Source organism: Nyctibius grandis, chromosome 2, assembly GCF_013368605.1.
Source record: "Nyctibius grandis isolate bNycGra1 chromosome 2, bNycGra1.pri, whole genome shotgun sequence".
In the NCBI taxonomy this organism is placed as follows: domain Eukaryota; kingdom Metazoa; phylum Chordata; class Aves; order Nyctibiiformes; family Nyctibiidae; genus Nyctibius; species Nyctibius grandis.
The window spans coordinates 25,586,748-25,706,274 of record NC_090659.1 but is presented as its reverse complement, the minus strand read 5'-3'; the positions used below and the strand labels follow the sequence as shown (position 1 = coordinate 25,706,274).

General features: G+C 40.1%; 3 protein-coding genes across 3 annotated transcripts; all 3 read right to left on the bottom strand.

The window, feature by feature from the left end:
• Positions 1-48,809: 48,809 nt before the first annotated feature.
• GATD3 (glutamine amidotransferase class 1 domain containing 3) lies at positions 48,810-54,755 on the bottom strand. The gene is made up of 6 exons (XM_068422226.1): positions 54,591-54,755; positions 52,358-52,410; positions 51,486-51,599; positions 50,994-51,113; positions 50,069-50,161; positions 48,810-49,739 (listed from the first exon to the last, which is right to left on the bottom strand). The coding sequence occupies exons 1-6, from the start codon at positions 54,702-54,704 to the stop codon at positions 49,523-49,525; spliced, it is 711 nt and encodes a 236-aa protein (XP_068278327.1). The 5' UTR covers positions 54,705-54,755; the 3' UTR covers positions 48,810-49,522.
• Positions 54,756-56,103: 1,348 nt separating this feature from the next.
• Positions 56,104-74,562, bottom strand: PWP2 (PWP2 small subunit processome component). The gene is made up of 21 exons (XM_068422253.1): positions 74,502-74,562; positions 74,285-74,397; positions 73,344-73,438; positions 72,862-72,961; positions 71,686-71,829; positions 71,093-71,228; positions 70,350-70,570; positions 68,998-69,141; positions 68,168-68,238; positions 67,930-68,066; positions 66,633-66,781; positions 65,847-65,994; positions 64,554-64,704; positions 64,027-64,207; positions 62,919-63,066; positions 61,658-61,766; positions 61,143-61,208; positions 60,561-60,779; positions 59,342-59,492; positions 57,666-57,740; positions 56,104-57,491 (listed from the first exon to the last, which is right to left on the bottom strand). Exons 1-21 carry the CDS (start codon positions 74,517-74,519, stop codon positions 57,332-57,334), a joined length of 2,736 nt encoding a protein of 911 aa, XP_068278354.1. The 5' UTR covers positions 74,520-74,562; the 3' UTR covers positions 56,104-57,331.
• A 687-nt stretch (positions 74,563-75,249) lies between these two features.
• TRAPPC10 (trafficking protein particle complex subunit 10) lies at positions 75,250-119,280 on the bottom strand. Its single transcript, XM_068425100.1, has 23 exons — positions 119,097-119,280; positions 109,600-109,681; positions 108,748-108,883; positions 107,463-107,659; positions 105,567-105,762; positions 104,334-104,445; positions 103,046-103,293; positions 100,607-100,753; positions 99,418-99,532; positions 98,166-98,242; positions 95,383-95,474; positions 94,081-94,221; positions 91,845-91,957; positions 90,253-90,767; positions 86,505-86,646; positions 85,214-85,372; positions 83,850-84,079; positions 82,514-82,614; positions 81,937-82,063; positions 80,978-81,148; positions 78,725-78,902; positions 78,140-78,334; positions 75,250-77,317 (listed from the first exon to the last, which is right to left on the bottom strand). The coding sequence occupies exons 1-23, from the start codon at positions 119,185-119,187 to the stop codon at positions 77,079-77,081; spliced, it is 3,804 nt and encodes a 1,267-aa protein (XP_068281201.1). The 5' UTR covers positions 119,188-119,280; the 3' UTR covers positions 75,250-77,078.
• Between the last annotated feature and the right edge of the window lie 247 nt (positions 119,281-119,527).

The window sequence follows — 119,527 nt, the reverse complement described above, 5'->3', positions numbered from 1 at the left end:
CACTTCTGTCACATGAGCAGTTTGCAAGCTTGGGGTGGGGGTGGAACCACCAACCCCACACCTTGTACATATCGGCGTAGTTTATCATGGTGAGCCATCATCGCAGATCAGCATGATTTCTTTTTCTTTAATCACTGAAAATCTAACTGAGTAATAGCTGTATGACCATGCCCTCCAGCCACACAGCCTTCACTTCAGACCACTAGAAGACATGTGTCTGACTCCTGTATTTTTGTATACCAAGTGGTTTTGGAAGAATGCATTAGTAATCCAGATCCACTCTCTCCTCCTGCAAGATAGGCGGACAGAAATAAGGTGACAAAAGGATGGAAGGGAAGACACAGAGGATACATAGGCACAAAGCTGTAGTACAGCACCCTTTCCATTCTCATTATTTTTTTGCCAGATGGTACTTCATCACCATGCCAGTGCACTTCAAAGACCTAACCCAAGAAAAACACAGAGTATTTAGTGACATAGGACTTTAAAGGGTATGTACTGAAAAAGGCTATTCAAATCACTGGACACACTGAGTGATTACTTCCGCTGATGGTTTAAATTTAGGCTGGTCTCTGTAATACTTGAGAGACCTGTTCCAGGCACATAAAGAAGGAATTAGCATATGAATCATTATGGACACACCTTCAAAATCTTGAACTTGGTTATGGAGTGATTTTCTTTTACTTGTAGTTGGACATAGCATTTGTGAGTCAGATTCCAACAGTTGTATCAACTTAGACAATACTTCTGTTTTGATGTAAGAGGAGATCTCGAAGTAGTATCCTGTCAAGAAATAAGCTTTCAGAAGAGCATGGGGAAAAAAACCCCTATATATCTTTCTTGTGCCATTAGTGCAGACATAGACGTTTTTGTACTTCATCGGGAATTTCAGTCTCTGAAGTCTTCCACTTTTGTGCTTCAGTGCCAGACAGAGAATAACTTCTATGAACTCAGAAGTGTTTTCCTCTGTGCTGTCTTACCACTCATCTAATGTGAGTTGCACCAGCTTTCCAAAAGTGAAGTACCTCAGGAAATACTCAGGATCATCACTGTGACACAAGAGAATGAGCAATTCCATTACAGCATCATTTGAGTTAGAAACTGTGTATTGCTGAAATACTACCATGAAGCTGACTAATTTATCAAGTATTACTTCTCAAACTATTAAGTAGAGTACGGGGGTGGCTTTTTGTGTTCTAGCATAACGAAACATGATTTCCTAGAGTTTCTTCAATAATTTGACTTCTGGCTTAATACTAAAAAATTCAGGCTTACTCTGGTGTTTAAGCAATTTTTTTGTATACAAGTGTTACATACCAGTATTTAAATTCATCCAGCATAATTAAATAGCTAGCTCTCTGCTTAACCCAAGCAAAGGAAGAGTTGAGATGAATGAGAACAGTGATTGGAATACTAATTATTTTAAAATCAATTGGTATGCCTTTTATGGCATGTTTATATAAAAGTTCAACACTAACAGTGCTTTATAGGCGTCTACACAGACACACTTCTTAAAATAAACAAAGGGAGATGTCAGAAGGATTCAATTCAATGCAAGAGAGACTACTCAGAAACTGGTAGTTTAAAAACAACAGTTGCCCAGAATTCACCTAATATATTTTTCTGTTTCTGATGTGTAAATGCTGAATTGTGCAATTATGCAACTATGTGCAACAACACCTCAGTGAAGCAATGGCCATGCTAGCAAATGCCCATAGAAAGCAAACTTAAATTCCTTAACAAAATAACACAGCAGAGAATGCCAGGCACCCACACCCAAGTCAACAGCTCAGCAAGATGCAAGCAAGAGCTCTCTCAAGGAGAAAGAGAAAGGCTTCTACCATGGCTGGCTGAAAGCATAAGGGCTAAAAATGGCTCGGTACCTGCACATCAAAAGCGGAGAGCCAATGAAACGACAGTGCTTGATTGCAGAGCAAATAAAAGAGAGAGCACTTTTTTGACAATTTAGAGTTTGGAAAGACATGCTTAGAAACTGCAAGTTGTAGCCTCTGTGTTCAGGTATATAGGACACAAAGTACATGAATGTCAGTTAAAACTAATTGTAAGAAGAGACGTTTATTTTTTTAAAATAATTTTCTTTTCCTAATGGAAAGAAACAAAGTCTCAAGCGCCCTCTTGAGCTAAGAGGCAAGAGTTGTTCCAGAAGCATTACCAAAATCCTTATTCTGAACTTCTTCAAGTAGCACATTCATGCAAAGAAATGCTTCTTGACAGGGACATATGTTTTATTGGACAAGAGGTAGATAGTCCTCCTAGAAAGGACTGCAATACCAGAACGTTGTATTATCATAAGCAGCTAAAGTTTGGGAAAAGATGAGAGGTGAAATATTGAATGATCCTGAGCTTTTACTATTGGTAAAGTGGTAGCTAGCAAGTCCTTACGTCAGCTGAGTATGCTATAGTGAGTGCCGTCAATAATTCCTTTTATTCCTCAGCTAGTCAAGAACCACAGCCCTCAACATCTGAGTCATTGCTCCACATCCTGCCCCGCTTTAGCACTTCCTCATTCAAGGCAGAGGCTCCTTGCAGCAGCACATTTGATTCTCAGTACGTTCAGACAAGATACCAAGAGATTCCACATAGGTAAGAAAGAGATCAAGTTTTCTGTCTTGTACTAGAACGTGCTAAAACTGCAGTGTCTTGGCTATGCTTTTTGGCTAAAGGTCTTTTACAATCGCTTCAGATGAGGTAGATGCGTGAAAAAATGAAAGAGAAACAATCTGGGTTTGGTTTAGTTGTTTGGTTTGTGCCTTTTTGGTTTTCCTTTGTCATAAGTGGCAGTTTGCTGGCGAGAAAAAATACAGATTGAGGGGTTTCCGAATTAAAACATTTCGGCTCTGTAACTCCACTCCCCTTCGCTGACTGTCAGCTGGGGTGCACTTAGACTGCAAAACGAGAAGTGAGGCTAAGGCTACTGGTAAAACAAAAAGCAGCTTTCACCCGACACCCCAAAAGGCATCTGAAACTTATTTACTCACTGAGTGCAGTTTTGCCTTTATTTCTGCTCCTTAATAACTAAAGAAAAGCAAAAAGATAAACTGACACAGACAGAAGTGACTGAACAGGGAGTTTCAGTTTACGAAAGCTGAGAGAACGAACACTAGGCTGAAAAATAATCACACTTACTGCCTCGAAATGTCTGAGCCTTTTCTCTTACTCAGCTGACAAGACATTCAGCATAGTCACACCAAAAATGAAACCCTATGTAACTTTTCAGGTTCTGAATGGTCACTGTTTACAAACTGACAGTGTGTGACAGCTGCTAAAACCCCAAGCGAAAAAGGTAAAGAGTCCCATCGTACTGAGCAGCGCACACAACCACAAAGTCAGTGCTGCATAAAAACTGAGGTCTCAGTTTACAGCTAGCGAAGAAATCAAGTACAAGAGTGAAAAGACAAGAAAGAAGGCAAGCAACTGCATAGGAGGATTTGGCGAAGTCATGAGTCACCATGATTTCTGTGACAAGTGTTTGTGGACTTCAAAAAAGAAGATAACATGATACTGTTGCACAAGTAGGTTTCAGACAAACTTGTTGCCTTTGAGTTTTGATGGAAGGTTTATATTAGACTAATTAAAAACACACCAACACAACCACAGATGTACATACCAGTCCATACAGCAGGGCATTTAAAAATGTTTTCCATTTAAAAAAAATAATAATCTATTTTTATTCTTGATAGCTTGTCCCTTCTTCAAAAGGAACTGTACCCACCAAGGTAATGCAGGGAGAGGGAAGGGTAGAAGAGAGTCACCTTGGAAAAGTACAAAGCAACTGATGTCACAAAGCCAAATTTCTCATATCTCTGTGCAAACTTGGAATTCAGATCCTTCAAGAGCCAGCTCATACCAGACAATTTTGCCTTTTTGACAAGTAAATCGACAGAAGTATTTCACCAGTTGACTAAAACTGAACACTGAGTGAGCAGTGAAACCACACAACTATAGATTTCAGTTCTCATGAAATCAAAAAGCTTGCTATTGTTTTGAGTTTAACTTGATAATACAAGGATAAACAATGTAAATGCAGAGATCAGCACAGATTTTTCCTTCTGGAGAAATTAATTACTTATTTCTAGAAAGGGAGAGGAGGTAGAAAGTTTTCATCTCCAAGCCCTTGTCTTGTAATGCAGACCAGGACACTGAAATACTTACCAAGATGAGTACTACAAAAAAAAAAAGTCTCCAACATGCCGTCTCCAGTTATGAAAGTCCTAAAATAAGATTGTATTGATGTATACTACACTCAAAAGACTGATCTTTTAGTGGAAGTCACCACTTTTTGACATTTGATCTGCCAAAGAAGCCATTCTGGGAAGGGGGTGTGTGGAAGAGGCTGGAAGAACATTTCACTCCTTAAAAGGAAAAAAAACCTATGTATTATTTAAAAAAAAAAAAAAAAAAAAAAAGAAGAAAGAAAAACAACCACACACACCAGTGCAGCCAACTCTTAAGGTGGGAAAAAGCCAGCAAAACTCCTAACCATTGTAGATGGCATCTACAGCTTACTGCTAGCACAAGACAGACATTGACTTGTTGGAGCAGGTCCAGACGAGGTCCAGAAAAATGGTCAGTGGGCTGGAGCACCTATACTCTGAAGAAAGACTGAGAGCACTGGGGTTGTTCAGCCTGGAGAAAAGACGACTCTGGGGAGACCTTATTGCAACCTTTCAATACTTAAAGGGGGCTTATAAGATGGAAAGCGACTTTTTACCAGGATGTAGCAACAGGACGAGGGGCAACAGTTTTAAACTGGAAGATGGTAGATTTAGATTGGACATAAGAAAAATATTCTTTATAATGACAGTGGTGAGACACTGGAACAGGTTGCCCAGAGAAGTTGGGGATGCCCCATCACTGGAAGTGTTCAAGGCCAGGCTGGATGGGGCTCTGAGCAACCTGGTCTGGTGGAAGATGTCCCTGCCCATTGCAGGGGGGTTGGACTAGATGATCTTTAAGGGTCCCTTCCAACATGTTCTGTGCTTTTATGATTAGTATTTAAGAATCCTTTGAAAAAGTTGAGCTGATTTCTGTCACTCACACCGCCAGTTAACAATCCCTTTCTGAACTGTGTTACAGCCTTCCCTCCCACTCAGGACAAGGAGCCTATAGAGCCAACCGCTCCCTATGGAAGCTGACCATTCCTAAACGCACACAGAAGGTGGCAGTCCAGTCCAGGCGATGGGACGCTGCAAGCACATGTCAATGGACAGAGCTTTGTTTCAACAGGTGAGTGAAAAGAGAGGAAAAAAGCCTCTGAACAATGAGATACTTTTCTGCCATAGTCCATTAAATACACATACACACAAGTACTGAATGTGAATATATAGTCAGTGAAATCTCTTATTGAACACTGACAATTTTCAGAAGCATTTGGGGATGTATATACACTGCAGACGTACCTGCAGATTTTTCAAAGCAGCCTGAGCCTCAGAGACTTCCAGTCATTGATTTCAGTTCCCATCTGCCCGTATGTCTTTAAAACGGCACCTCAGCACCTTCAGGCACATCTTAACCGCACGGCAAGGCGTGGTGCAGAGGTGCCTATGCTAACAGGGTCTGCAGAAGTGCTGCTGCCTCCGCGTAGCGTTGCACCGGCATGAATTCCCTGTGTTGATGGGGAGTTACTAATTGCAGCTCCCCACCATGCTCACAGGGCTCTGCTGCTCCTGGCCTGGGAGGGGAGCTCAGATCAGCGCAGCACAGAGCTGCGTGGGCACCCTCGGCTGCTCAGCCCTGGCCCGAGGCATCCATACCACCTATGGTGGATGGCAGAGGCATACCAGAACTCACACTGGCTTGGGTTTTTAACTGGGTTTATTGCTGGGGGGCAGAAAGGAGAGGTTGGTTTTGATGGTGGGGTTTTTGGTTTTTTTTGTTTGGGTATTTTTGTCTTTAAGTTTTCCTTTTCGAGTACTGAACAAATAAAACTACAGCCGCCTTCAGTATCACTAAAAGGAACCTCCATTTTATGGCTGTAGCTAGTTCCAGATTTGGTTGTTCTCTCAGCTGCCTTTCCCTCTATTGTCTCTGTATTTTCTTTTTTCTAAACCTGGATTCCAACCATCAGGCTTTTCTACCAGCCCATTGTTATGCTAGTTGCTAAAGTCATCTGTAACAGAATAAAATAAATTGCTGGTACTAGGACAGTGTCTTCAAGGAGGCGTCCAATAATACTGAAGGAAGAAAGTGTGTAGCCCTTAGTCATTATCTGTTTCAAGATGCCTGCTGAGTAAGGGAGGAGGGGTAAAGAAAGTTAAAAAGAAAAAAAAATCACAAATTGGAGAAAATATATTCTTTTCTAGAAGGACTAGAATATATACAAGTCCTAAACTGCAGAGGTCTCCATGTGCCTATCAGCCCCTAGGAATGCAAATTACTCAGAACAACTCTGCCTCCCCAGCACAACAGTTTAAGAACAATAAATACACAGCTAGGCTTAAGGACTCCAAGCTAGACAGTTTCCAGGCATGGGAGACTGGCTTTGACTTTGTGCATGTTAAGTTATGCAACTTCTTACAAGGGAAGTGACCGCACTGTAAGTTCAGTTAAGATTTCCTAACATCCCAGAGCCAGCTATCTTAAAGCCATACTTTTTTTAAATGCCCCATCTGTGGGTTACCACTTTTTGGTTTTGCTTTTAAAGCAACCACAGGAAAAAAAATTCCCTCATGCACAGCACAAAAGCTCAACGCACCACAGCTTTTCTAGTTACAACATAACAGCATCTTTGGCAACAGATACTACTTCAGTTCTGCCACTGTCTCAGAGTGTGGACCTCTTTGCAGGTGTGTGTTGGAGGGAAGCCCTCAAACCCATGTTGTCAGCCTCCTGCCTTGCTAAGCTCTGTCAATAAAATCCAGCAAACGTTGCTTGTATATCATTTGCTTTACCACATCCTCTGGACCCTTTACTCAGTATAAGTGAAGACAGCTCAAGTGTGCCCTTTCAGCAAGAGACTTGCTGTGTTAGCAGACAGGACAATGTGTAAGCAAGACTTCAAAAGGAGTAAAATGCCATTTGCACAGGTCTACAAAGGCATCAAGAGCTAACACCAAAACCTATGATTACAGCATCCATATAACAACATACCCCTGGAAAGCAGAATTATTCAACATACCCAGGCACCCAGCCCACCTACTGAGTGCAGCAGGCATTAACACAGCATAACAGTAAGAGCACTCAGTAGCATCCTGAAAGAGAGCACCTGAGGTAGATGAAACCGCAGGAATTAGTGTCATTTGCAAGGATTAGTTTCAAATATTTTAGTTTTGGTTAACACAGTTTACCAAAGTTTCACTCCAAATTCACTTTTGTTCTATAAACAAAGAGTACTGGCGACTAGTGTATTTTAGCTTTTTCTTGGTGTAGTTGACAAGTGCAACTTTAATGAAGAGTGAGGAAGATGGAGAAAACAGGCAAATTATTCATCCAGAGAACACTAGTTTTTTTTAATTTTTCAAATTATTTCTACAACTTAGTTTTGCATGCAGGTATTTTCCTCTCACACCTCCTTGTGCATATATTATTGTGTAGTTTTCTGTATTATTTTATTTCACTTACGATTTCCTTGCAAGGCTGCTGCAAAGACTAGGTGGAATGATACGAAGGAGACTGATATTTTCTTGATTTTTTTTTTCCCCTCAGTTTATGAGTAAAGTTAGTTAGTTGTAGAGTCCAAATGTATTTCTCAACTAAGTGTGTTTGAAGTATGATCTCTTCACCTCTGGCTTCCTGGATGTAATTTCCTAACATCTGAGTTTCCCCGTGTTCTACATTGCCATGTGCCTAAGTTCTGAACCAGAAGGTTTTTGTAAAAGGAAACTTGCTTTCAGCTCCTTTCTCAGTAGCCTTGCCAGAGCCAGGTCAGCTGTCACCACAGTTAGAGAGCTCTCTGAGCTAGCGCCAAGCAGATCCTTGCCATCATTTCTGAAAAGAGGATTATTTCCTTTTGACATCAGGAGAGGGAAGAGCACCCAGAACTCCGTATGTTTCCCTGGCTGAGGCAGCCCACCTTAAACTTGTTATTTTAAAGAGTAGATTTACAGGGTCTATAGGGAGTTGTTGCATTTTGCCTTCTGCATCCTTGCATGCATGCAAACTGACTATTGTGTACATCAGCAGACTCAACAAGTTCCAGCTACCCAGCTGTGGAGGAGCTGGCATTGCCTTTTTTCTTCCCCATTACAGCAAACAAACAGTGCTAACAACACTGAACTGCACCCAAAACACACTTATCTTGCAGTTACCATGAACTCTTACTTCCTGAAAGGTGACAATTTCCTCCTACCCAAATGCACTTTAATATCCAGAGAAGGACATTTATCTTAAATAGCTACGATGAAGGAATCTACTAATAGCCACATTCTTCCCCTCCACCCACCAGAAATACACATTTAGGACTTCCAAAGGAGAAGAAAAAAAAAAAAAGATGCCCAGAAGCATTTGTGAAACCCAAGAGATGAGAGAAGCTGGCAATAGAGAGTGTCACCACTTTTCCACCTCTACCACATATCCAGCAAGGGCCATTCCATGGTTAATTCACTCCCATGCACTCCTCACTCAGTCATCCACAGCAATACTTCTGCCTACTCAGGCTGCAAGCTAAGTTTTCCTTGCAGCTGGCAGAATCACAGCTATTTAGCAGTGCTGCAGACCACTGCCTGGGGCAGCACAGCATTTGGCACAGGCTAACCGCACTCTAACTGCTGCCTCCTCCGTCTCCTGCACTGCCATACGCTGCTCATCTGTTACCAAAATGCACATCGGTGGCTTAAGGCTGGCTCAGACACCTGCACATCCTACAGCAACTGCACTGGAATTATATCTCCAAGAGATTTTTGAAAGCAGAGCATAACCCTGTAGGAATTTGAGGCCGCTTTGTGCTAGGATCTACAGCGTAGAAGCTATTAGAGCTTCTACTGTCTCCTATAGCAAAATTCATATTCTGTTACAGAGTGATTTTTTTTTGTTTGAGATGAGGAAGGAATCTTTCCTGACAAGAAAGATGGCAACAACATGCAATTGAGAGGATGGCAATGAGAGCTCCCTGGGATACCCATGTTGTGCTGCATTGCTTGCATTTTCCAAGTCCTCTGCTAGGAGAGAGGGAAGAAAAAAAATTTTTAAAACTTTGAGGCTAAAAGGTTTCCCTGGAAAGGTCTCCTCTGCAAGACAGGCTGGGAAATAGCTGTGCCAAGCTAGAGAGTCAGGGGTCAGCATCTCATCTGTGACTAAAATTCACTAAGTCCCTACACTATAACACTCATTTTACTACCTGCTCCCCCATTTCATTGCTCCTCACAGAGAAATAAAGTGGAAAAGTATTCATTTGTACTAGAGCATTGTCATCCACCCAATAAGTGTACTCTGGGGAAACCTAACTCTGTAAACAGCTCTCGGGTCCACAGTTAGGGTCCATTAAGGCCAAAGAGAGCAGCAGCACGTTGCTGAGCACACTGATTTTATGGCACCAGGATACGGCTGCACTACAGTCTGGACAAACCCTTAATATTCTCAAACCAAAAGCAAAATACCTAATTAAAGAGCTAGCAGGGTTGTATGGCAGGTCTGTCTGGGTGATCTTTTAATTTCCTCATGGGAAGCTTCTGTCCACAAAGATTATCCTCCACACAATTAATTTCACCCCTTGAGTGCTTCACCACAGCTGCAGGTATCATTGTGGTCACGATATGAAGCCACTGTATTAATTTACAGGTGTTTTCTGAATACTGCCTTCACAGCTGAAGGTGAACATCTTGACTCAGATGCAAAGTGACATGCACAAGCTGATATCTGTCAGGGCAACTCTGCTGGCTTGACATGGTTGGCAGTGTGTCCCTACTTCACCTCAACTACAGATCTGTTCCACACCTCAGAAAAAGGGAGAGAAGGATCTAAGTTAGGATAGCCTTGATTAAAATTCAGTTTTATTGTATTGGTTCCCATTTTCCCTTACTTTTCTTCTGTGTTGAGAGAGGCATAAACAAGTTTATATCCAGAAATAGTCCCTGTGTCAAGGGGGTGACTCCAGGGGGTGTAAAAGTGCTACTTCAGCTCCAAGCTTCCTTGCATTTGTAGCCCATGGTACAGGAGATTTTGGGGTGGAGCAGCTGTAAGAAATCAGGCACAGCTGGGGTAACAAGTCATGGCTAAGACCACCATCAGCTCACTACCAGCAAGGTGCAGATCAGAGACACCCTGTGACTTACCCTGTTTAGGCCAGGGCAAGTATTTCATCTCAAGTGGCTCCAGAGCCTGGGGCTGCAAAGATAATCCTCAACCATTTTGCCTCCCCTGAACAACAGCTTAGAAATAGGCTTGCTTCAGTTCTTAAAACCTCTGTGTTCCATTTCAGAGCTGCTTTAAGGAGTTCACTGTCCTTGTCCAGCTACCACCTCAACTTCATCTCCCAAATGACTGTTTATAGCTTGAATGAAGGCTTATGAAAGACCCAACATGTAGCACTCTTAGTTCAGTCCTCTAAATAAACAGTTCTAGAAGTGCCAAGGTCAGCTCTGAGGTACTCAAAGTCTGAGGCACTGTAAGATACATAACTAATGAGACTCTTCAAATCCCATCTGGTAGCAGGACAGGGATGTAAGGGCTTTGAACTGCAGGCATGAGATCAGCATGTTAACATTTAGAGAATATTTCCATGAATGCTCAGAGGAAGTGCTTCAAAACGAGGCCATTTAAAGTTTATATAGTTTGAGTGCTTTCTACAAATGATTTCTCCCTTGTGTTCAACCCATAAGCTTCTACTTTGTTTAACAGTTATCAGTTAAAGCATAGTACCAATCACGTCTAATAATTGCTAGTTAACTCTCCACAAACATATCAACAAGGGGAGAAAAAAAAGAGCTTGTTCCATTACACATTGTCACAGACAACAGACTTTTGTGTCTACAAGAAGGGCAGCCCTAATATTTAAAGCCATTTAATAGTGCTCTAAAGATCCAAACAAAATATTTTGTTTGCCTACATTATAACAAGTTCTCAAGATGTTTGGCAGCTGCCAATAAGTCAAGTACAATGCCATATCTAATCAATTAGCACTTTGTTCTTTCCTATCTGAGGACATCATATCCTTCTTCCTGTGAGTAGGTATACAGTAGGTTGCACAGCAAGTCCCGTTAAACCCTCTTCTCTCCGCTTCCCCAACTGAAATGACAAGATGCAGTTTGGGTAAGCAGTAGGTAATCTCCACATTCCCATCATCAAAGACCAATCAATTTAAGTTCTTGTTGAATGCATCAGCTTTTTTTACTAGTGAGCAAATACAAATGGGAGAAGGAATCTTGTCTTTCCAAATCAAAGTTTCTGTATACTTTTGACTCCAAGCTTAGTCATTTCTGAGGCCCCAAGTCTTGTCATACATTACCACAAATACTCAGAACTCAGTCTTTGGCCACCTCCAAAAGATGGGTTTTCATGAAGTGTTAGCTGCAAGAGAGGATGTGGATTCATGCAGACCAGCTGTGGGAAACAGGGGTGGCCCAGGGAGCACATCTCTTCCCAGCAGCAGTAGGAAGACTCGCTCAGTTGCTACATCTGTCAAGACTAAAAGCAAGTGGCATATTACAGTGACAAAAATCCTCCTGGCTACAGCTTTGTTAGACTTCTCCCTAGAAGTGTCTACTTCCCCAGAATCTGATGGCCAAGCAGAAAATCAGTCGTTTACTCTAGCAGTAACAGCTGTGCCTTGAATAATATTGTGTTTTAGGACTACTTTAAGACATGCAAGACTGGACAACCCTTCAATCCTAACAAAATAGCCACAGCATACTACGTGATGCCAGAGAACCTAGCCAGATATGGTCCTGCCTCTGTACTCTGCACATGGATAAATACTACTTTAAAGTATTTGGCCTATGATTTTAAGTGGATCTTCTGCAAGAACTAAATAAAGGAAAGAGTTGTCTTTTCAAACAAGTGTAACAGGAGTTTTTAGTTAGAGAAACCCAAATGAAAACAATGATCTCTTACATATACAGAAACACTTACAATCCTTTCAGCTGGTATTTTACATCTCTTGTTCTCCCTTTGAGAAAGCAGGACTATTCGATGGTGTTTACATTTCTCAGAATGTGTAGGATACAACAGAAAGCTAAGAACAGTTATTATCTAGGTGATGCAAAACCTCATCACTTGTGCACAACTCCAGCCAAGAGCTTGAAGGGTGCTAAAACAGATGTGCCACTAGCACCTGCTACTGTGCAGAAGAGCTTCTATCTTTGTTATGGCACTGTAGAGACCAAACCAGCTCCTCCAGTTACCCAGAGCTACTAGATCACAACCAGTAGAGCTGCAGCCTGTTCAGCCCTTGAAGGAGCTACTGGGTCTGCATCATCCTAGGGAAAAAAAACTCTGATTTGAGATGCCATCAGAAGGTATTTCACAGGGTGTTAGTCAATGGAAGGGAAAGAGCTGTCATTCAAGGGAGATGTCACACGAGGGGTGCTTCAGCTAGAGCACTGTCAAGACTTCTCAATAACACTAGTGAAGCTAAACGTTGCTATTTTGGAAAGGAATGGGCTCAGTCACCCCTGTCACTACAGAGCAAAGGGGAGGAGGAAGGAACGGGAAGGGGTAAAGATTGCAGAGAAGCTGTCTCCACCTGCTACCCAAACAGTAGCTGTTGATCCTTCCACCTTGGTGGCTGCTGCTTCCTCAGACTCTAGCTGCTCCTTGCAGACCTGTGCCCTAGGCAGCTACCTCCTGTGCCTGAAGGAGGCTATTTGCAGAACTCAGTGCAGAGCCCCATCATGCCGGACTAAATCCCTACAAAATTTCAGATGATTTTGCTTTAGATCAGTTCATTGATTGCAAAGATGTTTGACTGTACCTATCATTCCTGAGGCTGATAATCTAATCCATTCACAAAGCTTACCTCCTCAATGGTTAAAGGTGAGGCCTAGAGAACAAATTCCAGGTCAGTGCAATGCACTGCTGAATTTGCAAGCCATATTTGGGATGTGCATTTCATGCCCTCAACTTCCAGTTTGGAACTAGTTGAAAATATACTGTAAAACTAAGTTTACCTAAACTTTCATAGGGGGTTTCCCATATTGAAAGTGTAGAACCGCAGAGAGGTCAGGTTGATCTTTCATAGCATGAAAGCTTGTGGTTTTGCACAAGCTCCTCCTCTTTCTTTTCAAGTCGTTACTTACAAACACGCTTAAAACAGCATAAACATATAAAAGTTCTGTTCAGCATCTCTGACACTGAGAAAGGTTAAGTTTGGTGGACTCTTAATTACAGAAAAGAGATGACAGCAGCTACCCATGCACTGCTCTCCTAGCGTAGGTATAGCCTGCCTACCCAGCCAGCAAGTTGCCTTTATAGCAGAGTTGTACAAAGTTGATCCAGTGACTTGTTGTTAAGGTACTTTTGTTTGGGCCCAGGGCCGTATCTAAAGTGACTTCCACCACAACCCTCCAGATGACCCTATTGCCCACTACCAAGTGACCATCAGATGCTATTACAAGACATCTGGGTAGCATTCATAAGCTTGACACCATCTGGTTGCTTTCAGATATTAATTCTCCAGCTTTCAGCTATGTCCTACTTTCAAATGATGAGTGTTATGCTCTCTGGTATTAAACATAGTAACTGGTGGAAGTGTTACATGGCTACAACTGAAGTAAGCTCTCTTTGAGGAAATGAGACAATTCACTACCAGAGCTCCCTTATCACTGAACTGTATCACCTTAGAAAAACAAACTAAAGACCACTTGAAAAAACAGCAACTTTTAGGGCTTATAAACCCCACGTAGTTCTTGGGAGCTATAATCAACTTGCATATCGGGTTATCATCTTTATTTGTTAAGTTCAAAGACTGGCTTACCTTTTCTGTTCTCTCACAATCCAGAAAGATCAGTATCAGCCAACTGTATGAAGATGAAATTAACAGTTCACAACCTGGTTTCTTGAGAAAAGTAAAGCTCATGTGATCAAGCAAAGCACCTGCCTAATTCCTCCCTCTTCTCCCCAACATCCCTTGTAGCCCTTTGATAAGTCTTTCGAAAATAAACAAAAAAAAAAAACAAACCAAACAAAACCCACACAACACGCCAGAGAGGATTCTGTTAGCACTGTTCTCAAGGCAAGAGAAAAGACAAATCCAAGACAGCCCTGTAAAGTCAGCTCTTCTAAGAGTCCAGAGAATTCGTGTTAGAGAGCAGTAACAACAGGAAACACTGTTGAGGGATAGCACGGGTATCTCAGATACTGGCCAGGCTTATATTGCACTTGTACTCCTCCAGCATCTACAATCCATGTAGTCCTGCACAAAGTAAAGTTTTACTGCCTACATGAGCTAATTAGGAGCAAAGCCAGAGCAGGGACACAAACACTGCCCAAGTCATAATAGCAATTAGCATTTGCTAACTTAAAGGATCAGAGGTGTGAGGGGTACATAAGTTAAATGTACCTGTTTTTCAGGAACATCTCCTGTAGCTCCACCTCAGGCCCTCCCTAGCACTGGGCTGGCACTGCAGACTAGCCCAGGTCATCCTTAGCTACATCTCATATGCTCCTGGAGTTTTGTCCTGCTGCATTGCCTCAACTCAATCCCCACATTGCACGGCTAAATCACACCACCATCTCTGGCACTATGGTCACCGCTGTGCTACAGAGGAGAAAAGCAACCATGTGGTCAAGCCCAACAGTTGAAAAGTGGTTTCTCCAGATTTTCCTAGGCTTGGGACAGCAGTTTGTGCTGGCTTTTGCCTCTAACAGCTCCAAACTTGTCTGAGGCAACATAACTGCCCCAAAGCATACCAGAAGTTATTGCTTCAAAAGAGAAATTGGATCCAGCTGAGTTTGGGTCCAAAAACTTAAGCTTGTTTTCTCACTGCCACAGCTGTGATAGAGCTGTTAGAGTCACTGTTGAGAAGTGCATGAAGTCTAACCCATTATCAGTTCAAAACATGTTAGGGCATAAGCCAGCAGCCAGGCACCCTAAGGAGAAAAGGGGGGAAAAAAGAAGAGATCAGTTGTACCCTGTGAAGATGAGGGCTTGCAAGGCTGCCAGTTCTGACTTGCAATAGGAAAATGAAGTCACAGAAAGACGTTGCAGTAAGAAATGTGACAGCATAAGAAATTGTGGCTTCCATCTGACATTGTTTCTCTGCTTTCTTCTTAAGGAAGAGACCCTTCTACTACAAAACAGTCCACTGGGGGAAGGGGGAGAGGAAGAATGGGAGGAGGTGGGTTTGGATTTTTTTAAAAAGCATACCCCAAACTGAGCTGAGAGTCATCTTCCAATTCTGGAAGAGCAGCACTTCAGCCAAGTACAACCCTCATCTAAAAATCATTCACAAGAAACTCTGTTGAAGTCCTGTGGTCTCCAACAGAAAAGACCATTGATCAAAGAACCAAAGATCATTGAACCACCCCAGAAAAAGGAAAACGCATGTACACCTACCCCCACCACGACACATGCACAGTTAACAATAATGAAACAACTTGCAGTAGGTTCCCCAAATACACCTAAAGGAGAGAGCAAGCAACGTATGAAAATTAATTGTACACGCATGGCCATAGAAAGAATAAGGTACTGTTGTCAGAAAAGGGTAAGGAGAAGGATGCCACCTCTTTCTTGTGCCATGGTTCTGAATAAAAACACTTCTATAGGAAGCAAACACAAGTGGTCTTTCAGAGTGCTTTGAAGGAAAGGACTTGCTTTCTTTGCTTCCAAACCCCAAGCCTGCTACTTTGGAAAGAAGCCAGCATCTCATTGTGTGTCATGATTACAAATGGGGGTAAAAAAAATGCAACGCTATTGCATTGATAACATAAAAAGTACTTTTGCTGGTGGGACAAGAATGAGATCTTGATCTGACCATGCTTACAATGCTTGAGACATGGGCGCTTCAGATTGTAAAATGATTTGGCTGAACTAGATCTGAACCAAGCATTAACAACAAAATTTGAAAGCTTTAAGAAGATTGAGAAACATTCCAGAGTAGAGTGCCTGCAGGAAGTGCTTATGATCCCCATTGCATCTTTCTCCTATTTATACAAATTGATTGTTCAAGATATTTCCTTCAGACAATAAATACATCTACCTCAGCTCTCAAGCCAATAGTCTACATTCCTCCAACACCTGGGCAAACCAGAATTGTGTTGAGATGCCCAAGTTATGTTGTATATCATATGTGCATCCCATTAACTCAATGTATGACTGTTCTCCCCTTGGAACAATTACTTACAGCTTAGCAAAATAAGCATGAAGTGCTTACAGGAGCTTTTAGGGGGCCCCATTTAGGATCCTATTTGTGTCCCTCTCTGATGGGCAGAAGTTAATTAACATTAACATTCTCATGCCTGTAACAGTCATACAATTAGAAGCTTTCTGCTCTCACACTAGAGCAGTTAGGTTTAAAAGACTGAGTAGACTTCAGCTTTGCAAATACTTTCAAAAAGCAGGTGTTGAGAAGGCAATCCTTTGGGAAGAGGAGAGCAGGTTTAAGCCTGTAATATTTGGCAACTGTCAGCCTTATTTTTGTCACTGGTTCAAGGACTCTTGAACCACTAGCACTTAATCTTTTTACTAGTACAAAGTATTCCACGCTTACTTTGTGCTTTTCACTGGTTAACTATGGAGAAGGCCAAGATGGGCTCCTGGGGAAGGGAATGGCTCTTCCTTTTCTTAGTTATTTACATTCATTGCACTTATCTCTTTTTCCTTACATAAGAAAAGGTGCCACCAGAACATGCAGGAATATCAGAGACTTTGTTAGGACATAGGTGGTACTGGGAACATACTGTGAACTACTCTCAGGGAAAGCTGTTCTATGAACAGTTCCTCCCTCCTCAAAAAGTTCTCACAAACTGCAGCTACAGGTCTGTTTGTAACAACTAAAAGAAAACAAACCACAAATAAAACCCAGAAACCTTCACTTTTGCTTTACCAGAGCAGCGCTCCTAGAGAGACCAGCTCAGGCAGAGACTAGATCCTTTTGGTTCAGTAGCCCTGACATCAGTGAGTTAATTGATACTGTTGATTGGCCCCAGGGTTTGTTCCTGTACTATGAAGACTTTACGATGAACAGTTGTTTATAAGCATGTTCAGACAAACTGCATTTTGTAGCTTAGTAGAAAAACACAGGTTGTGATCCAGGTGGTTCCTCTCACTCAGAGGAGCCATTGCCCTAGGCTTTGTCTTCTAGGCATACAAACACTCAGCGAGGTGCCCAGCATGTGGCTCAGTCAGTTCAGTCACAAGTTAACATCATTCTCTGAGGAAGAGCCAAGACAAGTTACACCAACCTTGGTTAACCTCAGTTTCTTTTTCTCCTCTCCCCCTGGCATCCTGAGCTTCCATTTTCAGACCCACCATTCTCAGTGTTTCCATGTCCAATTCAGCAACTACAACAGTGTTGGCTACTAATTAGCCTCATTTACCTGTGAAGCCACCACTTTTTTGATGAATACTTAACACCTTCCTAGAAGACAACAAGTATTTTCTGAACTTCATCTGCTCTACAACTTTCTTCCTTTTCTCACCTGTTAGGAAATATGGATGCAACTGATTGTAGGGTTACAAGTCAGGGAGTAGATGTATTGTCTAGTAACAGGTCTGATAGAGAAAAAATGAACTATTGTATCTAGCTGGAATTGTGTATATGTATCACTGACAACATCATCTTGTCTTGAAGAAATGTGGTTTCTACAATATGCAAATTAAAAATAGCTAAGGGAGAGAGGACTCATGATCCAGAAGAGCAACTGGCCGTCCTTGAGCCTATTGCTGGCAACTAGACATCTGCAGGCGAGGATTTTCCCTGCTCTCACAGTGCTGAGCTGGAAAGTAATTTTGGAGAATGGAAATTCTCTGGCATTAGTGTGTTATACTTCCTCCTAGACAAGGCGTTGAACAAAAGTAATAAAGACATTTTATTGACTATCCCATCAGCTCAAAGCAGTCTCTCGAGCCTGAAATAGTTTCCCTTCTGCTTCCTAGGAAAGCCCCTGAGAATTTCCCTTTCTCCCTCTCCCTTGTGACCAGGCTTTATCCGCTATACAAATTTGAAAGTTCAAAGGAGGGAGTTTTCCTCTTTCCTTCTTTGGACTGATGACATTTATGGAGGGGGTTTTATAATCCTGGCTCAGTGTAAAAGATAACTGCTGGCTGAGGAGAAAAAAACACAATTGTAAAATGAATAACATATTGAGTAAGACACAGCTAAAGCCATCACCACAAATAATTATGAAATTATTACACTAAATGCTGGCAGTTTGTCTGTTTAAAAAGAGATTACTTTTTCTGCATTGGAGCTTTACAATATAAATAGCTCAATACTGCTCTTTGCGTTCAGTAACTCAATTATTGTCAAGTTATATCCTCCCTAAGTTTTATGGCCCTTCATCTGCACTCTATCAAGACACAGATGGGATGGAGAACAAAGATAAAAGGAATCACATTCATGAGCTTTTAGAGACTTATCAGGTGTAAGCAGCTGAAGAAACCAAAGACTGCTGAGATTACCTTGGTGCTAGGCAGAGAGCCGAGGTCAGACCACACGCCTGCTTCAGCGTTTGCAGGACAGCAGGCCCAGCTTGAGGCACAGCAAAACATGCTCTTGCTTAAATCACCAAGAGCCCTGATGAACCAGAGGGCTGGTGGCTGGCTGGAGCTCGGAAGCACGAGGCAGCTGCTGCTCCTGCGATGGCCATCCCACCGTAGCAGGAGGCAGAACCCTGTGTCACCCATCTCTTCGCCAACCACTAGCCCTGCTCTGTCCTTTCCATGATTTCTAGCAGCAACACCCTCTTTAGCCTGCTTTTCCAAGAAGCCTGAACCAGCTCTGTATACATGTAGCTGTGCAGGTACTGGGGAGCCCTTGTCCCTCTGCAGGGGCTTAGTAACAAAGGAAGAGTTCAAATAATCATGAGATTTTCAACATAGATGAAAGTTGGGGAGTTTAGCCCATTGAACACTGGAGCTGCAAACCCTTTGCAGAAATTTAATCTAGGTGAAGATATTTCAGTGTAGGGAAGTTTCTACAAGTAACAGATTTAACAACAGCATTCAACAATTCAGTCCTTCAATGAGAAAGAATTATTTCACATAGGGAACCTCTAATCTTGATTGCACAAAACCCTTCAAAGCAAATCACAACTACAGTGGGCAGGAAAGGCCACGAGGCAGACAAAGAAGAGCAAGGAGAAATACCTATCAACCACACCCATAACATGCAAGAACTTCCCATGTATTTCAATCCATTTTGGCTCTTATCTGTATCTGGTTTACGAGGAGCTATATACAGGGATTCACATCACTTGACATACTGGCTAAAGGAAAACAATTAAAAAATATTTAGGTACTTGAAAGGACCAGAGGAAAGGCAGCAAGATAACTTTATTTTACCTATCTTCTCTCCTATGCCAGTACAGCCTACAACAGTTTCGCCTCAGCTCATGGCCAGAAAGAACTTGAAACTTCACATACACTCACAGGCAGTAAGAGGTCTGACTAAACTTTTTAAGAGGTTATGACAACAAGTAGGCACCCACTGAAAGCCACTTTCATAGAAGTTGAGCTCTTAACTCCAAAGTAGTACTAGCAACCCAAACAGGATTATCTCTCTTCAAAACCAGGTCTTATTTTCACAACTAGGTTCAGATCATCCACTTTAGCCATATTAGTATTGGTCAGTGTTGCATCAATCCAACAAACATTTTTACTGACGTCAGTTAATGTCTTCAGGACTCCTCACACAAGTGAATCTAAGCACCAGTTTAGCTGTTTGGTTGTTGAATAGAGTGCTCCAGAATCAGGTAATGCCACTGATTTCAGGGTCAGTTTGAGCAGATGCTAGAGAAAAAAAAAATCCACAGTGAAGAATGAAAAAATAAAGTCCTTATTTCCATGTTAACATTTTATTCTATAATGCCTCTATCTTCAGAGGTTAAACAGTAGAATAAGATGTCGTCCTGAGAGTACTAGAACCAGATATTCAGACAGAAACTGCCCCCAAAGTCAGAAAAAAAATTCCACAATATTGATTTAGCTGAAGGAACCCTTGCCTTTCTGCATTGTCACTTGTGATCTACTTCTTTAAGGCTACCATCTTCTAAAAGGCAAAACAAAAACCCCACACATCTCTGCCTTTTTCATGTAATTGCAGTCTCTTGCAAGAACAGCTGTTTATTCCTGAGAAGAATTTATTCATCAAAAGAGAAATAACATTTTGTTGGAATTGGCAGATAAAGAGCAGCGGAAACTCTCAGAAGAGCAAAAAGGAATTGAGAAAAAGAGGAACTTTTGGGGGAGCTGTCACAAAGACATTACAAAAAGGAACAATGACTTTTTGGTTTCTCTTCAGAAGTTTCATAAAAGGGCATGAGACCACCACACACCACTAGTCACAGGGAGTAAGTCTCACCCAGTAAGCACACGGCCAAAAGATGGGATACACCATCTGCTCCTTAGGCTGTGCTTCCTGAGCTTCCACCCAGACAGTGTCAAATCTGCAGCACTCAGAAACCCACGAGGACTTACGATGTGCAAGACAGGTAGAGGTGGGGCTGGGAACACTTGCTAGGGATTTAGAGGGCAGAAATTGCTCCTTAAGTCAAGAGTCTTTCCAACAGAAAGTAAGCAAATGAAAGGCACTGCTCTGCCATTCTACACAGCAGTAGCATTCTCTTGAAAACCTATCCGCTAAATCTAGCGCAACAGTTATGTTATGTAGAGGATAAAGCACATTTTAAGAGAACAGGATGAGAGCCCACTACCGAAAATTACAGACAGTTGCCATGCAAAACTGCCTAACACAGACCCCACAGGCAGCAGTGACACAATGTCTCTCTGGGACCTCTGTACAGACATCCTTCTTGTCCCTGGATTGACCTTCACCCAAGGGAATCAAGCAGATGACAAATACAAGATTCCTCAGAAATGACAGCTGGAAACATGGATAGCATGGATCCTGATGGTCTGAGAATTCAATCAGACCAAACATAACATGAAACCACCAAATACCCACAGGACTGTAGCATCATTTGATCAGTGTTAAATTCTGCTCGCTTGCGTATCAAGAGCGTGCTTCCTTCCTTCTGAAACTTGAAATGAAACATGCCACATTTAGCATCAGTCCCCTGAGCCACTCAAACTCTTCCCATTTTGCAAAGCCACAAACAACTTCAGTTTAGTCTGAGAGCTATTAGAAAGGTTATTCTGAAATCAAAAATAAAGTCCAATTTCCTGACCATTCCAGTTTATCAAGTGTGCTAGCTCGTACACGCTCCCTTTTTGGCCAGACACATCCAGAGTTTTGCTGTTTTCCTCCAAATCTTCAGGAAGGCATTTGTGTGTTTGAATCTTGGAAATGCTGATCGGATATAAACCGTTAACTTCTGTTTCCCCCACGTGTTTTCTTTCTATATGCGTGGATAAATTCCTCCTTACCAAAACTATTTATTCAAAGCCAGGGGAATCACAGAATCACAGAATCACAGAATCACAGAATCACAGAATCACAGAATCACAGAATGTTAGGGATTGGAAGGGACCTCGAAAGATCATCTAGTCCAATCCCCCTGCCAGGGCAGGATTGCCTAGACCATATCACACAGGAACGCGTCCAGGCGGGTTTTGAATGTCTCCAGAGAAGGAGACTCCACAACCTCTCTGGGCAGCCTGTTCCAGTGTTCAGTCACCCTTACAGTAAAGAAGTTTTTCCTCAAATTTAAGTGGAACCTCCTGTGCTCCAGCTTGCACCCATTGCCCCTTGTCCTGTCAAGGGATGTCACTGAGAAGAGCCTGGCTCCATCCTCTTGACACTTGCCCTTTACATATTTATAAACATTGATGAGGTCACCCCTCAGTCTCCTCTTCTCCAAGCTAAAGAGACCCAGCTCCCTCAGCCTCTCCTCATAAGGGAGATGTTCCACTCCCTTAATCATCTTCGTGGCTCTGCGCTGGACTCTCTCTAGCAGTTCCCTGTCCTTCTTGAACTGAGGGGCCCAGAACTGGACACAATACTCAAGATGCGGCCTCACCAGGGCAGAGTAGAGGGGGAGGAGAACCTCTCTCGACCTGCTGACCACACCCCTTCTAATACACCCCAGGATGCCATTGGCCTTCTTGGCCACAAGGGCACACTGCTGGCTCATGGTCATCCTGTTGTCCACTAGGACCCCCAGGTCCCTTTCCCCTACGCTGGTCTCCAACAGCTCTGTCCCCAACTTGTACTGGTACATGGGGTTGTTCTTGCCCAGATGCAGGACTCTACACTTGCCCTTGTTATATTTCATTAAATTTCTCCCCGCCCAACTCTCCAGCCTGTCCAGGTCTCTCTGAATGGCTGCGCAGCCTTCCGGCATCTCAGCCACTCCTCCCAGTTTTGTGTCATCAGCGAACTTGCTGACAATGCACTCTAATCCCTCATCCAAGTCATTAATAAATAAATTGAATAGAACTGGTCCCAGAACCGACCCTTGCGGAACTCCGCTAGACACAGACCTCCAACTGGACTCTGTCCCGCTGACCACTACTCTCTGGCTTCTTTCCTTCAGCCAGTTTACAATCCACCTCACTACCCGATCATCCAGACCACACTTCCCCAGTTTAGCTGCGAGGATGCTGTGGGAGACCGTGTCAAACGCTTTACTGAAATCGAGATAGACCACATCCACAGCTTTACCATCATCTATCCACCGGGTAACATCCTCATAAAAGGCTATCAAGTTGGTTGAGCAAGACTTCCCGTTGGTGAAGCCATGCTGAGTGCCCCTAATGATCCCCCTATCCTTGATGTGCCTAGAGACAGCACCAAGGACAAGTTGCTCCATCACCTTTCCGGGGATGGAGGTGAGGCTGACCGGTCTATAGTTACCCGGGTCCTCCTTCCTGCCCTTTTTGAAGACTGGAGTGACATTCGCTTTCCTCCAGTCCTCAGGCACCTCTCCCGTTGCCCACGACTTAGCAAAGATGATGGAGAGTGGCCTAGCAATGACTTCCGCCAGCTCCCTCAGCACCCGCGGGTGCATCCCATCAGGGCCCATGGATTTATGGACATCCAGGTTGCTTAATTGGTCCCTGACCCAGCCCTCATCTACCAAGACAGATTCCTCCTCTATCCTGACTTCTTCTGAGGCCGCAGGGGTCCAGGGCTCCTCAGGACAGCCTCCAACAGTATAGACAGAGGCAAAGAAGGCATTCAGTAACTCCGCCTTGTGTGCAAGTTCCTGCTGCAGTACTCTGTATGGGGTACAGCTTTCCACTGGGAGCAAGTCACACACCATCACTCATTCATTCTTTATCCCTGAGAAGGAATAACTTTTCAGATTAGATACGCATTTGCTAATAATCTTTCAGTCCCCAGAGCCCAACTGTAGCCCATTATAAGCCTTAAATAGGCAATGGGAAATTCCAGCAGCATGGGGAAACATAAGCAAGCCCAAAGCCAGCATTCCACCCACCACACGCCACCTCCGCGGCATAGGTGGTGTGACTGGAGCACAGGGAGGGAAGAGAGGGAGCATGGGCAGAGTACACAACACTCCAGTGCACAGCAGATAAGGACAAGTTTGGAGAGTTTTAAACAGCTATAAACTATGCTAAAACAAACATGAAAACCAGACCAGCCACCCTCACAAGTGCACGAAGTTTGCTACACGAAGATAAGGATCCTAATCCAAGACTCAGCTGCCACCACAGCACATTTTGCAGCCTGAAGCTCCAAACACTCCCACAGGAGACAAAGGGCACTTCTTCCTGCTGCCTTGAGCTGAGAGGGGGAAATTACACAACAGTTCCCTACAGAACCACTACCTGCCACCGCTCACAAATCCCCAGAAGATTGCTTTAAAATTAGGGTAATTTATTTCAAAAGCTAAAACCCCAAAAGAGAAAGCCACTGTCAGTTTTGGATACATGCCAGCATGTCCCTCACTGAGATCTCTTAAATATCTGTCCTTGAACTAATTATAGGACATGCCTCTAAACGATGCCTCATTTTGTTTACAGGTTGCTTTCAAGTAAGACCAGAAGTAATCACCAAGTTTCGGTACAGACTGTTGCACCATAAAAACTTTCTCCAAGAAGCCAGACTGTAATTCCCACTTGCAGGCTCACTCCTTAGATTTCTACTAGCTGTCAGCTCTTACCTAAAGGTAAAAGGATTGTGTGGTTACATGAGCAGAGAACATCTAAAGAAATGACAGAAAATTGCCTTGATGTGGATAAGGAACAGGAAGGCAACATTTATCTGCTCAGGGTGCTCTCAGGATTTCACAAAGTCAGAGAGAGTCCTCCCATCCTCCTACAATAGTCAGTAATAACAGTCAGCTCACATAAATCTGTTCTCAAAAGCCAAAGGCATACAAGGAGGTGGGGGAAACACTTGAAGAAATCATCAGTGACTAAGCTACAAAGCTTTGCCAGGTGCATAACAAGCAGTTTCTTTCTTGGCAGTAGCCTTCATTCATCTGGTAGGTGATTTTCGCCAATCCTTTCAGAATTACTGTGTCTTGTCCAGCTGGTGCCTGTTCCAACTTGCATCACCATTCATTCAGTGCCCAGCTGCATTACCCATGTTACTCAGACATTACTGGAGGCTGGCAAATGAAGCAGAAGAACTGGCAAGTAAATCAATCCCTTCAATATAACATTGAAACTGTCATGTCCACTTAGTTCACAACGACTTTTAAATCGGTGTCACACTTGGCGGTCACCACACAGAGGTACCTCCTCCATGTCAAAAGGGTTCCAGCTCAGCATCTCCCTCCCTGCCCTGGCCAGCACCCTACTTCAACCCATCATCCCATAACAGCCTCTCACGATCCTTCTCTAGATTTTCAGTTCCCAGGTCCTTTCTGATCTAGATCCCAAACTGATCATTCTTTGCAGAGAAAGTATACAGGTTACCATGGTTACAAGCCACTGCTGGACTGATCACTGAAACCAGCTGGTTTTGCTGGCACCATAACATGGCTGCTCAGCCACCAGAACTGCTGCCCACTATATGATCGCAGGTGGGACATGCTTCAGCTGCACCATCCCTGATGATCAAACAGCTGCCAACAGAATCCAGAGCAACATTTATGGCAATAGAAAAACAACACAACAAAAAACCATCTGCACACAACATGGGCTCCTGGCTCATGCACAGCATCTCTACCCAAGGCACTTTCCCCTCCTGCCACCTCAGCTGTCCTAACCAGCAGAGCTGTTCAGAGGGGAATGGCCTGAATATACTGCAGCAACGCTATTTCCAGGGTTAACAGAGTGCTTAAGGAAAATACCATTTTCTTAACTTATTTTAAGGGGAGAGCTTTAGCGCTCCAAGAGCATAAGCCCTTCAACAGTAGCATTTAGACCCTTTCTCACCCCCACCCCTCCTGAACTGGAAAGAGACAACTTGAATCAATTTACTTTGGAACACAAAGTCCTGCTATTCTACAGGCACTGGGAACATTTTGTTACTTGCCTACTTGATTAATTTAATTTTATTGCAGGCTGAGCTAACATGTTCAGTAAATGGCCTCACACACGTGACGCAAAAGCTGGATGACAGAGACTTTGCCAAGAAGTTCAGAGTTTTGCAATTTAATCCTATGCTTTAATTACGTCGCATGCCTTAGTTATTTCAGGTAGGTTGGTGTGTTAAAATGTTATTAATTAGTATTTTAATTCTTCAGGAAATGATTCTTCATTGCAAAATCTTACTCAGTTAATAGTTTTAACCTCACAAAAATAAGTCCCAAATAATTCCTGTCAGATTAAAATGAACAGTAAATGGATCAACTTTTAAATTTGAAAAAAATTGCAAAGAAAAAAATTGTAAGCTTTATAAAATTCCATTTCATTTAAACGAGCACTTAAATTGAGGGAGGGGTGGGGGGGTGGGAAGAGATGTGAAATATCAAATAGAAACTAGTTATTTTAAATGCTGATCCATGTGGTGACTGAAACATCTTACACCAGCTGAACTGCACAGATGGGAACAGATATCCCCTTTACTGTACCAAGAACAATCCTTCTGGAGGCTCAGTGTAAACATTTTTGTTCCAAGTAGAGTCAGTTCAATCCAGAAAGAAATGTTATTTCAACTAAACAGCACTGGATTAAGCTAAATTAAGGGTCAGGTACTCCAGCAAGACCAGGCTGAAGCCTTCCTGTGGTTGGATACTGCTTCCTAAAACAGGACCTGCCTTGCTCCTTCTTTATGCACAAGCTTAAACTTCAGTAGGGAAGTAACAAAAGCACGTGGATGGCAAGGGAGCTCAACATTCACATGCAATTCAGATGCAATTTGGTATTTCAGGTCTGATCCCACTTCCCCCCCACAGTCCAAGACTTCTGTACAAGCGTTTGTGGGAACCAGAAACCCCACAGGGACTCTGTGGGAGTAAGTCAGCCAAAGCCAGAGACACAAACAAGCTGGCTGGGCTGGAACAACCACATTCATGTGGTTCTTGAGTCAGAATCAAAACTGTTAGAAAATGACTGACTCTTCAGAAGAATGACATCACTTCTAGGAGCTCTGGCTTTTGAGTCATTCCTGTCTGCCGCTCTTGCACCTTTACACAGACCTGTTAGCTGGCCACATCTACCAAATTTTTAGTTCTTTCTGCATAGGGAGATATCATAAGGACCCCCTTTACCTACAGAGAGAGTGGGCATGTCCACAGTACCACTACAGAGCACAGCTGCAGAGCACCAGCTCCTAGGCTGCCCTCCTTCAGCCTGGGAAGAGACCTTCCTGCTGCCTAACAGCAAGTTGGAGTGGAGCCCTGGTCCCTCCAGATCCACCTCATTCTTGCCCCAGTGCCAGGCCAGAGCGCAGGAAAAGTCTGCTCCTAGTATTTTTGCAGAGCAGCCTTATGTAGAGTGGAACATCTGTACAAAGCTGAGAAGGAGGATAAACTCCGTGGGGCACCATGGAGAACTAGTCAGGCAGGTAAAAGTGGCCATCAGTGCCTCAGTTTCATTTACAAAAGGCAGGTGGGAAGGAAACACATATGGAATAATCTCACTTGGCATAAATTTATACCCTTGCTTGAAACAATAACCATTACAACAGGGAAGGAGGCAACCACAGGAGTTATTCATCAAAAACATGCAGGACACACTGTTTTTAATGTCAAAGAAGCCAAAGATGGCTTGCACTGAGTATCAGGAAGGTGCTGGTAAATGACACATAACCAGGGCTTGGCCACGAGGAGAGAGGGAGAAACACAGAAATCAAGCTCTCAGGTCTTGCCGACCCCAGGAAGCACCATTGCGTTGAGGAGCAATAGGCAGGAGAGGAGCAATAGGCAGGAGAAAAGCACCAGCACGTTCTTCAGAGCTGCCTCAGTGGGAAGAGGACCTTGGCTAAACCACTACTTCCACCGTCAGCATTACCTCTGGAGCACACCGGAGAGGAACACTCACTCAGATATTTGTACTCCTTAAGCTACAAGATGCTACAAGGATGGGGAGAGGAAGCCCAAAACCCATATTCTTCCCCCCTCCTCAACTCGGGGTTTTTTTTTTCCCCTCTTTGAGAAAGTACCTGATTTAACAGCCTCCTCAAAGAAGCAGCTCTTTTAAGCAGCATTTTCCTTACAAGCTTATTAGCCGTGGCTGTCTTTTGTTGGTAGATATGCAGCTTGGGTGATATTTGGTAGTCTGAGGGATGTCATCTACACCTCTTGATAAATACAGTACCCATCAGGTTTCACCACCTTCTTTGATCTCAGCGGACTACAGAACAAGGTTCCCTTCACTGGCTTGAAAGCTCAGGGGTAGTTAGTGCAGAGCTCATGACTCACATCCATCCTACACATGAAAATAAATACACTCTGTATTGTAAGAGTGTATTCAGAGTGTAAATACACACTGTTGTATACACTTTCTGTATTATATACACAGAGTATATATAATAAGGATACACTGTGTGTGTTATATACACAGAGTGAAAGAAAACAGACTGAACCACAGCAAACCAAGTACTAGTAAATAACCTATCCCCTTCTGGAGAAATGCTTATGGCAACAAAAATCAAGAGCCTTTCACTCTTTTGCTTTTGCAGACACAGAAGTAGCAGCTGGGGTGCCTGGTGAAGCTCGCAACGGGGAGGGAATCCCTAAGGGCTGGGAAGGCACAAAAATGAAATGGTAAGCTACACTTTTCTTGTGCTGCAAAGCAGCTGAAGTTTGGGGGCAGAAGGAATTTAATTTAATTACCAATAGAAAATAATCTTAAGAGCAATCTGTGACTACATATACGCAATTAACTCGGTCCGTATGAGAATGCAAGCAGGAAGTATGGGTCTGGCGTTGGTAATAGAAGCCCCATCCCATTATGACCATTGAGAAACCTCAGACCTACAGGCAGGAGATACAACCCACACCAAGACTAGACAACAAAACAAGACAGGGTTTTTAACCCATCCAGCCTCGTATCCACATTCTCTTCACAGATGAGGGAGTTGTGAAACAGGGCATAAATTATGCCAGAGAAAAGGTCTTTGATCTCTGCTCTAGCATTCTAACAAAGCATTTGGCATTTCTCTCTCTCACTTCATTAGGGAGACTGCTCTCTGGATGGTTGCCTGCTTACTGTTTGCATCTCTACCCAGAGGTAAATATACTATAATACACATCTAGGAGTTTGCGGAAGTCTTTTTAAATGGATACACAAACTGCAAACTGAGAATCTTGGAGCAAAACAAATACACATGCTTTGCTTTGAATATATTTCATCACAGTCCAAGGTTTGCAAGCACAGGTAATAACTTTCAGATAAACCTCTATATCTGAAAGAAGCGGTTTCAAGGTTAAGGTGTTTCAGGCCCACAAATCTTTACCTATAAAGCTTATCCTGCCCACATCCTTAAAAATACCCTAGCATTTCCGTAATGTTAAGGATGACTTGAAATCCCATCCTTTACAACCCCCAACCACCTTGCATCTGTTTTTGTATTTAAACTCATCAAGTTGCTGGGCTCATTACAGGCATAACCAGGTAAGTGAAAGGACTGGAGCCCAGCAGCAGTCTCTCTCCCTGAATCTTAAGGGTTCATGCTCTGCCAAGTTCTAGCAGGTTGAGTTTCTGACATATAGATTAGATATGATCTTCCCTATGAAAGATATACGCTACTATATGCTGGTGAGGGAGTCTTCTACAAGCTGCAGGGGCAATTCCCTGTAATTTCCTTACCTGAGGCTTAAAATCAGCGATATTATGACCTCTGTGTGTGGTCAAGGCCCCTCTGTTTGCCTGGAAGTGCCTCACATTTACCAGGCACTGCAGTGGTTCAGGAGGTTACACATCTGGAATGAGTTTCCCTCTCTCTTCTGGAAACACAACTGACATTTTTAGGGAAAATTTCACATGTCTCCAGAAAGCAGTGTGAAGGGTCTATTGCCACTCAAGATGTGCTCTTTCGGTAGCTGAATGCACCTGCAGGCATGCAGAGCCACCTAAGTGACTACCCTTTGACTTCGCCCCCCCCAATAAGGGAATTCAAGTTCAGTGTTTCTGAGCAAGAAACTGGGATTGCAAACAGCCCCCTACCCTCCCCAAAATACTTCTGCATGTGGGTGAGACATGAACTTGTAAGGAATCACACACCACTACCTTGTCAGGTAACATATTTCCATCTGAGCTCGTAAGTACTCAGAAGCACAACATTTTTCTACTTAATCCATTACTTCCACTATTAAACTACTTTGTCTACTGTCAGAACTGTGCTAGTATCACCAGAGTGAACTTGAGAGACACACTCAAGAGCTTTCCACAATGCATAAACTCTAGATCACCTACAAGCATCCCAGATTCCTCCAGTACAAGCAACATATAATTAATAAACAAAGATGATTACCCTAGATCATCTTCGGGGGGGAAAGGAGGGAGGAACAGAAGAGCCCAGTTTTTATGAGTTTCCCTGCACCACACTTGGGATACTGAAGCAGCAGTGTTTTCTCTCTACAAGAATCTTACAGATTGGTTAAATTAGCACACTCAACTTCACCTTGATAGTCTTAAACCTTTGGGCAATATTTAAAATACACAACTAAAAAAAAATCCACAAAATAAACTCATTTCACTTTACACTTGAGGCTTTCAACTGCAATTGAAAGCTGTGTGCCAACACACATTTTTTCCAAGGTAGAGAATTGCACCTTCCACATGCAAAGCTTACCGGGTAGATCAGATGAGCACTACTCGCCCTGCTTCACACACCCCAGCAGCAACTGCCACCACTCCCACTGCTCAGGAAGCTCTCTGCTTCCAGACCTCCTGGTGCATCAGTAGCCTCAGCAACAAGCTTAACACAGCATCATCAGTCTTCAGCATGACTTTACTCTTCTTCTCAAGCTTCTGTAGGGGCACTTATTCAACTTGTACCCAGAAGTCTGTTCTTCCCATCTACAAAAGACCTCACACAGCTGTAGGATCTGTTAAATAACTCATTACAGCCAGATTTCAGTCACCTGTTCTTGTCCCAGGCAACTCCAGCAAAGCCTCCTTTTTTGCCTCCTGTGGCCCTGGTTTTACCAGCAGTGTGGAGCAGGGTGGGTTGAACCTTATGAGTGTTTATAGTCATCACAAGTGTTACAAGGTTTGTACACCATATCATGCAGGAAAGCAATGGTTATGCTAGGCTCAGATATGCTGGACACTGCTGTCCTCCATCTTCAGAAAAAGAATAAAGAACCAAAAAGCAAACAGACGCACTTCTAAAACCAACATAAAATTTAGAAGTGACAAAATCAGGAGATAGGACCAATGCTCTTTCTCCCTCTTTTGCTCATTAAGTAAACGCTTGTTGTCCATTTTTCTGAATAGAGCTACAAGTTTAGTTGATTTCAGGATTATATTTTCTTCATCCATATGCAACACCATATGTTGCAAGCACTCTCTCTCCTAATGGCATCCTATGGACAGGACTCTTCTGGAGGCTCACTTCATCCAGGGCTTACAAAACACCTGCAGCAGCCTCAGGCACACTCATCTTCCTGCTGTGCTTAGCTAACTATGGTCAGCCACAACTGCGGTCCACTTTCAGTCATGGCCTTGCCTCAGAGAGACTCTGCTGAGCACCGCCTCATTGTCCCCCCAGGCCCAAACAGCTCAGGGACAGATCTCAGGCTGCTCCCTCCCCTCCCTGCCCTTCCTCAGCTGGTGGTGGCCCTTCTAGGTGTGCCGAGTACAGCTAATGGTCCTGCCCGGGTATGTCACTAGTTGCAGGGCTTGAGGCAGTCTCCTTGGGGAGTGTAGGGTCATATGTGCTGTGGCAGTAGGGGTACAGTACAGTGAAGGCTGAGCTTTATTATAAATAAAATATGACCCTTGTTTGGATACTGTTGTAACTGACATTCCCCTTGAGAAGCAAAACCTGGTCAGCGACTGAAAATGTCCAAGCTCTCAAAACAGCAAGCGGAGTCTCCTTCCATTGACAACCAGAAATAGCACTGGGGATATGTGCTTTTTCCAGCTAAAAGGTTACATTGCTGGGCAAAAGTGGACTGGGATTTTCAGCTGAAAAATCTGAAAACCTAAGGAAAGCTGATGTTTGGTGATAGAGTTGTAATTCAAGACACTTGCTTGGCTCTGCAGTTTAGCTCTCTGAATTATACTTTTCCTTCTGCTTTTATGTCTGTCTGGATGGACACAGTGTGACACCAAACAAGCCTCAAAACAGACACTGATTAATATGGAAACAGAGGTCCAAGCACGTAACAAGCTGAGCCCTGGCTGATGACAGTGACTTTAAGGGGGCAACTGAAACTCTCTTTGGTTTTTAGCCCAATATATGCACAGAGCTGGCACAGGCCTAGAACTCAGGAATGACAACACTGCGACCAAGACCATTTATTTCTATATTTAGTCTGATTACTTACCCCTTATGCTTCACAGAACTTTGGCCATGAAAACAGATTGAGTTGTTTCACAGTGAATTTTAGCTTTTCTTCCTGGCTCAATCACAAACTCACGCTCCTTTTGTTTGCTCCCTGCTAGAGAGAAAAATTTTCCATCCAAATTAGTTCTTCTGCATTTTAATGTATAAAATCATTTTATGAAACAGGTTTGTTCAAAGTGTTAATTTAAGCCCACATTCTGTGCTGTGGGCACAGAAAATACCTAGCTGTCTATGCTTTATAAATGTATAGAAACCTTCTTCCACGTCCCAGCCTTCCTCTAGAAAATAACACACCACCATCTAGTAAGAATTGTCCTACATGATAGTGGCAGACTCTCCCATTTGTGCAAGTTTTAGGATACTTTCAACTAACTTGGAAGAATTTATAAAAATAGTTAGTATCAAAGTTATTAAATAAACAGTGTGTATAAGTGAGAGATGAATCTGGCTTCCTGCCCTGCCTGTCTGTCTGTTCACCAGCACCCAGGTTCTTAGAATCACAGAATCGTTTTAGTTGGAAAGGACCTTTAAGATCATCAAGTCCAACCATTAGCCTAGCACTGCCAAGTCCACCACTACACCATGTCCCTAAGCACCACATCTACATGTCTTTTAAATACCTCCAGGGATGGTGACTCCACCACTTCCCTGGGCAGCCTGTCCCAATGTTTGATAACCCTTTTGGTGAAGAAATTTTTCCTGATATCCAATATAAACCTCCCCTGGCACAACTTGAGGCTGTTTCTTCTCATCCTATCACTTGTCACTTGGGAGAAAAGACCAACATCCACGTTGCTACAACCTCCTTTCAGGTAGTTGTAGAGAGCGTAAGGTCTCCCTTCAGCCTCCTTTTCTCCAGACTAAACAACCCCAGTTCCCTCAGCTGCTCCTCATAAGACTTGGGCTCTAGACCCTTCACCAGCTTGAATGAGCTGGAATTGGTTGGTAAGGTTGGTAACATCTCTGCCCAATGTCACAGAGTCACAGAGTCACAGAATGTTAGGGATTGGAAAGGACCTCAAAAGATCATCTAGTCCAATCCCCCTGCCGGGGCAGGATTGCCTAGACCATATCACACAGGAACGCGTCCAGGCGGGTTTTGAATGTCTCCAGAGAAGGAGACTCCACAACCTCTCTGGGCAGCCTGTTCCAGTGTTCGGTCACCCTCACCGTAAAGAAATTTTTCCTCATATTTATGTGGAACCTCCTGTGTTCCAGCTTGCACCCATTGCCCCTTGTCCTGTCAAGGGATGTCACTGAGAAGAGCCTGGCTCCATCCTCATGACACTTGCCCTTTACATATTTATAAACATTAATGAGGTCACCCCTCAGTCTCCTCTTCTCTAAGCTAAAGAGACCCAGCTTCCTCAGCCTCTCCTCATAAGGGAGATGTTCCACTCTCTTAATCATCTTCGTGGCTCTGCGCTGGACTCTCTCTAGCAGTTCCCTGTCCTTCTTGAACTGAGGGGCCCAGAACTGGACACAATATTCCAGATGCGGCCTCACCAGGGCAGAGTAGAGGGGGAGGAGAACCTCTCTTGACCTGCTAACCACACCCCTTCTAATACACCCCAGGATGCCATTGGCCTTCTTGGCCACAAGGGCACACTGCTGGCTCATGGTCATCCTGCTGTCCACTAGGACCCCCAGGTCCCTTTCCCCTACGCTGCTCTCCAACAGCTCTGTCCCCAACTTGTACTGGTACATGGGGTTGTTCTTGCCCAGATGCAGGACTCTACACTTGCCCTTGTTATATTTCATTAAATTTCTCCCCGCCCAACTCTCCAGCCTGTCTAGGTCCCTCTGAATGGCTGCGCAGCCTTCCGGTGTGTCAGCCACTCCTCCCAGTTTGGTGTCATTAGCGAACTTGCTGACAGTGCACTCTAATCCCTCATCCAAGTCATTAATGAATATATTGAATAGTACTGGTCCCAGTACCGACCCAGTACAGTCCAGGCCACCCGTACAAGTATGTGTCTTCCTGAGGCCTTGGAAAAGTCATTTACCTAAAGTGGGAATGACAGACCTTCTTTCTGGGATACGGGGAGACTAACTATGCCAAAGAGTATGAGAGACCCAGGGACAGGTGTTAGCAAGAGCCTTGAGTGCACCCAGACAGACCAGCAGAAAAAAGGCCCTGTTTTGGTCAGACCTCTGCAAGATGCCGCAGGTGAAGGGAGATGGGGCCTCTAGCGCATTTTTTACAAATCAGGAGCCATGATCTGACAGGTGAGCAACGGGACTTGGGGGAGATCAAACTCATCCAGAACTTTTCTCTTGCTGATATAACACCCTTTTCACGCTTCTCCTTTTTTCAGCCAGGCTTCCTACAAAACTAAGACTTGCTTCATCATGCCTGCCCACCTTTACTTCCCTGCATGCCCTTCTCCCCTTGTGAACTGACCAATTAATTAAAATCAAATCTGACACCTGATCTCAAAGACTAAGATCCCCAGAAGCTGGGAGAAAAATCACCAGCTAAGGAGACAAGTTCAAGCAGCACCCACACTGACAAAGCGAAGGCAACTTGCACATAGCAACATCTGTCCTGCTGCACAGCTGGCTGGGCACTGAGCACCCAGGGCTCTCAGTCCTGGCACAGCACATGCTGCCTCCTGCCTAGCTGGGAGCAGGAGGATGCAGGCAGAAAAATGGGGAAGAAGAGAGGCAATAATGATGCAATGAAGCCAAACTATAAGAAACCTGGTGTCCCTAGCTCTGCTGGGCACTGACAAAGTTGTTTTTTATTCCAGGTCAACCAGACACAACGTGCCATGCATTTGTTGGAGAAACTGTCATTTTGCCTTGCACCACCACCTCTCCTGAAGAGCTGATCCTTTCCAATTCAAAGCTCTACTGGCAGATAGACTCTGTCTTAGTGCACTTTTTTCACAATGGGCAGGATTCGCTGAAGTTCCAGGACAAACATTACCATGGCAGAACTAGTCTTTTTGTGGACCAGATGAAGCATGGCAACTTTTCCTTAAAGCTCTCCAATGTCCAATTCCTGGACGCAGCTGTATATACTTGTATCTACAAACAGACTGGGGATCATCCTAACCAAACGCAGAAGTCTAAAATTAAACTCATTGTATCAGGTAAGATTTTTTTTTTTTTTTTTTTAGTTCAGAGGGAGGGAGTTGAGGGTAGTATTTCTTGTTGACAAGATGTCATGGTTTAACCCCAGACGACAACTAAGCACCACGCAGCCACTTGCTCACTTCCCCCCCGGCTCCCTGCCCTGGTGGGATGGGCAGGAGAATCAGAAAAGAAAAAGTAAAACTTGTGGGTTGAGATAACTACAGCTTAATAGAACAAAAAGGAATATAATAAATAATAATAATAATAATAATAATAATAATAATAATAATAGACTATACAAAACAAATTATGCACAGCACAATTGCTCACCACCCACTGACCAATGCCCAGCTAGTTCCTGAGCAGCAATCCCCCTCACCAACTCCCCCAAGTTTATATACCAAGCATGACGTCATATGGTATGGAATATCCCTTTGGTCAGTTTGGGTCATCTGTCCTGGCTGTGGCCCCTTCCCAGCTTCTTGTGCACCTCCTCACCCGGCAAAACATGGGAAGCTGAAAAGTCCTTGACTTCGTATAAGCAAAAACTAAAACATCAGTGTGTTATCAACATTCTTCTCATACTAAATCCAAAACACAGCACTGTACCAGGTGCTAGAAAGAAAATTAACTTTATCCCAGCTGAAACCAGGACACAAGCCATATATGCCCATCGACTGAGATGACTTCAATTTTTAAAGCAAATCTACACTCAGTTTCACTCTTCCTTGCTTTTGTTGGGAAATAAGTGAGAAAGGGAAAAAAAGGCATCTATGTTAAGCTTCAGCACAGCATATCCACAGCAGCAGCAGGACTCCTGAAGGCAAGCTGCCTGCCTCTTCTCCCTCCCCTCACAGGAGACATTAATGAATAACGAGGTCTCCCCGACTTTTATGCATTTGGTTATTTATGGGTTTGTACTGTCCTGGATCCACCTTGTCCCAGAGGAACGGGAGAGTTTATTTCATTGTTTGTACGTGGGTCTGTGAAGCGGGATTAGTTTCATCTCTGGCAATTGGATCCAAAGTCCAGGCTATGTACCCTTTCAGATGAATGACAGGCAGTTGCTAATTACCTTTCCCCTTGCAGCTGGAAGATCTGGATCTGGTGGCACGGCTGGACACATGCAACAAGAATTATTATTTTTCTTCCTTAAGAAAATGAGCGAGACCCATAACACATGCTTGAATAATGCCAAACAACTGAGCTCACATGTTTGAAAAACCTACAAGCATGACCAGAAGAATGATGGGGCATTGGGTTTGACCAACGGAAAAAGCAAATTAAAAAAGGGGACACACATCAAATAATAGTTTTTTCAGGTGTCTTGCTTGAATAAATCAGCTGGAAACTTTCATTATGATCAACCACACACATTTAATTCTGCTTAAAATAGAAAAAAATTTGTTTTCAAGTAATATAAACCCATTAATATCTTTGTTTTAATGCACATCATTCTCAAGAGAAAAATGTTTTTAAAATGCAAAGTGAAATACTTCTTTTCAGAAAATTTCAAATGTAAATGTTTTGCAGTTTTCAAAATGAAAAAAAAGTGTCTTGAGAATGCAAAATCAAAATCTTCTCATCATCTAATTTTTGGTAGTAAGGTGTCTTTTCCTCTGACTTAATTCTGTGATTAGATTTAAACTTTCAATTTGTTTGAAAAATGTATTCTTTCTCAGGAAAAAAACACTAACCCTTAGGATCAATCATCAGCACCCTTTTTCTGTTCTAGGCTCAAACAAATAACTTTGATTATTGTGTTTTTTTCCAGCTCCATCTAGCACTGAGGAGGCACCTTCCCCTTCTGGTAAGGCAACACTCCTTAACCTGCTAAGTGTCTAAATGATTATCCAGTCCTTTAATTTGAATTTGCAAGATTGGTAAAAAGTGCTGAATAGAGAAAGTCCAATAGACTTACGGTGCTTGTTCTCTCTTACTAAGTCTAGCAAAATGCAGCTAGACAGGGAAAAATATCTCCATCACTAAGACAGACCTAGACTGTAGAAAGAAGAATACTGAAGTCACCAGTCCATAAAGCTACTCACCATTATGGGCATCATAAAAATCAGTAAAAACCAAGTGACATGGAAGCCATTCAGTTCTGGGAGTTAAGGCCTTTGTAAATTACCTTGGTATGAATGAACTACCAGATCAAGAGATTTGGGGGGTCCTTTTGGGTAAATAAGGTAATAAATACGCTAAAAATACATGATTAATCATAGAATCATAGAACCATAGAATGGTTTGTATTGGAAGGGACCATAAAAATCATCTAGTTCCAACCCCCCTGCCACAGGCAGGGACACCTTCCCACTAGACCAGGCTGCTCAAAGCCCCATCCAACCTGGCCTTGAACACTGACAGGGAGGGGGCATCCACAGGTTCTCTGGGCAACCTGTTCCAGTGTCTCACCACCCTCACAGTAAAGAATTTCTTCCTAATATCTAATCTAAATCTACCCTCTTTCAGTTTAAAACTGTTCCCCCTCATCCAGTCACTACATGCCCTTGTAAAAAGTCCCTCTCCAGCTTTCCTCTAGGCCCCCTTCAGGTACTGGAAGGCTGCTATAAGGTCTCCCCAGAGCCTTCTCTTCTCCAGGCTGAACAGCCCCAACTCTCTCAGCCTGTCTTCATAGAAGAGGTGCTCCAGCCCTCTGATCATCTTTGTGGCCCTTCTCTGGATTCGTTCCAACAGTTCCATGTCCTTCTTATGTTGGGGGCCCCAGAGCTGAACGCAGTACCGCAGGTGGGGTCTCACGAGAGCAGAGTAGAGGGACAGAATCACCTCCCTCGACCTGCTGGCCACACTTCTTTTGATGCAGCCCAGGATATGGTTGGCCTTCTGGGCTGCAAGCACACACTGCCGGCTCATGTTGAGCTTCTCATCAACCATCACCCCCCAAGTCCTTCTCCTCAGGGCTGCTCTCAATCCATTCTCCACCCAGCCTGTATTTGTGCTTGGGATTGCCCCGACCCACATGCAGGACCTTGCACTTGGCCTTATTGAACTTCATGCGGTTCGCACGGGCCCACCCCTCAAGCCTCTCAAAGGTCCCTCTGGATGGCATCCCTTCCCTCCAGTGTGTCGACCGCACCACACAGCTTGGTGTTGCTGGCAAACTGCTGAGGGTGCACTCAATCCCACTGTCCATGTTGCTGACAAAGATGTTAAACAGCGCTGGTCCCAATACCGACCACATAAACTATTCTGGGAAAATTAAGGTAGATCTCATCCAAAGGCAATTCCGAAGTATAGTGCAGATGCTAATGGCTAGGTTTAATCATTACAGAGAAGTAACTACATTAGGGTCATTTGTAAACACTTCTGGAGTGAATGCAATACAGAAGAGCTGTCCAGCTCTGACATGCCATCGTCAGTACATTCTCTCGTAAAAATCCTGCCTGTAAGCCAAATTATTCTTATTAGCTCTACAAAATCTTAAATTAGTATCAAACCTGTAACATTTTGTCATATAAAAATCAATAGCTGCAATTTGTATTTTACTCAGTGTAGCTGAAAGATATAATCCATTACATAACAATAATTATAGTACAGTTAATGTAATAAGTTCAACCACAATACATTACAGCCAGATTAAGCAGCAACAAACTCAAAGCGAAACTAAGGAAAAGAAATGTTCCAGTGTTTTATCTCAAGACCACACAGAAGAAATCAGCTCTCTACTTCGTGAGCAATAAACAACTTGAAAAATTACAGGAAATATAGTTTTTAGACCTAAGATAGCTCCTCTAGCTGGCTTAAAGGTCTTTAAAAACCATGAAGTTAAATTCAAGATGGTATCATGTGCCTTCAGTAACAAAGCACCACATTATAACATTATAAAAGCAAACAGAACAGGAGCTAGAATATCTCTAGCTGTTACCTACCACAAGAAATAAGATATTATCAAGGATCAAACTTTTTAATGCAATAGCAGTGGAAGTTTCTCAAAACCAAAAGATAAGTAGGCTGTATTTAAAGGAGATAGTTGTATATATGTTTGACTCAGCTGAAAACTTTCTGACAACTTTTCCTCAATATAAACTATTTCTTACAGTGAAAAGGTATTTTCATTGGAAAAAAAAAGTGATTGAGACAAGGGGGAGTGTTTCAGCTTTACTATGGGAGAACAAACTGAATCACACACTTTAGACACCTGAAGGTTCTTGTACTGCTGGATTTTGGGGGGCTTGGGATGGAGAAAAGAACAAAAGCCTAACTTTTGAAACAAAATTTTTTGCAAAAAAGAAAAAATATTTCCAATCGTCAATTTCTTTTGAAGAACATCATCAGCCACAGCTCCCATTTTCAGCAACTTCTTAAGAAAGGGAGGAAGAGAATCTGTTTTGTATTAGTTGTTATTTTGGAAGAGACTTAGAAAAGTTAAGCAACCTGCTGAGAACAAAGACACTGTATGCAGAAATAGTTCTCATATTTTGCAGTCATCATAACCAGATCAGCAGATATTTATTATTTTTATATAAAACAGAAACAGCTTTGATCTGTTTCACTTCTGCTTCATTTCTGTTTATTTGCTGGATTGATTATTTTTCCTAATTATTTTAAAGAGCTTAATTTTACTGTCACTCTGGGTTTCTTGCGAGACTCCTTCTGGGTCAATCAAAACTTGTTTTAAATTTTTTCTGGGAAAAATGAAAATGCCCAGGCCTGCAAGAGGTCACAAGAGGCCAGGAGACTATAACCCTACATTTATTTCAAATCGTTACTGCGGATTACCCGATGTTTACTTGCCATTTAGACGTTAATAACGCATACTCCTTCTAGGAAGAGGGGGAGGAAGCACCCCTACCAGTGATAAGTTAACTGCAGCAACATACTGAAAGCTGATACCATGGCAAAAGGAACAGCCTAAGAATTGGTACAGAAAACAGTATACAGCCTGATCTTCCCAGAGAAGGACTCGGACCTAAACACTTATAGGAAAAATTTCTCTACTGCATAAGTCAGGGGTTCAAAATCTTTTTTTCCTTGTGTATTGCATCCAGCACAGGCTGCAGGTACCATCTGTGCCAAGGCTAATGTGTGCCCTGTGCCCACATTGTGGCTTATGTACCAATAGTGGTACACAGTGCTGCTACCACTTAAGCATCTGTGGCCTAGGCTTTTTAATACTTATTAACATTACTAAGTATTAAATGACTCTTAATCACAATGCCTACCTCAGGCCCTGAGTAGGTAGAATGATAATGTATTTTATACTCTTTCAGAAGAACAACAGTTGTTCTTCTATCAGGATTTTAAACAAGTATTCTCAGTCATCCGGAAAAGGAAGTTGTATTCATTGTTGCCGAGTGTCTGCGCCCTTTCTATGAAGGAGAAAAAATAATTTGCCACAGTACCTTGAGACTGGTTTTTCTGGATGGTACATACCCACACACACAAAAAGGAAAATTTTGAAAAGGAGACAAAATCCACATGATTTTACACACAATCTTTCCACCAATGCATTCAGATAAAATATATCACACAAACTTCAAATACACTTCTTGTCAAGCCACCAGTTACATGTTGACTTTCTCTTTTTTAACGTTTCAGGACACAGTCAGATTTCCTCCAGAAGCCCTGCTGATGCGCCGTGTCTGGCTATGCTGCCCCTCTCTTTCCACCTCCTGGTCACACTGGGGGCTTGGCACTTGTAACTGGGGAAGCCAACCTTCTCTTTGGGAAGTTCTCCTCACCAGAGGACCTCACTGGGCAGAACAGCTCTGTAGGGTTAGCATGACAACTGTTCCAAAGCCACGTGAAAGAAACACCAACAGCTGAAAACAGACCTAGCACTAGGTGTTTATTTCCCGCATTTTGTTGTTCCACAAAACCAAAGGCAGCAAAACTCAAGAGGTGGCAAGTCTGCTTTTTCATTTGTTTCTTGGAGCCCAGTTTTAGTGAACACTTTATTTTGGATTTTGTGGTTTTGCATTAATAACAGGATAAAAGACTCACAAAACTACAAGGTCACATTATAATTGGCCCTATTGAGATCTTTTGCCTAAGATCTCATCTTCTGTCCTTCAAGAGAATTGAAAGGAGGAGAAGGGATAATTACCCTCTGTGTCAGATAAAAACTGGAAGTAGGAAGACGCTCACATTTTGTGAAATGTAAGGATGGAAACCTTGTGAAACTTGAGCCTGTGGAACTTTGGCTTCTATTTTTACTCTTAAGCATCATGGGCAATCAGTAACAATTTTTTTTCCACAAGAAATGTAGTATTTCTTCAGTGGAAGGGCGAAGATGACCGAGAAAGACGATGGAAGTTCATAAAACATCAACATAGAGGAAGGAAGTGACGTATTATTACAAAATCCACTTCTAAATAAGCCAAAAGATTTAGAATGCTGAATTCAGTATTTTCTCTTTTTGTCATGAAACACAGCAAGGTAAATGTGATCATCATGCAAAAGCTGAATTCTTAAACTAGAACTGTGCGATAAGAAATCATTACTGTGACAGTGTTACTTCTTTAAAAATGGTACCTTTGGAGGAAAGAAGAATTAAAAACTGGTCAGAATAACTGTAACTGATACCTATGCAAATTGAACAGGTTTAGTTCTGGAAATGTCTGATTCAGCTAGCATAGATGTCCTGTGTAAAACTAAGATTGAAAGGATCCTGTATGCCAACAATATCAAGAAAGTGCAGAAGTTTTTTTTCAGGCCAGAGCTGCTGCAACTGCCCTATTACAGAACTGAGAAGTGTCCAGAGAACTACTCACCAGGGCTGGTGAATAGCAGTGACTGCAACACATGCATTCTGGCTGAGCCCTCAGAGTGAAGTGACTCATAAGGACGCACATAAAGTCATTTTGATTTGGAACAGTTCCACTCTCTTTCCCAAGGAAAAGACAGGATTGTTTTTGCAAGGAAGGGAACAGAATAAAATAGAGCTTAAAATGGTATCCATTGAGGTAAAGGAGATAGTTACCTGTGACTTTCTTAACAAAGGGCCCTTTCCCCACGGTGGGGGGGGAGAGACAAAATCCCATGCACGGCCTGTGCTGCTGCTGCAGTGAAGCTCAGTTGGTACTTCGGCAACCCTGGGTACCAAGCAGCTTAGGGTAACAGCTGGGGTCTCACTTCACAGAAAAATCTGAATATAAGAATTGTACGTACAGTGACTGTCTTTTTGCGTCCTACCCTCCAAATGCTTGTCTCAGATTCCATGTATTTTTCAAAACAAAAGTTGATTAAAAACAAAAACTTAGAGCTTGGTCTCTATTTATTTGTATTCCGGTTGTTCCTACAGTTAGCTAGGCTCCCTGTGAAACCAGAAAGACCAAAAGGTGGAATTTGTACAGGTCAGTCAGTCCCAAAAGTCTGAACCACGTGCCCTCATCTCAAGGACTGTATGACTTCTAAAAATCTAATAGCCACTTAAGCAGCCCTCTGCTTTTCAAAACGTGTTGAGGCACACGAACAACATGAGCACCTCCACTCACAAGTGCAAGCTGTGTGATGATACAGCTGCAAAAATTTCTTGGGCAAGCAAATGAATAATTACTTAAAATACCTTTACGCGGGCACACAGGGCTAGAACAGAGCCTCACCGCTGTGGAAAGGGGCAGCACAGCTGTACATTTAAGAGCGGGCACTGTGCCGGCTGGTGCCTATGAGGAATGCCCAATTCCCCGAGTCGTCTGTCTCTTTCACCCTCAGAAGCGATTCTTGCCTGTGCAAACTGGCACGAATCACAGTAAGCACATGAGCAGATGAAGGTAGGAGTTATGAAGGGTGTGGGGAAGAAGACTGGATGACCTCTAAATGTTGCTTACAACCTTTTTTTATGACTGAGATTTGCAGCATCACTTGGGATGTTTAAAAGTCCCTGTTTATTATATTTTTCCAGAGTTGTAGTTAATGCCATTCCCAGTAGTAATATACGACTGCCATTCTGTTTTCCTGGGAGACTTGCAAGGGAAGTCTTGAATGACTAGCAGACCTTGATTTGTCCTTTCTTGCCTGGGTGATGACACAGCAAGCATATGTCTTAAAGTTCATTCAATGTGCAGAACATGAGCAGCACATATTTCTTGTGTTTTCCAGAGTTGCATCATGAATGAGAGGGATAGCTTTGAAAACTAAGGAGCACAATAACAATTCACACATTTAAGAAGCAGGAACCTCCACTTCTCTCACTTGTAGTACCTTGGTGGCCCACCTACCTATTTCATATGGCAGGAGCACAGGCTGATAATCTGCTACATTAAAGAAATTCTTACGAGATCCTTGTACACTATTCTTGCAAAAGAAGGGCTGCAAAAGTGAGTTCATTTTTTCATGTTTGACAGTGAAACTGCTAAGAGACAAAAAGGAGTTAGTTTGCTCATCTTGTAGTTTATCTAAGTTTACAGTGAGGCCAGTTTAACCTGTTAATGCTTTCTGCTGAGCTTCTTTCAGTTCCATATGATGTGGGAGAAACTGCCCATTTAGATCATCAGGAAGAAATTAATGTAATACATTTGATGAAGAATTTTCACCATTATTTCAGCCAAGCCCGAGGGCAGTCATTCACACAGCATGATACTCAGCAGTTGAACAAAGGGTACTGAAAAATACTGAAAATAAGCATGGAAGGTGATTATTTTTAAACATGCAGCACGAAATCATGTTGCTATGGGTAATGCAATCCTCGTTGCAACTTCTGTTTCAACTTCTGGGATTGTCCAGGTTTAGCCCCTTCTCTTCCCCTCTCTATCTCTTTCCGCAGAGATTCTGACCACCACTGAAATCACCTTGGAAAAAAGATAACCAAATACCAGTTCCTTATTTCTTCTGAGGGCTAAGGCTGACCCATACAACAAAGCAAGCTTCCCCTCAGCCACTTCAAGCCACAGGAAGGAGGCAGAAAAACAGCTCAAACAAAAGACTCACACTCTGGAATGCAGGCAACTCTCAATTATTTGCAGATGGAGGATTATCTAAGCTCCCACTCCAAATAAATAAAAAAATATGTACGTATACACACACATATAAGATACTGCTCTCTTGCAAACACATAGAACTTTCAAGAAACACTGTGTTTCCTTCCAGGAATATTCCTTGGCCTGATGACAGTCCCTCCCTATAAACCTTGGTTTTAGGTCACCATGGCTATAATAGCACTATTATTTAAAAAATAAAACAAAAAGCAAAAACCAAATCCCCAAAAAACAACAACAACCCCCCCACACTGTGGACTTTTATGACTTTTCCTCATTTTTTCAGTGATGATAATTATATCACAGGAAGGCTCTAGAGCTTCATGTAAGTATATTTGTGTCCTGGTTTAGCCTAAAACAGAAGCAATTTTCCTTTCAGTGATTTTTACTTTCAGCGAAGTCTCTTCTATGTAACTGCACTTTCTGAAACTAACTGCATGTTTTGCAGACAGTCTCTGCTTCCAGGACTGATAATGCCCAAAGTTCATAGTTACCACTGAAGCACCGGTAGGGATCTTATGCAGAAAGGCTCTTGCTGTACTTATTCCTAGAAAAACCAAGGTCACTGCTAAGTTCCTCACTGATTATGAGTAAAGAGCCGCAGAAGGGTCTCACCTCCAGGGAGGAGCAGACAGGACAGGTGACCCAAAATTGACCAGTGAGGTATTCCATCCCATACACGTCATTCTCAGTATAAAGCTGAAGGATCGCGAGGGTCTCGCTCTCTTCTTCTATGGCCGGCATCCAAAAAGGACTCTGTCTGTTTTTTTCCTGCCCTCGATCTCGATCCGTGAGTTCCTGAATCCAGTTCCCGTCCATCGCTGAGTCCACTCTGGGCCTTCCTGGAGCCTGCCCTGACGTGCCAGTGGTGACGTGATCGTCATCAGGGGAGCTCAATCTTGGTTTTGTATATATTCAGTTAATGTCTATTATTATTATTATACTCTTTTTCATTATTATAGTTCATTAAAACTGTTTTAATTTTCCAACCCATAAGTCTCTCTCCCTTTTCTCTTTTCCTTCCCCTTCTTGGGGGTGAGGAGGGTTAATAGTGAGCATCTGCTACCGGTTTAATAGCCGGCCCAGCCTTAAACCGTGACAATTTGACATTATGCTTTCAGGAGGATAAATAAGCAGTCACTGTGTTGAAGAAACGAGTCTTAACAAGACAGTGGGCCAAAGGCAGTCATTAGGATGGAACTGGATTTCCTATTTATTTCTGTTAAACAAGTAGGAAGCAGCATTTGTTTGATTCCCCCCCCCCGGCGCCCAACCCGCCCACATAACGCTGTCCCACCGCAAACAGCGGCGGGGACGATCGCGCCCGGGGCAGGGAACAACCTGCGCGGAACAGCGCCCCCTGCTGCCCCCTCCTGCGCCCCGAGCGCGCCTCCCGCGGGGGGAGCCGCAAGCCGCAGGGCACCGGCCCAGAATCGCGCCTCCGTCCTGCTCTCCTCTCTGCTTTTAGAAGGAAAAAGAAAAAGCACCGCTGCCAAATGTGCGAGCACGGCAACGATCCGCAGAGAAACATTTCGTAAAACGGTTTGTGCGTGTAAAGCACCAACGAGGGCAAAGCGGGGCCGGCAGAAGCGCAACGGAGAGGTAACAGCTCCTCCCCGCACCCCACAAGTGAACCCCGCCACATCGCTCGGAAAACGGCACAAGCAGGAGGAGCATTTATTACCACCCCCTTTCAGCAGGGCAAAGTTCTTAAACGCTTTCTGAAGATGAAAAACGGCAGCTCCATGAGCCAGACCCTGCATGCCTCCTTGTGGAGGCTTGGAGAAGACCCATCCCTGCGCTTGTTTCTGACAGCCTTTAACAAAACCTACTGATCATGAACTCCCATTCACTCGGCTGAAACTAGCAAACCCCCCAGCAGCTCCAAACAGCCCTACGGAAGGGAAGGAAAAACCCAGCCTGGCATACAAACATTTCTATTAATCTCTAAACGCACGTGGAATTTCCCTCCAAATTTACACTGGCTGAAAGCCAAAACGACAATCCTACATCCTCCACCAAGGTTAAAAAATCTCCTATTAATAAAAAAATATTTTTAATTGTGTGTAGCAAGAGTTTGTACTCAGCATGTTACTTTGAAATTAGAATAAAAAAAATGAAAGGCAATTCTGGTGCACGATTCTTTCTCCTTTAAAAAAAAAACATTATCTCTGAATGATGGAAAAAAAAAGAAGAGTAAAAACATGCTCTAAAATGTGATTATTTCTGAAAATAAAATTTTGTCTTTGATTTCCCCAGTGCATACCTGTCCATCCCCACCAAACACCCAAGCTTCTAGCACTGACAAGACTGTATGGGTAGCTTGCTTTTGGTAACTACCTTGAAAAACATTTCAGGCACTGAGGAGGGGCTGGTTCCTTAGTTGCCCTCCGTAAAACTCACAGCCCGTAACCCTCAAACAGTCACCAATACTGAGACCAGCATTTTAGAGCATTGTTGTTATTCAGTGGATGAGATGTCATGTCAAATTAGGTGAGCTTTTCTGTTTGCATACTTGATTCTAAGCATGTGCTACTGTGACAATCCAACCTGGAAGCCACCAGGTCAGGGATCCGCATGACCACCATGGCACCTGCTTAGAAAGGTACACAGCAGATGATCAGTAGTCTTCATTATTTGGATATCTGGATTCAAGAAAGAATGTCAGAGAACTGTAAAAAGAGGCAACATCTGGATGATCAACCAGATGCAGGAGCCAACGTGCAACAGCTGGTCACTGCATAATCGCAATTTCTTCAAAAAATCACCCTTTTCCTCAGGACACCTGAATCTAAGATTCAGAATCTAAGACTGTTTTACACCACCACAGCTGCACTTACTAGTAACTGCAGATACGAGAAACCCCAAATACATACACACAACCTGCTGTGCGGTGAGAGGAGCTAATGGGAAGATTTAACTCACAGTCCCTGACGGGAAGAGTTGAGCTCAATTTAGATCACTCTTATAGCAGAGAAAGGTACCATTAACACAGGCAGCAACTGTTCTCCCTCTGCTCCGGGGATTTCGATACCATCTCTGGTTTGTGATACTTTCTTATGTTACCAAATTTCTTTTGAAACTCCTGCAGATGTAGGAAAGACACACATTTTAAAGTGTCGTTGCATTTTATATGAACAATGACCTCCCATACTCTGCTAAGCCTCTGTGTATAAAATTTATATTAAAAACATCCACTTATGTACAAGCAAAGCCTATGGAGGAAAGGCTTTATTTGCACTGAATTACATAGTGATAGTATTTAAAATTCTATTTCTTACCAACCTGATACTGAAAATTTCCTAAAGAATTTGATGCACAAGCAAAAAAGTTTCAGAATATGTCCAAAATCTACTTTCCGAACCATGCCTGCTACCACAATGACTTGGTTTCTGTGTGTAATTTCTTTGTACTCCCACTGGAGTTTGTGATCTGCACAAGAGATCTCTATGAAATCCTCCAAGAAAACAGTGCCATCTTTGAAGTACAAATTTAGATTTTCTAAATCCTAACATGATTTTTTAGACACAAAAAATAAATCACATACTAAGAGACTCCAGAAGCAAACACACTTACTCCGTGAACACTGACTGAGCAAGATGAGCATGCCCACCACTCATATTCAAGCTTCATTCCTCCTCTTTGCTCCCCTCAAATAAAAAATTTAATTCCACATCCCTAGCAAGTCTTCAGCCACAGATGGTATTTATCATACTCAAACCCAACCTAAGGCTTGTAGATTTCATTTATGAAACACACAATTCTCCCTTAAAAATATGAGTTCCCTTCAGCATGTCTGGCACGTAAAAGGAACTTTAATACCGGTTAAGGGGTGCCATTTTGTTTGTTTAATTCCAGAAATGTTGCTTCCTGCTGAATAGAAAGGTGACAAATAACTTGGAAGGGGGGAAGGAGACTCTGTTGGATTCTATATGGAAAAAATGTCTCAGACGTGAAGAGAGCTGAAAAGCAGAAAAACTGCTGGAATGTATCAACCAGTGTTAGTTATCAGCTGCAGCTGTCAAACAGAAGTGAAGGGACCAGGATGAGATAAAGGCAAAAATTTATTTATTTATACATCATTATTCCAGACATCCAATAACATTTCTTTGGAGAAAGCTTTATTACCCTAAAGCAGGGAAAGTAAGGATAATTTGAGATTGTTTTTTCCATCCACTGCTAGTCATGTGACTACTTTAATGTGGATATTACCCTTAAGAATTGTGCGTTGCATCAGCGGATATTTTCTCCTTCATTTCAAGACCTTTTCAGCTAAAATGGGCCAATGGATGAATTTTTCAAAGCGCTAGTGTTGTGACAGTTAAGATGTATCCTGCTGCTGATTGATACTCAGCATGGCTCCTTCGTGAAAACAGGATTCTTTGAAATGGACATACAAAACATTAATCTTCTAATTAATACCAAGCTAAAATTAAGATGTGGAAGATGTCTATTCCCTTGAGAGCTGATCCTGGCTTTTAGTTCACAGATACAGGCCTGAGCACACAAACCTTGAACCACGCACTAATTCCTCTCTACTCCCATTCTTTGTCCACTAGATATACTGCCACTGCAGCTGCTACATCCCTACAATCCCTTTAGTCTCTTTTTGCCCCCACAGAAATGATTTGACACTGGTGCATCGGGAGGACTGGTTTCAGAATATGTCCGCCCAGCTCTCTCCAGCTGAAAAAGCTCAAGAAAATGCTCTGTGTCTCAGGCCAGACTGCTTGTACTCTACTCCATAAGCCCTTCTGCAGCCCTCTCTCTCAGAAAGGGCATGGAAAATCCTGCAGCTGGGAATCAATCAGCTTCATATCAGCATTCACTATAGAGTGTGAACAGGACAAGCAGGTGAAAATGTTTCCATTGGTCCTTATTATATTTGATACTACACCCTAAATTTAAACATTTCTGATTTTTTTTTTATTTGCCAGTTAGTTTTAGCACATTCTTTACCATGGCCCCAATGCCATCAAAGATATTATGTAATTCTGTTTCACACATAAATGCTGGGGTAGTTACCACCTTGTTTTTTGTATCCACGTGAGCTTCGTAAAAGGGAGTTAAGGAAAACACAGCCTATGCCTTACTTGCAGATGCTGTCTGCAAAATAAACCATCATTGACAAAATCTCACAACTCCACTATCCTATAAAAAAAACCTGCAAATTATACTGTCCAGCTGTAAAGACAGCTGCAACAGATAATCCAAGATACTAGAAGCTATTTTTGCCAGAAATACAAACACTGCAAGAACGATCTGTGGGAATGCTGGCACTCAGAAACAAGAAAACCTATGAAACTTACTGACTGTAATAAAATGTCTCTGAGTAGTTTGATTACAGCATTAGCCTTCAGGAAAAGAAAAAAAATCTCAAGGAGAACTGACTAAATGTAACTCATGCCAGTTTTATGAGCAACTTCACTCAGCATTTACTGCATTATCGGGTGTCCAAGGGAGTTCTAGAGCAACGACTGAGAATGACTTCTAACTACACAGCTGTGTCCAGAAGACAATGTTTTCTAATCACGCCCTATATTACATGCCATCTGCTATACACTGTATATTCCCACTAAACTGTAAGTGGAAAAGCATAGATCCTGCATGTATTCATTACCATAACGACATATTTCTAAACTGTCTCTCGACATGAAAATTAACAGGAAAGGATATAGTTACTTCTTTCACACAATGCTTTCCTCCCAGTTCTTTAATGGCTCCTGCAGTCCCAGCATAAGGCCACTTGCCACCTTCCTCTTCTTCATGGCCCACAGTTACTTCAGCACCAGAGAGAACCTTTGCTGCCAGCACTGGTGAAATGCAGCAAAGACTGCAACAAAAGGAATTATAAGAGCGATTCTACAACGGCACTCTTTCAAAATTTGGTCCTAATTGAAAAGATTCAAATGGACATGGTCTTACAAATCTGAAAGACATCAGAAGGCAACTTTCACTCAGCATTTTCTTAGCCTCTTGTTTGACAAACACCTACATACATACGCATCTTGAAAAACATATTTAAAAAAATAAGCTACAACTGATACAAAATGGAAGATGCTTTTTCTAGTTCCAACGATAACAGCTGAGCACTTCCACAAAACATACTTTGTCTCCATGCTCACACGATCAAACAAATACCCCTGCAACTAACATACGTACCCAATAGGTTTGCCTGCTTTGTGGAAGTCCTTCAAGACACGTTCAACTTCTCTGTTCACCTTGCAATCTTTCCCATCAACAGCAAAGGTAGATCTGCCACAACAAGAAACTTTATGCATACCTCAGTATAAACCTACAAATAAAGATGCCTATCTGCCCTGAGACTGGCTCTCAAGGCTCATCACAACCTTAATAGCTTCTAAAAGGTGGCTGAAAACACCTGTAGTTGACCATCAATGCTTCAGCCAAAATGACTCACTTCTAAGGCTTCGGTACATCAGAAAGTTCCTTACTTGATATAAACATCTAGAAATAAGAATTATCAAATCAGTTTCCTAGGATTACCAAGAAGTGGAACAATAATGTTTTCAAAGAAGAAAAATACATAAGAAGAAAAGGGAAATAACACTCAGGTTTCTCAAAGCCAACAAAATGGCAGGTCAATAACAAGGCAATCAGTATTCCACATTGCTAACACTTTTTTTTATCTGCTAGCTGTTGTTTTATCATTACTAATGCAAGAGGGGACTTTTTGGCAGGCAGACATGAAGAAACAGGATAATAACACTAGGAACAGCTGAAACTATTGAAGTTTTACCTTCACTTCCCTCAGTCAGGCCCAAAAAGAATCACCACAAGGATGGGGGGAAAAGGACTTCTTGTGCATTATCTGAACTCCAGAATTCTCACCACATTGTTCAGAAAATTTAAAGCGTGACAATGCCAACAAGAATTATGACTGAAAATCATCATGAACAGGACAACACCAACACTTTGAAAGGAGTTTTCCTTATTAAGTAGAGGTTACATACGTAGTAAATAAGGCCATTTATTGCTCCTGATTTTATTGTGTGAATCATAGTTGACTATGAATAGTTGATCATGAATATTTAGTTGAGAAGTCTAATGCTCAATTGGCACTCACAAGTTTTTAGCAGCTCCAAATCCACCAGGGAATATCACAGCATCATGGTCTGCTGGAGTAAGCTTAGCCAGGCTTGCAATTTTACCGCGAGCAATCCTTGCAGATTCCACTAAAACGTTCCTTGAAGAAACAGAAATGAAACAATAATATGAAATCAGCATTTGCACACAGAAGAGCATAAAGAAAGTTTTGGCAGAGGAAGAGGAGGGGGAGGAAGGGAAGAAGCAAGAAGAACAGTGGTAATCAATAACTGAAGCTATCAATGCTTCTGAAATACTGCTACTGGGAAACGCAGGCATTACGAGACGGCATATAATCAAGTCCAGAAAATTCATTTAGGATTTTCTCTCAAATCAAAATACCAGCTAGTATAAGGCCACTAAAGCCAGGCAGTAAAGTGCTACAAGTGCAGTTACAGGCTGCTACGTCTGAAATATGCCTAAGAGACAGAGACTCAGCAGTCACGGAAAACACGTTAAATGCAGACTTTACCTTAATTCAGCTTCAGCTGGTTGTCCTTTACTGTGGTCAATGACATGCATCTGAGGAACATCTGGAGCATACATCTGGACTTCAGCTCCCCCACGACTAAGGTGTACCAGTATGCTACAAAAACGAGATAAAACGAGCAGAAAACCTTAGAAGAGAGGCTTTATCTGGCCCTTAAGTCTTGCTACAAATATTTCACCACCTGACTTCGAAAGAAGAGGAAAACTATACACCCTACCAAAGCATGCTGAGCATGTAGCAGCAAAATCCCTGTATGTAACACCAAAGTGCAAAGCAGAACATAAAGTCAGTTTGGAGGCAGGGTCAGGTAAGCTAGAGACAAGTTTCTTTGTTCAGTGCTCTTATGCAGCCATCCAGGAACAATAAAAACTTCCTTTCTAACTGCAAGTCCCCAGGTGTTATGGAAGAGTCCCACAATTAACATACCTATGTGTACATTTAACTCAGGTCTAGGTGAAACATCTCTTAGCAACAAATACTAAGAGTTAATAATTCAACTTGAGTATTAACAATTCTAGTGTGAAGATTTAGCCCCAGGAACAGACACTCAAAAGTGATTATGAAATGAAGTCTCTACCTAACTCTCTTGAGATTGATTCTGGAAATTTGAATTTCTGTTTCTGAAGGAAAGACAGTCTCTCTCAAACTCACTGCACTGGCACTGCGTGCATTGTGCTGCATCTTTCAACAATCACTGAGTACTGCAAGAAAGCGGCCTGAGCTCCCAATTATGCTGTGAGAAAACCATGAAGCTTCATCATACATCTTGTCAGAGAGAGCAAAACTGAATTCAACAGACTGCTGTAACATAAAAGAGACTTTTTTGGAGCCTACAGTTTCATAAAGCAACTTACGCTGAGGCCTCATGGATTTCTGTGCCATCGTAGACACCACAACCAGACAGAACCTGCAGTAAGAAAATCGAGAGAGTATTTCAGGTGATACAAAACTTCTTACAGGATCTCTCACAAGCGTTATAAGATTTTTAAAAAAAAAAAACAACACACACAGACAACAACAAACCTCCCTCCACACCCCAAAAAAAACAACTTAGCTCTTCACTAAGCCAGTCAACATCATGCTATTAGCAATGGTCTCGCCACCTGACATACTGCAGAACTGGCATTTCCTATTTATAGCTACTCATCACAGACAAGTCTCAGAAATAACTAATATTTATTTATTGGCTTGTGCATTTATTCCTCAGAGTTAATAAACTGACGTGATACCCATAGGTATTTTTTTTATTATGCACACAATGGGCTACTCTGAGTGTCATACGTCTACTTATGAAGTGTCCATATCTGTGTGAAATACCTCCTCATCCAGATGCACATCAAACAGAAGTGGGACAGAAGTGCACTTCGAGGTGGCACTTATGGCAAACTATTTTACCTGCTGCTGCATTTTGTCTGAGGATCCACATCAGAGATCAATAGCTAAATCACTTCTAATCCAATTATGCTATATTAGGCATACTCTTCTTTATTACCATGGTAATAATACTTTCAGTTTCTTTACACACACTGCAGAATAAAAAGCACAAAGCAATCAGCCATCCTTGTGTGGCTGGAGAGAGTCTTTCACAAAGTAGAAGCAAGGAGAAAAAACATTTTTAAAAAATCCAGGGAAAAAAAGTGATTATAAGAACAAAACAAAATCAAAAAAATCCAAAGGATTACCTAGTTCCTGAAAGTATGTATATGAACTCTTGTGGGGTTTTTTTGTTCAGTTGTTTGTTTGTGAAGAAAAAAATCCAGCTAAACAAAGTCCATTTCTTAACTTCACTCTCTTCTCTCCTGGTTTTATCTCAGTTTTTAGAAGCTTGAAAGTTTTTTAATCACAGACACATGAACAGAAACTCCCAACTGAAACTGTCTTAGAAACATTGGACTCGAAGGGGCTTTCAGATCACATCACCCAGTCCTCTGCTGTCACAGGCATGACATCCTACCATCACTTCACCATATGAGTAAGATCCATGAATGTTTCTGTGTTAATCCTAACTACAATTTCACCGCTCTGATATTTAAGAGCCGCCTTCTATTTTCCAATTTTTTATTTAATTTTTTATTTAATTTAGACTGAATAAACATACAAGTAACTGTGCTAAAGTTATCTTCTGTAAGCAACGCTTCTTAAATGTTTTTGAAATCCACCGAAATCAAAGTACTAAAACGCTATCTTCTGTTATTTCAGTACCTGCTTGGTGACAAATCTGTCTTCCACCACAGTCAGAAATTTATGTCACTAATGTCAACAATAACATTTGTTTTCCACTCTCTGTTTAAAAAGCTATTATTTGCTAAAATGTCAGCATTCCTGGTAAGTTACCTTTTAGACATTTGGACCGGCATTCTGCCCATTCCTGAACCAACTCTGCCTCAAATAGATTTCTTCATGCAGGTAAGCCCTTCTGATTTCTTTACATTTTATGCTGTCAAGACTATGCAAAGCTCGAGCTTCAAAGACTGTCCACTGAGCTCCAAAGCTGTGTATCCATTTGAGATGCTATCTACAGCCTAAATTTTCCTTTGGCAACCTGTAGCTCCTCCGTCTCCTCACTTTCTTTTATATTTTTAACATGCTCTACCCCCTTCGTGCAGAAGGGCATAATCCATTTCAAATATTTTCCTGCACACTGCCAGTACCTCCCCTAATTACACTGCAAATTATTTCAAGTTCAGCTCCTCATAACTCAACTCCAGGCCAGTAAGAGCTACGGAAAAGACGATTTTTACGTGTTTCCCACTCTTGGTCTGGCTTCCTCCAAGTAACTCAATTCTAAACAGCTTTATCTTCTCAATGTCAGCTCCTCCCGAGGCTCCGCAGCCGCCGCAGCCACCAGCCGAGCCCCTCCTCGGCCCGACGCCACGCCAAACCCTCCCATCCCCACCAGCCCCGCCGCCGGAGCGAATCCAGCTACAGAGGCGTCCTGCCGTTGGCGAGGGGCTCAGACTGGATAGGGACAGCCAGGCGGACCAAAACCTTTCCCCGCGGAGCTGCTGCGCTGCCCCGGGCCGCCTTCCAGCCCAAGGCCGCCGGGACCTCCTCCCGGGGCGGCGCGGCCCCGCGGCCGCTACTCACCACAGCGACGCGGGCGGCGCGGGGACGCCGAGCGGAGCAGTGGAAGGAGGCGAGGCCGCCGGGCGCTGCCCGCCGCAGCGCGGTGCACAGGGCCGGCCCGCAGGAGGCCAGCATGGCCGCGGTCGGTGGGTGCGAGCGGCGGCAGCGAGGAGCCGCGCAGGCCGCTGGGGGCGGGGCGGGCCGGGCCGCGCCGGGAAGCCGCGGCGCCCTTGGCGGTACCAGCGGGAGCGCCCCCTGGAGGCGAGGAGGGGCAGCGCCCGCCCGCGCTGAGGCCTGGAGGAGGCCCTTGGTCCCTTCACTGACCTCATTTAATAGTAATAAGAGTAGTAGTAAAATAGGTAAAACGCCGATGGAAATAAATCCCTGGGACTTGTTTTGAACACAAGCCTGGCAGCACCAGGTTCCTTTTGTAAGGGAGAGTGGGCAGCCGCAAGGCGCGCGCAGCCCGAGAGTGGCAGGACAGGGGGAGTGCATCAGCACAAGGGCAGTAAGAGGCTACTGTGTACAGCTGTTAATGAAAACAGGATACGCTGACAGCTTCATTTCTCTCTTTCTAGGATCTTGTGAAATTGTGTATTGCTTTTAAAAGAGAAGGATAAACGAAACATTAAACAGTGCCAAGTTTCATCACTGGTAAATTTCTTTCCCTGATAAAAAGCTTGCTTTCTTCCTCCGCTCCTTTATTAAGGAAACCAAGCCACAGAAAAGACAGACATTCCTGTTGAAATACATACAGACATCTATCTGTCATCTCTCTATGATCGTATATAACTAAGGCAAGATGCCAGTTTGCAGATGCGGTCTCAACCTGCACTGGAGGAAGGCAGGGAAAGGGTCCTGCTTCAAAGCCCAGCCCCAGCCCACATGGGCAACCGTCAGACTCGCAGATGGTGCCAACAAGCACGAGGATCAAGCCAAGCTTTGGACTGATATTTAGTTTTCATTATTCTTCCTACGAACACAGAAGGGTACACTGGAAATTTTTGTTAGCTTTCCTGTACATCATAAAATGTGTCTTGATAACCTAGCAGCTTCTTATTACAGCTCAAACAAAATGACTAAGATGCCTAAAACACATCCTTATCTCATATACAAGAACTGGTGCGACACTACCCCTCTCGCCTCCTCTCGAGGTCGTGCACTTTCTGAAACATACTTTTTGTGGCGTTTTCATCTTCAGAAACATTTTGAACGCAAAGAGTAAAATAACCCAAAACCATGTTTCTAAGATGTTGTTCTGAAAGGCCAATTTTTCTCCACATTCTGTGTTTTGTAACACTGTACACCCAAGAGACACACAAATCAAGTCAGCCGACTTCATAAAACAGCACAACTCCTATTTTACAGAGCACAAAGCTATTGCCACAACAGTCCCAGAATGATTACAGTCTGTCTGCTATGGATCATATAGTCTGGGAAAAGAACATGGTCTTTAAAAAAAGCATGCAAAGACAACGTGCATATCAAACACAGTAAAACGGATTAAGAAGTGTACCATAGGAAAAACAAAACAAATCACTTTGCTATGTTTTATTTAAGTAGCAAGTGCATCTATTTTGTATACTGAAATTCTACAAACTGACTGTATGGGTCTGCTGTGTATTTTGGACTTTGTTTCTTCTTCAGCAGTTTTCAATATTCATACCTCTCCTATCTTCCAAGAGTGGAAAGAGACCAGAAAACAAATCCAGAAGAACAGAACACACTGAAAAAGAATCAGTTCTGGCTCATTATTAATATCTGCAGTATCTTCAATAACAAAGCCCTTTCAACATGTGGCTTGAAAGCATCACAAGCACAGATATAGTTATTTGTGTTCAGGACCTCACTTATTAGACAATTCTCATGCCAATTCACAAAAGCAAGAAAACCAAAAGTTTCAGATTTTTATATGTTAATAAAAACATTTTTAAAAAACAAGACAAGAAAGGGCTTTCATGAGAAAAATAAACATTTGTAACACATTCTCTTACAGTTGAAGTTAGATTATTGAGTCGGGAATTTCCAAACAAATTTTTACTGCAGTATATCAGATTAATTAAACTTTTGCAGAAGTTATATAGCACAGTAGATGTTTTTCCCCATATTCATTGTTATGAGTATATCATTTATCCTCATTATTGAAAATTCATCAGGTTTGGAAGCTACAAGAACTAAGAAAAATAGGTCCACTTATTCCTAACAATGTTCCAGTAATATGGACATATTAAAACCAACTAAAACAACACTTGTTGAGAGGAATATGTAAACCTCCAACAAAGAATGATTTAAAAAAGGATATAAAAAAAAAAAAAGTCCATTACAAAGTATGACAAGACTGCATTACAAATGACTCGCAATACTTAGTCTAGGTACAATGCATTTCTAATAAAGAATGTAGCTCTTCCAGTCATAGTTCTAACTTCACTGATACAAGAATACACTTTTGTCTTACTTGCAATCAGGAACAATAAAAAAAGAAAAATAAAAGAATTTCTTGATCAATGAATCAAGAAATCACATTCAGTGATTTGAAACTGATTGTGAAATCACAATCAGTTACGGCCAAAGAGTACACCAAACACATCATGGATGGCACTTTGTCTATCCTACATTTCCCTCACTTCTGTAACTCAGCTGTAACTTCATCCATGGTGTTAAAGAGAGTTAAAATATGCCACTATGAGGGCAGCTCATTCTCAGTGAATACCACTGCATAAAATTACTTTGTCTTAGGTTTTCTCCCCCCCCATGAAGAGTAACTAGGAACTAAGATTGTCTTTATGAACTTCTTGCATAAGATAATCACTGTCAGAATCCAAGTCATCTTCATCTACTGATGTTTCTTCTGCCAGACGTTTCACGCCTTGCTGTTTTGAAATGGCCAATGCATATTTAATATTGTAGATATTCCATTCACAGCTGTAAAAATAAATCGCAACATGTTAGAAACAAGATTCCATTTATCTCCTAAAATAAAAACATCTCTAAAAGAAGACCGCCTCGAAAGTTCTAATACCATGCTATCATCCCCAAAATTGCTCCACACTTTTGTGCAGCGTTTTGATTTAAACTTTTAAATGTAACAATACATACAGTTTGGAAACATCCTCAAAATGACGTTGGATGCTTTTCTGAAGGAACTGAATCACAGGGAGCAGCTTCACTGACCTTGAATGAAGAAAACACGTAACTTGCCATGCAATTTATATTTATATATGGAAATCTAGAACTTTATATTCTCAAAATTTTAACAAGCGTACATGTTAACTTTTAAACATGAACGTTTTAAGAGAATACTAAATAAAAAAAAACCTTCTTGCTTTTGACTCTGTCCTCAATGATTGTACTCAATACAAGTAATAATATCGCCAGAAAATTTTTTTTTTCCTCATGTCAAACTGCAGCTTGAAGAACTAATTCTGCTTGCTGTAATGACGACAGTTCCTTCCAGGTACTACAATACTTTCTGAACAAGGAAGAGTTTGTTTTAAATCGTCCTCTTCTACTTTATCAGCAACAAAAGGAGAAAATTTGTTCCAGTCATTTCAGTAACTAAAACATGTTGAAGCAAGGAAAGAGTTACACAATGAACTGATTCTTTAACTTGCAGGACTCGCTCTCAGATTACCTCTCAGCCTATTTTACATTTGTAAATTTGCCTAGTTTTGTTCCCAAAAGTCCATAAACTCGATACTATGGGTGGATTGAATATAATTCATATGGTAGGCATGTGTAGTTGTAAAGAACTACACAGGAAAGCAGAATACTAACAAGCTAGAAGTGCACACTGTAATCACAAGCCAAGTCTACAAAACGCAGTCAGTACCTCCACATTATCTTTCAGTTATGTTTAGTATGCATAATTGTTTAAAAACACAATTGCCAAAATCCTATCACTCTTGAAATCTTTGTGCGTTTATAGGGTAAGCAAGCCATGCAGTTTAACCTGTAATATTTGAAAAATGTTTTTGCAAATTTATCCTCACAAATCCTATTATGCATTCTATCATATACACTAGTTAGTAAAGAAGCTGTATTAAATTAAAATGTAAATTTTATAAATAAATGTAAATATTTAAATAATATTTATTACATGTAATAAATGTAAATTAAGTAGTTTTAGTTGTTGTATATGCATCTATCTAGAATGTCAGTAACTGTTTATTAAAAACCTCAAACTGACAGGTATTTTAAAATGCTTGTCAGCTTCATACTCAGCACTGGTGAGGCCACACCTTGAATACTGTGTTCAGTTTTGGGCCCTTCACTACAAGAAAGACATTGAGGTGCTGGAGTGAGTCCAAAGGAGGGTAACAAAGCTGGTGAAGGGTCTAGAGCACAAGTCTCATGAGGAGCGGCTGAGGGAACTGGGGTTGTTTAGTCTGGAGAAAAGGAGGCTCAGGGGAGACCTTATTGCTCTCTGTAACTACCTGAAAGGAGGATGTAGCAAGGTGGGTGTTGGTCTCTTCTCCCAGGTAACAAGCGATAGGACAAGAGGAAACGGCCTCAAGTTGCACCAGGGGAGGTTTAGATTGGGTATCAGGAAAAATGTCTTCACTGAAAGGGTTATCAAGCATTGGAACAGGCTGCCCAGGGAAGTGGTGGAGTCGCCATCCCTGGAGGTACTTAAAAGACGAGTAGATGTGGTGCTTAGGGACATGGTTTAGTGGTGGACTTGGCAGTGCTAGGGTAACGATTGGACTTGATGATCTTAAAGGTCTTTTCCAACCAGAACGATTCTATGATTCTTGACTTTTGCAAGATCTCACCTTGTTTTCAGTTTCTGTCCATGCAGCATGAGCAACTTATGAACCCAAATAAGATAGAACTCTAAATGACAAGATATCTCCAATGCAGAGGCCAGGAACTCCAATACTTTCTCCACATACAGGTCTGGGAGTGATGAGCAGACAACATCAACTGTGCAAAAAGAAAAAAAAGCCCATAGACATGAGAGATGAACTACTATTTGGAACAACATGAAAGAGGCCACAGGAAAGCATACAGGGAAGGAGAAGCAAGCACCATCTTGGCAACTATTTGATATTTAATACTGTATTTCAGGGTACAGTACCACAGTCTCTCAGGAGGCAAGCCTTTCCTCTTTGAGCCTACCAATCACTACTGTATTTAAAAGCAAGAACTTAACTGCCCCCCTTGCCAAGCTCTTCCTCCTACCAGAATACTCTCCCCACCAGCTCTCCTTCAGAACTTTTACTTCCACCCTTCCCTCCTCTTTCAGTGTAATTAGACTTTATTGAAGTCTTGTCACATCATTGTGCAACTCCCAAGACTGGTTCTGCCTTTCTTTCTAACATCCCGTTAGGCACTTGAAGACAGGAGAAATATTCTCCTTCTCTTCTAAAGACTAAACAAACCCAGCTCTCTTAAGCCTCTCCTCAGCTGTCATGCGCTCTGGCCCTCCAATCACTCTCCAAGCCCTCTAACAGATGGCTCCGAGTTATCAGTCTGTCTTTTACTGGTGAGCCCAAAACCAGACACAGTACTCCCAATGCAGTCTCACGAGTGCTCAATAAAGAAGACTAATCACTTTCCTCAAACTGCTGACTACATCCTTGATAGTACAGGCCAGTATCCGGTTGACTGCCTTCATCACACAGGCATACAGCTAACTCATGTTAGACTTGCTGTGCCCCTCTAACATCAGCTGTTTCTGGGAACTGACATCCAAAAACTTCACCTGCATATCCAGACCTGATCAAATTCCATGTTCAAAAGTCACTAGATCAGCATGCAGTAAAAATAAAACATAAGTTAACACCAAAAAGTCTACCTTTTGTAAAAAAAAAAAAAGATCATCCCTTCCTCTTTAGCCTTCAGCTACTGTAGGAAGTCCTTAAATATCAGTGTTATAACTCCCCCCCCCGCTGCCCTGAGCTAAACTCTGCCCTTTACACTTCAACTTATTTGGCTTACACATCTCCGCTAACAGCTAGCTCAGTCAAATTTCATGGAAGATCCACTTACCTTCATGGCTAGGTACAGCCTCTATGACCTCCTGAATTAATTTCTTTTCATTCAGCTTGAAGGCCATGATGATAGCCATAGTGTATTCCTTTTGATGCAGTGTTTTGTGTATGTTGCTGGGTGTGACATCAATATCCAGCTCAAAAGGGTCAAAAATTAGCCCAGAGTCCAGTGAATAGATAAGAAGACCCTCTGTGGTGGTGGCTGCCCAGCTTCGTCCTAGAAGAGAAGTAACAGTATTTAAGAACAAAGCTGGGTTTTCTCAGGTGGAAACAGAAGAGTAATGATAAAGATGACTCTTCATTGCTTACAAGAAGCGGGTAAGACTGAAAACCATACATCACCAATGGACCTGGCAGCAATGACAATGCTTATAAAAAATACCAGCTGACAGTGATGTACACTTAAGTTTCCCAATTATCTACTGCATGGGAAACTAGACTACAAACCTAGCAGCACTGTATAACACCTGGAGAGACCATCTCCAAGGCATTTGTACTTGCTTATTACTCCTCCAATGCTCTACTCTTTTGCTTGTTTTATATGGAATAAAAAAATCTTACATTAATTTTCAATACTCACCTGTAGGAGAGAATCGCAGGCAAGTCACTCTTATTTCTGGTTTAAAGTGTCGATAACTCATGTCACCTAAAAGAGAAGTTTAGAAGTGATTTACCAAAAGTTCATGGTCTAGCTATCAACTCTAACTATGCTGTTATCATTATGCTGAAAAATAATGTGGGACATGCCAAAACCTGGCAGAGCTAAAGACAGGGTAAGTAAGGGACAGTCCACGTCCAAGAGATCTTACAGCTAAAGTAAGTGGTGGGACTGAATTTTGCTCTTTGAAAATGAAATCAGGACTGCTGCGTTCCATACCCAGGAGACCACAGTACCTCTTGTTTCCTCCTGCAAAAGGACCCACCATACAACAGCTGAACACTTGTGTAACAGATCCCTGCAGCTACAGAACGTTCAGGTAATCCTGACTTTAAAACTGAGCTGAACAATTCAAACCCTTACCTGGTAGCAACTCTACATCAAAGGTTTTGATCTACATAAAACTAGTGAAAAGACAGCAAAGCCAAAAGCTATACCTCTTTTTACTCCAGGAAGAGGAATGGCAGCACCATCTTCATCTCCAGCCCCTTCATCAATCAGAGCCATGCTGCCAAATTCTGTCATTTTTCTCCGATCTAAGTACTCCTAGAAAAACATACGAGTTCCATTCACTGCGCTGAATCTCCTCTCAAACATCTCTATTAATTGAAAATTCTCCATAACATTCAGGAGTTATCTAATGATTATTTCTTTGCACTTTCTTCCAGAAGTTTCTCCAAAATCACAGAAAAACCTGACATTTTCACAATAGCAGGCAACAGGGTCTAATCGCAGATGAGAATCAGGCTGCTTCAGTCTTAAGGCCTCAGAACAGCCCAACTCAGTTTAGAATGCTGTTTCACATTATCATATTGTTGTTTTACTTAAGCGATGCACTATTTCCTCAGACGCAGCCCTACTCTTCCTCCCCTTCAGGTTCCATAACTGTACTGTGCTGATGTAAGGGTTGTGTAGCCAGACAGCTATGCAAATAATGTTTTAGGGACCTCCCTGCCCCCCATTTTTTAACACGCATCCCCTCCAGGACTCTTTCCAGCTGGCTCATTTCTGGTATCCTTTTTAAGCCGCATGTTGAGCTACACTAGCACAATAGAGGGCAGTAGAGAAATGAAGGCTGCTTCACAAGCCGCTGTTGTCAAAGAAATCTATTTGGAAACACAGTCAAATATAGCCTGACATGAACACTGGAACAATCATCATTCTTCCAGGTAAGGTGATGTTCAGAAGGGTTACTGGAATTTTTCCTTCTGATGCTTTTCATCATTCACTTTAAAGGAATTTAATTTTGCATTTGGCAATATTCAGAAACCAAGTTTGTAAAGGTCAGTGATGTTCTTCTGTGCCCACAATAAAATCCTTCATTTTTTTGCTAACACAAGCAACTGACATCCAAGGAAAGTTAGCTTAGTACAAATATTGTTAATTTAAATTTTCATATTTTCTCTTCAATTTTAAGTTAAATGCCAACTGATTTAACTATGCTTAATGAGTTCTGCTCATTCAATACAAACACACTGCAACCTGGCAAGACTTTCATTAGCTGAATGTCAGGAATTCATTTTGTTTTCTGAGAAATATCTCCTTACCACTCTCCTGCACAAAACCAAGAAAATGAACCCATACTTAATAAAACATTCATGAATCCCACTTAAATGAGATTTTACACCAAAACCAAAGTCTTGGGTGGGGGGGGGGGGGCATGGGGGATGAAAAAACCTGAACCTTGTGGTCACATACCTCCATTGCATCTAAAGAAAAGTTGCATGAGATTTCAAATTTTTTCATAAGAATCTGTTCCTTGACATTATATATACAGACAAATTTTGACAATCCACCTGCTAAAATAGACTGACCATCTGCCGAGTAACACAGAGTAGTAAAAGATCTAGTAAAGAAAAAGAGAAAGTAGTTAATTTCACTGCCACATCTGAGCTAAAAGACATGAATATAGTGTGAAGACACAAACCATTCCATGGAAAAAGTGGAAATCTTCATTCACACAATACATACTTAACATAAAACCGTCCACCATAAACAAGTACTTGGTGCTTTACTATGAATCACAAACAATTTAGAACTTCAACAGCTTTCTGAAGTACTTCCATACTTCTGATCTGGAGTCACAGCTCAATGAATAAGCTCTCAACTACACCCTACACAACACTAAGGATGGTCAGAAGAGCTAGAGAAAAAATAATGTCATGGCATGTTTTAAAGAGATCATTGAGAGCTCATCACCAAAAAAATACATTTTTTTCAAAAAGTCACTGTTTCCCTTTTTCATTTTGTTTTGAGGGGGGAGCAATACAGAAAAAAAAAAAAGAGTGGCTCAAGGGAAAGAGAGAAGAATGAAACACATGACTTCTATATTATGCTTTCTGACAGCTCACAAATTCAACCCGCCTTTAAACATTACTTCACATGCATAGGAACGTGTAGTAAAACCCAGAGCATATTTATATTTTTTTAAAAATTTAACAGTTTCTACACAGTAGTAGTCACATACTAGTACCTACATAACAAGACATCCACTTAAAAACCTATCATATTTGGCCAATGAACAACTTGACGTGAGCAGCTTAATATTATGCTGGCAACCTGTGTTAATAACTGATGAAAAAGAACAGATGCACAGAACAATGCTGATCAGTGGGTGAACATAGCAAAAGACAAAAAGGATCCATCCAGATGTCAAGTCAGGCAGTCTTTTAAAATCCAACATCAGAACCAAAATATTTGAACAGCAGATGCACTCTCAAATCTTCATGTAAAAAACAAATGGAAAGAAACAATTGAAAAGCAAAAGCCAGTGTGGCACCCTCTTTTGACTGTAATCTCTACTTACTTTCCCTTGGCTGCTTGTTTGGCAGTAATTTTATCAAGCTCCTTCCTTCCCATCTGAAGATCATGCCTTCCCTCAATCGAGCCAGTCTGCACTGCATTTTCATGATCCCAAAATGTTATCTGTCCATTCAAAGCAGCAACTGCAAGCTCTTTGCCATCAGGACGGAAAGCAACAACAAGAACTGCAAAAAATTTAATTAACAGCTAAAAATGCAGTCAGATCTTTTCCTAAGAAAATACCCTGTATTTTTCTAGGATCTTATCTCAACTACCAGAAAAAGCTTAAGTGTAACATGTATGACTGTACTTTTTCTCTGGACAACATACAAAAGTTTAGCTAATTATAAAGCTAAAGCTAGTATTAAATAAAAAAGATTTCTTGCACTATTAACTAAGTACTAATAGAACTATCTCAACTTTTGGTTTTCATTACCAAGAATGAGCCTGTCTATTTGACATGTTCTGTTGGTCATTCTTGAAATATTTTTGATAATATTTTTATTCAATATAAGATGAAATAAAGGTTACCATCTGAGTTCAATATTAGTGTCTCCTTAGTTCTCCAGCTGTCTAACATATCCCATAGCTTGACAGTTTTATCCCAAGAGGCACTAGCTAGAACACACTTCATTGGGTTAAACGATAAACTGCTGATGGGGCCCTCATGACCTGATAAGACCTAATAAAAGAAGAAAAGATAAAATGGAATTAGGTGAAATACATGTAGTCTGCATTCAGTAAACTCTCAATATAACAATGAAACCACGCCTAACTTGTCTACTCATGCTACATGTCACTTTTGGACATGCAGCATGACACAGTATCACTGATTCTCAACTTTTTATTTTCAGAAGTTTTAAAAAAATTCACGGAAGTGCTAGCCACTCTTACACACACATATAGTCTCTTTAGAGACCATGACTAAGGAATACAGTGCAATTCCAACCCCTTATCAGATCAATCAGATCAACTGTGATAGAGCAAGTCATTGTTCTGAGAATTCAGTATGTCTTGAAGCTTAAAACTTTTAAGAAAAAACACTAATAAAAACTGTAAATAAGAATAATACAGATTTTTATGGCACGGAGCTCCTATTCCTCTCAAATCAAGAAAACAAACTAAACTCAAAACTCTGGAGATCCACTCAAGTATGTGCTGAGTTACTATTAGTGATCTGTACTCAACAGCTATGTCTAATTAAATACATGCACCGCTGAGTTCATCTATTTCTACAAGATATACATAAAGCTTAACAATTAAAAATAGCAAATGAGATTGATTTGCTCAGTAGTAGTGTCTGTCCTCTAGTACATCTACTCTGAAGAGAATGCATTTCAAACTAGCAGCAAGACAGTGGGGATTAAATTTAATAGTTTTCTTGCCCTACACAATAAAGCCATCTACATGAGAAATCATGTTTTGCTCCAGCAAAACTGTCCATGAAATCTGTATCAATCCTAGGACAGCACCTACAATTTCTTCATTACCTGCAGAAAATATGTAGAAAAGAACATCTCTGAACAACTACTGGAGGAAAGACTCTCATGCCCATCTGTAAGCTCAACAATATTGGTGTTACTTCATTAGCTAGAAAGAGCTCACTACTCAAAAGTTCTAAAAAATATTTCTCACAAATTCAGGATAGCCTCCACGCAATAAACCAAAAATTGCTGAAAGTAACATAGTGTAGCTCCAGTTCCTGAATATAACAAAACCCTTCATGTTGTATTAAAACCCTCTGACTAATTCCGAGGTTACTTAGTACCATCACGATCTATATTATGAGTTAAATTCAAGCCTTCCAACATTGTAGGTCCTTACATCTAGCAGCCTCCCACTCTGCATTGACCAGATGAATATTTCAAAGGAATCCTGGGAACCAGCTGACACAATCTCACCACTGGAGTCCACAGCTAAACAAGAGAACTGACTTGGTCGTGGAGATGTAAAGGTACGGAAATTGCGGTATCTGTTGTAAATGTGAAAATAAACTATGAGAACATTTTAGGTAGATTTAAACACGTGTTTTAGGAATGTATTTAAAAAAAGGATTTCATTTGACTTGTAAAGTCTTTTAAGCTATCTACAGAAAAAGTATTCTTTGTATAAAATTAGATGCAATGTCTCGGTATGATTCCAAGATTCAAAAAAGGTATTATTAACTCTGCACAAATAACAGCCAAAAATACTCAAACAGAAGAGCTTTCTTCTATTACATAGTGTATGTCCACTCTTTAGAAAACACAGGCTTGTTTACACATCCAATTCTGTACACAGTTGTAGTATAATGGCTCAACCACTACAACTATGGCAAACATTCTGTGAGGTGCCTTCTCCCCATTTGAGTAGTAAAGCCAGATAATGGTCTCATTGGATTTCCAGCTGCTCTGAGAAAAGTTCTTCCAGAACTTTCTTCACAGAAACTGGATGAAGTGACAGGATTCCTAATTACTATCTAAATTTGAAGCAAAGGCTCAACTGAAAATCAATAAAGCAGTACTCACATTTGTACAACTTCAACTTGAAAAAAGCAACCAGCAGCCTGCTGTATTTTGGGGGATGAAAGTTGAGGACTAAATTAGACACAAAAACTTTATAAAGAGTTACCTGTGTAGATCAAAGGCACGCACTGTTCCATCTAGGGAAGCACTCAAAATGACATAACCATTGGAAGTAAAAGTTACAGCAGTTACACCACTGGAATGTTCTGTAAAAGTGACAAAACAAAAGCTGCTTGAAGTATTCCACACTTTCACCTGCAAGAAAGACAAGAAAAGCCTTCTTAGCATCTCCATCATCAGCTCATAGAGAACCTAAGGGTAATGTAGCAGAAGGATAAAGAAAAGTTAATCCTAAAACTCTGCCATAGCAAAAAGGACTTTCAGGACCATCAGTAAGAAATTCTGTGCAAGTGAGACAAACAGGGCCACAGCTTATCATTAAACCTCTAAAGACACAAATACAACATGAAAATCTAAGTGGAGACAGACAAAAAAAAATTTAAAAGAATGTTAATTTTCAAGGAAAGGCATTGCACATGGTGAGCATCTCAGGTTCCCAAGCTTTGGACTGTCCACTGGTAAGACAGTGTCAAATTCACAACCAACTGTGAAGCCATTCCAGAAGTTACAATTGAGATATTATTTCAATCTTTTTTTTTTTCGAACAAAAATGTTGTGTGTTTAGATATCTGCAGTTTGAGACTTCTGGGGTTTGGCCAATTTTAAATCTGAATGGCAGAAACCATGAAGTGGCAGGTCTTTTTTCTGACATTCAGAAGTTTTGATAGGAAACAAGATACTATTTTTGTCCTATTTATGTGCCAAGAGATTGTGGGATTAGTCCACAAAACATCTTTAAAAAAAAAAGCACATGTACACCTAGCCTACCATTTCAATACAAGTCAACCATAAGAAGCTAATTTTTCTTTTAAATAGCAAGCTTCTGCAATGGTACATTTCAGAAAAACCTGTTTAGGAATTGTACTTTTATAAATAATTTGAAATAAACTTTGCATCAAAACCACCTATTAAATGGGCATGAATTTGCTGACATTCATCCCAAAGTATCATGGAACCACCACAAGCACACATAAATTAACATTTAATGAATTAGATCTTTTTGTGTTTATGGTGACTGCAACTATAATAATTAAAAACTCATCTGCTAAAAAGCATAAGTGATGCTATTTGCAGAGGACACCAATAATAGCAAATCAATATATATACATGCTATAGAGAGAAAAATCAAAACTTTTAAGTGAGGACAAAAAATTATGACTTTAATATAGAGAAAAATATGTATCGGTTACAGTAACAGAGCTTTCTACATAAAATGGAAATTCAAGCTGCTTACTATGGTATTAAGTATTAAGTTCATATTTCAGTGAAACTGCATCACTTACTTTCCCATCCTCCCCTCCAGTTACTATGTATTGTCCATCTGGAGAATATGCTAATGAAACCATGCTGTTGAAATGTCCCTGCTGCTTCAGCACGTAGGACTCGCTTTGCCATTCCCACACCAGGAGCTGACCCAAACCTATAAACACACAAGAAGAATTAACCAGAATTATGAATGCAATGATGAGACTCTGCAAATGCAAGCCACAAAACACGTACAGACCAAAAAAATTTACAAACCTGAACATCCAAAGGCAATCCAGTCACCAGTACAGTTGATAGAAATAGAAGCTATCCTTTGGTCTGAAATACTGAAATAAGAGAATTGCCCAATAAACAAACCGTGTTTTCATACCTTCTGTGATAAAACTTCAAACCTAGGGTTTATTTCCTCCGTTCAAGCAAGTTCTTTGATTATTTTACTGAATTCCTGTATCACTGTAACATCAAAAGCAGCATACATGTTCTTTCCTTTATTACAGCAAAAAACATCAAATAGACAATACTACCTTATTCGGAATGAAGACAAGTATCTACATCCCAAAGACATACTTGCCAGCACTAAGCAGAACTCTCCATATTCAAGAAAAAAAAAATATTTTTGTACACGGAAATTATGCATTCTTTAGTTAGCATCATACAGCGATGGAAAAGAACTATGGTTTTATTTTTCAACTTAGCAACAATTCACAGATAATTTTACTTATGCAGAACTTTTTTTTTCAGATACTATCTTTATTTTCAACAAAGAAACCAACAACATGAAGTCCAAAGCATTGAAGAAATCTATAGCCAACAACTAACTACTCAGGAGTTCCTCATTCAGACCTCACTTTTCCATAATAAGCTACAGAATGTAGTTGCATGGTATTTTAAGTCTAACTATGATTCTGTCCTTCGAGAAATTACAATACTAAATACATACTCATGTTTAAGATTTTTGTGCTCTGATTATTCATCCTTCGCTACTAAGCATGGTGTATTCTCAGTCAAACCAACCAACCAACCAACCCAAAAATGCACCCCCCACAAAAGCAAACCAAAAACCACCACAACCGCATACGCCTTACCTCAAGGAGTGGATCAGATTGAAATCTGGAAGTTCATGGAGGTGAAAGATTCCAGAGGCAAAACCAGTGACTAAAAGGTGCGTTTTCTTGTGATAAGCTGCAGATGTCAGGTTATTAAAGTCTCCCTCTTTATTGAAAAAATACCTGGCATCAAAGAGTAAGAAAAAAGCAAACAATGCCAAAGAAAAGTATGCTGTTGTAGTTGCATTTCAATATAGCTCAAATATTTTTATCAAGGTATCCTACCATATAACTAAAAAGCAGTAGTTCCAGGAATTGCTAAATATATGTACTTTACATAGCTAGTGAAAGCTAATTCTGTTCTTTTCCTCAATGTTTACAGCTGCTACAGTAATCTGATTATCAGAAGTGACACCTGATCACATGCAATGAAAGGGACTAAAAGTTAACCTCAGAGGAACTGCACTGTGCATTTCCTTTTGATCATGTAATGCCAATATGGGTGACCCATGAATTCACTGGTTATCCTTCCATACGTGAGTCCTCTTACAGAGGAAGGAATTGAAGCAATAGTCATAAATATTATATGCCTGGTGAAGGTTTTCGCAGTTTCTTTGTAGCTGTATCTCTTACTGGAACTAAACAGGTAACCCCACATGGTCAAATAAAAGAACATCTGAACATTATCCAACAGTTGCACACTCCAAATTCCATCAGTCTGGAAGTGATGTTCCTTGAGGCTAAATTCAACCTGGGTTGGGGTAGGGTACTTTCTTTATGCTTCCTTTACAGTCAGAAAGACTAAGAACAGAAGCCTGATGTCAGGTTTTCCCAACTGGCCCCTACATGCATCCAATCTCTCCCTAACTCCACTGACAAAAGAGATTGCCTATGACTGTTATCCTTCTTCAAGCAAAGCCAATGCTGTGACTATCTTTAAAACTAGATTATTCTTTGTAAGCCATGTCCCCTTTGATGTGGACAGAAAGGGAGACCCTTCAGGAAGGCATCTCCAAGTAGTTTACCAAAGAGGATGATGAGCGATCTTTATCAAATGTTGCTGTCACCTCTTGAAACCAACCAATCTCTTCTCCTCTATACTTAGAGGATACTGTATTAAAGATCTCCTTACACTGAGTTTCAAACACTAAAACATACACCGTAAGTCAGTATTCCTTATATTATTAAAATTATACTGACTTGTTCTTCATATAGTCAAGGTATGAAAAACAGGTGTTCTATTGAAACTATTTAAAATGGGATCTATAAGTAAATTACTAAATCCTGGACAGAGTTTTATACTGCTTTGAATGAGTGATAAACAGTGAGAAAAGCCCAATATAGTAAATGCCCATAACACCTCTGTCTTTGGAAAACTGATAATCACTTACTTTGCCACACGTGAATATTTAACCTTATTTCTAGTCTCTTGTTCATTTGGATTGGGTTTTCCACGAATTTCTTCACCTTTTGGCTCTTCAAGAAACTCTTCATCATCTTTTTCTGCGTTCTCTTCCCTAGCTGCATCTTTAGGGGGCATGGGCTTCAAACCATCAAGCTCTGTATCACACTGCCACACACAGAGAGCTGCATCCTGGCTAACTGTGTACAGCTAGAATACAAACACACAAACATAAAATTATCATGTAATAACTATGTTTTGTACTCTGCTGTCTTGTTACGAATACAGAAATGCAGAACAGTTAGCAAGCCTGCACTCTTATCATTCAGATAATATATTACTTAGACCTCTAGAATCTGAAGTGCTTTGATCTGGAAAATTCACTTGTCCTGAGAAACTGGTGATTTACTTTACCTGCCCTCAGAGAAATTCTGAAAAGACCAAAAGCAATTTGATATGATTGGCATTACAGCTAATTTTTTTTTCATATTTACAACTATAACTTTTTGGGGCAGCAATATTAAATAACTTTACTCTCTCCTTCTAAAGTTTACTTCTTCAGATGTTCACGGAATTCTCCTGATCACAGCAGAGGAATCAAGAGACATATTACTTACGCATTTTCTGAATTCTGAGATATTATCAAAATAGTCAGTATCCTTACCTACAGATAAGATTCTGCTTCAGCTATTTGAATATTAAAATTCAAGGATGTTTTGTGATTATACATACATCTAGACTGTTCTCTTCAAAAAAGCAGGCTACTATTATATCCTTATGTCCTCCAAGTGAGTAGTAGATCAAGTTTGCCCATCGTTCTGCTCCAAACACCCATGTAGACATGTCCTTGCTCCCTACTGCAAAACATCTACAAAAGAAAAAGCAATTTGAATTAGAACACTGGTTTGCAAAACCCTTCACTGGGTGGAGAACATTCTGAATGGGAAGACACCATTCACCACTTAAAAAGTCATTTTATAAACAACAAAGTTGTAAACTGAGGTTGGCAGCTCTAGCAAAGGTAGATGGAACTAAATACATTCAAAAGGACAACCATGCTCACGTTCCTAAGATATGTTCCTTTTATAAATAACTAGGCATTTTCAAGCAAGAATGCGTTGTTGATCCCTAATACATGCATATCTTATACTTTCTAGTCTGCCTAATTAGAATATTTTTTAATTCAAGATAGAATTAGAAACAAAAGAGACAAAAAGAATTTTTAAAGCTAGTACAATACTTTAGAGCAAAGAAAATGGACTGTAACATGCATACAAATATTAACAATATGAGCTGGTAGACAGTGCTTTGGTTTAACAACTCACTTGGAATCATCAGTCCAGTCAATACAAGTTGTTTCATCATATGGACCGTAATAAGTTTTGTCCAGAACAAATGCATTAAACTCTCGTTTCCTCCCAGGAGCATGGTACATAAGAGCAACATTGTCTTTTGTAATCACAAATTTCCTGTCATATGGAGAAAAAAAAAGTATAATTTCACACAAAGCTGTTAAAGCAAACATTTGTTCAGTACAGACTGCAACACAACAAAACAATGTTAAAAAGGTTTCTGCATTACTGAAGTGATATATATGGATTGCTTTTGAATTAAAACCAGAAAATTATTTGCAGATTCATATTATCCCCCAACTTCATGAACGTGAGTATACCTTACGCGTTATAAGACAAAACCTTAAGTAAAAATCACTTATGTTGACTAATGAAATATTTATTCTCTAATTCTCACACAGGGAAAGTGCAAACATTCAAAATAGGATATTCTATTTCAGCCTCTCTTCACCTCCGTATATTGGCCACTTTCACCAACACAAAGCATCTGCATCCGTGTTACAGATATGCTCTAATCTGGTCCTGCTGCCAGTACAATTCTCTAACACAGAACTGTGCCTCCAACTTTCAAGCAAAAACTCATTCATCATCACTTTAAGTCAATCTGAGGAATAACTCTGCACTTTTTCCTCTCACCCTTCTGATACCTCTAACATTTATGTCACCTCGCTTTGGCTCAGCGATCATGAGGTCAAGGGACATGGAAAGAGGCACTCAATTTGGAGAACGGCCTCTTTCAGTAGCACAGCTCTCTTAGACTAACCCAGGTGAGCAGTGAAACTGCACTGCCATGAGTGCCATCATGCAACTCTGCAGCACTGATTGTCCCGTCTGTGGGCTCTTTCACTTTACCTACAATATACAAGAACAGCTAAGACTCACAGCAAATATTCTATGTTTCCAAGAGTCCCACCATAGACAACATCTGTGACAGGCAACTTTCCTGCCAGTATCCGTTTCCAAGGCTTTACTTTTCCTCTTTTCTTCCCCTTTCAACTTTACAGATAAAGTGACCCTGATCAGCTCAAAATCTCCCATACATTAATCAATAGGTATCATCCCCAGATTGGTCAGAATGTCTTCATAATTACAACTAGTTTATGGGGTAATTCCTGTTGTTTTGTTCTAAAGTATGCACATTTTACTTACTTGCCATCAGGGGAAAAGCTGACGCTGTGAACTGGCTTGTGGAAATAAAAGTGATGTATCACACATTTACCAATCAAACTGACAAGCAAGGCAGCTCCCTCTGTAAGGGCAGAAAAAGAAGGATCAGGGAAATAATCAAGTTCCCAAAGAAACCTTAACCCTAGCAAGCTGAGTTTCTTTCCTTAAAGGGGGAGGGTAAAAAAAAATTATTTCCTCAGAAACCTTTCAAGACGGTGTGCTTAATAGCATTAAGAAGAAAAATACAATCAGAATTACGAGTCACTATCTAAATTCTGTAAATAAGTTCTTTTTTAAGTTCTGTAAATAAAGATACCTTCCCCAGAAATTCTAACATAATTTTTAAGGCAGAGCACTTCTAATTTGTGTTAAGGTTGAAGACCCAGCAATACAGACTTTCCCCTCTTAAGGCTGCATTTTTATTTCATTGTTTTATAAAAGAAACACCTCCTTTATGAAAGTACCTTCATCAATTAGAATGGCAAGACTTCCATCTGGAGAGAGCCCCACGCACACAATATTAAGCCGCGTAGCCAACGGGTATGTCTCACACTTATTACTGCAAGAAAAAGAGAAAACAGTAAATTGGATACAAGGATGTAGTCTTTGGTAAGATAGAAATAACATCTTTGGTATCAATGCAATATGGTTTGATACCTACGTTAAAGCCACAGAATAAACTTAGATGTAAAACCCCCCACGACTTTCTGTAGCTGTCACAATCCCATAAACACCAACTATGTAAGAGATGAGCTCCTGACCAGAACGCCGGCATAAGGAGCATCAATCACAACCCTGGCCGACAGGAAAAGGCAATGACAGTCCAGGCTTTGCCATATACAAGCGACAGTACAAGACAGAAGCACACAAGGAAACCATACGACTAAATCAAATGCAAACCACTTTTTCCCCTCTTTGTTTCTAAAACACAACTTTACATACTTCTTACGCTATCCTCCCCAGGGACCTATGTACAGAAAAATTACACCGTGCAACACCTTAACAGTTATTCTACGAGGCAGGCTTCTACCTTTTAATACTATACCAGACACTTCCCAGGATATTTTAGAAGGCAAACCACTCTCGAGAACCCCAGCCCACGCCAGCCGCACCCCGCACCGCCCAGCACAGACCGCGCTCGCCCGTCCGCGTAGGGCTGCGGGAGCCGGTGGTTCCCCCCCACACACACACCCTACCGACAACGCGGACTCGGCAGCCGCCGTGCCGCCCCGGGCTGGGCCTCACAACCTCCGGGGAGCTTTACTCCCCCGGCCAAAAAACGTGCTGGCAGTACCAGGCCCTTCCCCCTCCCTCCCCGCCCGGGCAGGGGCTGGCGGAGCGCTAGGCCGGCGGCCTGAGGGGGGCCGAAGCGGGAGGGAGGAGGCAGGCGCTGGGGCTCACTTACTTCTTCAGGTCGAAGACGGAGATCCTGTTCCCGACGGGGCTGACGAGGCTGCTGCCATCGCGGGTGAAGCTGAGGTTCCCGCGGCGGTACACGGTGCCCAGCAGGCCGGAGAACTGCGAGGGACGGAAAAAAGGACCAGGGGGATGGTTAAAGGAGCGGGGAGAAGAGGGCAGGGGCCGCCGCGCCAGGCAGGCGGGCGGCCGCCGCGGGCACTCACCCGGTACGCGAACTTCATGCCGGCGGCCCCACGTGAAGAGCGCGCGGAGTCCCTGCCGGCACGCCCGGCCACGGAACTGCGGCAGCGCCGGGGCGGCGCCCGGCGACCCCGCGCATGCGCCCGGGGAGGCGGCGGCCGTGGCTGCCCGCCGGGGCCGAGCCGGGCCGGGCCGGGCCAGGCTGCTGGTGAGGCAGGCGGGCGGGCGGCCGGGGGCAGCGCGGTGCAGGGGACGGCCTTGCGCTCCGGTGCTACCGCGTAGAACCAGAAAAATGGGTTCCGCTACGAAGCCCGTGCGGTGTTACTGGTCTGCCTTTCTTCCCAGGCGCTCCTTGGCACAGACCGTGCCGCCACCCGGCCTCTGCGGCCAGGGCCGTGTTCACTGCGGTGGTTCTCGGCTCTCCTGAGGACAGCGCCGTTGGGACCGTGACAGGATGGAGGGGCGCCGATGCGGGAGTACGAACGGGACCGGAGCCCAGGCGGCGGGACGTGCCTGCCCGTGTGCTTCACCGGTGGCAGCAGCGGCAGCCCTGAGGCAGCTCCCCCGCGGGTGCTGGGCCGCTCCTCGGCGGAAAGCGGCGACCCCAGCCAGACACCCTAAGAGCAGGGTTTAGAGCGCTATTCTAAATGCATCCCCTCATTCAGGTTTAGAAAATATTTTTCTGTTAAAGTACCTTTGGCTGAAACAATCACTCCTTCCAACAGAAGTAAAACAGGAGAAGTCAGAGCAGGAGAGAAGCTGAATTTCTTTTTAAAACATGTATATTTAGAACTGTAACGCTTACAATTTCATTAAACAATCTTAGTACAACGTGTTTAATCTAACAGTATATTACAGAACGATGTGAAAAATGATTTAATAGCAAACCATGAAAATGGAATTAATTATAATACCTGCAGTGTCAAAGTCACTAACTTGTTACCTTTTCCAGTCAAAGAATCCCAGCAGTCACTTGCACTAAATGATGCTTTGGGTTTTATCCAGAATAAAATGGTATGATTTCCACAGAGAAAGGGCATTCCTTCACAGAAAGAAGATGCATAACAAGAACATTTTCAGCTAGCAGGTCTACTTTATACATATGTTTAGACATATTGGGGTTTTTTTTAAATAAAAAATAATTTTAAAAATGTTTAGACCAGTGCAGGGTGCCTATTCATTTTTCAACTTAATTGTGATTCTTTTTTGAAACAGGGTTTGTTTTTTTCTTCCCCTTTATAATTTAGCAGAACCTGAATTTAGAAAAAAACAACAATGAACTTGTCTAATGAACAATTCCTCACTTCAGCTTTACTGACAAGTATTTGATATGGGACAGTTTTCCTCTGTGGAGTCTGTTGACAACGCACCATTATAGATCTGCAAGTAGAAAAGGTCATTCTCACATTAAACGCACAAGTTTCAATATCAGAAGCAGGACATCAGAAGGAGTTGTAATTTTTCCAGTCACAGGTGGATTTGCAACATTCACAAAAATTACACTTTTTTTTTTTTTACATTTTTTGTATTTACATTTCAGATATAAATAATGAAATTCTTTAAGTTACATGTTTTAACTTTGCTTCACAATTATTCTACATCTGCAAGCTTTCCTATATCAAACCAACCTCTTTCTTTCATCATGGATGTGGAAGTCTGGCCTCTAATCAGTAATAATTACACTAAGCCTTTATGATGAAAGGTTGACTGTTCAAGTATCACATCATACTGAAATTTTTGCCCCAATTTAAAAATTGGGGCAGCAAACCAAGCCACCTAGAAATGGTACTAAAAGAAATTAATCTGGGAACTCAATAAGCCAAATAATTTATTACTAAATTCTATCAATATCTTTCTTTGGTAAGAACTATGCAAGAGGATGACCCAACCCCCACCCCCAAAAAATCATATAATATGTGACATCACAGTGTCTACTCTGTGAAGGAGAAAGCCTCAAAAAATTAAGGAATTTTGTTCAGTTAAGATTGTTTATAGCAGTAGCTCTTCCATGCATCTAAGTATGCAAACAATGGAAGTTTAATAAAAAATTGCAATGGCAGGAATTAACGATAATAAAACAAACAAACAAACAAAAACCCAGAAAAGCAACTACTACACCCCTGAATGTGCTGTTGTATGCTTTGTTGTGTTTCTGGCACATGTGTGGAAAAGCCTGTAAACTATTACATAAAAATCCAAGATTTGGATAATTATATAATCCAACTCTAAATTCTAAAATATGTAGGAAGCATTAAACAAATCTCTCAGCTGCTGCACAAAAATAAAGAAGTGGTCCAAATATTTGGATTTTTTTGTTTTTGTTGCCCTGTGTCATGATGCAGGATGTGACTGAAGGGAGAAAACCCAATAGCTTACACAAAACATACTGAAGTGGCAATATGAACTAGCTGACACAAGCTTCACTGTACATTTAAATTGATACAATTGTCTGGTGCTTCCATGGCCAGTACATGTTGAGTGCCATAGGTCTCCGTAGAGTCAGAATGTTACAACAAAGACTAATCAGGTCATAATCCTTTAAAGTGCTTTCATATCCAGTTTCTAATGGGGTTTGTTTTCCTTGTTTTCATACCGAGTTGTCACGTGATATTGACTTCCAGAACATGGTCATCCTTGGTAGGAATGACAAGTATTTGCATACCCGTGCTGCAGTTGAAGGCCTGACCAGATGAAAAGGATTGCAGACGGGGCATTGGCAAACCTTTGTGTTCCCCGCTAGCTGCGGAATGCAAGCTACCTCTGCTCCTTATGCTGCTGCTGTCAGCTTGATCATCCACATTCTTGTCCACAGATAAGTTATCATTTTCAATCCAGCTATCTGTTTAAAACAAAAACCCACAGTTTCATTCTATGGAGTGATTAAACAACTTAAAAATTATTTCAGAGCTCAGATGCACAGTCAACTTACCACACGTTAACAGTTACTGATCATTTCTGCTGAGGTAACAGTCTGTGCACGCTTTTGGCCAGCAGCAGATGTAACAGAGTGAATTACATTGGTTTCTAAGGGAAATTTAAGTAGCATTTCCTCACATTTGTCACAGGCTAGAAGGGTGCACACTGGCAGTTCCTGGAGCTCTGCTGACAAATGGTAAATTGCTTGTACAAGTGAATTCTCACTACAGCTCTGAGACTACTCAACAGTACAGATAAATACTCTAGGTGGCCGTGGTAATTTAACCTCTTCATCTAATCTGCTTTATATGCCACAAATTTTTAGCCGTTCTTTTATTTTGTACTTAATCCTTTCAGAAGCTGTGAAAAAATTTCAAAGCTAATGAAGACACAGTAATGTGCAGTTTACAGACAATGAAACTGCAGGATTACAGGGTTATCAAATAGTTTTCACCGGATTAAAATCCGGTGACAACTAATTCGCACAATAATCTTTAAGTGAAATATAAGGAAACAATGCATTTATTATTCCCCCTCACAGATTAAGGCTGCAATCTGAATTCAAAGTTCCCGTTAGAGCAACATTTTATAAGTTTCAAATCAGAACTGTGAGTGAAGGTAAGTAACAAAGACACCTAAGAGTACTTGGTCAATATGCTTCCTTGCCTTGCTTTTCACTTTACACAAGAACACAGGAGAAGCAGAATCATTTCTGTAAGTAGCCATGTAGTCAAGATAGCTTTACCAGCATCAAGTTGCATGGAGTGAGCAGAATGGTGAGGGAGGTATTTAAACAATCTGACATCAGGAAAAGGCAGATATCCAGCAAACAGCGGCATCACTTCCATGTGGACTTTGTGAGTTGCTCGAGCTGCTACAGGCATAGATATCACTCCAGAACTTTTTCCACAGACTGCCCAGTTACTACTGTTGTCAACAACTGCAAGAACAAAGAGCAAACACTATTAAAGATCTTTGCTGAAAAATGGAGAACCCTCAGTGTAGTTTTAGAGCACTTTTAAAATCAGTGTTTTAGCAGCATCTAAAAGCCCACCAGCTTTTATGTGTGAAGAGCTGTGCAAGGTAAGAAAACAGCCCTACACAAAAGGGACCATAGCTGGGCCTCAAGCAAGTATCCAGCCAGTCTGAACAGCATTTATAATCCACTTGAAGACAGATTAAGGAGGAAAAAATAAAATATTCTCAGTCTAGCAAAATGAAAACTGCTTTACTGAGTAGCCATATATGCCATAGAAAGTCTGGCAGATGTCATTATCAACACAAAACTACTGGGGAATTTTGTCAACATGCTTAAGAAAAACACTCTTACCTTCATACATAAGTTTTGTTGTGCAATATCCATCTGATTCTGTTAATGCTTCATCTCTGTCAACCTCTGAGAGGTCAACAAGTCGGGTGATTGACACCTCTAAAGAGCAGAGAGAGCCTGTTTTACAATACTCCGCCCCCAATGGCGGAAAAATTTCAGTTTTCACGTGATACAATGTCTGTCAGGAAGAAAACAGTGCTGTTATCGAGAGGCATTTTACTTGTGTTTAAACTGAACTGGACAATCGATACAGTACAAACATGTCCTGGTTTGGCCTAAACCAGGCCGATTTTTCCTTTCAGTGATTTTTACTTTCAGCTAAGTCTCCTCTAAGTAACTGCACTTTCTGAAACTAACTACATGTTTTGCAGACAGTGTCTGCTTCCAGGACTGATAACGCTCGAAGTTTGTAGTTATCGCTGAGGCACCGGTAGGGATGTTGTGCAGTAAGGCTCTTGCTGTACTTAGTCTTAGAGAAACCAAGGTCACTGCTGAATTCCTCACTGCTTACAAGTGAAGAGCCGAAGGGGGGTCGCAGCTGCAGGGGGGAGCGGACAGGGCAGGTGACCCAAAATTGACCAACGAGGGTATTCCATCCCATACACGTCATTCTCAGTATAAAGCGGGGGGATCACGAGGGTCTCACTCTCTTTCTGCTATGGCCGGTGTCCAAGGAGGACTCCGTCTGTTTTCCTGCTGCCCCCGATTCCAATCCGTGCATCCCTGAATCCAGCTCTCGACCGTCGCTAGGCCCAGCCTGGGCCTTCCTGGAGCCTGCCCTGCAGTGCCAGTGGTGACGTGGCTGACTTCAGGGGAGCTCAATCTTGGTTTTGTATATATATTTGTATATATTTGATTATTTCTATTATTATTATACTCTTTTCCATTATTATAGTTTATTAAAACTGTTTTAACTTTCCAACCCGGAAGTCTCTCTCCTTTTCCCTTTCCCTTTCCCTTTGGGGGGAGGGGGGGGGGATAACAGAGAGCATCTGCCACAGGTTTAATAGCCAGCCCAGCTTTAAACCGTGACAAAACATAACTTTACACTTAACATCCATTACATCTTTTTAATGCAAGATTCAGTTATAAGTAATGTTCACTTTATTATCTTGCTCAGTTTGACAAAATAAGCAAACCAAATTTGATTCAATCTATTTTTGATACCAGCAGCGAGTACACCACTTTTCTGTGCTATAACTCACCCTCTTTCAATGCTCCTAAATGGATACCAATCTTTATACTATTTAAACAAACTTTTACTAGTTTCTTGGCTCCTGACTTTCCAGACATATCACTCAAATTATGAGTAATACAGGAGAACTACTTCATCACTCTTACCATCATAGTCCCCAGAATAACAGTGCTCACATTATCGAAGAGCTAATATTTAATTACTACAAAGTTCAACTTCTACCAAAAACCCCCAGTGTTTAAGGCAGTTATTTCTGTTTAAAAACTCCAGAAAGATGCTGATACAGGTGCCAACAAATGCTAGTTACATGCCAGCAGGTAAACAAATACTTAAAATATTGCTTAATGCCAGCTTGTAAGAAGCAGGTAGGAAACACAGCAACACTGAAAACAGACAAAAGGATTTAATCAAATGAGAATCTTCTCATGTTGCTACTTTTTACCCAAGCATCAGAAAGGGTAACACAAGACTGAATTTACAGATGAGATTAAGTAATGTTGATAGAATTCCTTTAATAGGAAGCCTATAAGCTTCCTAGCTGATCAAAGGAATAAAAAGTTTGTCCATAAAGGGAAAGAAGAAACATTTAAGATGATTGCCTAGAAAACCCTAAATATTTCATTAGACGAGCGCATATCTCAAGCACTATGAAAACCAACTCAAATGCTTTCAATAGCAATGATTCTTTGGAAATTGCAACTTGCTTTGGAGAGTGCAGTCTTAAAGCAGCAGGGAAAAAGCATCTCAGTAATCTAAGGACAGTCTCCATGGCACAAGCCCAGGAAGGCAAAAACACATAAAAAAAAGGAAACAAGATCAATAACACTTGCACAAGTGTTATGGTTCCCCCCTTGCCTTCCAGTGGCAAGTCTATGATTCCACCATATCATATCAGGCTTCAGTTCTATCGTTCAACAAACTGGCTTTCCAATGAGTCTAAGTAGGTATCAATCTCATTATGTAAACAGAAGTTTTCTAATATATTTCTTGGCTTTCCCTTTCCATGTATTAGGAAACCATATTCAGTTAACTCACGCTATACTTAGAAGAGTACTTACAAAAAAATTTTCCACTTGGAATTCATAAGTGAACGGCTTCAGGGTAAGAGACTGTTCTTCAGAGGTAGCTGGACAAAAGCTGACTGAAAACAGGCACTGCAAGGAGAGAGGAAGCTCTTTTGTCCACTTCAATTCCCATACAAAGAATATTGATTGCTTACTGTATATGACCTGAAAGAGAATGTTTATATTATTAGCTCCTTCCTTCCTCTGAGAAAGGAGTGAAAGTGCACATACATATGTTTGTCTGTTCTGGCATTAATAGAGTTTATAAAAACAAATTACCTGTTTAGTGTTAAATCAATCATTAGGGAAAATATGCAACCAAAATAACTAATAGTGAATTTTTTTAACAATGCATATATAATTAAAAGGAGGGATACATTTCACCATCAGAATCAATGTTTCAAAAGGGAACGCTTCACATCCAAGTACACGTGAAAAATATTTTCTTCAAAAGTCAAATTTAATAAAGATATTAATAATGTTTGTATATACTTTTCCTAGGCACTAAGAATGACCAATTTAGTATTATGTTCAGATGAGGCTGAAATTTACAGCCGTATTTGATTGGAAAACAGTCCTAAAACCTAATGACAAACTGCAGCTATAAGATGAACAAATTAAATGTTAACAGTGATATTAGTGATATTACATTTGTATAGCTGTTGTTCAAGCAGGTATGTAGTGCTTTGCATGAGGCAAACGGACAAGTTTGAAAACTTAGCTAATCATCTTTGCAAGTTTGAGAATTTAGTCTGAGATCTACAGGTGTAAATGCCTTCTAAAGCATCTTTAAGAATCAAAGCTACTCAGACTAACAAAGGTGTGACCTAACATCGGCTATCAGCCTTACTTACTACAAAATCTACGTGCAGCAGTGCTAATAATTTCACTAACAACAACTTTCATCTAGCTGTCCTGCCAACGAGCTCATAAACCACCAAGTGAATCTTTACCTGTTGAGATTCACGGTTCAGAGGTACTAGCTGCAAATCTGTACAGTCAGAAGAATTTTTTAGGCTGTTGTCTGAAAGCTGGAAACAGAGTTCTGACAAATTCTGTATGCAGACTTGCACATACTTCCTGAAAAACATGGCACAGTTTGTTCAACAAAAGTTGAATGGTTACATTGAAAGAGTACATGCCCATAAAACTGTTCCTGAAGTGCACAGCTCAAGCAAAAACAGAATAGCAGATACGTTTGTTTCTTTCAATCTTTTCCTCAATACTTAAGAGTCTGTAGAAACAAGGCTGTAAAACATCCTCTTTCACATTAAATGAAAACAATAACTACACAGAAATAGACTAGCTTGGTTTACCTCGTGGTCTTATTTCCAAAATAGCTGAAACCACAAATTTGTTTTATTGTTATGAAAGAACACTAGAGGAAATGCACAAGCTTCCAGTGGGAAGCTGTGTAAGATAACAAAAGCCCAACTTAAAAAAAAAGGCTGCTATAAATATTGCTTATGAAACTTCAGCTCCATATTTTATAAGAAGAAAGAAACAATAAATACTTAATGAGTACATTACCGTTTGCCAGCTGACAATAAGGAATGCTTGGCATTAAAAGGTATGCAGAATGTTAATGCAATAATAGTGGAGTAAATCGACCAAGGACAATCAATGGTTACCTAAAGGAAAAACAGAACATAGTTCTTATTCGTAATGGTCTTTGGCATAACGATTTTGCTTTTCTTCTCATTTCTAAGCAAACTTTTCTCAGCAAGTGTCTACATCTAATGCATCCAGAAGAAGAAAAAAGGTTTTAAAAAAACAGCATGTCAAAAACTGATCTGACAAAATATTAGGTTTTTGTTTTCCTGTGAGCAGGATAAGAAATCTCAAAGAAGCTTTTCCTGGGGAAACTGACATACCCAGTTCTGAAGACAAGAAATAAAGGGAGGGGAATAGAAGAAAGAAAAGATAAAAGGACACTAACAATACCAATAGCATCTTAATACCATAACCTGGTAAAAGGTCAATATCAAATAAATTGCTGTAAGATCTATTACTGAAATGTCTTTATAATACTTTAATATATTAAATACAAGCTCAAAATATTAAAAAAATGTATTTAATGTATATTTGTTTTAACTTGAAACAGCACACTTAACTGAAGAATTTCTCCTGAAGTGAATGCTGCCATTCTTCCAATTGTAAAGCATATACATTTAAGAATATATTTTTAAATGCAGTGAAAAAAAAGAAAAAAAACTTTTGTCACATCACATTTTAGCAATGCTAGTCTATAGCTATTCCTTTTTACCCAACTCTTCACACACAAGGATACACAGCAGCCACCCTTGGTCAATTTTAACAGAGAGTAACACTGTGAAAGGTGATGGTTTCAAGACAATTTTGCTGTCAGCTGAAGATCTTCTTTCCGTACTACTTATTTATCCTTCATAATGAAAATTAAGAGGAAAAGTTACCTCCAAATAAATAATGTTATAGCTTGAAACACCACAGTGTTAAGTACCTCAACAAAGCATACAGATCCTTTGCAAGTGGAAGAAATATCTTTCCCACGAGTCAGAAGGGAGAATTTAAAGACCACCAGGCCACCTTTTACAAAGACACGAGTATCCTTTATCCTATATAAACTGCAAGTGTTAGAACATTAAAACTCAGATCACTAGTCAGTGGAACAGCTGGCAACATAGTAAACATAGTGTATACTTCTACTTATATTTATGTTTTCTTTACATTTATAACATATGCTATGACTTTTGCATGTACATCTTTTAAGGGAAAATCAGTTCCATGCAAGCAGGTTCGCCACCCATCACCACCACTTCTATTTTGTGAAGTGTATGCCCCTGTGATCAAATAGATTTCATAATAAAAACATTAAATCACATCTTACTTTTTGGTCAACAGTAGCCATGCAGTTGTCCTGTTTCTGCTTCTCTCTGTTCTTCCTGTGAACTTCTTTATTTGTAGTATTTTCTTTCTCCACTGCGGATTCTGTGGCTGATGGCAAATACATGACTTCTAGTTCAAATTCAATCACATGATATGTAGGAGCTACTGGCAAACTGATGCTTGTGATCTTTTCAGAAGACTGAATCCTTAATGACGATTCTGCGATCTTTTCTATAGTTGTGTAGAATGGGGAAAAAAAAAGTTTTAAAACATGTTCATCCCTTCCCAATTTTCATTTTAATCTGTAAGTAATGAAACTAGCCTAAACAGCTAAGTGTCATAGAAAAATACATGGTGTCATAACCCTTTCCTAGCAAGACCTCCACGTCTGCAAAAACAGCAACAAGAAACCATGCAATGTAACTCCACTGGTAACCTCTTCAAATGAGCTATAATCTTCACATCTGAAATACCACTGCTGTTCACAACTTCCCAATAGTAACGCTCTATCCTTCTTAAACTCCAGGAAGGTAACCACCACATTCCATGCAGTAGTCCCTTCCAATGTTCAAGAAAGAACTAAGAGGAAAATTTGATAACAAGCTTCAAACTAGCTAACAGCTACTTTAGTCCATCATACGACACCTATTGAAGTTTTTACAACATCCCGCACCTCCTTAGTCTCAATTTCACTTCAAGCAAACTTACAATTTATTGGACACACGTGCATCGGTATTCTTGGTCACCGTTCATCATCTGTCTTTAAAATACTACATATGGGATGCCTCTGTATAGTCTATTTTAATCTTAATTTCATCAAGTCTGTTAAGACTGTTCTTCTCATTTATGTAAACGTTGCTTGTGTTTGAGCAACTGCAGAGACTATACATTACTTATGCTCAGAAAAAAAGGAACTAGGATGTCATGTTTAAGTGAAACACTGGCCAAAAGAAATGCTCCATCTACAGAGAGCACTACGTAAAAACCTACTTACAGCTACTTCACAATAAAAATTGTCTAGTCAAAATAGAGCCCGCATAGTAATAAAAGATCACCATGATTCACTTAGAAATCATGACATATGCTCACATCAGCAGCAGTGTCACCATGCCTACTGAATTTCATCAATGAAAGGAAAAGTTGTCCAGCTATGTTTGCTGAAAAGTTCATACTACTACTTTGAGGGTGAAAGTTTAAGACCTTTCTTGCACTGAAGTACTCAGTTGCAAGTCCCTAGAATTGTTCTTGATAACGACTATTGAAAAAGACAGTGTCAGTGTTCTTAATACTGTAAGTACAGATTTACTTCAGGATTACTGAATTTTCAGTCATTTAAAGATTATTATTTTTTACTTCATTACGTACCTCTGGTGTTGGAATAGATCACTGCCTTGCTCTCTGGATGGTACAGAATAGGCATTGCATCTGCATTACTGAGCTGCAAAGTATCCCCATTCTTCATGGTGTAGTGACCAGTAGTCACTGTGAATTTCACCTTCTGGGGAATGCCAGCCAAAAGGCTATCTGAAGGAGAAAGCAGAAATCGTTAACAGATTCCAGTACTCATCAGCAGATGGTTACAGTGCACTGCTAAGGCTTGTTAGCAATATTCCCAGACAATTTGTCACACATGTTAGGGTAACTTAAAAAGTGTGGGGTTTGGGTGTTATGCAACACATTAAACCTAGTTCAGATACGTCAGTCTGGAGAAACCAGTTGTTTCAACACGCATGGCCAAAACCACCGCTTCTTGGATGGCTTAGACTAAGGCTGGCTCACATATGTGTGGCTCTGGCAGCATAGAATTCAGTGAAATATAATATTCTTAAACAATTTACTAAGCTTTTTGTTAAGTTCTCCAGGTTGTAGACAGAGACAGCTTTATATTTTTGCACCACGACACCAGTCATACTCACATACTGTATTTACATAATCAAGGTAACAAGACTGCCAGTATGCACACAGGCTCTCAAATATCTGAACTGCAACCATCGATTTCATATGGGCAGCTAATTTGATTAATGCCCAATATGCATGTCCTTCTTTCACCACACATTGCAACCCCTGTAACTGAAAAGATAGCACAAAATGCATATTAACTCCTCAACTGCCTCAGTTAATAGCCTGAAGATAAAATCACTATTAACCTCCATTTATAAACTTTAATAAACTCTACAACAAGTAGTACTCAGCTGTCCATGAAACCAATGGATATATCTAGTATTAAATTTTAGTAAGTTTATATTATCACCTCTAGTAGAGAATCCCGGTTCTTACGCATTTCTCATAAATACCAGAGAGACTGCAGCACCACAGAACTAACTCATAAGAAGCTCAGTCAATTACAAATTTAAATATTCACTTCTCCTAATCACTGTGGCAGCTGAAATCATACCTGATATTTAAATGACACTACATGTTCAAAGTGACACTATGTGTTTCAGCGTCAAGCACTGGAATTAGTCGTTGAAAACTAGCCATCATTGACAGATCATACCTGATGGATAATATGAAAAGTAAGAGTTTATTTAGACTCAAAATTAAGAGTAAGGCAAAAAAATTCTGAGTAATATTCAAGCCAGGAAACACTTCATCTAGTCCCATGAGAGTACAACAGCAATCGTCAAAACAACTTCAGCATAGCAACTGTACCTACCAGTCGTCGGTTCCACTTTTAGCTGGGGCTCCTGAGAATAGACATCGTACTGCACAATTGGGTAAATATGAAGAAGGACAAACTGTACTTTTCCCACTGAAGTGCACAGTTGCCTGAGCGTGTATGTCCCAGGTTCTTTGGCCTTTGAAGAAAACATTTGAATGGGTTTTTCAATTTAGGAAAAACTTCTAGAACAAGCCCTCTACTAAAGAACAGCATGTTTTCAGCTCATTTTTATCATATACTTTGCATTTGTAAATTAAAACAACAGACTTGCTCTCTGAGTAAGTGACAAGATTTTCACAAAGGAGCACTTTTTACCCCATTAACATAGAAGCTCTAGAGTGCTGGCTGATTCAAGAAAAAACATCCTAAGTAACAAGTACAAATATCAGAATAACTAATATAGTAGCTATGCTGTCAAATTGTTATTTTGGGGTGCTTTTTGTCTTGTTTGTTGGTTGTTCATCCTCCCCAAGTGCCACACAGTAATTATATTTTAATGTAAGTACTGAAATTATATTTAGCAAGCAGTGAAGTGCTTATTTTGTTAACATTCATAAAATCCTACAACAGTTATGTAAGACACAGCTTTCAGCTTAAGCTCCCCACCCCACACCCTGTGTGAATGCTTACAAAAAAGTATTACATACATATTTAATTTCAAATTCTTCCCTTACCCTGAATAATGGGATTCTGGATGTTTTTTGATAACATATAAAATGCAAATCTGTAACATCTGCTAGTATATTTATTGTTGATTCTATTTGCTCTTAGCTACTACTGCTAGGGAATGGGAAATGTTTTCTTTTTCCATGTGCCATTTTACCAAGTGTAATACATAAATACTGATGCTGGATATAATTAAATGTAAAGAATAAGATTAGAAGTCACGGAGAAAAGCTGTAACAACTTAACATTCAAACCTCACTTACAGAGTTATTTACGAAGCAAATCCTGACTGAAATTCAGTATTATGCATTTTAACATTAAAGTCACTAACTTTTATCCCTTGAATACTTTATAAACAGAAAAGCATGAGTAAAGTCTTTCATAATATATACATATTTTAAACCTCAACATGGGGTGGGAATATCAGTCTGAAGAATTTAGATAATGCTTTCTGATCTCTTTTAAAGCTTGAAAAAATACACTGGAAGATTGCTATCAGCATAAATAATGCTGATCAGCAGTCTAAGATCGACAAAGAATCAAATTCCCTCTGCATCTTTGAAGCACAGACGTTCCTCTTTTTGCAAAAGTAATGCAATTAAGTATTACTGTAAGAAAATTTAGAAAACAAGTTGTCAGCATTTTCTATCCTCTGGCCCACTATGTCATCCAGTAGAAGTAACATAGTATACTACTACAATGATAATGGATTTTTAGTAACTATTTTGTAAATACTGCAGCTCAAATCTAGAGAAGCTTTCATCATGTTATCTAGTAATATACTGTCAAAATTGTAACACATTCAGATTTCCCCTTTAAAGACCAATAAGTCATGCTTTGAACAACTGTATAAAGATAAGTAGGATTCACACGGAGCAGCCTTCCCATGCGAAGTTCTTTCAAGAAAGGAAGGTTGGAAAAATAGGAAAGTTATAAGCGTAAAGCTGTCCATCCTCCAACAGCCACCAGAAGCATGCAGAACAAGGCAAATTTAAAGCAGAACTATATCTAGCTTTTCATCCATATCTCTTCTTCTGTGGTTTTAGATTGCTTCCTGATCCCAATAAGCCAAAATGCCTGCTCAGAACAGTCTCTAACAGCTTCCTTCTAGCAAGGATCCTTCACCTGAAATTCAGTTCTACATACATGTTAATTTATTTTTACAGGAAACTACATTTGCAGCCACCAAGACCTCTGACATCTCCAAATCCCATTAACTTGTCCCAATCCTTTGGAAGAATGAGAAACCTACAACAATTAGGTCAGTAGGTAGTTCAAATGACATTATTGCCATTTCACATTGTGTCATCAGGGACCTGAACTCAACTTCCATCTTGAGATACCTGCTGTCCACACAGGTTCCACAATGTGCATGTGCACATGTACCAAGCACATCTCTGTAGAGCTTTCTGCCCCAGCACTGGAGGAATGCAAAGGCAGAGTATGTAAGTCTATAAAAAGCTTCACTTTAAACAAAGTTCTGTGGCAAGACAGAAATTAATAATTTAAAAAAAAAAAAAAAAGAGAGAAACCTCCTGGCCACCTCTGTCTAGCTATCAATTCTTAGTCATCAAAAGCAGATATGAAGATTCTTATTTCAAAATTAAGTTTAAAAAAAAAGACCAAAGCTAATTTAAACCAATTAGAAAATGGCAAAGCTAGCAGGCACATATACCATATGTGACTGTAAAATACTTTCTCTCTTCATAACATCCATATCCTTTCCAATATACAGGCTGGATAATGCTCAGAAAATGAAGCAGCTACGAAACACCTGCTGCATTCCTCATTGTGCTGCCCCATCTCTTGTTAATCATTCAGATGCTGCACTGAATTTCTCAGCATTTTCTCACCCAAATTTTCCTTACACTGATGTTCATTACTGTAGTATTGAACTCTACTGAATACTTCCCTATGAAGGGTTACAGAGGAGGGGAGGGAGATAGAAAGCATTTAAAGAAAACTCAAAGAATAGAGCAACATGATAATTGAGGCTAGAAGCTTCTACTCCTGGAACACCAAACAAATGGTGAAGTCTCACTTTTGAAAACGCTTGGCATTTCACTTGCTAGAATTAAGTCAGCAGGTACACGCCTTTTCCCATTTCACTAAAACAAGCAAACAAACCACAGATCAGCAAAATACAAGGCAACAGAATGAATGAAGCAGTTTAAGAAAAAAACCCAACATCAAACACACACCACAACCAACCAACAAGACTTGCCGGCACTCAAGGCCTGCTAATTTCCAGTTACTATGCATCTAGTAGTAATGCAATGTGGACAGAAGTGATAAGCACTACTGTCCTTAAATATTTCAGCAATTACTGGGAGTACTTAGCTTGGTGGGGAAGAATGGGAGGGGAAAAAAAGGATTACTCCAAGTATTAAGCTGACTTAGAGTGCATGTGTAAGTTGGGAATTGAGAGAGTTTCACATACAACACCATATGGCAGAAGCAGGACTGTAATCAGTTTTCTGAGGGTGGCACTTAGATGGTGACACTTTTCACAGGTGTTTGCTCATGCAAATTTAGTCTTCCTGTAGCAGAGAATCCTTATATTCTTGTCATACTTCTTGCAGGTAAATTTACTACATTCACCAAGTGAAAAAACATTCTACCACCCTCCACAGTGAAGAACAGGCTATCAACCAAATTCAACCACATGGTCACTTAGTAAGCGCTAGAAAATGCATTCCCATCAAAATTTTGAAACATTATTCGGAATGAGCTCAACAGAAAAGGCAGACTTCATGAGCAGTACACTATCTTGTGTATGAATTTAGGAGTTTAAATTTTGGCAGCAATAATTAAGATGCTTAAAATAAGTTTTGGAAGGCTGACTCAAATGATTGCAAATAGGAAAGTCACCTGTACATTTTGGCACAAACACAATAACCTTCTTTCAAGAGAAATTAAGGTCTAGAACAATGAAAAGAAAGCCACAAGGGGAATGGCATCACCCAAGCTGTAACAGGAGGCAATACAGGTACCACTTGCCAGCACTATGCTCTTCCTCAGCCAGTGCTTTTAGTTCTTTCATGAGTGTTATGTTCACTCAACTACAAAAACATACCTGAGTATTGAATGTTATTTTATTGACCCCTGGTTCCAGTATTACGTTGTTGCATTTCAACACATGAGCCCCATCTTCTAAAGTCAACCCTGAGGGCATATCCAGTGAACTGCTGCTCTCTTGCCTTCGTAGTAGCATGTGCACGTTTTTGCAGATAATTCCTGCTGTGTTCAAAGAGTTATCTGAGGGACTCCGTTCATACATTTCATATAGCTCCAGTCCTGGCAAGTTGTTTCTTGACAAAGGAAAGCCTGCAACTTCATTTGGAAAGCTGATAACACCATTGGAAGTTTTGTGCTTAGTGAGCCACTCAGCTGTTTTTCTGTAACTATTTTTTTCAATGCTGAAGTGAACATGGATGGCAATCTGATCCACTTGGACAGGGATGGGCATTTGGCTCAGCAAAGTCAACTCAATAGACAACTTTCCACCCACATGGACAACAGCATTTGGAGGGTCAAAATGTAGAGTTTTCAGTTGCGCAAAGGAATGCATAGGCAATACAACTTTTTGACCTGGAAAGATAAAAACAGGGATTTTATTCTTCTCCAGTGCTGCTGGAGATCAGCAAATCTTTTCTCTTAAAAATTTAACCTCTATAATTAAGCAGATGAACAACTTTTCACAACAAATCAATACTTTCATATTTTAGTTTTATCTTGCGTAGAAATGAGACTTAAAGATGATGAGAGCTGTTTTCTAACAGTTACATCTACTACAATTCTAGTACTCAGGCTATTAAAGACAACTAAACTAAGAGATAGGGTCTAAGCAGAAGTTTAACATTTCACTATTACATAAAGTGTTCTAGACAAACACAGTAGCATAAAATTACAAATTTCCCAGAGCGCATAAAGTAAGAGCGAGTTCAAGTTTAAGAAACTAATGATTGGACTGGTGCCTTGAGCCATGAGCTTTACCATACAAGGGTTTTTCGTTCTCTTCTCTAGATCCCAAAAACCGACTCTGAGGCAGTACCAAAACTTAATTAAGAAGCAAGTCTAAAACAACATATTACTTATGGTACATCCATTTATCAAGAAAAACGTCTGCATAAAAACGAACAGACTTCATATCTACAGGAAGTATTCTGTATGAAGTTGAATTATGATTGATATCTAAGGACAAGGTATTACAGGATTCCTAAGGACAGGAAGAATAAAGAGAAGAGGTAGGATGGTCAAAATAATAAGCTGCAAGTAGATGGGAACAGATCTAACATCAAAAGAAGTATCATCACAGAGCTGCCACCTGCATGCCAGCAATGTAGAGACAAAGGTAAGTTAGGAATTGAAAAAAACCCAACACAAGATAAATTATGAGCTGTCAAAGCAGAGAAACAGGTAAGTGAAGGAAAACAAAGACTTTCCGGTATTCAGGATGAAAATGTTAATCACTCTTGCATCTTTGACTATTCTTAATTATTGCAGAAGTTTTATAAATGTTCTGGAGATGACAAGAGAAGAACCATGTTGGTTCCAAAGTTATACACAAGGTAATGAAACCAATGAGAAAAAAGCCTTCCAATCTACTTTTAGGGAAAGATCAGATTAAATCAGCTTAAGTTTTAAGTATTTAAGAACCAGACTTACCTTGGTTCTCTGCTTGCCGATTGGCAAAATCTAGTATTTCTTGGCAAAAGCTTTTGCGTTCATCTTCTGTTAAGTGACTATCACCAGCTAAAAGGCTGCTTGTTTGAAGATAACTAACAAAGTTAAGGAAACATGAGGTAGAAACCTACAACATTCAGAAATCTGACTGAAAACGAGACAGTTCAAGTACTGCTTTTCTAATCTTTTAATACAAGACCTGCTTTTATCATCACCACACTCTTCCATTAGAAAAGAAACAATGGAAGACTTACTATCATCTGAGAATATTGCAGAATCTCTACTTTTTGCAGACCTACTAAAATATGATCCATTATTAACCTGTGCAGTCTTCCCCCATCTAAAAAGATTAGTGAGCATAGAAAATTATTTGCCGATAAATGCAGCATGCAAGTTAAAGACCCAGTGTGTTGCACTATGCTGCCCAACATTTAGAACTACATAACTTGAGTATTTGATTACATTCCAATTTACTTGGCTGAGAATCTGCCAGCTGTTACAGCATCACTTACCACAACTAAGTCATAAGACATTCTTTATACTTTTGAGTGCTGGGGATACAAGTGCTCATTTAACTATTTAGCTTAGACCGCAATATTACTGACTCAGATTCTTCAAGAGCATTTGCAATGAAGCAGAAAAATTTAAGAGTGTTTAAAAGTGATGTAAGAATTTGTAAATGTCTGCCTTCTTTGAGATGTCTAAGTCTAGCTGTAAAAAAAAAAAAAAAACCCCAACCAACCAAAAAACAACAGAAAAAGAACAAAACCCAAAATACACTACAAATTTGAATTTATCTCAAATGATTTTCAGCTACAGTAAGACCCCTAGTATTGTCACTTAGAGACTAAAATATGAGCTTCTTAGGCAAAGAAAAACAAAACAAAACCCCAGCAATTTTTTTTAAAAAAAAGCTAGAAGGACCATTCAAAAAGCGCTTATTTTCCTTGAAATTTCCACAAGAACTGTCCTGCAGAAAGTACTCTGTTCAGCTGACCACCCCAGTTTGGAACACCTAAAGGAATTCCATTTATAACTAAGGTACCAATGAAAGCAATACCCTTCCCTCAAAACACTAAAAACTAATGAAAATTTGCCATTTTGCTATAATATTTAATATTCTGCATGCAGCACAACAGTTCAGATTAGAACCAAGTTACTTAATTTAGCTACCAAAATTAGGAAACAACGTAAGAGGCTAAAATGAAAAGCAGAATTCAAATCGCGCTGTTTCTAGTGCCAAAAAGAATACAACAAAACACTCAATGCCAGTCAGTAGATTTTTTCCACGCACACACACCCCCCTCTTTATCTTGAAAGTAGCAACAGTACAGCAACCCAGACAGATGTAATATTTAAACAAATACAGTTGTAGCGGATAGAGTTGGTGTGTGAAAATAATGCAGAGAGTATCAAAGTGAAGAATTTGAAGCCTGTCAAACATGAGGATTGGGCCAAATCATTCTCTTAAAGTATTACTTAGCATTTATGTGGCATTTACAGAGAAGATTTCATTCACACGTTGAAGACTGAGCTTTTACACAACTTAAAAGCAAACAACTCCCACTTCCCTTCTGAAGCTGAGATCAAAACCAGAAATAAAAAATAAGTAATAGCAAAAAATATTAAAACACCACACACTACACCAAAGCCACAAGATTTTCATCTTCCAAGCCTCAGTTTTAACTTTTGGAAAAAGTCACCATTACAAATACCAGAAGAGTCCTTGCCAGGTGAGATACAGGAAAAACACAGTAGCAGTTACAGGAAGAAAGCCCAGAAATTAAACTCCTTAATATAGGAAGACACTATAATGCCATATTTAACAAATGAAGAAACAGTACCACATAAAAACTTCCACAATGATGAAGTACAAACAGAATCATAAAAAACCTCTATGGTATCTGCTGAACTAGTGACAAACTTCACACTATTCATGTTGCACCACTCTCTAGAGCCTAGATATAATTAAAACTCAGAGCAGCAACCATCTGCAAAAGGTTTTAAGTGAACCAGACGTTAAAAAAATAAAAATTAAAAAATAAATAACCCAACCCTCCCCAAATGGACAGCAACAATGGAAATAAGAAATAACTCAGGTGTCTGAATGTTTGGCAGTCTCTACTGTTAAATAAAAGTTAGAGATAGGTCAGAAAAATAAACAGAAGTATCATTTTCTCCAGTCTTTATTTTTCTCAGTCCGACTTTTAGAGGATACTTTTCCATTTGCCCAAGGTGTTTCTGACATTCAGCTAACTGTTTTCTCGTATGTGTGACAAGCAATGCCCAGCCCTCAGCAAGGTAAGTTTTCAGTGCTCCTTGAAGATAGACTTCTGCCTTCTGTGGACCTTTCTTCCTCCTTTAAAAATAGAGATGAGTACAGAGTAATATAAGAACCTTTGCACCCATGAAAACTTTCTACACATTTTCAAAAAGTGGTGATGGGAGAGGAACACTGAATATGAATGCAGAACAAGATGCAGTGAACCATTATGCTATTTATTTTGCTGGTAACAGATCAATGTATTGGCCTACCTTTATGGGATTCACTTAAGCAAGCAGAACTGCAATTAAGTGTCAATGAAAAAATTTGGGTACAGATCTATCCCAAGTCAGAGCAAGTGAGGTGAAGCTACCTCCTACAAATGCAACAAAAGCCATCTCAAGTTTCTGACACTTAACTACAAATACGCTTATTCAACAATTTTAAAGCAGGAAAATGCTTAAATGAAAACATCATTTTATCACTACATAGCAGTTCTATGGTAGTCTTTAAAGCTAACATTTCTCCCTCAGGTGAAAATTTAAGTTATTTAGGAGAATCTGCTGCAGCTAGAAGATCAGACTGATTTAGTGAACATAGGTGAAAAGCATACCCAAACATGTTTTCTCAAAAAGTCACTCAGAACTCCCAAGTTATACTAAATGAGAAAAATAAAATGAAACAGAAAAGCAATGCAGGATTTCCTTTAGTGGAATTTACCAGCAGGGATAAACACAAAAAATATATTTGGAAATTAGGAATAAAAAAAAAAAAATCACTGTAATGTTCACAATGGGAGAAACAAACATTTTGCAATCATAACCCCAAATATGAAACTGATTACTCTCCAAAGAACAGGTGTATATATATATAAGTATATATAGTTAAGATAACTATAAACTGTGAAACAAGTCAGAAACCATGTTACAAAACAGGCTATAGTAAATGCAAAGCACTGTCTTTCCTCCCCACAGCCCATTGTCCTTTTCTCCCTAGAGAAGAAAGGATCAAGCTGAAGAACACAGGACAGTTAAAGGTAAGAGTACTAAATCATGAGATGAGAATTAGGGTTTGATATAAAGAGATTGCTGGTGGTGTTCTTTGTTTTGCTGAAATACAGCCTGAAACTTAGGGTATGTTTACATTTTTAAAAAATAGTTTTTAAAATTCCTTTTTAAATACAGAGTATTTTCCTCAAGGATTATATTCCAACTTTTAAAAGCTAATGTATTTAAAACATTTTAAACATGCATTTACATATAAAACTCTGCCAAGTCCTTTCCCACAAGCTTAGCTGAGCGAATTCTTCCAATATTCGTGTACATTTCAATGGTGGCATGGGACAGATCCTGTTTAAAAGAAAAGAAAGTATTATAAGCTTTATAGATATTTTTAGTAGCTATATGGTATTTCACGCAAACTCATAGCCAATAACTAAGTTACTACAACAAAATGGCCAGAATGAGTCACTTCTTAGATTTCTCCTTGCCCCCAGCACACAATATAGAGCAGTTTGTAACAGGTCATCTTCACTGTTTCTACAGTTGGTCATTATCCCATATCTGTGTTACAAATAACAGAAGAAAAAAGCCTATTAAAAAGTAGATGAGGCAACTCAAAACCACTCAAAAATAACAGACGAGATGCAGTTTCAAGAACTACTTTACACTTGAATCCTCATGCTTTTTTTCAAAGCACCTATTCTCAGTGACTATATCCCATTGGACTATCATTGCAGGATTATGTAGTGTATCATTTCAGGGTACACCACAGCATAACATATTTAGAACAATATTAGAGTTTGCCCCAAAGACTCACAACTAATATTTCAAAAACAAATCAACTACATACAGGACGTGGAACATCATTCTTTCACTAAAGCTGCACATAATACCATTAAGTATATAAAAGTCTGCAGTATGTAAACATACAATAAAACGCAAAATGCTAAGTTACAATCAGAATAAGTATTTGCGCAAGTGTGCCTTAAAGGAATTTTGCTTGAAGCTATGCAATCCCAAATTGAAGTTTCTCAGTCATCTTTAAGTTTAATTTCCAATGCAGCCACACTGTCTACATGTCAGCTTCCTTACCTTGCCCTAAGCTTGTAATAACAGCATCAAATCTTTCTCACAAAATTAGCAGTTACAACACACACTGCATACCACCAGCAAACTTTTTTTCTCAAGTATAATAATAATTTCTGGCCAGATACATAAAAACATTTCACATCATATTTACAAACCCGCAGCCTCTTCTGACTGTCAGTAACCTTCCACAGAAGCTCATGCTCCTTCACTTAGTGTGTTAAGAACTACTCTATCTTTCAAAACAAATTGCTGAAGAGCTTCCGTCTGCCTAAATATTTTGCAGAGTATCTGTCAGAAAGCATCTATTCCTATGGGACAGGAAAATGACCTAAAATGAGCTCCCAAAGCCCATTTTTGATGTTGCTTATGGAGAGCCTAGAAAAATAACTTCTTTCATTTAATAACTCAAACAATAGCCTACAATAAACTAAGTGATCACTCCTTAACAGATCAGTATAACCAGAGAGGTCTTAAACACCAGCTACGCGTGCAAATGAAAAGCTATGTATCCCCCAAAATTAAGGTACAAGCCAACATGCTTGTAGACTTGACAGTCTTACAAAAGATTCTGAAGTTGTTGCATGAGACTAGCCATTGAACAAGAACAAAGCCTTTTCTGGTAATAAGAGCTCATCACTTCTTGCTTTCAACATGTCTGAAAAGCTGTATTTTACTTTCCAGACTCATTAAAATTTTAAATGCAAATAAATTATCTTAGCTGTGTCTGGAAATTTTAACTAATTCTATGTTCTTCTCCACTGAATACATGGATAAAATATGGGTATACATAAATTGTATATATTTATGCGACAACTACATAGAAAACAATCTTTTATAGCATATCTGATATCTGAATTTCTGTTGCTTAAAAGTGCAGTCAGAAATACAAATAGGAATGGCAATTCTTTCATTGCAAACTCTGCAGATCCCACTTAGTTTCTTAAATTTAGGAAGACACTGCTGAATTTAGCAGAGATCTTCGGGTGCAAGTTGGAACTGAATATGTAAGAGCAGCTAGAAATTCTGAAGATTTTAATTGGTCCAGCTATCCAACTAGCCTTATAAAGAAATGAAGTATAAAAATGAATCCTAGTACCTTCAGACAAAATCTTTTGAGACTCTTTCTTTCAATAAAACTTTGTAAAATTAAGTACCGCCTAGTTTTCAGATTAAAAAAAAAAAAAAATGCTCAGTTTTCCTCCAACTTTTCCCGAGAAAAGTTTAACGGCAGTACTGCAAATATAAGAAATTTCAGAGGAAAGTTATTTAAGGGAAAAAAAAAATCCACACCCAAGAACCAAACACACTCTTGTGACAGTCAGGGTGTTTTTATTTTATTTAACAATCTTATATAAAAAAACCCAGAAGATCATTACAACGGCTTCTCAATAAGGGAGCTGTCAGGAAATAAACATACATATTAAAGCACAATGAGAATTCTAATGTTTCAATCTATGCCAGCTCCAACCCTATTATCCACAGATGTTCCACAGTTCATATAAAAAAATTCAACAGTATAACTTAAAACGGTGTAACACCCATTGCAAGATGCAAGTCTAAACCATTCAAAAGGAAGCTGAATTCACACATCAATGTTCTTTTGGGGAAGACTCAATTAATTCTGAATTCAGGATAGCAGACTATGATAGCCATAACACTGGCTTTTTTAATAACTAAATATACATACTTACAGATAATAACCTCCAACTTGTAACTGTAAATATTAAAGTTAATTCAAATATTTGAAACTTGGGGCCCATACAGGGTTCCACTTGTAAAACAAATCAGTCTTCTTGTGTTCAGTGTGTAAGCTATAACCTTTGACACCAAAATACAGAAATACGGATTTACATTCTCAATGTTATCTTCTCAGGCTTGAAAATTTTGGCCGCATTCAATCTATAATGTAAACACGCAAAACTAATATAAATAACCAAAACTCATACTTACTAAATAGTGTTTTTCAAAAGCTTCTACAGATGATAAGGCCTCTTTAAGTTTCTTATAAGGGCTCTGTGATGCATTGGCTTTAGTAAAAAGCAGAACAAGAGGTGTCACTTACAAATACATTCCTATTTTAATAACACATACACACACCCTTTTTCCTTCAGTAGAAAGTGGAGAGAAAACGTAAAACTAATTTTATGTGGGAAATGTCACTACATTTAGAGACAGATCATGAGTTTCTTCCCCAGGCTCTAAAACAAGCTCAAGAAAGGCTGTTTCACAACTCTCTGTGTGTGCATGCACATGTGAGTGATGGGTAGCAGGGTAAAGGCAAGCAGGAATATAGTAACTGTACTAACTTCCCCATACAGTATTTCATTACATTTATTCAACCTAGAAACACACACAATTGTACTTAAATACCATATTGTGCCAAGAGTAATATTCTTACAACTCCCCACTGCTGGATTTATAAATCAGCATGACAGAAGTATACTGTAATTTAAAGACATTTTACTACTTTAAACAATGTACTTCGAAGGAAAATGGTTAGCAAGACCAAGTTTTTTCTGAAGTAGCTTGCCCAATTTAAAAGTCTTTGCCAAACCAAATATGTGTCAATATTTCTAGAAGAAAAAAAAGCCCCCATTTTAAATAAATACAACAGGCACCATAGCACTGAATTAAGAATCATACAGTCTTATACCTGCAAGAGCAAGTGAAGCGTAAGCCTGTCAGCTAATGCTTCAAAGATACTAATTGTTCTAGCATATTTAATATCTGAAAGCTTCTTCCCTTCAGAAATATCTTTGCGAGTGGCCACAGGGAGTAAATACACTTGACTGTTCAGCCAAATAATCATCACTTCAACTCAAATCACTTTGTAGCTCCAGTTGCAGGTTCTCTCTTTGCATCAGATCAAGGATGCTCCATTTCTTTTTCAAACAATTTTATTTTTAATATTTGTCTGAAAGTATTAAAAACTTTATTCAAAACCAGTACTGTTCAAGACTATTTCCCTAAATGCTGACAAATGAAGTATTAATGGAAAAACTTATACTTGCAACAGTAAGGAGATGCATTGGTAATTTAAAACACTAGACACATTAGAAGAACTTGTAAGAGACAACAGAGTTCTGTCAATGTTTATATATGTGTAGGGATACATGGAAATCATTATTACTGATGTACTTATATGCTATGTATTTAAGACAATGTCAGTTATTAGAAAGAATGCGTACATTCCTGGTAATACCTGTTTCAGGGCGTTCTGCTCCCAACCCTGCTAACAGATCGACAGTTCTGTTAAGGTCTTCTGAATTGGGTCCCTTCTCTGATACAAGTCCACAAAGATAACCCAGAGATTTTAACTATAACAGAAACCAGATGCTTGTTTTCAATAGGCTACAAAATCATGATAAAACTCCTTTTATTCTCTTACATCATTCCTGCAATACAAAACATTTCCACTGCTGTCATATTATACTGCTTGTAAGATCTGTATTAAAGTTGCTTCATGGGAAGAAAGTAGAGAACCTTTCAAAAGTAACTGTTATTCTCACGGTAGAAATTAATTTTATTAAGAATTAAATTGCACGTAAGTTATTGACTCAAATAACATTAGAACACACGCATATACTCACATGTCCCTACGTGCATAACACCTAATCAGAATAAATCCTTCTGGCTTTCCACATAAACACAGGCAAAGCTTGAGATGTTTGGCAGTTATCACCAAAGATAATTTCTAATAACTGTGTCTGTATTTTTGAAAACCATATAATCAAGAAATGCAGGCAGTCTCCAGTATACTGATTAGACAAGCTTGCAAATTCACCCAAAGTACTGTATTCAGGTGAAAACCTTATTGAAAAAAAAAAGATGATTAGCGTAACTAAACTGAAAAGGCCACTTTACAACTTTTACTTTATGGTAAGGGGTGATAACTGAAAAATTGCAAATTATTACTTATTTGCCTTGTCCACAAGCCACCAAGGGTAACACCTTTAATGAAGTTAGGGGCCTATTACTACCACACTAACATACTGAAGAAATAATGAACTACGTAAACAGATTGCTATAATCTCCATTTATAATGGTACATACATCCAAATCTAGGCAGCTTCTCCTGCTGTAACTGAAATTCATGCTCGTTCTCTCATTTGACACGGGCTGAGTTTGTTCTGGAGTTTAACTAGCCAGTCATTATCAAACTAGTGGCGAGGAGGAGACAAAGAGGTGAACACACCCTAGTTATTCCCAGGCCTCATCTAAGAGTGTCAGAAGTGGATATAAATCTGGATGTCTCATCTAGGCTAGACTCAAGACAATATACAGAACCCCATGTTAAATTCCACAATAAAAAGTGCAAAAATCTGTTCCACAGAAACAAATGGTTTACTTCAAAACTGTAATACCACAACTGCAACACATCATTTGCTCACCTTCTCAGTGGCATAGCTCCATAAGCCAACTGTGTGGGAAACATTTGCATCTATTTGAGCCCTATCACAGCAGCCTTCTATTCTTTGTAAGACTTCCAAACAACTCAAAAATACCCAACAATCCAAAGCTCCAGGAGGAACAGAGACCTGAAGATGAACAGATAAAATTAACTGGGAAATAAACATTGGTCGGATGAGAAAATACTTCAGCAAAATACTTTACTTGATACAATGTAGTAGAGCCTCTTGGAAAAGCTTACTCTAAGAATACACAAAAAACAGGCCAACTCTCACTACCTCATGAATAATTTATATGTATTAGTTCATGAAACAAGGAAGCTAAGCACCTAAACAGTTAATTATATTAACTAGATTTGATATATTCACCAAGATGAAAGAGAAGGAAAAGAGGACTAATAGGTACTACTACTTGGAAAAATTCCAAAAAATTTGGAAACTAAGCCTAAGGAAAGCGGAGTTAGGAAAAATTTCTGTAAATATACTACTACTTTCCTAAGAAGACATCAGATCTAACCGAGACTGAAATTAAAAAACCTGAAAAAAAGAAAATTAATCTAAGTTTCCTTCACAACAATAACTTTGTTAATCAAAGGATAAGACATCTGTCATGAACAACTAATTAAAGAATGGAGATAACAAACAAACAAATAAACAAAAAAACCCCACACACAGAAATGGAAAAAAAAAGAAAAAAAAAAAAAGACCAAGAAAGGATCACTAGAGTCAGGACATGATAGAGAAAGACAGGAGAGTTTGATACTAGAATATTTCAAGAATCAAGATAAAGATGGCCATAACTAAAGATCTGGAATATGATCACAATAATGGTGTCTCAAAATCCTGTTCATTAACAATGCAACAATATTCCTTTCAGAAAGACTATGAAAGTCTTGAAACCCATAATAAACTAGGTAATTAACTAATGTGATAGGAAAGTTCATCATGCAAGCACAATGCATTTGATAAAAAAAAAAAGATCTGAATTCTGAAAGAATTTTCAGGAAGATAAAAATCCTAAGAATAGAGTAGTTTAGATTTCTGCTATGCATCTAGATGTCAAGCCACATTAAGAGGTTTGCCTGTATTAAGAAAAATGATCACAACACGGATAACTACAGGGTATGCACAAATAAGTGTTACTGTCTCACAGCCTGAACACCTGCATTCAGTTTGGATCAACACATCAAGACAGAAACAGCAGAAATGAGAAACAGTGCAGAGAAGAGCCCCAAACACTGGGGGCACGGGACAGACTTGGAGTAGAGCAAAAGAGGAACTGCAGGAAGAACCTTCAGAGATTTAGAAAGCTGGATGTATTTTATTTCAGAAAGAAAAAAACAACAAAACACACACACAAAACATACCATATATGGGAATTACATGTTAGTTTTAGAACACACACAAGTGTCTGCAATGCATCTGAAGTAGCTTTTGTTTTTAAATGCAGATGAACAGATGGAACTTATGCAACTTACTACCACAATGTCAGACAGGCAAAAGTTAGCAGCTACTGTTATAATAGCACAGATAAAACTAACAGAGAACCAGACACCCACAGGATTAAGGACCTGAATGAGTCACAAGGTGAAATCCAGAAACATTCTCATGCACACTACACTGTTCTTAGAGATGTATTTCAATTTATAGACATCTGTGGTTATACATGGAGGATGATCAGCATACAACATCCCTGATAAAGCCTCTTTAGAGGATTAAAAAACACCAGCAGAAACTAAAGTATGGAGGGAAGAGGGGTAAAGCATGGAGGTATGCAACATGACAAAAAAAGCTTTGAGCGCTGTCACTTCTTTCTATCTCTTTCTTCTGTCATTGGATGAGATAGCCAGAGATATATGCATAAGACAGAAGAGCATTACTGGGCCCCAAAAGGAATCACAAAGAATGAACAATAAAAGTCGATCAAAGCAGCATCCAACTTGCATGGCAGTAAGAAGCCCTACTGTAGATACCATTTCTAGTTCAAAACTGCTTTTTGCTACAGACTACTAGCCTGCATATCAGCGTATTAACCACTCTGCCTTATTTTCTTCAATATAACACTGTTATAGATTTAAATGATGGGAATTATAGTTCAAGAAACTGGTAATAAATCCAGGAAAGAAGCAGATAAATTACCTCCCAGCTTAAGAAGTTAACTTTCCAGGTGAAGACTAGAATACTTTAACTAAATACAGGTTTGGGTTTGGGATGTGATGTCTCCAAATTTCTTTCCAAAGACATCTTCATGATGAAACATTCAACTATAGCACTGTTACAATCTGTTATTACAGCATCATTTTGACAACTCACAGCCAGTGCTTACTGTATTCTGGTCACCGACATCTAAACTTCAAAAATCTTGTTAGATCATCATTGGATAAAATCATTCACATAATGGAATATATTACACTGACTCACTTCTAATAGCTTGAGTTCTTGCACACAGTTGTGAAGAAGCTCCAATGCTCGCTGGGAAACCTCCCATGGCCTCTGCAGGAAGATTAACAACGTGCACTGGCGAGAAAACAGGTAACTACGCAAGTCCAGTAGAGTAGCTTCTTGATTCTGAATTAGCTCTCTCTTCTCCATGTCTATTGGTTTTCGCAGAATTAAACCATTCCAGCTCCTCACTGGCTGGCAAAAAAATGTCAGCCAGTTTGCACCATCTAAGTAAATGAAGTTAATAACCGAGAATCAATCACTGCTTTCTATCAAAGCCTCTTCCTCCTCTCTCCAGAGGTTGTGAGCTGGCTCATTCTTTCTAAAGTTTATCATATGGATAAATGACTTAATGTCTTAACCTTAAAAACAAACAAAAAAAAACCGCAGAACTTCCACAGCTAAGTCGATGTTCTGAAATTCAGAACATTTAAACCCCATGGGCATTTTGTCTTAATTGCATATTTGTTATTAGTATAGTGGCAATCAGTTTGTAACGTTTCTCAGCAATTAAGCCTACCTGAAGTTCAAAATAAACAAGCTTTATCTACTTAAGTATTTCTTACTCAGCCATCATTGACAGATGTACCCCCACTTTCAGGTACAGCATCAGGTTCAGTCAGGACAAATTTTTCACTGCAATTATTCCTGCACTATATTTTTTACCAGATTCATAACACATATCCGATTGAGGCTCTTCCATAACAAGATATGCTTTAGCTCATTAAAACAGTTTAAAGTTATCTGATACTTCTTGCACAGTAATTTTTCTTGAAGAGAAAGTTAAATCTGCTGTAGGGCAGATTAAGCACATATTTCTGTTCAGGTTTTTAGTGATTACCAAACATCTCATGTAATTTGAGGCAAAACTGAATGCATTTTTCCAGGAAGCTCTTTATTGAATAACTTAGCAGTGAGCTGTGAAAACAGCAACTGTGTCCCAGCCAGATCGATGCTTAAGTTATTACAGAGTTTCAGGGCTCCATTTGTAACAATCATTGAATAAAAGCAAAATGCAGGTTTTCATTAAAAATTACTTCTAAGCCTCAGAGATGAAAAACAATATTTTAATAGAATATAACTGATGTACTCTTGAGTTTGCATACAGCATAAAAAAAGAGCACAAACTGCCTAACACATCTTCACTGCAATGTACTATCTTTTTCTCCCATGCACACATATGGTACCAAAAGCACTGGGTTGTTTTAGCAGAAACATAGTGAAGAAATTACACTTTACATTTATTTAACACTTTAAAGACACTTACCACCAGCCCCAAAGTTGACAACGTATTGAGAAAACAAGGCATCCAGTTCATCATACTGCACTAGCGCATCCTCAAATTGCTGCAGCATCTCAAAGACAAAGGCCAGTTCTTCCTTTTGACACACAAGCAATACAAGGAGCACATTACTGGTATTAATAATGTCTGGTATTAGGACCCTCATCCACACAGAGGTCCAGGAACTACTTTTTCCAACATTCTTCCCCTTCCAATATTCACACACATAGGAAAACTTGCCCTTGTAGCAGATGCACCATTTCTTCCTAACACAGGGAGGTTCACAACGGAAGATTAAGTCATACAGCTATGCCAGTAAATTCTGTTGTGTATTCAAATCCTGATTCACTAAGATATTATTCATACATCTATTAAAAGTTCATGTTTAAAAAAAAAAAAAAAAGCTGAAGACTCATCTCCCATAATAGTAATAATTTTTTCCCCTCGCTTTACACTGTGAAGGCATCAACTGCAGTATCAATAAGGGTTCAGTTGTACACAGAGAAGAGAGCCAAAGCGGTAAGTAGAAAAAGTCTAAGAATTAGACATATCATATGCAAGAGGTAGCACATGAAGCCAAAGGAGACATGAAGATGAGGTGGAATTGGTGTGGAGAACTGTACAGGGACCAGAAAATTCCAAAGGAATCATGACCTTTAATTCTATTGAACAAGAGTTTCTCATTTTTCTCTATACCAGCTCAAATAAAGGCATATTTAGAAATATTAAAAAAAAAAATAAAATTCAAGGCATTCTCTATATGGATTACTTCAAAATAGAAATTTCTCCAAAAATCTTCTCCATACATACTGGTAATAATCTAAAAGAAAGCACAGCAACATTCATGTTAAATACTAATTACAAGTTTGAGTGTCTTTGCACAGGCACAGTACTGGGACATTTACCCAAAATTCAACAGCAACTACTAAAACACTTTATAGATGCAATTTGTTTGCTTCAGTTGAGTTGGTAAAATGTTGACAAGCCTGAAAAGATTCTGCTTCTGTAATAGTGTGTATTACAATGTAACACAATGTAACACAAACCTGCTACAAACAAGATCTACAAATGCTGCTTTCATACCAAGCTTCATATTTCCTGACCCAACCCTCAAAGAATGAGCAGAACATTAAAAGTACCAGCAAGCCAGCTACAACAAAAAAAGCCATTATTAAAACTAGAACTCAAGGACTTTCTTCAGTAAAAAGAGTGTCTTACCTGGACCATGAAATACTCGCAGAAGCTCCACCCTGGCTCAGTCCTTTTCTCTCTCAAAGTTCTCATGTCATCTTCAAACTTGCCTAAGTTTTTGGTAAAAGACATGAGAAGTAATGTCCTGAGTTTGGTCAGGAAGGCATTCCAAGATTCCTGAGAACGGGAAGAGTCTTTCAAAGGGTCAGAAAGTACCACACATCTGTAAAGAGATTGATGGAAATAATTTTCGGAGGTAAACATAAAATTCACACATAAATGCACAGTTGAATACTGTGCCTGACTGATTCAGAGTGAACAAAATTTAGTTTTTCATTCAACACTAATCAGAGGAACAAAACAAGGTTATGTATGTTTGTTTGTTTAGTGGGGTATGTTGGGGTTTTGGGGTTTTTTTGTTTGGTTGGGTTTTGGTGGCTTTTTTAAAACTTTTCATGTATGTTCAAGTCTGTTTACAAAGAAGAGTTATGTGGTTTTCCACAAAATGAGTACTATAAAGCTTTACTTTTTTTGAAGCAAATAATGGATACATTATTCCAATTACTTAAACATAAGCAATGCTCTAGCTATCCAAGAAAAAAAGTCTGCTTTGCAATACAATCAGCAGAACGGCAATTATAGTTACTCCTGGCAAGGATTACGCAAGATACAAATCAAGATCCATTAGATCACATATAGTCAGCCTTTCTTAAGTCACTTAAAATAATCCTCCGTAATATATTCTTACAGTATCTCAATTTGATTTTGCATATCCTATGTGCTAAAAATTCCTTTGCTTTTCTCAGAAAATGCCATTAATTCACAAATAAATCAGCCTTTTTTTAGAGCATTTTCTTTCCTCAGTTTTTCTATCACAATTTAGTAACATTCCAAAACTACTGATATCTCTATAGGCAGGAAAATCTCTCATCCAAGTAAAACATAATTTCTGATCAGAAAAGTCATCTCACCCTACAGCAAAATGATTAAACCAAGCCAATCAATCAGTTAGAAACCAAAAGCGAACTGAATAAGTGTTGTTCAAACGATTTGCCCAAGTAATCCTGTAAAATACCAAACACTGTCTAGGTACAAAGAAAGTGCTGTCAACATACGGTGTGTTATAACATGCTGATCTGCCAGTCACTGTCAGCTCACACCAAAGTACAGTGAGTGCTTCCATCTACCCTTTTCAACTTCAAATGTTTATCCTGTCACTCACTCTTAGAAGGAAAATCTCCCATTTAAAGTTAATTCTTAAGGTTAAAAGAAAAAAAATGTAATATATAATAGATTCAGTACAATATTTCAGAATAAGGAACACAGTATTTAATAAAGGTGGTTTCAAAATAAGATTTGTGTAATTTGTTGACTTTAATGAAAGCAAAAACTGTTTCAGATATTCATTATTATTTTCCTTAGAATAAAAACATCTGAAGAAACCGGCTTTAAGTCAATAATCTCATAGCGGAAAGGTGATTAAGTGAAAGGCAGAAAGTACAATGGTAAGAAATAAGCCCTATTGGCTTTCTATTCCCCTCTCACCTCACTCCCACTACCTGTGGTTCTGGTAACATTTTTGCAAGCACCTAAGCAAAAAAAAACCAACCCCTGAAGTTCTAAAAACTAATTATTACCACGCTGTTCCCCTTAAATCTCTCTCAGCCAGGAGGAGATACTTGAAAGCTGTTTGAAACACATTTCAAAGCCACTGTGAATCCAGGAAGAACTGAAAATAAACTTCTCCCTTTATTGCTTGTGTCAGTCTTCTTCAAAGCATAGATCTTATGGTACCATCAGATTGAATGCTGGACATCAAGGAAAGTCCTTAGATGAGCAAGAAACCTGTCACATAGGGAGCTGAGTTTTTAAATCAGCACACTAGTCAAAGGTTAAAATGTCTGCGAGTAAAAGAATGCTTACCTGTCACTTTGTTTGTTACAGAAGTCATTTCTTATTTTATCTACTATAGAGGTTCGGGGAAGGATATTTGTTTTGTTCTTTTTCTTGGCATCACTCTCAACTACCACAATTAGCCAGTCCACCGAGTTGTGAGCTTTGAGAACATTCTGCCACTTGGTGATGTCATCCTTGACTGCAGTCTTGTACACTTCTGTGTCCTGGGATGAGAAGTGGTGAATCACCAAATCAAACAGACATTTGGAACAATTTCAAAAGGTAAACTTTGTTCCAACAGAAGACAAACAGAAAGGCATCTCTTAGTGACAATAAGTTCATTTACTAAAAGAAATCAAATGAGGCAAAGTACAGCAAGGTTTTGGTCTTTTAATTTTTTTCTAGTATTTGGTTAACATAACTATATCTTAGTATTTGGTATATTATCATTCTTTAGATTACTGAAATTAATATTTTTAAACATAATTTAAACTCTTATTTTACACATTCTTGAACTTTACAACAAAAACATGCTTGAATTTACAAAGCCGAACTGTTTTATTCTCACATAGTAACAGAAGTGTGACATCTGTGCCTTCTGACACTGCTCAAACCTTAAAACTTAAGGCTTTTTCATAAAAATCAAAAACCACAGAAGTCTGGCACTTTTTTGGCTTCTGGGATGGTTTTAAACAGATCAATTCAGACAACTCTTAAGGCTGTTGGATACTTTTTGATTGGTCACAGATCAGATGTCACCTTTGTCCATCAACTGGACAATTAATTCACAACAGAGGCCAACCAAAAAGCAGTGAACTGCAGATAAACAGGATTAAGACATTCCAAATTTTGCCCAGTTTAGACTGCTGACATGTATTAATACCTGACACATATGGAAGATAAACTAAAGAAAAAATATATATGTTAAGAACTAACATTGACTAGATAGATCATAACTGAAATAATCTGGCCACATTTCTGTATTGGAAAGCAAGCGTGCTGTGCTACTGCAGTAACACTGTTAGATCTTGGGTTTTTTCGTGACAAAGTACTGAAAATAGGTTATTCAAAAGCCTGTCGTCTTAGCGTCAAGCAACATTGCAAAGAAATACTGCTCATGGTAAAAAAGTACTCGAGCTGACTGTTTCATTTCCAATATACTGGGTATGCATGCTTATGCAACGCAGACTTAATTGTTCAAATAAGCACGGAAAGCAAATGAAAAATACCAGACAGCACAAGCAGAAAGTAAAAATAATTTCATTTTTAAATCTGAGTACTCAGTTTTTCATGATGTTTTCCTAATACTTACACAACATTCTGTCCAATAAATATGAAGAAAGGGAAAAGTCAAAAGGGCCTTATTCCCCTCTTTGGGTAGTAGCTCCTCTTTAAACTGAACAAAGTTAGATTCTAGATGAATCATCTTCGGAGCACGGCCATAAGACCTACAAAGTTTAAAAAATTAAATTAGTGGACAAGGCATACATGGCAGAATACAAAAAAAATGAACATGTATTTTGGGGAAGAGGAGTAAACTGAAATACTCTGGTATTGGCAACTCACAAACTACACTTACTGCAGTTAGTATACACTTAACTAAAATTTGGTATCCCTTGAAATGAAATAGATGCTCCTTTTTGCAAGAACAAGAGCTAGAAGCTTTTCAGCTTTCATTAAAAGATTTTCTGTATCTCTAGGACTTCTAAAAGTAAAAAATTCTAAGTAAGAAAATTCCCAAAATATTTTTTCCCAATCAGAAAACAGCGTGCCATACCAAAGTTTTTGCAGGAAAGTACATCTAATTGCACATAAGTTCCACCTATATTCTCATTAAGAAGAAAGCATGTCACTTTCAGAACATGGCTGCCAAAGCACCTCAAAGCACACACCAAGACAAACCCACAAAGCACAAAACCAAAAAGAGAAACACAGCATTACTGTCATTTTTCTTTAGGTGAAGTTCAACACATCTGAAGTGTGAAAATGATCATCCTGAAGTGCTCAACATTTACCTTGATTATCCGAGTTCTCCTTTCCTCAAGTCAGTTGCTATATTCAACTCAATTTACAGTATGAGCTGCTCAGAGCACAACAAATCCACACTTTCTCAAGTCTAAACACACACACTGAAATAGTATCACAGAATAAAATATAAGTTTACCTCCTCCATTCCATGGGTTCTCTAGGAAGCTGCTGAGAAAGTGTAGGATATAAGGAAGTAAATAAATTCTGATCTCCAGCACCTGAAAGTGAAAGGCATTAATCTATTATCATGTGCAAATTATAGAAAGAGATTAATAAACTATATCTGTGGTTAGGCTTCAATCACTTGGGCTTTGAACAACTGCATTAAATGGAACACCGTTGGAGTAAATACTTACAGACAAGATGGAACAAATGTAGGGTCCACCATACAAAAAAAAAAAAAAAAAAAAGTATTATCAGTAGCCTATGAATATCAATTCTTAAGTTCTATTCCTTTGGGTACAGGGAGGACATGACAAGGAAAAGACAGGCTTAAACTAAGTTCTTCCAACATCTCATGGTTATCAGCATCTTTGAGCAAATAGATGGTAAACTCTGGAACAAGGTATTTAGTCAGTTTGAATCCAAACTGACCAGTCGACCATTCTAGCCAATGCATAATGCCCACTTAGTCTTTCATGATACTTAAACAGAAGACACGGTATTTGACGTCTGGAAACAGATACATCCAAATGAGAAGAGAATAAGGTCAAAAATATATTTGACACTGCATTTGATTATAGTTCTAAAACCTGTTATGTCATGTGCACTCTCTAAATCTGGGAGAATGAGCTGGCCCATATTAGTTTAACGGTATCACTTATTAAATCTCTCATCTGCATGTTGTCCTGAATAATCACAGCTATTGCTCCCTTCCCTGTACTTCCTCATCTTTGGCTGGCTGCATTCTCCTCTACCAGAGACTGTAATTTAATTCTAAAAAAATCCTTTATTTCCTCCCACAGAGACTCTACTCTTGCCCCCCCCACTTCACCAGGATCTCTTGAGTTGAAGAAACACATTTTCCAATTAAGATTTTAACAGGTATATACGCAATTCTGCTATTTCCTAGTAGTTTTCCACCTGTTTCCTTTTTACAATCATCTGCTATTGTACAGCCCAGCCTGAAAAGAAAGATCTTCTTCTTACCTTCCTGTAGAACAAGGAGCTAAGGCTGGAGAAGTACCTGACATCCTTTCTTCTCCCTCCCACCATGCAATCTCATCTCCTGGCATGCAGCCACAAATTACCTCCACAGCAGTTTAGCATGCTTTAGATTATCCTGGGAACCCTTTTCTAGTCCACTCGCCTTTTCCCAATTCTCTCATATATACTGTTTTGATCACCGGCCACTAGCATAATTCTATCACCACACAATTAAAAAAAAAAAAAAAGAAAAATGAAATTTTAAAAGTCTGATTAAATGCCAGAACAAACAAAATTGCTCTTCTGATGTCTGACCACAATAGCTATTATTCAGTGATACAACTTCCTAGAATAGTTAAAAAACAAAATACAAACAAGAAAACCCACTCTACTATTAGCGCTTTAGCCTTAGTCTCCAGAAAGCACTTTATTCTTGACCCTGCACCTTCATCCTGCTCTGTCTGAACTAAGTGTACCACACAAAATCTTATTTAAGACTTTAAACAAATGTCTAAAATGAATACCAAAGCTAGTCATGCTGTTAATGCTGTCTCATACTAAGTTACAACATCTCTATGAGCTAAGCCATGGAGAACAGTCTATTGATTTGCAACTCATTACTGCCCACAGAAAGTGAAACACAGCTTAGTGATTTAGCAACAGCATGATGACCACAGCAAAATGATAGCCCATGAAGCCTGAAGCCTGACTGAAAGAATGAATCATGTAGTTTACCTCTGGAGCATAACAAAGTGCTCTTTCTGTACTGCACCTAGAAATCCCATGTATGCCACAAAAAACTCAGAATTCAGCCTCTTGAGTAAAAAAAAATTATTCCAGAATACAGAGGAACTACTAAATGATAACATTCAAGCACCCTGCTATTCCAGACAACCACATCACATTATCAGCTTAAGAAAGGTATATTTGCTCTAAAACCAGTCAATTTTTCCTCCTGCATTGGTTTTAAGGGCGTATAAAATACACATAAGAATGTGTTTTATGATCAGGGCAAGATTATCCTGTAGGATTAGAAGAAAAGGGAGAACAGACCTTCAATGCAAAACAACATTGGCTATCTTTTGAACACAGATCAGACACTGCTACCACATATTACAAACACCTAAAGGGCTATAACATTTCAGGTTCTACTCAACTAGACCCTGCATCCACTGCAATCAGCATGTTTGAGCTGCCCAAGTCAAGAACACTAAAAATGAAGTTATCAGCAAGCAACACTAGCACAGCACTGACACAGAACAAACATGAAGACTAGTTAGTAGTAAGTACTTGTAAGGACCATAAGACTGGCAAGGTGCATATTAAATTGTTAACTGCTTGCTACTGGACTGCGGGGAGGGAGAGGAGCACCTCACAGTAAGTAGACAGTAAGAGCACAACCTTCCCAAAGAACAGAACAAAAAAACCCTGAAAGATCACTCTAGTTTTGGAGTGGTGGTGTGCAAGAGTCCTATGACTCAAGAGACCTTAAGCATGCCAGACATCTCATTCTCTTCTGTATATATGGCTCTGAACCATTAGGAGTTGCTGCATCCATGATTTACTTTCCAAAATATTTAAAATAAATAAATTAATAGGAAACCAAACCACTACAGGAATTTTTCCTTGTATCTGACTGAATGCTGTGAATTTTGAATGAAACATTCCAAAACCACAAATAACCCTGGAATTCAAACTTACAGAAAATCCCAAAAGTCTGCACAGAAGTCTGAGAATTGCTTCAAAGATTTTGTTGTAGTGTTTTTTTTGGGGTGGTGGTGGTGGTGGTGATGGTGGTTCTTTTGGATGGTTGGTTGTTTTGGGGGGTTTTGTTTCGTGGTTCTTTTTAAAAAAAAAAAAAAAAAAAAAGAAAAAGCAAAAAAACCCCACACAGACAGACTAATGTGGCCAGATACCTAACCACAGCTGTATCACTGCAAATTAATTTCAGTGGATGGGTCTCAACACTAAGCCCTCATTCAAAGGATCCTCAGTAATGGAGGAAAGCTGCTCCTAGCCAAAGTGTGAAGGATGATCAGATACAGCTGAAAAGGAGAAGGAAGGATGTGCGTAAATGGGAAAGAAAAGTAATTCTGGAATCCTATCATGACTAAAACCAAGCAGCTTTCTAGAGAAGGGTTTTCTTCTTTTAGAATCGACACAGTTAAATAAGACCTAAATATCCAACAGAGATGATAACTAGGGAATAACATTAAAGAGTCATCCTTTATCACTGAAAACACAAGAAGTGCACATCTTGTGTTTTATTGTATGGTTTGTCTAATACAATTATTTTATGAATAATATTAATCTAATTAGATTTATTAGATTTATAATATTTCAAATTTATACTTTTCTTTACTATTTTAAATATATTCTACAAATTCTCTAATTTATATTATAAATTTAATAAATCTTTTTGATTGTTTTACTTTAATACTTGATTTAGTTATTTTTTAGGAAAAAAAAAAAAAGTTAATCCATAGCCTCTGGAGCACCTATCTCAGCTTTTATACCATGTATGTCTGAATTAATCTGCTCCCTATCTGGATGTCAACACACACACCAAATACAGAAAAAACACAGTAATTCTTTAAGTGATGCCACTCCAAGGATAGGGTGATTCTGGATGTGAAGTGGTAACATTTATTTTAACTAACAAAATAATAGAAAACAGTAATGTTCAAATGACATACATTAAAAAAACACTTCTGGAGAAAGGGAAGAAGAAAGCACATTTCCTTTCTTTCCACATTACAAAGTCCAGAAGGCACACCCTTTGCCACTTATCTAAACACTTCACAAACAAATTAAGACAAACAAGTATCTGTCCAGAAATCAAATGCAAATAAAGCAGCAGGACCTTAAAAGGGTTTTACGATAAGCCTAAATCAAACACCAAATCAGACAGCATAAGTTAAAAATATTTCTACGACCTTCAAAGCCTCGACATCTAAAAATGTTAAGATGGCCACGTCAGGCAAAACAGGAACAAAACTTATTCAAGTAAGTCTTGGCTGTGAACCTGTCTATAAAAACTCATTATGTAAACCAAGTAAAGAATGTCTATATCTTTTGCTCAAGGACAGGCTGTATCTCTGTATAGCAGTTCATAACCATAAATCTAATCGTGGGGAAAAATTCTGAAAGTTGTGTTAGCTGAGAACCGAAATGGGCACCTGAGGCCAAAACGCCCTTTGTTTGGGTGATAACATAATGCAAAGGTGACTGAGTATCCTAGTCAATACAGCTCCAGAAGACCACGTGAATGTCCAAACTACTCATTTTAAAAATTTTATGCTATTGGTCTCATATTTTCTTTTCCTCCATTCTTTCCTCCTTGTCTTTCTCCCTGACATTTTGGTAGATCAAGTCAACGCAGCCATCCTCCCTTCCCTCTGCCCCTGCCTAGGACACTTGTTCTGCTGCAAATCTGTACAGGAATGATATGAGAACCAGAACAACCACCTTACCAGGACTCCCAGGAGGAACATGCACTCTTTGTGGCAGCTGTCTGACACAAAAGAACCATAATATTGACATTTTTTAGTTTGATGCCTGCCTAAAAAACACCAAGATCCCCAAGAATCTATTTTTTTTCCTAACACTTTCCCTATTTCTTAGATGCTCACCAGCTTTGTCACTGCAGTACCTGAATATCCCACAATTAATTTTTTTCCTCTAGAGGAAATTATCCCAACCCACTAACTACATGGGCAGTGTAAAACAAAAACTCCTGAGGTCAGATGACTGAAGCATACAAACATTTTTCTTTGATACCAATGACAAACCCAGTCAACTGAGATAAAAGGCTTCAAATACCTTTAACAGAGCTCAGTGCCAAGACTACACTTTGGTGTGGTTTTGTTTAGTTTTTATGCCCAAATATCAGTCATAGCTAACCCTTCTGATCCCACTTATTTTTCCACTGGTAAAAAGTTCTGCTGTGAATCTTTTTTCATAATTCACTAGCCTTTTATAAGTGGATCCATCTGAAGTTTTAGAAGGCTGGTGGGTTTTTTGTATTTGTTTCTTTTAAAGGTCCTCCTCCCCCTCAACCCAGGTTCATGTTCAAAAGAGGTCTAAAAATCAAAACACAATGCAGTTTAATTGCTATATAAAAATCTTAGCTGATTCACCAGAGCCTGCAGAAGAAAATCCTTTTAGTAAAACTTTACATCTTTACTTACCGCTGCACTACTAATTCTGTAAAATAGGGGTTAACACTAACAAGAATAAGCTGCTGCTTCTCATGACATATATAATCAGGTATTTAAGTACAGAATAATACTGTATCAACTACATGATAGTGATGACTTACAATGCAGACAGGTGTCCTGTTTGAGAACAGGGAAAATGCATTTATAGGATATAGTTGTTTAAACGGTCTCCCTAGCAGCAAATCATTCTAATCACTTGGGCTACATGCCACTTCTTGTTGGCACGATTTTTATTACGTCTACCTACTAGTAACAGAAGAACTTCAGAATCAAGCTGTTCCAGTCCCAAAACAATATTCTTTACTGCAAGCATTTATTTTCACTCCAAAAAGATGTAAAATTCTTCCCATCCTCCCTTTACTTTTATTAACCTTTTCTGTTTATGCTGCTCTTGTAGATATTTGCAAACGTTTTCCATTCTCGGGCCTACAATGATTTTGCTGATGGTTTTGCTCTTGCTGTATCACAACACATTCTGAACGTGGACCACATGAAAGCAATGCATCCTTTTCTCTCCAAAGATTATGCATAAAGTTCATTGTACCAAGACAGAGTATTGACAGTGAGAACAAACGTGCACACACACAATATAGAAACAGATACTACAACAACTGCATGAAGATAACTACAAAAGAACAGCTTGGTAGGAAAGCACTGAAAAAACTATTAATTACTTCATTTAGCAGGATTATCTTCAGTCTTCAGCTTCCTCTTCATATGGTTAGACAGAGCTAGTAATTTAAGTGCAAATCAGCTACATAAGGACGAGTTCTTTCATCAGAACACTTGGTTGATATATATGTGCAAGAGCATTAGATTAAAGTTCCAAAGACTTTCTCAAATTGAAGTTTCAAATAGGATTCATGAGAAGGAAGCAACATTGTTTAGGTTTCCTAGGAAAGTAATCTGCATTGTTTTAAAGATTATGTCAAGTCAATACTGCAAAGAAACTACCCAAGTTCAAGATGTCCGATGCAAACACTCAACTCACCTCTTCAAATAAAAAGCAATTAGTGATGCCAAAAATAATACTTCTACAGTAGTAAGAAAGCTAGAAGCTGACTCAAAGTGCTTTGTAAACATACAAGGTCTGGTAGCAATGAAGATAAATTGCTACAAACTTGAATCGAGAGTTTGCAAGGTAATATGCCAGAGCGAGCATAACCACAGTTGGACACGGAAACTCCCCAGTGGATTTACAATCTAGTAAGACCAACTGTATAAAAATGTGATTCAAACTAATTTGGAAAGGAGTCATCAGGGCGCTCAGTCCTAACTGACAAGAATGATTTAATACTAAACAGGATGTTGCCATCTTGAGAAAAGGGACAAAAAACATAAAGGAACAGCATCTTTCCGTGAACATACTTTTTCCACCACTTACAAAGTATGGTTGTCTGTTTGCCTAGAGAAAATGTCTTTAGAAGTTTTTGGTTAGACGGTTTGCCTAGCCGAATTCTATCAATCTAAACTCTATTAAAACTACAACGTTTTTAACAGTAATACAAATACCATAAATGCAAGGCTAATGCATCTACACACAAATCCTGAGGACAAAATTATTAAGTTACAGTACTGACAAGAAAAGAGTAGTGACAAAAACTGCATTTACAATTGGCATCAAATATACAAGCACATAAAAACATTTGTTTGCAAAACATCTCTGGTATGCACAGTGTTGAAAATAAGTTTCATTCCAAACAAAACTCTCTCTTCAGTTCTCCCTTATTAAGAATAAAGCCTAAGTGTTAACAGAAGTATTTCATGATACAAATGTTTACCTGACAAGAGATTAATCTAAATCTTGTAGCAAGTGGAAATACTTATGTTCTGAGATACAACCTCACTTAACCTTCACGTAATCAAAAACCAGCCCTCCCCTTGCAGGTCTGTTTTCCCCTCACGTGCACCTGCTAGGTGGGGCAGTTATCCCAGACAACTCCTACTGCCTGAAATCAGAACCACAAAACAAAACAAAAACTGTATTTGTTGAACAGCTTCTAATATCGTGGCTTTGAATGCGTTTTCCAACAAACCAATACCGAGCCAACAATTCTTCTCCTGGAAGACCAGGCTTCACCTCCTCGTAAATCACTGGCAATATAATGCTTAGAAGAGCTTTCCTTCAAGTCAGTTATTTTTGTTGAATGCATTTGTTTCAAATATTAGTCTCCACTAAGTACTCCACTTCTCCTGACAGAGAAAAAAAAAGGAAACTAAAACAGCAAAAGCAAAACACATTCCCCATTAAAAGCAACTGGTTTTGTTTAAAAATGGTAGCAAGTCACCCTTACTACATTCACCAGAGAGGTCATCTCTGACCACTTTTGCTCAATTAGCCTTATTTTCTGAATTAGGTTGTCTCAGACCAAGCCATTCTAGTCCATACCAGTAAAGATACTACTGTCATGCTTGTTCACAGCCCCAGAAATGATTCCTTTAGTCCAGGAGCAAGGCATACAAATGATACATAACGTTCACCTAATATCTCATTTGTAAGTATGCTGCTACCATACTGTATGGTGATAAGTCCAAAACATTTTGCAACCATAAAGTACACTCACTCACTATATGAAATTAATATTGTTTTCGATATCAGATAATTGGGCTTGACTGAAATCTGATTAAACTTAATGTTTGGAATTTTGAAAATTTCCATGCACAAAGAGGCCAGAGTTCTTTTCTGCATTTACCAACAAAAAAGAGAGCCCGAGGTAAAACTGTATGTACTTCAACAGACTGAAAGATATGTTACTTACTAAAAATCATACAGGAACAGTAAGGACTGACACACAACACCACGCTCCCCACCCCTTCCCTCCACACACACGCAGACTCTCCAGTTCTGAAAGCCAGCAAATCTAAACAACAATCCATCACAGCCGGAACAATCGCATAACACCAACAAGGAGGGCAACGATATCCTTTAGATGTTTCCAATATGTACATTTTTCTGACTTTAAACCTGAAGTGAAATAGATTTCAAAAGTCTTGAAGTAGGCGAGTGCAGAAGATTCAATACAGATAGCACTGACTTCAGTTTATGAACTACATCCAAAAAAACAAGTTTAAGAAAGAAAAAAGCACATTTATAAAATAGTTTGAAGAAAATATATATATACACAGAGTTGCATAATTATATAGTTATGAAGTTGGATATTTTTTCTAAATACTAGTATCAGTCTAAGGCCTTAATCATCAACAGATGGTTACTCTGTAATAACACACACCTGTGAACTAGTTTCTATTTCACACACACATAAAGCATTCCCAGTGTTTTACTGATAAAGTGCAAATGTGTAGTTGGTTATGTCATCAACAGAGAGACTCCTGACTAAGAACAAACAGCCACTGGCTACCTTTTGTTGAAAAAAAAAAAAAAGCAGCAGAATTCTCTATGCTGATCTCATTCACCGTTTTAATTAACAGCATTATAGATGCAGTTCACGTACTTGTTTTAAGTGAACTTTGTGTGCAACCCTCTATACCTGTAAGAGCATAGGAGCTCACGTTTTACATCAGGACCAGGTCCCAGCTGTCTGCCTCTGACACCTGAAAGAACTAATTCATCGCTGGCACCACGCGATCCAGTTTGTTAAATAAACTGTCTCAGAGATACAGCCAAAGCAAGTAGTTAAAGATTAAACTATAATGTCAGTGGGAATCCATCAGTGGGAATCTGCCCTCACCACAGAGGATGTCTTACTTCTGACTTCTCTTACCCAGAGCAAAACTACACAAAGCTCGCTGGCAAGAAGTTTGAGGTTTAAGGTTTATTGTCGTATTTGAATCTCTTCCCCTAAGCACCTGTAAGCATGACATTAGTTGTTGTTATTTACTACAGCCCCGAAACACACAGAAACAAACCCAAGTTTGTCCACTGCCGTTAAAAGTGGGGACACCAGCAAAGAGGCAGCACCCGCCACCGCAGCCCCTTGCAGGTGCTGGGTCCCTCAGCCCCAAGCGCCGGCACCCAGAGCCGCGGGCAGCCCGGCACCTCCGCGGGGCCGCCCCTCCGAACCGGCCGCTCCCCGCCTTGCCCCCTCCCGCCCTCTCCGCGCCCCGCACAGCCCCCGGGCTCCAGCGCCGCGGGTCCGCCCGCCGCCGGCACCACCGCCGGACCCCGCCCCGGGCCGCCCTTCACCCGAGCCCGGAGGAGGGCACCGGCCAGGGCCCCCCGCACCGCTTCGGACGGCCATTGCTACCCCGCCCTCCCTCACCCAGCAGCGACCGTTAACGCCCGTCTCGGGGCGCGCGGCGCACTCACAGGTGACGATGGGCTTGTTCTCCATGGTGTAGATCACCGGGGGCTTCTCCCTGCCCTCCTCCTCGGCGGCCGCCGCCGCGGCGGGGTCCATGAGCGGGCGGGGTCCTCAGCCCCGGCTCCCCCGCCCGCCCGGCGCCATGGAAACGCCGCCGCTCCCCCCCGCCGGGGGGCTGGGACAGGCCGCTCCGCCTGAGGGCCTGCTGACGCCCCCCCCCCGCCTTCCCCCCACCCCCTTCCCCGCAGCGGCGCTCCGGAGGGGAAGGCGGGCGAGCTCATCCGCTTCCTGGATCACCGGCTGAGCATTACCGCTTCCGGGGAGCGCCGCGGCCCGCCGGTGAGGGGCGACGCCGCCCGGGCCCAGCGCGGCCGCACAGGGGTTAACCCGGAACAATGGGGAAATAAAGGGGAAGCGCGGGGCCGGGGCGCGCCGG

Bases quoted from the DNA above. Each gene is read 5' to 3' on its own strand.
- GATD3 (XM_068422226.1), bottom strand. From the start codon at position 54,704: ATGCTGGCCTCCTGCGGGCCGGCCCTGTGCACCGCGCTGCGGCGGGCA. The intron at 52,411-54,590 runs GTGAGTAGCGGC...TTCTTACTGCAG, and splicing joins GCGCCGCCCGCGTCGCTGTG to GTTCTGTCTGGTTGTGGTGT. The intron at 51,600-52,357 runs GTAAGTTGCTTT...TCGTTTTTGTAG, and splicing joins GAAATCCATGAGGCCTCAGC to CATACTGGTACACCTTAGTC.
- PWP2 (XM_068422253.1), bottom strand. The intron at 72,962-73,343 runs GTACTTTCATAA...CTGCCCTTACAG, and splicing joins TGCCATTCTAATTGATGAAG to AGGGAGCTGCCTTGCTTGTC. The intron at 60,780-61,142 runs GTGAGTATTGAA...CTTCTCTTCTAG, and splicing joins CCTGCGATTCTCTCCTACAG to GACGAAGCTGGGCAGCCACC.
- TRAPPC10 (XM_068425100.1), bottom strand. From the start codon at position 119,187: ATGGACCCCGCCGCGGCGGCGGCCGCCGAGGAGGAGGGCAGGGAGAAG. The intron at 103,294-104,333 runs GTAAGTGTCTTT...TCATTTACTTAG, and splicing joins TGTCAACTTTGGGGCTGGTG to ATGGTGCAAACTGGCTGACA. The intron at 98,243-99,417 runs GTATTACCAGGA...TTTTTACTAAAG, and splicing joins AGCAGAACGCCCTGAAACAG to CCAATGCATCACAGAGCCCT.